Raw genomic sequence first — 144,179 nt, 5'->3', positions numbered from 1 at the left:
TGAGCAAAGAAAAAGAAGTGCCTCCATGCTACTTGTGTGTCTCTCATAGGCCCACATAGCGAGGAAGGTAGAGATGGAAGTGGACCAATGGTGGACCCATAGAAAACAAATTTACATCAATCCCTATTACAGCCCTGCTCCCAACTTGGGGTGGCCATGTTTGCCTCCCTAACCTCTCCAGACATCACTTGCACATAAGGTCTGATGGATTAGGCAAAACTTTTTGCCAACCTCTCTTACCCATATATTTTTAGTGATTTGGGCCAGAACTTAAAATCCTTAGGATCTTAACAATATTTTTGTTTTGTCTGAAATTTTTGGATTTCATCTTTTTTTTTTTGTAATGAATTGCATACACATGGATTTATATGGGTTTTCTTGGAAAAATTCTAATAATAAATTATATAAAAGATAATTGAACATAAAGCTAGAAGAAATATGAAACAGTGGAAATGTATGGAAACTCACTGAGTTATTGATGAAATAGACCATATGTCCTCTGACACCTTAGCTTGATGGAATGCTTCCTTAACTGCTTCCTTAATGCATCCCGTTGTGCCTAGGTGTGGGATGACATAAGGTCTGCCTCACTCCTTTAATATGCTTTCATCTCTCTCATTTACAAGCTGTGTGTCCTTGTTTGTTTGCAAGGATATTGGATGAGGGCAATAATGGGTAACTGTTCAAAAACTATTTTAGATGTACATACAACTCCTGTGAATAGTCTTTATTTTATGGCAACTAGTGCCAGGAGAAGGAGAAGAAAAGCATCTCGTTATAAAATTTTTGCCAGAGACTGCCTTTAATTAAAGGAATCCAACTCGTCCCCTTTTCTCTTAATTGGAAGGGGGTTAAAGGATTTGCAAGTACTATTTCTACACTAAAATATGGATTTTTTTTCCAGAAAGTTTCTTATAAACTCCCCATCTTGATATAGGTTCTATTAAGACAAAAGTTACATGCTTCCTGGATTCTCTGTATTTTGAATGATCTTACTTTATCGTGACAAAATACTTTCCACTGGTATTTCTAATTATTATTGTCAGGACCCTGGCTATGGGCCACCAGTCAAGGATGGTGCATGGGTTGGAGGGCACATGGTCTGAGTTCAGTCTACAGGGTCAAGGCCAAAAGCAGCAGTCCTCACTAGCATCACACCATAGGATCTGGTCAGAGTCAAGTTTGATAAGCCACACTGCGTTGGATCCAAATGAGTCAGCCAGAGCAGGGTTAGTGGTGCAGAGGCAGAATGAGACATCAGGAGCGGAGCAGGAAACCAGGAAGCAAAAGTGAGGCTAGGTATTAGGATCTGGGCTGGGGTCAGGAACCAGGAGGAGGGCAACATATCAGGAGTACACAACAAGATGGGAGACATTCCAGAAGACTGGAAAAGGGGAAATATAGTGCCCATGTATAAAAAGGGAAATAAGGACAACCCGAGGAATTACAGACCAGTCAGCTTAACTTCTGTACCCAGAAAGATAATGGAGCAAATAATTAAGAAATCAATTTGCAAACACCTAGAAGATAATGAGGTGATAAGTAACAGTCTCTTGAGGTCCCTTCCAGTTCTATGATTCTATGAACAATGTCTGTCTGAGCAGCAAGCTGGGGATGCACCTAGTTGCACAAACAGCCTCCAGGGTGTTTTATCTAGGCCTTAAATAGTGTGCCTGGGCCAATCAGGGAACGTGGTAGGTTCTGCCAGTCAGGACCTCTGTGGGCGGGACATCCTGTGGTACTTGAACTCATAGAGCTCATAGACTGCTGTTCCCCACTTGACCAGAGTATCCGGTTGTGATGTGGACAAGGCAGCCACCCAGAAGTCTCCAGACTCATGGATTCTTTCTATGAATTAATTAATTTAATTAATTAATATTTTATTCCCAATCAGGATCTGAACCCCATTATGCTAGCTTCTAAACAAGCAAATAATATATAAGAAGATACTGGCCTGCCTTAAAGAGTTTATGATCAGATGAGATACAACAAGTGAGCGTGACAAATGCTCAACACAGATTCAAAATGTAAACATACTATAGATAGGAAAATGGCCATAAATTCCTTTCCCAAAGATAATACCTATCAATGTCTCTCTCGCAGTCATGAAACATGTCAAACAGTATGTGCATATTCAGTGGAATGCATGTTTTTTTGTTGTTGCTGTAGAAATTCCAGATCCTGTTTTGTTGCTGTTTAGAAGAATATGTATGGACCAGGAAAAAGAGATAAGAAAAATGTTTCTGATTCAAAGAAATGAGGGATCTGACTCCTGTGTGTTTTCTTTCTGTGATGAATCTAGCACACCTGGGGATGCTACTAATGAATAAATAGTAAAATAACACTGCCTTGGCTCGAACGCCATCTTTTTCTGTATAAAGAATATAAAAATTAAATTAAAAAGCAAACATTTTTTCTCTCCTTTTACAAGAAAATACCAGAGTGTCTCCTCTTGAGCTGATGATCACTGTCAGAGTGAAAACTGGAGGTTTCGTAGTTAGGACATGAGATTGAGACTCAGGTGACCTGGATTCAAGTCCTAGCTCTGTGGGACTTTGGCCCTCAGTTTAGTATTTGTTGAATGGGGATAACATTTCCCTTCTGCGAGTCTTTGTCTTGCCTAGTCCTATTGTAAGCTCTTTGGGGAAGGACTGCATCTTTCTGTGTGTCCATACAGCACCAATCACAATGAGGTCTCTTTCTCAGATAGAGCCTCTGGGCACTATGTAATGCAAATAATAAATAACAATGTGTCATGAGTCTAAATGTCAGCCATTTGCTGAGATAGGACTCAACGGCCACGTCCTCAGCTGGTATAAACAGGCAAAGCTCCATGGACTTCAGTGTAGCTACACTGGCTTACAGCAGCTGAGAATATGGGCCAAGGGTCAGGACTTTAAGTTTCTGTGTGATTCACCCTTTCAGGTATTGGAAAAGGTGGCATGGAGTAAGTAAAATAGGCATAAATGTATCCCCTAAAGATAACACCTCTCCCAATTTCTCTTTCAGTCTTTGTAAAATGAGACATGTTGAATGCCGGAGAGGATTGCTTAGTTGTCTAAACATCATGGCTGAAATATCTGGAGTGCTTGGAACCACAGCTTGAATACTGACAGGCTTACCTCAGGCCTTCATTCTTCTGAATTAGATACACTGAGTTCCACGTGGTTTACAGAGTGGACTTAACTCAGTTGAGACTCTAAAAGAGCTTCTCCTGTCAACATAGTGCTGTCTACACCAGGGAGTAAGTCAGTATCACTACATTGCTCAGGAGTGTGGATTTTTCACATCCCTGAGCGACGTGGTTCTACTGATATAAGTTTGTAGTGTAGACCTGGCCTCACTCTAAAGGGAATCTGTCCATGAATAAGGATACATGTATGTGTTTCTGAAGAATCAGATCCACAGAGTCTGTCCTTTTAGAAACTTAATGAAGCCACTTGCACATTAAATTACATACATGCTTAAATCTTTGCAGGATCGGGGCCATAGTTTGTAAAACATTTTGGGACACTTCAGAATGAAAAGTGGTGTAAATATAGGTAAGTTATTTATCATAATCAGGAGCAACAAGAAAATCACCATTATTATTAAGTATGTAACTAGATGTTCATAATGAGTCATGCAATTATTTAGTCTGCTTGTAAAACTCGTTATTACTGGCAGATTGTAAAAGAAGGAAGAAAAAGGAAAGGGAATGCTACAGTATATGGAAATCTGCATTTAGTTTGTGCAAACAAATTAAAATCAGATATGGAAAGAAATAATTCCCCTAAGACTGAATTACTGAGTATACACACTCGCCAAAATTCTCTCCTTAGATGAAGTCAGTGGGAAATGTGTGTGTGTTTTTGGCCCATTACATCTTTCCTTACAACTTATTATTAATATAAATCCAAAACCAGAGAGCATATCTATTCAAAAATCTCCAAAGACCTCTCCTGAGCAATATGAAATCTTATGGAAAATGATTTCTAATATCACAGAAAACATTCTAACACATTAAATACAATTGGGAATGTACTATTGAAAATATTACTTATTGCACACAAATGAAGGAAATAATCCAGTTCATTCTAATGGGAAAATATTTCTTCCACTGCTATGATTTTGCCAGCTATAAAGATGATTAATGCCCCAATTCAGTAAGGTCCTTAAGCACATGCTTCTGTCTATCCCTATTCAGCAAAATGCTTAAGCTCAGGATTTAAGCACATGCTTAAACGCCAGATCTTTAAAGGCATTTAGGCCTAAAGAGGTAGGTAGGTGGCAAGTGGGATTTTCAAAAATGCCTAGGCACCTAACTCCCATTTGATTCATTGAGTTTAATGGGAGTTAGGCACCTTGGCACTCTTTAAAATCCAACTAGGCTCCTATCTGCATCTTTAAGCAGTTAAAACCTTTATAAATCTGACCCGAAGTGCTTTGCTGAGCAGGGATGCCCTGTCAGATCAGATGCTTAGTGTTTTAACAAAGAAGATTCCAGTCCTTTTGTTAGGGTGATATTTTCGTGTGGAATTGTAACTCTTATTTTAAAGAAAAACAATAGCAAAGACAGATATTTCATGCCAAGTGACATGACATTTATTGCGCTTCTATCCCTTCTAATCCCCTCCCTGCTTGAATACAGCCTTAAATCCTAAATCACAGAAGTCCATGTCCTTTCTATGCTAATTGTCGTGTTGGAAATGTCAGAGTTAGAGGCCAGAAGGGGCCACCAACTCATGTAGTCTGACCTTGTGTATATGACAGGCCACCACCACCACCCATCAGGTACAGACCAGGCAGGCAGGATGTGTGTGGTTAAAGGGAATGGGCCTGGGAAGTGGGAAGCACGTGATACAAGCACAGGCACAAGGAAACACATTTCTCTCTCTCGACAGCGGATACATACGAACAAATGCCTGTGGCTGAAATAACATTGTTGGGTGAGGCAACATCCCCTATGGAAAGATGCTATTTGAGGAAAGAATGCTTAGCCGCAAGAGCGATGCAGGGAAGAGAAGCATCCACCAGCGGAGATGAAGGGAGAATGGAGGTGAAGAGGTAGAGTTGGAGTGAGGACAAGTCAGACATAGGCCCTCTCAGAGGTCCAGAGAGGCCCGGCCACTTCCAGCTTTTGAGGCCCTTAGCCATAATAAAAATAAAAAATGACGACACCCGGTCTAATCTTGTGCCATCAGAACCGATATATTTTATTTATATTTATGAACATTTTAACGCTTTAATATGACAAAATCTATATCAGTTAAGAAAAAAAATATGTCTTTTACCAAATCACATCTCTTATTTGCTTAAATTTGCAGCTCTAAGCTGAGAGAGTGTGTCACATTTTGGTCCGACGGGGATGCACATAAAAACAAGTTGCAAAACTTATCAACTTTGAGCTTGAGGCCCAGGCCAAATGGCCCTCCTGGCCCCACCCCTCTGATTGGCCCTGGTCAGACATGTCCTCATTAGCCATCCAAAATCTTGGAAGCAGCCAGGAAGGGCTAGAGCTGTGGCAAATCCAGCATTTCCCAAGCTGATTTATGGTGGACACATTTTAACACTGGACTATGCAGACAATATCATTCCCATGTCTAGATGAATTCAAGGAAATAACCTGTTTCTTTCATATTAGTTGTCAGTTTCTTAAATGAGGATATAATCACCTTTGGGTCAGAAGAATTTACAGTGAATGGGGAGGGATTTACACTTTGTATATGAAAGTGGATTGATCCAGAAAAAAAGGGTAATACACTGTTTATATAAACAACTTATTTTAGATAACTAGACTTTCAAAAGCAAGAAAGAGAAAGAGAGATATACATGTTGGTACCAGCTGCTCTCAAAAAGTTTATCGCTGAAAGTTTGGAAGGAGATTGAGGTTTTGCCAGGTTGTTTAGATGTTTGTTGCAATTACAGCTGGGCAAATCATTTGTAACAAAATCACTTTAAGGCGTTTCACCGCTTTTTCACAAATTGTTCACAAACATTATTTTCTGCAATTAGTGTCCAGTGTTCTCTTAAATAGTTCACACACATACCGGGCTGGCAACAAGCTCATTCACTAGAGAAGTGTTTCCCAAACTTGAGACACCGCTTGTGTAGGGAAAGCCCCTGGCGGGACGAGCTGGTTTGTTTACCTGCCCCGTCAGGTTTGGCCGATCACAGCTCCCACTGGCCGCGGTTCACTGCTCCAGGCCAATGGGAGCTGCTGGAAGCGGCGCGGGCCCAGGGATGTACTGGCTACCACTGTTAGTCTATAAGGTCTGTTAGTCTATAAGGTGCCATAGGACTCTTTGCTGCGTTTATAGATCCAGACTAACACGGCTACCCCTCTGATACTGCACTAGAGTATTTATGGAAAGAGATCACAACAGGGGAGTGAATTCAGTCATAAGGAATTTGTCTAAAGTTTCAAATGAATAATCTGATTTTTTGTTTACAGGAGTCACTCAGCTGTAGTCACAATAGATCCCGCCCATTCTGCTGTCAATAAGGATTATACGCATCATAAAAGAAGCCTAAACCCCACTTCCTCTTTGAAATGATTGGCTGAGCTTCTAATGGCCAGTCAATCCCTAAAGAAAATGCTTTTTGTTTTGGCTAAAGTCCAACCCGAGGTTTGCAGTAAAAACAAATAATAGCACCTGTAGCTAACAACTAGCAACCCAAACAAAAATGGTGTGAAACCTGGGGGCACTTAACTCAGCTGTGTAGGCATAAAAAGCTGAACCACACATCCAGGCCAAGCTATGAATGCACATACAAATATTTGTCCTTGACATACTTGGTAGAGCACATGAAGGATACATAATCTTTCAATACCTGAAAAAAAACAGTGTTAGTTCCTTTAAAGTTTTCAGGCAGTGCCTAGAGACTAACCAAAATCAATACCATGTTGTGCTAGGACACTGTACAAACAGAGTAGTAGATAGACCTTGTCCTAAAAAGCTTACAATCCAAATATACAGGACAGACAATGGGTTGGGGAAGGGAAATGAGACATACAAGCAGAGTAAACAGTGTGATGGCTGCAAAAGTTCCATGATTATTTTGGTGGGTGTTGGCGTAGTTAGGGTGGATTAGCTAAACAGAAAGATAAGGGAAGGGAGAAGCCTGAGGGAGACAGAACAGGTGAGAAGTGGGAGGAGAGGAAGGTATAAAGGGCAAGTATGGAGGTATTGATAGGAACCCTTTATTATGGGGCATATATACAAAATAAGTCTGGGTGGGAAATGTACTGTCCTGCAAGAATTTTTGAGATTTAATTTTTTTTCCATCTCAAATCAGGACAAAAAGTCAAAAATCTCAAATTTGTGTGACCCAACAAACAAACAAAAAAGACATTTTTGGAAGTCATTTTGAACCAAAAAAAATAAAACTTATTATTTTGAAAATATCAAAACAGGATGTACTGACAATTTTGAAAATTAATTTATTTTTATTTTTATTTTATTTTTAGTCAGGAAATTTGTCAAACCCAATCCCTTTTCATGAGCAGTTTTGGCTTTGATTTTTTGGTGAAAAGAACAGTCATTTAAAAAAAGCCCAACCTCGTTCATTTCAATTTGGTTTAATAATCATCAAATCAGTGTTATCAGCTAGGACACCCTTAAGATTTGAACTGACCCTACAGGTTTTGACACAGCTGTAGACTGTGTGTTACTGGGATGTATTTTCAATCCAGTTTTTCTTGTGGTCAACAAAAAGTCAATTTAAAAACAATTAAAAGAAGAAGAAGAAGAAGAAAACAGATCCAGTTGCATTTTTGTCACAGTGGCGCCAGAATTCTAGCATATAGCTTGAAAGTTTGTATATTTCTCTGCATATATTCAAGTACTAGTAATTAGGAAAAATAGTTCCTATATTAAATAATACAGATAAAGTCAAAGGAACATCAAGTATACCCAAAAGATTCCGTTGACTGAATTTGTCTGTCTGAAGTCACATAAACAAGGACATTGCTAAAGACATTTTGTGTGTCTATGCATGGAGGAGAGCTGTAACATGGAATGTACTTGTAACCACTTACTATTAGTTAAGTGGTATTACTTAAAGTAGTATTCCAAGATCCCAGTGCAGCAAGCCTAACTGCCTTCAAATAGGAAGTCACATACAGTTCAGGACAGGGCCAGCTCCAGACCCCAGCGCGCCAAGAGCGCGCTTGGGGCGGCGTGCCACGGGAGGGCGGCAGACAGCTCCGGTGGACCTCCCGCAGGCATGCCTGTGGAGGGTCCGCTGGTCCCGCAGCTTCGGTGGAGCATCCGCAGGCGTGGCTGCGGGAGGTCCACTGGAGCCGCAGGACCAGCGGACCCGCCGCAGGCACATCTGCAGGAGGTCCACCGGAGCCGCGGGACCGGCGACTGCCAGAGCGCCCCGCACGGCGTGCCACCCTGCTTGGGGCGGCGCAATTCCTAGAGCCACCCCTGGTTCAGGAAAACACAAAAGCACCTGCTTAAGTCTATCCTTATTTAGGGCTACCCTTAAGCATATGCCTGAGTCCTGTTTGACTTAAGCAACATTTCTTCTTCCCATACGTTGGTCACCTCTACAGACTCATCACCATCCTTTTCCCACCCAATCTACAGAATGTTTCCCTCTTAGTTTCAAATACTACTACTATGTACTAAAGGTGCTAGTTCTCACTGGACTTTATATGCTGGGGCGGATAGACTTCTGGATCATCAATATTTCATAACTCTTGAATGTAGTTAAAGCTAGTGGAATAATTCATCGTCAATAACATTGGCTGTAACTTTTGGCATTTTTAATCAAGTAATTGAATACGGATATTTTTGCATTGTCAACCCCCTCTAAACATGATACCTGGGGAAATACCAGAGGTTTGTTTTACCTCATGTACCAGCTACCTGAGACACCAGTAAAACAGTTAAAATAAATAGCTTTTTGCCTGTATGTATTTTTCCTGTCTGCCCACCTTGCTTTCACACCTCTCAAACTTAGTACTTTTCAATGCTTTTTCATCTTCAAAGCACTTACTAATATTAATTAATTAATCTTCAAAAAATACCCCTGTAAAGCATTATTATCTTTAAAAAAAACAAACAAAAAAACAGATGGAGAAACTAAATCAGAGACATTCAGTTCTTCACCTAATGTCACGGAGTTACAGGGCCAGATTGTCTAGCCAGGTTGAGGCACTACTGAGTTGGCACAAAGAAGCCATAATAACACCACAAATGGCCAGTGGAGAATTCTCTTGGCATAGAGGAATGCCCTGATGGTATAGCAGCAACGCAGATTGGTCTTGTGCTTGTGACCCCCACTTCACCATCTAAGGGCGAAGGAGGAGTGGACATGGCAATATTCTGCTATGCCAATCCTCCACGGTGTAGGTTCCATTGAGGACCCTAAGCCAGTGGCAGAAATTAAGCTACATCATGGCCAGGACTAACCCTGAGAATTAGGAAGCCAATTCCAGCTCCCTAAGTGGGGATTGAACTCCCTTATTTGTGGCTTACTTCTGTTTGTTGTAAAATCACTGATAGTCTACGGAATATCAAGGGAAAATTCATCTCATACCCAGTCCCAGATCTGAAAAGTCACATCTCTTGGCTAACTGAAAGCAAGTTTAGCCCATTTACCAATTCTAGCTGACCACACTTTATTAGAACTAATGAGGCCTCACACCATCCAAAACAATATTATTTTGGGGTGGGAAAAATCTTTCAGAAACATAGACTTTAAAAAGGTGACAAAGCTAAAACTTTGTAAAGAAGGAGGGGAAATCAGCAAGGGGAAATTGCCCTATCTAGGTTAAATACATATTTTGGTATACATACCATTTTCGCAATAAACCCTAATGGCTTCTTCAAAAGCCATTAAGGAGTATTAAGTAAATACATAATTTGGTACGTGAGCTAATTTTGAAAGCACATTATTCTGTTTACAATGCATTCTTTCAGGTCTGAAATCTATTCCTCTGAAGTGCCTAAGTAGTGACTCAGAAATGGATCCTTAATCCACAGCAAGGCAATCACCTCTTAACACCAGACTGGCTGTATATGAGTTTACATAGATGGTTGGAAAGAAAAAAAAAGAAAAGAAAAGAATCCAAATGAAATATTAACCAGCTGAGTGTTCTCCAGTGTACTGAGTCCAAGAAACAAAACATACCTTCAGTGATACTCTATCCACCTAATATGGAACATGCCATTTGCAATGCCAACAAATGTGAGTTCTGCACGTGGGGGCTTGCTCCCACAAATAGCAGAAAAGGGGTGAAAGGAATGCTTTTCTGCTATGGACTCTTCTAAATGGAATGAAAAGTAATGTTTCAGGATTTTTTGTATTAGAAAGTGTGTCAATTCCTGTAAAAAAAAAACAATTATTACTTACAGATGAACATGAACCAAAATCAGTGACCCAAACACTCAAACTCTGGAAAAGTTTAGAGCTAGGTCTCAGCTTTGCTGCTTATCACTTACCTAACCCACTGTCTGCTGATCTCAAATTCTCTACAAACTTCAACCTTAATATTCATTACCTTTAATATTATAATAGATTAGTAGCATGTCCCTATTTAGATCGTAAGATTTTTGGAAGAGAGCCCATGTTTTCATTATATGTGAGTATATCACCTAGCACACTGGGTCTCCAATCCAAGGTTGTGTCCTCTGGGAACTGCTGCAAATATCATTAATAAAATAATAAATTTACAAACTGAGAGAGCTAAATGACTTGCCCAAGGTCACAAAATATTCAGTGGCAGAGCCAAGAACAGACTCCACAAGTTTTGACTCCTACTCACCTGTTCCAACCACTACACTACACTCCTTCTTTCCTCCACAATCCAGTGGTTATATGATGACAATGTATGCAAATTGTGCACATGTATTTGAGGAAGAATATGAACCTCTTTTTCTGTAGGGAAACAACTAAGCGGTATGGTTTAGTTAGAGGTGTATCAATGAGACATGATTATTGCAGAACAATCAGTCTGATGATACTTATTGCATTGTTGTGTGTGTGTATGTGTGTGTGTGTGTATTTGAAATGGTTGATTAAAACTAAAGAGAAGGGCATGATCTAATGGTCTGAGCACAGGTTTGGGAGCCAGGAAATTCTGTCTTCCAAACCCAGCAGTGACATCTGTTTCCTCAGGAAATTCACTTTACTGCTTTAAGTCTCCATTACCTTGTCTCTGACATGGCAACAATAACACCTCCCTCACAAGGGTGCCATAAAGATTGCTTAATGTTTCTAAAGTGCTTTGAAGACTGTGTTGCATATGTGTTACGCTTTTTTAACACAAAACAGTTATTAAACATATAGGATTATTGGACTGAGAATACATTTTATTTATACTCCACATTGTTCCAGAAGTATTCTTCGGTACTTTCCTATCTACGTATGTATATGGTCCCCATCTAGCCACCTTAGGTCTTTACTTAGCTCCCATTACTATCATATCTGAGCATGGCATAATCTTTATTGCATCTATGCTCAAAATGCCCCTGTGAGGTAGGGAAGTGCTAATATCTCCATTTTACAGGTGGGGAATAGAGTCACAGAGAGATTAAATTATTTGCCTAAGATTACATAGGAAGTCTGTGGCAGAGTGGCAATCAGATCTCCCTAGTTCCAATCCACTGCCGTAACCACAAGGTGATCCTTGAAAAGGCTCGATGGTAACAAAAGTGCATATTAAAACACCAACAACACGCAAGATTAAAATCAATATAAAATGCTATATTAATAAAAACAGATATTTTTTTTGTTTTAAATTCCTCGTGTTTTTCAAGCCAGGAATGGGCTGGGAGAGCAAGATCAAGGCAATCATACCAAATGTTAAGCAAATGAAGTTGTAAAATCTTTGTCAAGCATTGCTCAACTCTTCAAACCATATGGAGCATGACTGCTGGGCTTCAGATAATGCCCCGCATGTTTTTCATTTTCTATTTCACTGTTCACAGCAAAAGCACAGTACTGTAATCCCATCCTTCCGTTAACTACCAATTGTTTCTTTTGCCAACCTTTTCGTTGAAAATATCATTTTTATGAAGGATTACGTTATATAGTGGAAAACTGTAAAACAAAACAAAAAATATGGTTATCCATTACACATTTACAGGGGTTTCTCCATTGTCTCTCTGCGTGTTTTATAGTTCATTCTAGACAAAAGGTATTATATTAACAGTCCTATCATTTAGAACTTTAGTTTTTATCTTTTGGTGGAAAGAATGACATTTTTTCCTCCCTGGTAATGGGTGATCCTAAAAAAGGGGTTAGGCTTGAATAAGCGCTCTATAGTTTGGATGCTTCACTGACTCATAACTTCAGATGTGAAGGTCCCAACCTCTCACACACCAGAGCTACTCGACACAACTCAACTCCCACATCATCTGGGCCCACATGACTCTTTCATTCCCCAGCCAACCTTTTAGAAATTCTTCCAACTGCCCTGCTTCTCCAACTTCCACGAGTCATCTCCAGCTCCTCTGACAACTCATCTCAGAGATGGAACAAGAAGAAATGGGGCTCAAGTCATGTCAGGGAACCACAAACTTATCTTAAATAATCCTATATACTGTCTCTTGACTTTCCTTCCACCAGAGCAGCTCAGTCCAGTCTACCACAGAGTGACAGTTCCTTTCTCTGCATTCAAGCCCTCCTGAATGCCAAGCTGAATCCAAGGATCTACCATGAATCCGAGCTTGTGCTACGTAATCACACTTTGACCCGCACCTGACTTTTGAATTTATATTGTGGAGTGCAGCTGACTTTGCAGCCTCTGTCTCCAAGTTTTGAATGCTCTGCAGCACAATCCTGCCTGGGCCTCCTCAATTCAGACAAGATTTCAGACTGGTGATATTACAGCCCAGTACAGAGTAGCTGGATTTATGGACAGAAGTGAGCCAGGGGACAGAACAGTAAATGGAGACCAGGGGAATTGATCAGGGGAGACCAGGGGATCAGGAAGTCAGAAAAGCAGCCTGGTGAGCATGAGCAACTGTGAACCACCTGTATCCGGGGCCTCCTTAACTAACTGATCTGAGTCTTTTTAATGGTTATGGGTGAGGGACTGTCTGTTTTTACTGTATGAGAAGTGGCTCACCTCTCCCTACCTTTTCTGATAGCTAATCACACGCACAAATAATTAAATACTGGACCCCGTCTGTTTTCTTCCCTCTGACTGGTGACTATAAACTGATATTTTAATAAGGCAAGAAGTATTTGCAGCAAGACACAACAACCAACTTCTTTGGATGCATGGGGGGCGGGCAGGGGAAGCAGGCAGTGTTGGCCACCCCCCAGATTTGCCGCTTGGCTTGTATTGAGCATGCTCACATAGACTGAGCATGCTCAGTAACACTGCTGAAGCCACGGCGCTCACTCCACCCTCCCCCGCCCCACACACACTATTGGCAGGCCCGGATCGCTTCTGGTCTTTTGTATGTTCTAGCTATATGAGACAAGGGAGGCTTTTGAGCTCTCAAATCAACTTTCCCTCTCCAGCAAAAAAGAAGTTGCTCCATCCAAAGGACTTATGGGTAACATCATGCTTGGTTTCTCTGTGGTCTCAAGGGAAGTTAAGAATTCAGTGAGTATAAAAACTATCTTTCACACAATACCTTTCGCACTACCTTTCGCACAGTAAACAGCAGATGCAAGAGAAGACCAACGTAGTGGCAGCCACGTCATCACAGGTTGGCCTCAACATCCACAAGGACAAGACCAAGATCCTTAGGATCAATTCCATCAGCAACGACCCAGTCACACTGAATGGAAGCCCCCTGGAAGAAGTGCAGTCCTTCACCTACCTAGGTAGCATCATCGACCAGCAGGGTGGCACAGACGCAGACATCAAAGTAAGGATTGGTAAGGCAAGAGCAGCCTTCTTACAGCTCAAGAACATCTGGAGCTCCAGAGAGCTGTCTTTGGCAATAAAGATTCAACTGTTCAACTCCAACGTGAAATCAGTCTTACTGTATGGAGCTGAAACCTGGAGGACAACCAAAACAACCACCAGGAAGATCCAGACCTTCATTAATAGCTGCCTCAGAAGGATTCTCCAGATCCGCTGGCCAGACACCATCAGTAACACCCACCTCTTGGAGAGGACCCATCAACTCCCAGCAGAGGAAGAAATTAGAAGGAGAAGGTGGGGCTGGATAGGACATACACTACGCAAGCAGCCAACCAACATCACCAGACAGGCACTGCAGTGGAACCCCCAAGGCAAGCGGAAAAGAGGCCGCCCAAGGAATACCTGGCGACGCGACCTTCAGGTTGATAGCAAAAAAATGGGCTATACCTGGAACCAGCTAGAGCGAATGGCCCAGGATAGAAGACTATGGAGATCTGTTGTTGGCGGCCCATACCCCGGTTGGGGTGACGGGCATGAATGAATGAATGAAAAACTATCTAAACCCTGGCATCATCCCCTCCAAAACATGGTGGAAGCACGTTGACATGTTGGCATTATAGCTGACTGTAAAGTATCTGTTCCATGGATAAAAATCTTGAACTGTTCATAATATGGTAAATGAAACTAAAGCCTTAAATAGCTGTGCATAGCCACTTAAAGCTTTTTTCCCTTGGAGGAAGTGCTCCTTGTCGACCTAACATATGAAATTTACACACAGTCTATGTACATAAGATACAGGGATTGGAACTAGTGGCGGGTGAGCCAAGTGAAATCTGAAATTGGGTTCTGTTGTTGATCACAAAGACAGACAAATCTGCAGAACATAAACACAGCATCCATCTTCCGCTTCCACACTAGGGATGTGACCCTGCAAGTCAGAAGAATTCTGAGCCAGAAGTACGTGATATGGCTAGCTTTTTAGATGACTAGAGACTTGTTTCAAAATATGGTGGCTCTGTTCCACACTTCCCGAGCTTTGCTTTGAGTTTAAGGTTCAAGCAAACCCCAACACTTAAAACGCAGCTGAAACAACTAAATTCTCCCTGGTTTGGTAATATTGGGAATGATTATTTTATGAATAGTGGCAGCTGATCTAAATCATGAAGCAAAAGTAGACGCAACCATCCTGGTTACATGGCTAAATGTGGACAAGGAGAAGAAAAGGGGAAACATGAGGCACACCTTCCTCTGTCCCTCATGCTCAGTTCCGTGGAGATGGCTTCACAATGGCTTGAAGTATAAGAGGGCAGGGCGATTTTTACAGTGTTGGGTTCATATTGAGCATGTAGAATCCAGGCATCATTGGTGCAGCTCCATAGCTGGTATTAACAGTGGGATTGCTTGTGTAGACCAGCTGCCATATTGAATACCATGTTATCAGACTCTGCTCAGAACAAGTGAAGGACCTGGAAGGAAGCTAAGGCACTAGATGACAACTCAGAAAAAACTGTGTTCAATTCCCAGCTCTGGTACATACTTCCTGTGTGACTTCTATTCCCCATTCGTAAATAATGGGAATAATAATACTCCCTTTGTTTGTTTTGTCTATGTAGATTGTAAGCTCTGCAGCGCAGGAGCTGTCTCTTACTCTGGGTGTGTACAACCTAACACTGGATCTTGGTTGGAGCCTTTATGTGCTACTTTAATACTAATAATGATAATGAACATCAGGCAGCTTCAGCGTCGGCTAGGCCTGACCAGTCATATGGGGGTTGAGCACAGAGCTGTTGGAATGCTGTTTGAGATGAGATTCCCTGTGGATTTGGGGATAGTGGGAATGCCATGAAATTGGGACTGGAGGGAAGAGTCTCGGGGTGGCTCATAACATTGGAGAACAGGAAGGAAAGTGTCTAGAAATGAGGTCCCAAAAGAAACTGGGGCTCATGGGGAGTCAAAACAGGGAGAAAACTGGAAATTAACCTGAACCCAAACACTGATTAATAGATGTTAGGTCCAACCAAAGTGGACCATTATGATCGTCTAGTCTGACCTCCTAATAAAGGCCAGAGAATTTCAGCCAGTGATTCCTACATCTAGCCCAATAACTTGTGGTTAAATAAAGATTTCTGTGCATATATGCACATATCCTACAATTACCATAAATTGTGTGTGATGTTGGGGAAGGATTCTGCACGGGAAGAGAAGCTGCTGTCTTAGTACCTTAATTCCATTTTAAAATTAGGATTTCTTTCTCTCTCTTTCCCCCTTTCAAAATGAATCAAGAAACTATGCTGGGCATTTTTTTCTGCTAGAAAACATTCTGAGAATATTCATTCAAAATTCTCTGAGGGACTGTATTCACACGTGTTACAAATTCACTTTCCATGTTTTCATCAAATGAATTTGCTGCCAGGAACACACACCAGAAACAGTGATTTTAAAGCAAATGTGGCACACTGTTTGCAGAAGGAAAATCCTAAATTCAGGATGGCAAGTATTTGCGCCAGAAAAGAGATTACACCAATCCAGTCCAGAAACACAAACATGTAATCAAAATAGTATGAGTTCTCAATTGTGAGTCTTTGCAACAAACTGCCCTTCAAATAATCTTTTGACCAGACCTAAAATTGAAATAACAAATAGATTTGAAAAAAATGACACTCTATTTGCAGACTATTCACCAACAGTAAAAGAGGCAAATTTTCCCAGGTAAATGATTCCTTATGAATGATTTGCCTAGCACATGTTACGAACATGTGACAGCAGAGAGCCAGTCGCATCCATTCCCTGCTTCATGCTCATACAGAACATGCTCACTGCAGGCCATTGTTCAGCGGGAATGCAGCGGCATTTCAAAAGGGCTTCCTCACTTACCACCCTTTTCCTTTTTTTTAAATCTTTTTTCAAAAAATTATTCTATCTGACCTACAAGTGAGGAGGACGACCCTTATGGAATACCAGTGCATATGTTCAATGTAGCTTTGCAGCATGAGCCAACAGAAAATTGGCCACCGAGATGACTTATAAAGGGATTTTGTAAGACATGAACAGAACAGCATGCACTCCGTCTAGGCAAGGAATTCAGCATTGTAATAGAAAACATTTATTTGGCTACAGCTAAACATCCTAACACATGTTAGCATTTGCTGCCAATATGCTTCCTAATTAAGAACAACATAAAATCATAGGAAATCCTGTATGCCTGTCTTCATGTACTTTCCTTATATCTTCAGTGCCCTGGCTCTGTTTCTCAAGTACAGCCTGCACAAGAGAAAGGTTAATTCACAAGTAATGTTTTGCCAGCCATTAACTGTGTTGTCATTAACAAGATTAATGTACATTCCACTATGCATCACCAAGTGCATTCTCCCCACCACCACCACCACCACCCTCACCCTACCCCCATCAAACAACCACTCCTATTAAAATCAAATGAGCACAGTACAAATTAAAAGAATAGCACTATTTCTGCTGGATGAGGTGTCATGTGTAAACCATAAAAAGATGCAGGATTATTATGGATCTAAATGAAGGGCTGCTGAAAAAAATCTGTTCCTTCTTGGATGGTGAGGACTTGGCTGTGTTTGTATATTTTATCACAATGAACAGATTTCAAGACAAAGGACAGACTAGTATCTGTTTTTCTTCCTAACGCTCTCTTCCTTCGATCTCCACTCTTCCTCCATCTGAAACTGTTTAGATAAACGCTCCCACACACACTAGATTCAAATCAGCATCCACTGATTACTGCATAGGTAAACATTTAATTGGATCCTTCTAAACAATCATAGGATAGAAGTTTTATAAGGTGCTCTAAGAGAACCCTGATTCATCAGTTTGAAAGGAGCCTAGACCCTGCTATTTATCGAAACTTATCACTTTCTTTCAAGTGAGGGGGTAGAGAAACCACTGTCAGATAACAAGCAATATTCCTCCTCCAATTTTATACTGAAACAAGGCACACCATTGATATCCAGCAATCAGCTCTGCGTCCAAAGGGTTATCATGTTAAAATTTCCATTGAGCTCCTAATGGTTTTCAGAATCATCAGTTTTTGTTTTAATAAAATGCATACTCTGTCCTGTTCTTTCCCCACTTTCTTGCTTTACATTTATTCTTCCTCTTCTTCTTCTTCTTCTTTAATCTATTTATTGCTTGTTTTTCTTGGCTCTTTCTCACTTTCCATTTTTCATTATTAGTTCTTTATGATCTTCTGTTTCCTTTTTTTCTCTCTGTCATGGCTGCTATCCCAGTTGTTCTCCTCTGGGGCTTGAGTTTCCCTTAGCTAATGAAACAAGAGCTGCCTACCTCCCTTGCTTTTGCAATCCAGCTGTTTCCTTTTTAAAATATAAACTCATCTTTATTTAGTGAAGTTCCTGTGCAAGGTCTGATCTTTTAAGAGGAGACTGCATTTTGTGACAGAAAAGGGGGTGGAAAATAAACTTTGCAGGGGCAAAAACTTTTGGATAGAAATCCAACAGGTTTCTCTTAAAACACACAGTCTTCCCTAGTAAAATAGGATCATTATTTTACTTAGCACCTCTTGGCACCCTGACATTGCAAAATTCTCCTTGTCAGTCTCCCCTCCTCTTTCCCAATCCCTTAAACCTCCCACCTTGAAAGATTAACGTTTCCTGGCCTCTGTGAAAGTGCAGTCTAACTAGCACCACAAACCTGGGCTTTATATGATTAGTTAGTGAAAACTTGCCAACTTTAGGTGCAGCCTGCCAAGTCAAGTCAATTTACTTTGATGCTTTGACTGTGCAAGTAGACCTTAATCCCCCTTTAATCTCCAGTGTGCCCTTGACATCATGGAAATTACTTACAAAGCTAATGTCATCAGATGAGCCATGTTAACTATTTCAGTGAATGTTCTCCTGCACAATAGAGCCAGTTTACCTTGTAAAGGGGCAGGCCCCTAAAATATTTTCACTTAATGAGCCCAGCAGATATCATCTTACAAATGGGGAATGAAAAATCCTTTTTCTGCATTATAACTCACTAGGCCTCATGCGAGTTGGAATTTATATGCTATCCAAGCATCAGTTCAGTGTATTTTATTTCAGGTCTGATTGATTGGATAAAGAGATTTACATAGTAGCCACAACAGCTATGAGTTCCTAGAAGGGCAGTTTCTCTTCTAAAACCTGGAAGGTCTCTCCTATGCCAAAAACTTTTTGCTGACATACAATTTTCTGAGTGAATCCATTTTGATAGTCTGTTCAGACATCAAGAGCATAAAGGAAATAGAAAAATAATTCCGTGTTGTGTAAGTGGCAACAAAGATGAAAATTAGCATTTCTAGCAGTGAGACTCTAACACTAGCATTATTTATTGATTCAATACGAACGTCCATTTATATAGTGCCTGCATGTCAAAAATGACCTGAAGTTCTTTACCAACAACACGCTGGTATGCAAACTATTAAAGGGATCACTGCATCCAGAACTGGAATGTAGCCAGCACTGGAGAGAGAAGGGAAATGTGGTATCTGTTTAACAGCATGCAGTAAGACTACCCAATAGTTTAAGACAGGAAGTGAAGGAAAAAATTGTATCCAATGGAAACTGTATGGGAAACGTAGATAGAAAGAATGTAATGATCTGATTCGGAACTTAGCCAGGTCACTGGGGTCAACTGTAAATTGTAAAGAAAATTGCTGTGGGATTTTTTTTTAAAAATGACCATAGTGTTCAATGCCTCTGTTATATCAGAAAGACAGCAGCTCCTCAGGCCTCACTCCTAGCAGAGTTGGGGTGGTTTGGTATTGTCATAGAAGGAAGAATGGTGTCTAGCAAAGCACATTCTTTGCATTACTTCGGAGTTTCTTATGAATCTATTATCCCAGTACTGATCTATCGCATCTCATAGAATAGTAGAATCATAGAAGATTAGAGTTGGAAGAGACCTCAGGAGGTCATCTAGTTCAAGCTCCTGCTCAAAGCAGGACCAACCCCAACTAAATCATCCTAGCCAGGGCTTTGTCAAGCCGGGCCTTAAAAACCTTCAAGGATGGAAATCCCACCACCTCCCTAGGTAACCCATTCCAGTGCTTCACCACCCTCCTAGTGAAATAGTTTTTCCTAATATCCAACCTAGACCTCCCCTACTGCAACTTGAGACCATTACTCCTTGTTCTGTCATCTGCCACCACTGAGAACAGCCGAGCTCCACCCACGTTGGAACCCCCCTTCAGGTAGTTGAAGGCTGCTATCAAATCCCCCCCTCACTTTACTCTTCTGCAGACTAAATAACCCCAGTTCCCTCAGCCTCTCCTCATAAGTCATGTGCCCCAGCCCCCTAATCATTTTCAATGCCCTCTGCTGGACTCTCTCCAATTTGTCCACATTCTTTCTGTAGCGGGGGAGGGGGCAAAATTAGACTCAATACTCCAGATGTGGCCTCACCAGTGCCGAATAGAGGGAAATAATCACTTCTCTCGATCTGCTGGCAGTGCTCCTACTAATGCAGCCCAATATGTCGTTAGCCTTCTTGGCAACAAGGGCACACTGCTGACTCATATCCAGCTTCTCATCCACTGTAATCCCCAGGTCCTTTTCTGCAGAACTGCCGCTTAGCCAGTTGGTCCCCAGCCTGTAGCAGTGCATGGGATTCTTCCATCCTAAGTGCAGGACTCTGCATTTGTCCTTCTTGAACCTCATCAGGTTTCTTTTGGCCCAATCCTCCAATTTGTCTAGGTCACTCTGGACCCTATCCCTACCCTCCAGCGTATCTACCTCTCCCTCCAGCTTAGTGTCAGATGCGAACTTGCTGAGGGTGCAATCCATCCCATCATCCAGAGCAGTGTTTCCCAAACTTGGGACGCCGCTTGTGTAGGGAAAGCCCCTGGCAGGCCAGGCCAGTTTGTTTACCTGCCGCGTCTGCAGGTTCGACCGATCATGGCTCCCACTGGCCGCGGTTTGCTGCTCCAGGCCAATGGAAGCTGCTGGAAGTGGCAGCCAGCGATCGGCCGAACCTGCAAACATGGCAGGTAAACAAACCAGCCCGGCCCACCGGGGGCTTTCCCTACAAAACAGAGCCCCAAGTTTGGGAAATACTGATCCAGAGCATTAATGAAGATGTTGAACAAAACCATCCCCAGGACTAAACCCTGGGGGCACTCCACTTGATACTGGCTGCCAACAAGACATCAAGCCATTGATCACTACCCGTTAAACCCGACAATCTAGCCATCTCATGCTTAAGGTATGATCTTGAACTATGGAGACCAATGGGACTTTTGCCATTTATTTTGGTGGGAGCCCAAGCAGAGCCTTGGCTTGTGATATCTGATGCGAGAACACTGGAAAGTAGTTCAGTAGCAGAACTTTCACAAGTGCTCTTCAAACTATGCAGCACACAGTATCAAAAGAAAAGTGAAAGTCCATATGAAAAATATTGTTTACACTATGCATCCATTTATAAATCCACTTGTGCACTTGCAAGTTCAATAGTATTCTTTGTATGTACAGCTACCCAATTGGTACACAAAAAATAGAATTTGCACATGGCATTATTTTGTGCAGGCAGAAAGCCTCAACTGTTTAAATACTTGGACCTGTGTGAATAGGGATCACTTAACTTTCCACAGAAATGCAGCCTCTGGGTTTAATGGTAGCCATTTTCCCCAGTGACACCAGGCAGTTGTTCCCCAAGTCTGGGAAATGGGATTAGCAATAGATATGGCTCCAGATCCAAATGTCATCATATTTTAGAGGTCTGTGGATCAGGAGTTCTCATTCAGGCCAGTTTTGGGTTCGGAGAGAAAGAGAAAACTAACGTGCCCAACGATAAACAATAGGGAATGTAATTAAGAAGGTAAAATGCAATTACCCAGTTTGGGTTTTGGCTAAGACACTGAACTAACAGCCTCCCAGATTCTTACAGAAAGTGACAGGGAATTTTTAATAAATGTATGCGGTCAGGTTTACAGTTGTACTTCACAGTCATAACTCCTGACACTCAATCTGTGTTTCAGAACAGCTAGAGAATGAGGCCAGCCTGTGATTTCTGTGGTGCATGCCATTGGATTGCAGCACTATTCCACAGCCAGCACCTGTGCCTGTCATCTGATTTTAGAATCTGAGCACATCCTCCCTCTGCCCCCTCCCCATCTCTGCCCCCTGTTCTTTCCACCAAGGAACGGCCTGTGCCAAGGAAGTGAAGAAGCTTCAGACAGATTATGAAGTTCAGCTATCCTGGCCCTCGCAGGTCAGAAGAAACTGAACCTAACAGGAATTTCACACACTGTTCTTGTGGATCTAACGCAAGCTATAGTGGTTGGTCTGTAAGATACTTTTGACCCTGTGCTGGTCTGTGATCAAGAAACATGCGGGTCGTAAGTGCTATGATTAGGTCAAGGATAGTGGCAGGGACATCTGCTGTGCTGAAACACTGGGTCGGTGAAATGACCGAACTCTTGGAGCAGGTGGCAGAGGTGTAAATTTGATCACTTACCATCTTTATTGAATGATTTCAGTTTAGGGGACACATACAGATAAGTTACTGGGAGGAAGAGTTTCCTGAGTTTCTATGACAAAATATATGAGGAGGTGGAAGAAGGAAAATGAAAAGACATTGTCCTAAGTACTATTACGCTGCAGTATACTAAGGCTTCCTGACTGAGGGCCACTATCTCTGAGAATCCTAAGGCAAAAGAGGGATCATGAGCCAAAATCTGAGTGTCCCTCTACTGTCTTCCTGCACGGGCACTGATAGGAGTCTGCCAATCTGTTCAAACATCCATCAGCTCTGCTGCTCTTGTTATAGATCTCACACCAGGCTAGGAAAGAAAGTGAATGGGGAGCTCATCAGTGTCACAAGGAGCAATGGACAAATGATGGGTCACAGGAAGTTGGATGGTTGGAAGCAAAGGACAAATAAAAGATTTTGCTTCCCCTCACGCCCACAAGGGAAAATGTTTGGAGTTCACTGTTCTCTAGCTACTCCTCCCCAAAACAGTGTCCTTTTAGGCTTGTTCCCCAGAGAGATTTCTAATGTTTGTATCCCCACAATACTTGAACTGCAAACATTTTAAGGGGAACATCCAGTCAGCCTTGGAGTTCAGAACGCTCACTTCCACAGAGGCGCTATAAACGCTGGCATTTAATCCTGGCCTGAGTTACGACCCCAGTAGAGAAATTTGAGTCCTCTGCACAAGTTCTTCATTTATGTCTGATCCAGGATAATTCCGAGGATTACTACTCAGAATATTGGGAGAACAGACGCTGGAACAGTTACCAGGCAGACAGCATTTTAAAATAGCCAGCTAAAAGTAAATGCACGCTGGGCTTTGGTGCTAAGTTAAAGGACAGACATTGGGGTTCAATCCTATTAGCAAGGGCATTACGTTCATTCAGTGAACCACTGAGTGCAATTTTGAATCAAGGAAGGAGAAGGGGGAAGTAGTCACCCTACACCAATAAGAACTACAATATATCAATTGGCGTTCCTGACATATACCACAGTGAGAGGGCCTTTCCCCTGTTAAACTAAGTCTTTATTCGCTCTCTTCCTGCCTTGTTGCCATAGCCCTAGTGGATCACCAACAGAAGGTGCTGGTGTCTCTGCTGACCAACACCAGGCTACATTTAACCCGTGAATGGGAATCTGTGATCAGAAATTTCCTTCTCCTAAGTAGTCTGTGCTCCCAGGACAAAGGGCCCCATCTGCCTTGAGCTATCGGGTGCTTTTAAAGACATCAGATTTCCACCTTCTACACTTCCATCCCAGCTCTTTTGGGGAGATTCAGCCCTTTTGGAAGAGGTGAAAACAATACACAGAGATGAATTAAGAGAACCTGGAGACGATAGCACGGCAGGAGAGGGTGGTGGGAAAGAGACCTGGGAACGTTGAGGAAGGAACGAATGGATTGCATCAAAGAAGACAGTAAGCAAGTGAACCTTAGTGCCACCTCAGACAGATGAAGATGGCAGATGTTTGCATGATAACCCAACCTAGCTGATGGGCTAAGGGGAATAAGAAGTAAGAGGAGGAAGAGGGGGGAGAGGGAGAGCTAGAGTGACATGCTCCCTAACGCCAGGGAAGTCCATGCCCATGAAATGGCTCTCAGGGGTAAAGTGCAGGTCCTGTGAAGCTGACCAGCAGCTCCAAAAACTGGCCATGTAAGAAATGATACTGATTTTTTTCACAAGAAGACTGCAAGCTTGGTCTTGTTTGCAGCCCTGTTATTTTATGTTCCTGTACGTGACCTTTAATGTTAAGGGTGCTGATAGACTTTATGGTAATGCAAACATAGAGTTTCCACATGCATCCGTCAAAGCATTTAAAGATTCTATTAATCTGATGTCTTAATTGTTATTGAGATTAGGAAACAGGAGCGCCTTTGTTCCCGCAGTCTGGGCACGCTTTTAAAAAAGTGGCACAGATTGTTTGATTTTTGCACATTAGGTTGTTGATAGGACACGGAAAGCAGCATGACTCGGTGCAGGTGATTCCGGTGGGTCATAAGCTGGAGGGGAGTTAATTCCCTCCTAAATCCCCTGACATACTACAGACCATGGGTAAAAAAGCACTAGCTAGTCATGCTCCCTCCTCAGCAGCTGTTTACCCAAAGTATAGGCAGGGTCTCCTCCTTCCCAGATGCCTATTAGATGTTCTCAGACAAGAGCAGAAGTCATGTTTGCTCCCAGCTGAGTGCAATTGAAATAGGAGCAAATGACGATATGTCCTAGGTCCATGCTGAGTGAAGGAGAGCTTCTAGACTGATCCTGGCCCTGGCCTAAGGGGCTGCTCGGGGAAGGAAAAGAAGGGAGTGAGAGAAATGGAGGGATCAGAAATAGGGTGTATGAAGGGGAAGGGCAGAAAGGAAAAAAAAGAGATTTAACAAGAGAAAAGAAATAGAAACCAAAGTGAAAGAATAAAAGATAAAGCATGAGATTCTCTCCTCAATTTGACCCCTTCAGGTGGCACAAAAAGATGAGAACCTGATGGCATAGCCCCTTAGCGTGAGATTCCCCCACCGCAGCAGAATCTCCAGTGTGTAAAGGACCAGTGTACCCAGCTCCTACACTAACTCTCTTCCCAGCCCCAGTTTAGTGAGCATGCTAGGAGTCAGAAAGGACAAAGCAACAGTGCTGCTGAACTCAAGCAATTCCCAGCTGGCAGCACAGCTCTTTGAGGGAAATCACCAGCTGGGGTAGACACTAATACAAGTAATAAATGACAATAATAATTAGAGCAGCCTCTCTCCTGCCATCGTCTATTCTGGGGCCGGTGTCCATATAGAATTAGCTAGAAATTCCAGCAGCTGCAGTTGGCTCTCTGATATCCTCCACCCCACCCCCTATGTCTTGCAGAAACTGGGACTATCGGAGAGATGGAGAGGTGGGGGAGAATATTAAAGGCAAAACACGAGGAAAATTAAGCAAAAAGAAGCAGAATCAGAAGGGGAAGAAGGCTATTCTTAGAAAGAGAAGAACAGAATCCTTTTAAATGTATTGAATGTGGGGGTGTCCTTCGGCATAGCTGTAATGAAGTCAACAAGGAACTGGCCCAGAGAACTCAGTCTGAGGACATGTGCGCATTGGACAAGACTGAAGAAATGAGACAGCCAGACCTACAATGAAATGATCAAGTAATAACAGTAATAAACACCTAAGCCCCGATCCTGCAAAGCGCTTGGCCCAGATTTTTAAAAGGTATTTAGCTAAATGTCAAGATCCCATTGACAGCCAATGAGATTTAGGCTCCAAAGTGCCTAAATCCTTCTGATAATGAGATTTAGGCTCCTAAGTCAGTTAGGTGTTGCAATGCTGAGCACAGCAATGCCTAAGTAGCTTTAAACATCTGGGTCCTAATCACATGCATAATTAATCTGAGCAAGTGGTCCCACTGACATCGGTAGGACGGCACGCGTGCTTAAGTGCTTCAATAGATCAGGAACTTACAGTCCTGTGCATTTGCTGAACAAACGCTAAATAAAATAGATTGAAATGGGGAAAGAAGGGGAATGGCAAAAAGCAAAGGAAAGAGTTGGGTTTTCCAAACATGCCTTTGAGAAATGTTGGCTGGTTAAATTGTTATGGAACAAATAAGGTATGTCTGATGTGCCTAGAGCACACCTTATGTAAATGTGTCTTCCTGAGGCTCTCTCTGTGTTAGGGACAGCTCCAAAGTGATAACTCCATTTGCCATGCTTATGTGAAATCAAGTGCAAAAAAAATCTCAGCATTTCACATGCAACATGGTACAATCCATCAGAATTTGAGGGCTTCACTTTCCATCCTGGCACGCATCAGATCCCACTTGGTTTCTTGTTAGCATCAGCCAAGACGTATCATCTGGTCAGAGGAATTATCTCTGTGTTATTATTTGAGTGAGTGGGCAAACTGTGTAGGGAATGTAACAGCTCCCTCACCCTCTTTTAAACCCTGTTAACTTTCCAATACCCAATAGATTTTTTTTTCTACTGGTGACGCCTATGAGGTTATTTACTGAGTCAATTAACAAAAGATAACCTCCCATTGTGCAATCATCAATAAATCAATTGTGTTAATACTATCTTGGAATGTCCTCCACTATTTACTTTAATATTGTTGACTCTAGGCACTTAAGAAAGCCAGCACCCTTAAGTTTCACTTGATTACGGGTAAATGGATTTTGTAGTAGCCATTAATAAATATAAATTGTTTTGGAAAATATTTAAGTTTGGCTGAGCTTAAACACTTTCTGAGCATTAAAAACTGCTCCTCATTGACTATGTTTGATTACTGACACTCATTCACACACAGTAATATCATTGTACATCACCTATAAATTTTGTCCTTTGACTATTATTATTATAGTTCCTTCAAATTGTGCTTGTTTTACAGACGTCTATAATTAGACTTATTTAACTTTCTGATTGTGCTTATTGTTTTCTTATAATGAGACAGAAAGTTTACAATCCATACGTTAGATGCTGCCACCCTTTCTCACGCTGAGTAGCACCTTGCTCCACAAGTACTAGTCGTTTCGTAGATTTCAAGCTCGTGATCATATCTAATGACATCTATTAATGTCCATCTCCACAAAGATGTCTGTTAGTCAAAGTGAGTAGTACCTTATTCCACAAGCAGTGTGACTGATATTAGTGGAGTAAGATATTGCTAAACATGAGCAAGGATTGTGGAATCTTCCCTAAATGGACAACATAGAAAAGAAAAGAAAAGAAAAGAAAAGAAAACTTCAGGCAATATAGAGCTCTAGTCACACCCCACAAAACTCCCTCCCGTAGCCCTGTCCCTGCACCATGGCCACACTGTTCCTTGGAATGGCAGAAAATTAAGGTGAATGCAGCACTTTGCACTTCTCAGAGCTGTTGTTTCAGGCTGTCTGCAGACTCAAGGAGACATTTTAGCTTTAGGACACATTTTCAAGTTTTTCTTCACATACATGAGAGAGAAAAACTTTTTTTTTTAATGTAAGTTGAGATTCTGATGTAGTCACGTGACTTCAGGACTGGAGGCCTTGAAAACTTTTGATGTTACTAAGCCCAAATTAGCAAAAGGGAAGTCACTTTAAAAAAACCCTGAACACAGTCAGTGTAATTCTGATGCCACTTTACCTTCAAGGTAGGGAATTAATTATTTCACATATTATCCTTTTGTTTCCGAAGTCAGTAGCCTTGGCAGTGAATTGAACATTATGCTTCTGCACAGAGCATCTTCCTTGTCAGGCGTCTAACTCCATTCTTATCTTGATGATGACTGGTGACTTTAAGACGCACATGACTACTCGATAATAAATGAAAACTGTCATTGTTCAAGGATTGTTGTTTTCTTCTTCCTTTCGCTTTGACCTCATTGTGATGTATGGTCTACTTCAGGGTGTTTTGAAAATAGTGAGGGAAACAGACTAGAACTTTTAAAGGAAAAACAGACCTCTAATTATCTCTAACAGACCCTTCAATGACCCCGTGCAGATGGACATTAATGGATGGATTCATCTTACATGATCATAGAGCTCTCATGGACAAATTCATGCCATGTGCTGGGCTCTCCACTGAGGCAGGGATGGACATGGGGAGATGGGGGAAGCATGTGCTTCCTTTATCCAGGTGCTGGTTAGGACTGCCCTAACTTGACTATCTGTCATGGCCTCTATGGGCCATGCTAGTAAATAGTTGAGGTGCAGGTCCAGGACATACCCCTGCCTGCCGAAAACACTTCCTGCACTGGGGTTTCTTTCAAGAAAGGTGTGGCAAAGCCAGCTGTCTTGTTCTGGGCCCTCTGTGTTTTAAATCTCCCCAGTTTATTTTCCCTTTAGGATCTTTAAGTCAGTTCAGCTCAAGAGAATGCAAACAGGTACAAATGCTTTATAAAAGGATCCAGCATAGGCAGTGACAAGCAGAATTCTGCTCTGCCTTATTCAGTTGCATGGAGTGTTACTCAGATTCCCACACAATTTAAATTAAAAGGGACTCTCTCTCTTATCTGAAGTGGTGATGGATGAACCTCAGTTGGTTCAACGGTCCTGTTCAGAGAAGCACCCACAAGTTCAGCTATTTATCCAGATAGAACCAGTTTGAGCTGACCTTGTGGAAATTTCAGACCCAGGTCCAAACTTTGCAATTAAAATGTGTTTCTCTATATACAAACCCCTTGAGACAAAAATTGGGTTAGAACAAGTTTTTTGGGAGAAGAGATCAGAGTAGGATAATTGGGGAATTTAGTGTTTGTCATGGCCCATCCTTGTGTTGGAATTGAACAGAACTGCACATCAGGAGCTGGTGGTGGTACACTGATTGGTAGGTTAAATATGTGCCTGAGGTGTGCTGCCTCTGAAAGGGTGGGACTCTGGGAGGAACCACAGAGTGGGTTATCAGAAGGATTATCAGAAGAACAAGCAACCTCCTTAGATTTAAAGCAGCAGTTTCCCCACCATCAGACACTACAATACTTTACCCATAACACAGTCAGATTCTTGATCAAACATTTTGAATTCAAATGATAAATGAACCCCAATAACTGGGGAATGCACTTGGTGAGCGGTAGTTTCCTCCACCTTAACTTCTATGATTAGTGAGCCTGTTGTGGTCACTCTAAATGACCAGAGAACCTAGCTACAGAGGAGAGTCTGTGCTGGAGAGATGACAAGGAGATAAAGTAGGAAGGAAGGACATCTGAAGGACCTCATTTCTTATTCACGGCAACAATACAGTGGGTCAAACATACATTGTGTTCAGCACTACAGTGTTTAAATTTCCTTCTCTGAATCTCTGTACATATTATAAACAGAAGATACAAAGAGAACTAAGGAGAAAGATGATTCATGTTTCCCATGATGCCAAATATGGGATTTCCAAGACAGTAAACTCCTGGGAGCAGAGATAATCGGCGAAGTACACAAATGATGTGAAAGGAGGTATAAAATACATGTCATAAATGGAAGTACTTTAGTGTCAGGGGACTCTATCCTTTCACATAAATGGCAGATACTGGTTTGCTGTGGATGGGTGTTACTCATGTCCTGAAGGAGAAAATCAGGCCCAGGGAGTTTTAAGGAGTCTAAATTGATACAGCTTACATGCTGAGGGGCTCCCTCACATCATATGAACATCTCCTCTGTGTTCCACGTGGCATCAAGCACACTGTCGGCACTCAACAAATTAACAAAAGGATAGTGTACATCCCAGAGGTATGAATTCATGCTCCTGTCTTCTGCAATTATACTATTGTTTCCCCAGGAACTATACACATGAACAGAGAGAGAGAGAGTTACTCCTGGTCTTTTGTATATGTAACAAAAACATGCCCTAACCACTCACCCCATCAGCATATAGATATTAAAGACATCTCCTACCTGCACAGCACAGAATACAGTGCTGAATAATCCACTCTCCCACTGAAGGAGACAGAAGAGCTGAAGGACACAAGACAAATAAAAAAATAATCATGGAAGCTATAAGTCTGCCCAAAGACCTTACCTCAGGCTACTATACGTAAATCTATAAAAGAGTCTTAGAAGTTGGTGGGATATATGGGCTAACTCCTGCTCACTTTACTTGCACAAATAGTCCCACTGGCTGCAAAATGAGTAAGGCAAGCAAAACCTGGCCTTATATGTATTTAAATACATTGGCATAAAGGGATGAGTGGTGGCTATGAAGGAGTTTTTCTGGTCCATTGGGTAAATATTATATTCTTTATAGTGGAAAATAAATGTCTGGCTATCTATGAAGCAAATAGAGCTGTTCCAGTCTATCAAATCATAATCTGTGTTTTTTAAAAACAATTTTTAAAGGAGACACTCTGATCTATAGAGCCTGGATATATAGTTAGAGGGTAGACAAACAGCTTCATGTAGATAGGATGCATTTTAAAAATTGATTAAATATATCATTGAATCATATGTGAAAGTAGATGAAGATAGAACACCGCTTCCCAGAGGAATATTACATTTGAGCCATGGCCCTTGTTTCACAAACTAAAGTATGTCAAGCTAGGTCAGTCTTAGATAGGAGACCTACAAGGAAGACCTAGTTGCTGCAGAAAATGGTGCTGGATATTCTAGTTTATGCATTGTCCTCTGAGTCAGCACTGAATTCCCTAGCATGCTAGTAAAGGATGCTGAGATAAGGTCTTTCAAATGAGATATTTTTTTAAAGTCCTTGCCATTTTGGTTTATTAAAGTTCCCATAGTATGTTTTGTAAGAAACATGGAGTTAACCCAATGTCCTGGAGAAGCGCCAATAGAAAGAATTACATTCTACCTAAATTCTCCCTGAAGTTTCAGTTGGATATGGTATGCTTCTTCAGTTGCAGTCCTGTTGTGTAGCGTTCCTGTGCATTATTAAACCACTGTTGTGTTTGAAACATTTCAGTGGCGTGTGAAGCAATATCAATATATCACTTATCTAACCTCATAGGAATTTTGGAGGCTTAATTAAAGAGCTCGTTGAAAGTGTAAGGTATTAGTATTATTACCTTTTATGCATACATATTTAGCAAATGAACTGTGGAATTGTTTAAAAAAGAAGCGGTTATGGTATAGTGGGAACACAGCATGAATTAATGCCTCAATAGCCAGTTGTTTGAGTGTCTTGGTTAATATGGATTTACCCAAGTCTAGCCTCTCAATCTCTATTCTAGAAGCTCAGGATAATAATACACATTTTAGAGGACATATTTTTTTTCCCCACAGCACGGTGATTTCAGGTCACAATGTCAGCATAGCTTTGATTTTCCTCTTTTTTCTTGGGTTTTGTCATACCATTATTTAAAAATAAGTTTTTATATTTAATTTGACAATCTTTATATAGTTGCTGGCATAGTAATTGAGTCTACTTGTCTTTTTCAGGACACCAAAAGATTTAACTAAGTCAGAATGTCTCACTTCTAGTCCAGATTTCTATTTATTACCTACCTCACTGAGAAAGACAAGGTGAGTTATCATTCAGTACTGAAAACCTGAGAGGCATTTATATGCTTGAAGTACTGTATAACCACCCTGTACAGAAGCATAGTGTTTGAAGGAAATGTGTTACTGCCCAGCCAAATTCCTTCACAAAAACAATATTGAATCTATGCCGCTCAGAGCAGAGATCTAGAAAGTTTACCTCCCACCCAGTCCCAATCCAAATCCTCAAAGACTGCAGATACAATGACTTCTGACAGATTGCTCCACAGTTTACTTTCTATATGATAAATTCAACATGAAATGACAGTCTCAGTAAGCATTCAGGGCTGTAGCTCATAAACCCCCCCAAATGTTATTGAAGTTAGAACTCAATGGACGAGAAAATGTGAACATACACGCACGACATATCTCAAAACTGTAATCTCTGAAATACCACCACTCTTACTTATGGACAGGAAGATGTTAATATTTGAAAATATTTCAGTAAAAAGCCTGTTTCAAATCTACAAATTGGAAATGTTATTGCAAAGATAATATTTCACTGGGGCTTTTCCTAGTCAAGGATCTTCGTTGACCAAGGAAGAAAAAAGCTGCCTGCTTCTATAATCTCACTAACAGCTAGGGAGAGACCATCATACACAACATTTCTAGGGGGAAATGCTTTCCTTTTTGTTTTTAACTGGGCTTCTGATTGTCTGTTTAAATTAGGCTAACGTAATTAACAAAACCCAAAGATATACAGTTTGCAGTGATGGGTAAAATTAAGGTCACCCTTTGCTGCCTTAATCCAGCTGTATTGCCTAATCTAAATTTTAGCCATTAGCAGGAGAGTGTGTGGATTAGAAATGTCTTGCCAGTGTCAGGGTTAATGTATACTGACTGCCTAACTAGAGATAAATCCTGTAGACTTATTTGAATGTGGAAGTGCTTAATGAAATTTTGAGAAAAATGTGTTCCATTCCCCAGGACTAGGTCCTGGTCATGTAGTGGTGGTTGGGTGGGTTTTGGTTTTTAATACAAAAGGGAGAGAACTTTATAGTGAGATTATTTCTTCTGGATTTTCTCACTTGGACCTTTTGGCTTAAACTCCCTTCACTTAAAATTCTATGCCTTGTAACCCTTGCAAAATAACAGTATTTACATTTTGTTTTTCCATTAAATAAAAAAATCTTTAAGGGGCTGGTTAGATAGTCATAAGATATGAAGAGCATTTCGATTATTTAAAAAAATGTTGACATTTACAGGCCAAGAGACTGGTACGCAGTTGCAAAGGTCATCAATGAGTAAACAGACATTAATGGTTAGCTGGATAACTAGTACATAAACAGGTCATATTAATAATTAACACGGTAAAACTGGCAGTTTACAGCAAGCTTATGAAAATAGTGGATAGAAGTAACTTTGGGAAGGGCAAGGACCAATATGTAAAGGCATCTGGAGTTAAATCTAGAGGAAACCTAATTTCTCACTCTTTCTTTCTCTCCCTTGCCTTCCCAACAAATTATTTTTTTAATTGAGGCAGCCACAGTAAAGTTATTCAAACGGTTGATAAAAAGTGTTGCACAGCTATTTATTCTGCAATTGATTCTTACCCTGAGCTCACAATGCTCTCTGTTGACAACATCGCAGAATATGAAATGAAGAATTGATTTCATCCCCAAACTTATCTGTGTCTTTAAATATAGCCCCTCCTTTAGATCATTACTGAAAAAAAATATATTAAAACATATAAATGTTGGAGTTTAGTATCCTATTGATGATCATGGGAGCTGTGTATTGATTCTCAGCAAAATGTATTTAAATTGCTAATGGTAAAAATTTTCCCAAGATTTTTTTTTAAAAAACATCTGCATTCTCAGCATTTCTCTCTCAGATATGCCTTGAGGAGTGAGATTTTTGTTTGTTTATGGTTAGCTCTTCAGCTCAACTGTAGCTTTTCTGTCCAGCCCTATTGGGTTTTCTTCCTGGTAATAAAAATGATGCAAAACTTGAGGAATGAATACTCACAAGGGACTGAATGGTAAGCATTATAATAGTTATATATTAGATTCTATATGTATGTGTGGCCGAATATTTGTAAAGATAAACGATGTTACTTTCAAGTGTGATACAGTCACAATTAAAAAAAAGTGTATTTGAATCTTAAGTGCATTGTACCCAGTATGACATACTTACCTTGAAAATTACATAATTTAAGTGGGGTTATGTTATAACAACATCTAGCATCAGCTAAAAGGTGAATTCAAAATTGAAGAATGGAGCAGAGGGAAAGAGAGAGAACAATAAACGGAGTCAAAGCATCGAGTTAAAGTAGATGGCATGTTATATTGCCAAACAGAAAAGATTTCTGATGGTTGGGTTGGTGAACCAGGAGTGCTGTTATATGCCAGTAATGATTAGGGAAAAAGTAATGGCTGACAAATATGGTTGTGTTGAAATAGGAAAGTGTTGGATAAAGTGTCTTTCCCCATATTATAATACCATGAGATCTTATCAGAGCCCGTTTGCATAGTATGTAAAAAATCACAGTGTGTTATAAATGGGTGTGGTCAGAAATTTATTTCAATTTAAAATATATTTTAAAAGGATGCCAATTCCAGGCCCAAGATGCCAGGAAAAAAATATTAGAATCATAGACTATCAGGGTTGGAAGGGACCTCGGGAGGTCATCTAGTCCAACCCCCTGCTCAAAGCAGGACCAACACCAACTAAATCATCCCAGCCAGGATGTTAATGATGCAATCTGTATAGTTTACTTAGGGACAGTTCTTAGCTTTTAAACCAGACCATGCTGCCTATGGGCAAATCTGTGGAGACAGCACACTAACAAGGTGAGCCTGTTTTCCCCTTAGAGCCAGTTTCTGACCACCAGCCAGCATACAGAGGGTCAGCATCCTTGACACACTCTTACTGTGCCCTTTTAGGGGATTGGCCAACAATATTGCTCCCCAGAACCTGGCAGTCAAGGGACCTAAGCCAAAGGCTGCATAGGTCAGTGGGAATCTTTCCACTGCTTTCAACTGGCTTTGGTTCAAGTCCAAGGAGGACAGGCACAGGGAAACCGATTGCCCTCTATTCAGCTGTACAGGTGTATCTGTGTCCTCCAGCTCCCTTATGCACACATTCTGGGGCAGCCAACATCTGACCTCTAGTATGTTTCTGTATTTAATTGACTTTCATAGCGCTAATTTCAAAGATTTGTAAGAGGCAATTTTGCCTAGTAGTTGGAGCAAGGGACTGAGAATCAGTGCACCTGAGTTCTCACTCCAGCTCTGCCATTGATTCCACGTGTGACCGTCAGGAAGTCATTTAATTTTTCAGCATCTCAGTTTTCCCATTTGTAAATGTAGATAATAGTTGCCTGCATTGAAGTGGTGTTGCGAAGCTTAATTAATTAACGTTTGTGATGTGCTTTTAGATCTCAGGGTATGATGTGTAATGTATTCCATTATTACCTATTATTATTAAGTCGCTTCTAAACAAAGATGAGCCAGGATCAAATTCATGCACCTATGTCATTTGGAATTTGTGAAGACCTGGATCTAAATCTGAACTTTGCAGGTAAGACCAATCCAGGAACGTCTGTAGCCATTTTGCAGGCTACGGCAGGAAATGTTTTCAACATGCCCCTCTTGCTCCCTGCCCCAAATAGTTGAGAAAGAAAAAGCTGAGCAGCACAACAGGGCAGCACCCCCCCGGTTGCTACTTCTGTTCACCCATCCCTACCTAGAACCAGCTCTGGGCCCATCTGTACCTCTAACTAGTATTGTCCCATACATTAAAAAAAAAAAAATTCCTCGCAATTGGCTGATAGCAGCAAGGTAAAGAGTCCGTAACTTTCTGAAGTCCACCTTCAGGAGACAATAACTGTGAAGTATGGAACAGTATCACGCAATTAGATCATCTGTAGAAATTAATGCATTACATATATGCTTCTGAGTTTGGTGATGACAAATATTATTTATTTTTGATGAGCCAATATGATCACATATATAAATAATGGCCTCCTAATTGGCAGCAGTTATTTGTCCCCTTGCAGGAAGTGAACAGATGTTTCTTTGTTTTTCCTGTACCACTAAAGTACATCTCCACATATTATAAGACGCTGGTTTCAAAGGGAAAATAGTCAGACTTTTGAAATCCATCAACAGGATGGAGAGATTTACAGTGAAAACATTTGCAATGACTGTTTCATAACAATACATATTGACTACTTGTTTCTGTAACTCTGAAGATTCATTGTCCCAAAGGGTCACTAAATCTTGATATCCACTTCAAGAGAAGTCAATATTTGCTGGGTGTTTTTTATAAATAAAGCACAATGCATTCTGTTTATTCAGAGTAATCATTGGTTTCTCAAAACATTTTTAATGGTTATACTTTAATACATGACCGACTCCTACATGCTTAAAGCTTTATTTCTTTCCCTCTTTCTTTCCTGACACAAGTGTTTCTTTCTATATTAATTTAGCTACAATTTTCCATATTCATTAAACTATCCATGTTATTCTTTAATACCACTCAACACCCTAATAGTATTTAAATATATAGAAATATTTTACTGTTTGACATAAATAGGGTTACTGAGTACAAAATATTTTAGCTGTATTGCTTGGAATATCTTAGAAGGCCATTCCACAGAGAATGGGAGACTATGCATGGTAAAATACTAACACAGATGTAAATAATAGCATTACGTGACATCATGATAAACAGTTCATGACCTAGCTCATGCAGGGGAGCCTTGCTCTTTGCATGGGGGAGGCTGAATGGAAATGGTGGAGTTCTGCTGCACAAGCCCGGAGGCAGCAGGAGTTGAGGCCGCAGTAGCGAGCCTACTTCTCTGATAACTCCTGGTGCAGCAAGGTGCAGAATGACTTGGGCCAAGGGAAAGGATAGGCCAGAGAGGAGTAGGGGCAGCGATAGGTGATTCACCCTGAAGTCCTTCCATCTACAGATGGGGAATGCTAGAACCCTGGGAACTAATTCCAGCCATTATGACAGAGTAACCAACACAGTGTGGCTCAGGTCTTCCTCCTAAGATCTCACTGCTCAGCTGAAATAATTGAACTGTGTACTGAGGACAGCATTTTCCTCTACACGCTTCTCCTGAAGTCAACAAAGGTTACTCTGATACTCTTGGTTGATTTAGTTGGGGATTGGTTGATTTAGTTGGAGATTGGTCCTGCTTTGAGCAGGGGGTTGGGCTAGATGACCTCCTGAGGTCCCTTCCAACCCTGATATTCTGTGATTCTCTGATAAGGATCAGGCCCAACCTGGAGGATCAGGCCCAAATTGTGTCATCAATTATCCTAATGTGGAATAAAACCACTGACTATCACCATCACAACTAGAAGCTCCACTACAGCATCAAAATGTTTGAATAAAAGCTGTGCTTGTGATAATCAGAAAGAAAATTTAAGCAGAGGTATAAAAATGCAAAGGCATTACAAAGTGGTATACACTTAAGAATAAAATGCAATGGTATAGTCACAATTGTCTTTAAAAGCTTTGCTCCACTTGAAATGGCTTTGTCATTAGTGATTCTTAATGCATGAGATAGTGGTTTAGAATAAATCTTTAAGTAATTCAAAACAAGGACTCTTCAGTAAATAGTTGAAATTAAAGGGGGAGTTAGAGTCATCTGGTTTCCATTAGGATGATAAAATAGTTCACTTGAAACCTTTTACAAGATGCTTTGTTACTGGGAGGTGTCTGTGCATCTCACTCCATCACTAGCCATTTGACACAACATAAAAGGCTTCAAAAGCCATGCTAGGCCTCTTAATCAAAAACTAATTGTAATAGATATTGGGGAGTGTTAACACTGTGACCGCTAGGTTGTGTCTGCGGTATATAAGCAGGAGTGAACATTAAACACAACCCTGAGTTGATAGGGCTTATCTGAATTTCAGAGTTAAGTGCTAAGTACTGTAGGCCAGTATCTCCAAGCTATTGCTTTGTACCACTTTTGGAGTTAATTGCACTGTAGGACTTCATCGTCCTAATGAAATGTATAGCATTATCAGAGAACTTGGGAGCCCACTGAAGATACTGTTGCAGTTTACAAGAGTTCAGCAAAAACACAGAGATGCAAAGAAAATACCGCAGTCTGTATTTCAGAACCAAATGCATTTGCTTAGGGGGATCCTTTTCAAACCTTATTTGCTGCTGATCACAATGATTATACTACTGGCAAAATAAGGGGCTCCCCAGAAGATAGACAACTCTAAAATAGTCACTAAAGTCATGTAGCCTCCTCAAAAACAATCCTTCTTGTCTCATTACAAATGTTCACAGGAGTACTTACTGTGTGCATGTGAACAATGTTATTGATTTTACTGAATTCAGCATAGGATTGTCACTGCTGGTTGTAATTTAATTCATGTATGTTCCAGATAATGTAGGGCTTTAATTTTACACATTATTGCTCCATTACAAACATGGGTCAAATCTGCTGCCGGTGTATATGAATTGGAGTCAATGGGAATTCAGATACTGCTGTGATGAGTGTGGTGTAAGAAGCTATATAGAATCAAGCTATGGCAATTTACACTGCCTGAGGATCTGGCCCATAGTGCAAAATACCTTCAACACCAAATATATTAAACCTCTGCTGCTGTTATTTCTCATGAGTTCATTATGTATACTCTAACCTGTATACTACTAAAATCTCCAGACAGCTGTGTTCCTTTTTACTCCAATTTCAAACAATATAATTAAAAAAGGATTCGCTGAAATGGAGACACTTCTACCATTTACGCTGGAATGCTGGCACTATCCAAAATAAGCTAGTCTGTAAATACCAGATTAGGATCTGTGAAGCAAAAGCTTTTATTCTATAAAAGAACATTCAAAAGAAAATCTCAACCTTTCTTACTGAAGAATAAGCTTTATTTGCCAAGCCCATAATTATCTTAAATGTTCTGAGAAGCTGGTGAGAGCTGCAAATGTTAAAACAAAACATAAGGAAACATTTTGGGAAATATAAATGGAGGTAGATAAAGATGGTGTTCTTTTCCCCCCTATTAGTTTACTATATAAATGGGAAGACATTACAGAGTTTGAAATTTAATTAACGTAATTGACTGAATTGCATTTTGCAGTAGTTATTGTCATTAGCAGCCTTGACCCCTCTGTCAAAAGGATGTGCTAGTGATTACTTCCAAGGGGTATTTATTATGAATATTAAGCTCTTCAATAAGTGCCATCAACATATTAAAATTCATTTTAACCACTTTTGTAGAAGACTGCAAATGCAACTAGCTGCTGAAAAAAAAAAAAGGTGTCTAAATCATTTAATCTTGGTTCACATGTGGTCAAACCAGAAATAGAACAGGGGAGTGGCGGGGGGGGATATAATGAAAGGGATACTGGATATATTGTCATGAAAATATGTTTAAAGGGCATTTGATTTTTAATGAAATCCATGCTGCAGGACCTGGAACATTGATGACTCTGCTTTATAAAGCATGTTTTTATATAGTCTTGCCTCGTATCATTGGAGAAGTCTGATTCTTCAAGCTACATGATCATTTATGTTTGGTTTTTTTTACTGACTGTTTGCAGAAAGTGTATAATTAAGGTGGGCCAGAATTCATAAAGAGTATTTGGTTCACAGGTGTTCTTACCTGTGTTACTTGTACCCACAACAAACAATTCAGGCTGGTATTTGATATCCCAAATTGTATCAGTCAAGCACCTGCCTTGGATAGGGAGAGAGCACACCTATTAATTACACTTCCAGGGTACATGACAGGCTGTGTAGAGTTACATCATTCTCTATTATGTTGTAACAGCTTAGATGATGCAGCTTTTTCTATTCAAGACGACTCCTTCGTCTGATTGAGAAAAAGTGAAGTGTGGAGATGAGAGGGGATTGGAAACGGGAGAAAAGAGAATTTGACAAAGGAAGAAAAACCAAGAATTCCTCATCCACTCTTTACCATTCACCATGTGCTGGAGATAGAGTTTGAATATTGTCTACCTCCTGCATGCTCCCAACAAAGCAAACACTGAGATTCCCACAACTGTGAGCTACAGAATCTTAGTGTCAGGCCTTGTTGGCTCTAACCTCACCACTTCTTCCCTCCACTTCTTTTTGCTTTGAGCTTCTTTCTGCTGTTTGCAACAAGGCCATTGATCTGCAGTGCTAAACACAACTTGTGCTGAAAGTAAACACTTGACTAAATATATGCCAAGAATATATAAGGCTGGAACCTCAAGGTTTGCTAAGGCTCTCAAACTCGTTTTCTATTGTACTATTAAATTACAAGGATTTGACACCTCACTGTCCTAACTCCGTTTTGTAAGAGAAAAAAGAAAGAAAATTTCCATTATAAAAAATATTTTTCTTTGTAAATTTTTTGTTACTATGTTCTGATGCAAGAACTAATCTCAGCACATCAAACCACTGGAGAATCATCCATCAGACATAACTACTCATGGAAGAACAAGTACAGGGTTAAGAGTCTGATTATCCTGATTTCTATTCCAGTCTCTGCCATTTCCTCAAAGAATGAGTCACTTCAGCTCTCTGCCTCAGTTTCCACATCTGTAAAATAAGGATAATAATACTTTCCCTCTTACTTCACAGGGATTTTGCAAGATTAATTAGTTGATCCATACAACACATTGCACATATAGAAATACTATATGATTGCTAAGCATTATTGACACAACTGGGCCAGATTAGAACCGGTGACCTGGAAGTAAAAAAGCAGAGTCTAAATACACTCCTGAGTAAAGTGAAAAGACAAACCCTTTCTATTTCTGAATACTGAGAAAATCCTTAAGGAAGCCCACTGATTACACTACTGAGATTTGCATGAACCAACTAGGGTAAATAATTAGAACTACTTTTTTAATTAATATAGCAGTGTCTGCTAACACAATATAGTTAAATTCGTGCCACTACTGGAGCTGAATGAAAGAAACTTGTCCTATTACTGGCGAAACCATGAACATGATCTTCTTGATTTTGATTTAGGTATTACATATCCTGCTCTGTTGAAAGAACTTTTGTTTTGGTTTGGTTTAGTCAAGAAGTACGCTCCGTTTCATCAAGTGCCTTATATTCATATTTTCCAGCTTGAAAAACCTCACTTTAGTGACAAAAATGTCTCTGGTGAAATTTATTTATTTATTTTTATTTATTTTATTTTATTTATTTTATTATTTATTTTTATTTATTTGTCTTACTGTAGCAACTAGGAGCCTTAGTCATGGAGCAGGACCCTATTATGCTCTGCAAACAAAGAACAAAACAGGGCCACCCAGAGGGGGGAGCAAGTGGGGCAATTTGCCCCAGGCCCCGGGCCCCTCAGGGGCCCACGAGAATATAGTATTCTCTAGTATTGCAACTTTTTTTTATGGAAGGGGCCCCTGAAATTGCTTTGCCCCAAGCCCCCTGAATCCTGCTGCCCTGGAACAAAATGGCACAGATAAAAAATGACGACTAAAAAAACCAGCTCAGTTAATTGAAGTATATAATTTTGCCACTTTGACATTGATATTATGTGCAAACACCTCTGTTTCATAGGAAAACAGCCCTGTCTGTGTACATAGGAGGTCAACAATAGCTTGATGGACCATAAACTCTTCCTCCAAAACTGCTCCACCATCAATACTGCTGGCTTTGGGCAGATTCAGCTGCACCTCCCGCCCTGTGGAATGGTGCAACCAGTGAATACACGTATCCACAGATGCACCAGCCACACAGTGGTCCTTAGTAGAGCTGTGTGAATAATAGATTTTTTTAGTTCCCTGACAATTCTTGGGGAAAAAATTGGTTCAGGGCAAACCAAAAATGAAATTTTCCAAAAAGTCCAGCATATCAAAAAGCCAAGAGAGTTTAATTTGAGACAAAAATGTCAAAACAAAACATTTTGATTTTTTTTTCTCGTTTTTTCCCCCAACCAAAACAATTTTGGGAAAAAACATGAATTCACAAAATAGTCCAGTGTCACAAATCTGCATTTTTCAATGAAAAAAAAAGGGAGGAGGCCAAAAAATTAACCCAGCTCCACTTCTCAGTATCCTAAGAGGCATTCCAGACTTTCTCGAGCCACAAGATGAAGGGGCAGGATTTGCACCCAGCCATTCAGAACATTCAGTCAGAAGCCTAAGAAGTAGTTCCTAACAGCTCCTTCCTGCAGAAGCACAGAATAGTGGGGTAATTAATCCTTTGGGGATCTACACAAATGACCATCTTTTATAAACATAAGGACTGGTTCAGATTTCAAACACAAGGTTTTGTATTAAACACCGTCCATGGGAAAGGACACACCTGTGCCTGTCATACTGAATGGGTTGTGCTGCCCTAGCGTATGTGACATTCTGTAGTAGGGTGACCAGATAGCAAGTGTGAAAAATCAGAACGGGGGTAGGGAGTAATAGGAGCCCATATAAAAAAAAGCCCCAAATATCGGGATATCTGGTCACCCTATTCTGTAGCCTTCCATCCATCATAGAAGTGCAAGTCCAGTGTCCTTATTTTAAGGTGACATCTCCGTGGGCTCCGCTCCTCTGGGGATAAGCAGGCATGAAAGCAAAAAGAAATGTCGGGGGGTGTGCTTGCCAAAAGAAAGATGGAATGGCATGACCCTTGAAGGCCACCATATTGTGGTAATCTGAGAAGCCTAACATTGCGGGGAATGGAGTTTAGTGTGCAAACCATTAGACTGCATGGCAGGCTGCCAGAGCTATTCTGTTCTATTCTATTCCAGGCTGCAGTGCCATGACCATCACTGTGATATCTGAGTGCCTTATTGAATTCTAGAAGTTAGATTGAAAGGAACTCTGTTTCTCTCTCTCCTTCTCAAGGGAGAATCAGCAGCAATGCCGGCAGCTCCTGTGCAGTTCAGTAATAAACAAGGAACTCCAACCAAATAAGGTGCCGCAGCTGTTCCCAGGGACTAATGTCCCAGATTTGAAAAGAAAGTGTCATTGTGCTATCATCAGAAAACAAAAATGTCCTAGGCCTACATTTTCCAAAGAGACTGGTGAATTTGGGTGCCTCCATTTTTGGGTGACCATGACCAATTTGAGACAAAAGGGCTTCATTTTCAGGAAGTGGGTACTTAGCACTTTCTGAAAATAAGACTCCTTTACGGTGTCATAACTTGGGCACTCAAAGTCACTAGGCACTTGGAAGATGAGGGCCACACTGTTTGGTGAGTTGGACTCACAAACAGCAGAGCCACAGATTTATCAAAGGCCGTGATCATTTCTGCTGAGATGTTTTTGTTTGTTTGTTTTTTAAACTCTCCCAGTAGAAAGGAAGGTGTCACAGTGACCGGAATTATTGCTTATCCAAATTTCTCTCACATCAGATCTACCCGAGACCATGAGCAATCCCTCTCTTTCCTCTGTCTCACCTACAGAAAAAATGGGAAAGGGGACACAACACACAACAGAAGTCAGACTTAGCATTAATCTTCCCAGTGGCCTCTCATTACTTTGCCAATAAGATGATCTGCCTCATACCACACTTCGATATATTTGACATCTGTCATAAAGCTCAGGTCACACATATCTGTCTTCTGGTAAAATGAGTCATCTTACAGAGTCCCAGAGTCTACTGCTAGGGTCTTTCCAGAAATAATTATTGACATGTTGTCAACACATCCAGCCTACCGTATTAATAAGAGTCATAAATTACTAGCTTTTTTTCTCCTCTCTCGCTGGCAAAGAAATGAGGTGGCATAACTACAGCAGCAAACAGAGAATAGGTACCCAGCAATGAAGTTGTAGATCCAGATATACAAAGTGACAGCTTCCTGGAAGATAAAAATATTAATTTTCTCTTTTACAATCTCTTATTTGAGTGAGTAACTAGCTCCAGGAACCATTCACAACCAATACAGATTTCTCTCTTCCTTGCAGTACCCTCACTGTTACATAGGTTATTCTATATCCTCGAGGTAAAAAAAATAATGCAGTCTCCAAATACTGAAGCAGGATTTTAAGTATAGCTGGATAACTTTAATTTTTCTGACTAGTTATGGGTTGAAATGATCCATTAATGCCAGTTGAGGGATGAATTTGAGCTTTTATGGGTAGCCATACAGACCAGTATAAGGAAAATCTAACTTCATGCTTCATGACAAACTTGATGTTCTGCCGCGATCAGGAAGACTCCTTCCCGTAAAGCATTCTACCATTGTCTTAGGTACATTCTAGGGTGTTTATCTATTTAGGTTGTTGCTTCCTCTGAAACTTGAGGTATTACCCACTGTTGGAGGCTGAGTGGACCAGTGGTCTGATCCACAATGGAAAATGTTGTGTTTTTGTTGAATTCTTCACCCAACTGAGTCATAGAGTTCATGGCCAGAAAAAACCACCAGATCATCTAATCTGATATAGCACAGGTCACCCAGCAATCCAAATTAGACCAAAGTATTACAACCCTCAGAAGACACAAGTGTTGTGTACCACAGGCAGAGAATAGGAGGGAGGAAGGGAGTTCCGCCAACTCCTTTGTCCCCTGCAATCAGGGAACTGATTAAGTGAGATATACATTGATGATCAGATAGGTGGATAGAACCATATTGGTGGAGTATCCTCCTTCAAGTCCAAAATACACTATGGTATATCCAGAAATCCCAGCAGGGATATTATCTGGAGTGAACGCTGGTGCACATTTTTCCCTAGGTTGCTGACAAATATATTGCTTATGTGGGTATTAATTCCACCTACTTGCAACTGTCACTGGCACAGGATTCTCTTGCTCCATGTGCACTTGATTGCTAAGCAGAATGTAAAATAGTGTGCCAAGATCTGCAGCACTGTACTTAGGAGTGCTTCACATGTGTGCACTTTCACTGTCATGTGTAAAGTGCCTCGACATGATTCTTTCACTAGGATCTGGTGCCAGTGCAAATGGCAACTATCCCAGGAAGGATGTTCATTTTGCTCTGGCAGGCACCGTGTGACTGACATGCTGTAGAACATTAAGTACTTTTCGCAAGAAGGCTTTGGCATGTGCGTACACTGAAGAGGGGAAAAAATCTATTCCACTGAATGTCGTCCACAGACAGCAGATGTGCTTGGAAGAAAATTCCACCTTCTTGCCAAAATCTAACATGATGCCCCATGCCCATCATAGGTGAGAAGTGGTATCTCTTTAATTGTGTCACTGAATAAAGTCTCAACCTTGGGAAAAAAACCTTACTCATTGTGAATAACCCTTATTTACCCATTGACTTCAACTGAGGAAGGTCTGTGCACATGAGCAAGATTTTACAGGCCCTTTGGTGGCAGAAATTCGATCCAAAACCAATGATGTTGCATTTCCAATGCTAACGTTGGCATTTGCACATGCACGAGAGAGCTGAGCTTGCCCAAAGCTTATTAATAAGCTGGTGTCTGTCCACTTACATTGTCGTCTTCCCCTCTTTGAGTCACATAGGAGTGATTTGCAGAAAAGCAAAACTGAGCTTCATTTTTAAAACAAGAACTTTAAGTCAGACAGTTCAGGCTTGACGCACACTCTGTCCCCTTTGCTGCAATGAAAAGGGAACAACGAGGTGTCCTAACAGGGCAGCCTCTTTTCCTGGGGATTCCAAGGTGGCATAAACTTGGAATAATTGGCTGTATGCCACGCCACCCCATCTGCCCATCTTCTCTGGGCACTGCAGAATGCGATGGGCATCCTAGGGACAGAAGGAGGCATGGCCAGAGTGTTGAGCAATCCTGTGCCAACAGAATGACCTCTAGCAAATCTTTTCAATTGGTGCAAATTAAAGCAGCTCTGAACTTGCTCTAATTTATGCCAAGGATCCAACCGATATTGCGGGGCAGGGGCGGGGCAAAATGCGGAAATCTGTCAATACCCCGCCCCCTCCCCTCCCCGGCTTGGGTGAAAAGCTCTGAGGCTCTGGTCTTTCACCATTAATTATAACAGTGTTTAAATTAAGTAATTGCTAAGTGGCAAGGAGGAGCGTGAAGGGCCTATAGGAAGTCTGAGAATATTTCACCAGGTGATATATTTAAACTGCATGCTATTTGGTGCATTCCAAAGGCCAAAAGTTTGCTCGTCAGAAGGCAGGATAAACGCCATACCTGGCAAGTATAGTTTAACAGTATGTATAAAGAGAGCTGATCATCACTGAGGCAGGGAAATCTACTCCTCTCCCTTTCTCCATGCCTCTTTCATCTAACTTGCTTGAAACGTTTCTGCTCACTTCATCCTCAGACACTGAGGACCACACACTTACAGTGTTGTTTGCAGTTTTCTAAGCCTAAATCCAGCATGCATGCATATGTCTGTGGGTGGGAATGACTGGATAATGTTACCACGATGGTGGATGATAATATGTCTACCAATTGTTAAGCTTCTTAAGTCTCCACTTTGTGAATATTTCAGCCTATCATTTTCTGAAAAATGTAGTCAACGTGCCTAAGTAAAGGTAAGGTTTGATAATGTATCCACATTAGACTATCTAGGCATCTCCAGCTCACTCCATAGAGAAGTCTGTGCAAATGCACTTTTATGAGCAGTTCAGGGCTCAGTTCACTACTCTTTTGTGTCAGTACAGCTATAAAATAGTTATTGGGTTGGACAATTGAAGGTTTCTCTCCATGGAGATGCAACATATATTGCGAAACCATAGATGTGACATGTACAGAACTGTTTAAAAAGACTTGCTTGTGTGTAACTATTCATGGGCTGCTTTTACTTTTAATAGGAGGCATTTGGAAATTATGTGAGGAACAAATGAATGTTATTGTTCTTCCTAAAGCCTGAGATCCTTTTTTTGATGTGTTAGGAAAACAAGAGTGGTGAGGGGAAAGTGAGCATATTCTTTATACTTCAAGGGACTCAAAAGGCCTGATTCTCTTCCCTTGCCATGGTGTAAATCATTTGTAATTCCTTCACTTTCATATTTGCACTAGTGTAAAATCAGGTTAAGAGATCTTGAATGACTAGAAGCTGAAAGAGATGAAACAAGGAAGTTAGCAGAAAAGCCCTCCTGGACACCAGGAAAATGGCAGATAGCGTACTATTTGCATGGGACTAGCTATAATAGACTAGTGACAACTGGAGGATACTCCTATCCTTTGTTTTTCTATTTTATCTATCAAGACGTTCTAGATGATCATCTCATGTCCTGAGTACAGCAACCTCATCCCCCTCAACTCAATTCAAAATGCATCCGCTAAGATCATCCTGGTGGCCCATCACCCTCCTCTTTAAGTCTCGCCATTGGCTTCTCCCTTGCATCTGACACAAACTTCTTGTTGTTACTTTCAAAGCCAATTCACAATTTAGCCCTGTTCTGTCCATCCCATTATATCAGTGTGATGTCAACCCCCTCCATTGCTCTGCCAACCTTGATTATCCACTTCTCCCTTAAGCACCTTCATGCTCTCATGCTGCCTGAAAACACCTCCTCGAGCTCCATAAAGCAACCACAGTATCCTCCCTCCAGTCCCTCCTTAAAACTCCCCTCTGCCATGATGTGTATGGAAATCTGCCATCTGATAACAGCTAAGCAGGTGGCATATTGTGATTCCTGCTTATTACACCTCCAAATTGTGCACACTGACTATGTTGAAACATCTGATTATTAATGTTACCCATCCCTCTGTAGCCCTACTCCATTTTTCACCCTCTTATCTTTCAGGGCCTGATCCAAAGTGCATTAAGTCAGAGGAAACGACACCTTTGGATCAGGTCTTTAGACTGTAATCTCTTTGGAACATTTACTACTGTCCTGATTTTAAGACGCGCTAAGCACCCACACTTCCCATTTACTTCAAATGAAATTGTGAGCGCTCAGCATCTCTGCAAATCAAGATCTAGATGTTCGGATAGTGCCTGTCACCATACTATCCCAACATGATTGGAGCCTCTCTAGGTGCTCCTCCAGAATAAGCTATTAATAGTAATAATAGTTTTGTCCCCATCACATTTCCTGAAAGTCCCCCATGTTTTTCAAAATCAAAATAACAATAGCCCCACCTTTGACACTGTCCTGTAGAAGAACCAGCTTGTTTAGTTTATAGGGAAATTCTGTGTGTGTGTGTGTTTGTGAGGGAGAGAAATAACAAAGAACAGATTGAGGGAAAGCTAAGTAAAAGAAAGGACTTCTGTATTTGGTTCTGAAAGCAGAGAGGTACTTGTCTCTTGCGGGAATGAGTTCACTGGTGTAGATCCACCTCCTTTGAATGTACCTTTTCCTGCTGGCACCAATATATTTTTTTAAACAAACAAATCAGTGCTCATCTTAACAATTCTCTAGACTTATATATTTGAATTGACCATCCCCATATTGGCTGAGAGTTTCATTGTTCCAGTTGAACTGTGGGTGTCTTGGGAGATTCTAATAGATGGTTTCGCCTTGATCCTTTTGGAAGGTATATGTTCATACTGTGGTCAGAAACCTTTTTGATCAATGGTCAATTCAAATATATAAGTCTAGAGAATTGTTAAGATGAGCAATATATTTCAAGAAGCTTCAGCCTTTTGGAACCTAAAGCACTGGAATCTCATGAGTAACTTGGCAGTTTGTGGTGTGTTGCATTTTTATTTGTTTGTTTGTTTGTTTAAAAAAATATATTGGTAAAAAGAAGAACAACCAAGAAATTCTCATTACGGGGAGCACAGAGACTTGAAATAACTGGGTTTTGATATTTGCCATATTGCACTTTACTTTTTCCTCAGCACAGGATGCCAGCTTGTTTCTTCAAATTAAGAAAATATGCTTATAGTGATGAACCTTATTGGCCATCTATCTTCCTTTTGTAATCTGGCTCTCATCAAGCTGAAATGAAGCCATTTCTTCTGACTGTGGCTGATTAAACACAGAGTAAACCTAGATCTCTAAGGAGGCTCTAATGATTCTCCACAGACCTAATGTCAGCCCGGCACCTGCAGCATTCAGCTTCCCCATTTCCATCATAAAATGAAGCATCTGTTACAGAGAAGTGTTATCTTTTTATCATTGATGGTATCTTTCTGTTTGAATTCACCTACCCCATTTGGTATAAATTACAGCCATTTCATAAGTAATGAATGGTCACACAGGATGCACTCTGGATATTGGGGGTTAAAAGGGCACGAATGCCATTTACTAAACCTTTATTTAACTTGGTGAAAGTTAAAACTCTGTGGGGCTTATGTACAACCCTCTTTCTCACAGCAAACAAAGGTAAAATGTTATCACTGCTTAGTACTCAAGCATCTTGATATTGTTTATCTAAGTACTAGCCTTTGATGATTTTTTTTTGACAGGTTCTGGGGAAACTATTAGATGCAGAAAGTGATTCATTCAGGCCAAGGGTATTTCTGTCTAAATATCTTTTAGTAACTTGATTAAGTATAGTCCTAACAGTTCCAAGTGGACTAGAGTTGTTCAGTACAAGGATTAGATATAAATATAGGGCCTGATGCAAAGTCCAGCTGAAGTCAATGGAAGTCTTTCCATTGATACCAATACGATTTGGATCAGGGCATTCGAGTATCTGCAAAGATCAGGGAGGTGTTCCTAATATCTACCCCACCCACACTGATTGTTCTATAATTTAAGTGAGAGCCTTTGGAAAAGACATCTCTGCTTCATAAGCCATTTTCTTTTGATTTGTGATTTTTCTGGCAGGCATTTCCATTCTTTCCTGACAATGAGATGGACAGTGTCATATCTGGAGCACTGAATGAAAAGAAACATTTTAGATTCCCAAGCAAAGCTTTGTCTATTGTTTTTAAAGCATCCATATAGCCTTTAGGAGAGTCTGAATTTATATGTGGCAATACCAAATAATGCCCTCCCACTAACCTCTAGCTACAGGGATATCTGAGATGGGCTCAGTGACTGCACAGTATCTTTGATAGTTGCAGGGATTTTTCATCTGGTCCATTATTATTAATTATTTGCATTATAATCACACTTAGAGGACCAACTGAGATCAGAGCATTGTGTGTTGGATGCTTCACGTATGGACAGTAGGAAAAAGCCCATGCCACAGAGGGCTGACACTGGACATAGACAAGGCAGACAAAGAACAGGAGAAAAGAAGGCTCACTATCTCCATTTCACAAATCGGGAACTGAGGCACAGAGTGATTAAATAGCTTGCCCAAGGTCACACATGAAGTCTGTGATACAGCCAGGAATTGGACTCAGATATCCTGACCCTCCATCCATGGCCTTAGCTGCCAGCCCATCCTTCCTCACCCATAACTATATATTTCCTGTTGTTTTTACAAAAAGTCAGACTACGTGCTTAAAATAAAGAAAGGAAGAAATGTCAGTTGTTTCTCTGTTTGAATGCTCTAGTTGGGCAATGCCACAGCATCTAGCTCTGTAAAACTGTGGAAAAATACACTGGGTTATAGAGCTGTTTGTCTAATTAGCACTTCACTTGATAAGGCTGATATTTCATTACTCTAACACATCACCAACTGGATTAATAGAATCCATATATCTTTACTCCAAGGGAAAGAACAACTATGTTATGTATGGTTGATTTAAGTTCTATGCAGGCATGACTGGCATGCAACATGTAGCCTTAATGTAGAAGAAAGATTAAATAGATTGTTGTTTCTGATGTTCAGAAGTTTGAATGAGGCGCAACTGGATAGCCACCTTGTCTTGATTTCAATAAAAACAACAAGCATCTTCTGCATATAAAGTAAAAGAAAGAATGTTCTTGCGGCTCTCTCACACCAGCTGGAGTCAGTTCTACTGGGTTCTATTCCTGGGTGTGTCCGAATTCCTGTATTTTCATGAGTATGCAACTTAATCTTTTTTGTGCCTCAATTTTCCCATTTATGAAATGGGGGTGATTACATTCATCTATACCAGAGGGGTGTCATAAAATAGTATTCATTAATTCATTAACAAATGGAAGGTGCTAATGAGTGGTACTATCCTTAATCATTATTATACTGAATTACAATATTGAAAAATCAAATACAATCAGAAGATGTAAGCCCCTTCCTTCCAAAGAGATAAGTCCTCCTCCCTCCCCCTCCAAAAATTGTTGTCCACAGCCCTTGGTGTGGGTCATTTGCCTTGAGACTCTTCATGAGGTTGTTTATTAATGTTTGTCAAACTATTTTAATATTTGTAATATTTTACCATCTTTTCCATGTTGTCAGATTTTTCAAGTTATGACTTTTAAGAAAATGCTAGTTCTTTGGCGGTAATTTATTAATGAGCAAGTGAACTACTATTAAATTTTTCTTCCATTATCACCATCATAGTAGAGATGGATGAATAAGGTTTATGCCAGGATACATTTTCATGATCATTTTGCAAGCCTTCTGTCAGTGTCTACTTTATACTAGTCACTTCTATGCCAAACAAACTTATATTGTCCTGTAACAAGAGTACGCACTTGGTATTTGGAATAATTAAGGGAAGAGTCACTTTCTGTAGTAGTTAGCATTAGTGATACATGGGGCCAATGATTGATGAATCCAATGTACATTAGACTTGTGTAGACTCAAAATATGCAGCAGAAAACCACAATTAATGCAGAAGAGACACAGTGTAGCTGTGGATAGTGTCTTGTAAAAGAAGAATCCAAGCCAAGCAGAATTGAGATAGCCCTAGTGATGCAAACAGTTCGAGTTTCAGGATTTCTCATAATGATCAGTCTCAAGACAAGAGCTGGTTGAAAAATGGAAAAAACAATTTCATGAAAAAATCAAAATGTTGAAGTTATGACCATTTTGTATGGTTCAAAATGGAACATTATTTCAAATATTTTCACAACAAAATCTAAATTTTGAATTTCACTGCTCCCCCTTTCTGTCCATTTTTCTCTTGTTTTTCCTTTTTTGGTATTTGGTACAATAGATACGAAGGATATCCAGAGTTTGGTTTTGTTTTGGAAAAGTTAGAGTGGCAGAAGGAAAACTGAACCTAACTCAGCCACTCTGGAGAGTTACAGACTTTCATTTTTCCTTTTTTTCCATTACGTAACTTCTCCAAATTTAAAGATTTGTAAAAATCAGAGTGGAAACCAGAAAAATGATAATAATGAAAGTGGGGAGGGGAAACCTACATATATCATTCATTCTGTTGCAGTTGGTGGCATAATAGAAAAAAATTGTGAAAAAGGAGAAAAAAACAATAATTAGATATTTCAAAATGTTTGGTTTTAAGAAAAAAGTGGAAGTATTTGAAAACCTGAAAGCCTTCATCATGAAACATTTTGGTTTAGAAACAAGTTTTTTATTATTAATATAATAATAATAACAACAACAATAAATTAAGTTTTGTTCCAATTTAAGGTAAAAATGCTATAATTCGTGGTTTGGTTGTGGAGGCACCATTCATAGATTCAGGTCATTCAGCGCTTTTCATAGGTATCAAAATAATTTTGAAGTTGTGGCTAGAAATGAACAACTGGAGTCAAATATCAGGAGAGGGTACCGACCTACATCTTTGCGTCTTACTGAATGTCAATAGCTTAAATATGTGAAAAATGTGGCAATCAGCACAGGTGAGAGAACCTCAAGACAAAATTGATCTTTTATGGTAATATCAGTTCACTATATCAACAACAATGAATCTGGACAATACATCAACAAGGCCATTGATTATCATCATTTTAAAGGCCTTTACACTCATCGTGGCATAGTGAACAAAAGTTCTTCCGGACTCTCGCAATTGAGACGGTGGATTACATACATTATTGCTAAGAATGTATCAGACAAGTAGTAAGTTATTAAAAGTGTGAGCATACTAGTATAAAATCATTTACTTTGCTTGGTTATACAGTTTATCTTGTCAGATTGGATTGTGGCTGTGGTCTTTTCTGACTCAACTAAGACCACATAGGTCAAGATGAGATAAATAAACATAACTGAAAATCCAAGATTAACTGATGAAGGATCAGTTGTTGAAATAGAGAAGGCCTCTTGTGGTGAGCCATTTGATAATGATATTGCAGAAACATTCAAAAACATTATAGAAACAAAGATAAAACCAATCGGTGATGAGGTAAATACATGAATTATAGTCACTAAGCCAATGAAAAGATATGAGCTGTTGTTATATATATTTTTAAACTTACTGTGGGTACAGTTCACTTTGTGCAAATGGCCCATACAATGACTATGCATGACAAATTCCACTTGAGCCATCGTCTGAAAGTTTCTATAAAACTTAAGTGGTGTATAGGCCTCGTGTTAAGCCTCTGTACAGAATTCAATTTCTCTGTCTCTGAGGTTCAGTTGTGAACTTCATTCAGAACCCAAAGTACAGTGCTACTCGGAAAGAAAAAAAAAAGACTGTGTAAAATAGCACCTGTATTCTCAAAAGATCTGCTCCCGTGTTTTTTCAGAGTCATAGTCTTTTACAAACTGTAGTGGCAAAAGTAAGTTTTTATAGCATGGCAGAGCCAACATAGCCTTAGGAGTGAGAGACAGGCAGAAACTGATCAATAGAATCTTTATTACTAGTGATGATAATGCATGAGTCAGAAAAAGCACAGCTTGACTTTCAGGTCTTAAGTTGCATTTGTAGTGTGATCAGTTAGAAAAATAACAATTGTTACTTATAAACAGTGCACATATGATCTGCAAGTCACTGAGCAGCAAACATGGAATGCACAATGCCATTTCTGCAGAGCAGAACCACACTTTACAAAAGAATAAATAGAGCAAAAGATCACTGTCACCTTAGCCAAATTAATTCAGTCACTACACTGAAGGATATTTCCATCAAATAAAGATACATATTTATTGTATTATAGAATGAGGAGATGACAGAGGCAGAGTGCTCTCCTGTCGACTCCTGTTCTCCAGCTCCCCGAGAAGAGTAAGGTAAGTTGGTGGGAAAGCATCTCCCATCGACTCAGCGTGGTGGAGACACCACTGTATGTCAACCTACATTACGTTGACTTCAGTTACGTAACTTACTTACTGAAGTAGTGTAACTTAGGTCGACTTACAGCGGTAGTGTAGACCAGCCCCTGTCCATCCAGACAGCTAAATTTCTCACCAAGGTTCTTGTGTCTCAGTTACTGCAACATCCCTCTCGGTCTGGCCTAGACAAATTCAAACTTGCACTGCTCAAATCCATTCAGAATGCTGCTGCAAAATCATTTTCCTAACTTGTCGCTTTGATCATAACACCTCTCTCTTTGCGTCCCTCCACTAGCTTCCCCTTCTCTATTACATCAAACATCAGCTACTTGTTTTTACTTTCAGGGCCCTTCATGGCCTTTCATCTCTTACTTAGTATTGAGAGGTCAGCTAATCCTAATCAGCCTCCACTGCCCATTTACTGCATTTTCAAACAAGCACCTTCATGTGTTATCCCATGCTGCCCCTCACACTTGTGAGGAGTTGCCCATGAACATCTGCAAAACTAAGTCATTATGTGCCATTAACCCCCCTTAAAACTCTCCTTTTCCAATATGTCTACAAAAAGCACCACAATGTTAGGATGGTATGTTAGGATGCTGGGGTGCTCATACCATGGTCTATCATACTTACCAATGTTGTCTCATTGTTTAATTGCACTCTTCCATCTGTCTGACTGTATCCATTGGTAATCTCTTGTTTTGTACGTAGCTAGTAAGCTTTTGGGGGCAGGACCCATCTTTTTGTTTTGTGTTCGTACAACATCTAGTACAATGGGGTTCTGGTTGATGACTGGGGCTCCTGGGTGCTACCATAATACAAATAATAACGAAAAATAGTACAATATTTATACACATTGATTTGACATCAGAAACCCTTACATGAAATGTTATAGGGTATCTAAAAATCCAGATGTTTTTACTATAAATGTTTTTACATACATACATGTAATGTATGTCTTTTATTATACAAATAACAGGCAATTTGCAAATTGATGTTTGTTAAAATTAATATTTTTGTCAGTCAAAATTAGTCACACATGAAACATTGTGACCTTCTAGTAGATTATCTTAATTAAAGTTTTATCAGTCCCTCAATAGAGGAATGATTATCAATTTTTATCACCCTGTGTTTCTTTCAGATAACAGTAGTATTAGATCATTCTGCATCTCTCTGAACAATATGCTAAATTTCATTTTAATTTCAAATGCATGCTGATTTTCTTTGTAATGTGTTTACTGCATCCTGGGCTTTCTCAATGGATACAATAGTCATAGCAAATAACACAGAAAGGTGTGTAATTTGCCAGAAGCTGGGAATGGGTGACTGGTGATGGATCATTTGATGATTACCTATTCTGTTCATTCCCTCTGGGGTATCTGGCATTGGCCACTGTTGGAAGACAGGATACTGGGCTAGATGGACCTTTGGTCTGACCCGGTATGGCCATTCTTATGTTCTAAACAGACTGAACGAGCCAAATGGAAGAAAGCATAATCTGCTTTTGTTTGTTTGTTTCCATATATGCCAAATATTCTTATTTTTCTGTCCTTTTAGCATTTTGAAATATCCAATAACATTTTTAATCAAAAAAGCATTCAGTAATTCCTATGAAATGATTATTCAAATACACTAGCTAGCCCAGAATGGGATCTCAATTATACAAATTTGGAGTAACAGCATTAGTTTTAGTGAAATTAATCTGGATTTCTTCATGAGTAGCTGAGATCAGCACCTGGCCAACAGGTAACATTTTGTTCCAGATTTCAAAACATCTTGTGGGAATACAAATATTATTTTAGTAAAGAGTTTAAACAATTTGTTACTGAAGTCTTAGTAGATGGATGGTCATTTTATTTCTATCTTTCAAAGGAAGTTTGTCTTTTATTATCAATAAATGCATAAAACATTCTAGATTAAACTGATGCTAAAAGTTTCAAGCTTGATTCTGATCTCAGCTACACCAATGTGAATCAAGAGTATCTTTACCCTACCCTAACCACTGAAGTCAATGAAGCTGCACCAACATAGAATTGGTATGAGATCAGAATCAGAGCCATTAACTTGAATGGAGTTACTTCTGAATTACATGGCTTCCTTGACTTCAGTGGATTTGTTCCTGATTTACACCAGGATAACAGACATGAGAACCAGACCATTCATTTACTACAAATATATTTAGGCCGTGATTGTCGTCTCACATGTACACAAGTGTAACTCGACTGAACTCAGTGGGGTTGCTCCTGATTTACACCATGGTAGGTAAGAGGAGAATCCAGGTGTAAATATTTTAACTAGGGAATGTGTTCATAGAACAAAATATGAATCAAGTGCTTTGTCTAAACATTTATACATCCAAAAGGGCAGAATTATGTTACATCAATGTGATTCCAGTGACATCTATGAGATTGCACACATCAAGGACACAGTTTGGTCCATCCTTTAGTGCAGCTCTTTTTTGATAAACGATGTGTAGAAGCCAAATCTTTTTACTGTGCTATGTAGACTTAAGTAAACACAGAATTCCACGTTCTCTTTAAAGTACTCTGGTTACATGCAGCGGAGCTTTAATAAGATCAGACATTTCATGACATGGCACAGCACACTGACTAATAGTTTAGCTACACTTTATAATTTCAAAGGCTTCTCCTTTCTCCTCATTTTCCAAAAGAACCCATTTTTAGTTTGATTTTTAAGTGTTGGAAAACATGGTATTTATGCCTGTGTTGAGTCAAGAAACTGGAAGAAAGTAATTCTGGATAGCACTTTATCTGGAATTTAAGGACAGTATGAAGTTGGTGCAACTTTTCAGCTTTCACCATTAAACCCTTACAGTTAAAGTACAATTTGTTCATATATTTACCACTACATTTCACAAGTGACAAAGCTATTTTAGTTAAACTAGGGAAGTACTTTGTACCTCCTAAATATTTTAACTGAAGACAAAATGGGCAGGAGAGCTAAGGAATATAACACACTTTTCCCCTTCTGAATTAGCCTTCTGCCTTTAAGCCATGGAAAAATTATTTGACACAATAAAGCGCTGAGTAGTCTGGCCCTGATCCTAAAGCATGTGCTTAATTATAAGTATGTGCATGGTTCCATCAACTTCTGTGGGAACGCATACATGCTGGAAGTTAAACATATTCTCATGGCTTTGCCGGAGGAGAGCCAGTGTGCTCAGCGCCGTGTAGGATTGAACCCATTAGAACTGTCATGAAAATGGAGGGCATTGCCCTTTGGTAGAATTCCAATTCAGTTGATTCAAGCTGAAGAACTGTATGCAATTTAGAATTGGTCAATCAATCCATTGCTGCCAGCCTAACAACAAGTAGCATCTTTATGCATCTTTCACACCAAAGTTTCTCCAAGTCTGTGAGCACCTTAGTGCCCACAGTAAGATCCTGCTTTTGTGATATCCCCTGAAATACTCACAGCAAAATAAACTGATGGCAGATACCCTGTAGGATATTGGCTTTTGAAGGAAGAAGGGCCAAGTCATCTCTGCCAGGATTTAAAGTCCAGGGGAGTCTATATCTTCCACACTTTATGCTTGAGCTACAAAACAGGGGTCGGCAGCCTTTCAGAAGTGGTGTGCCGAGTCCCCATTTATTCACTCTAATTTAAGGTTTTGTGTGCCAGTCATACATTTTAATATTTTTAGGTCTCTTTCTATAAGTCTAAAATATATAACTAAACTATTGTTGTATGTAAAGTAAATAAGGTTCTTAAAATGTTTAAGAAGCTTCATTTAAAATTAAATTAAAATGCAGAGCCCCCCGGACCAGTGGCCAGGACCTGGGCAGTGTGAGTGCCACTGGAAGTCAGCTCGCGTGCCATAGTTTGCCTACCCCTGCTACAAAACCTTCCCCACCAGAACTCATTACATGGTCAAATTCGAGTCTAAGAGGACTCTAGCCTTTTTTGCCAGCAGATTTTTTCTTCCTTTCACCATTTTTCTGAAAATATAGTGCTTCTCTAGAGGACAGACTTCAGTTTATAAATAGGCAGGATATAATGGCATGACACTCTGAGCATAGCTGCTGCATGGCTGTGCTGGTCATAGACGAAAGACTGTCACTAAAGAGCACTGAAGTTAATTTGCTATCCTGGGAAAAGGTAGGAGAGTAAATACATATTCATTGCTATTGGATAGGAACTTCATTTTGTTGAGTTTATTCTCCCCGCTTTGCAGAGGGTCTGAAGTTAATGTATTCCTTTCTCCTTTCAGTGCCAGCGTTCCCTAATATTATTCATACAACTTACTCCTACTTTTGGCTCCTCCTTATCTTCCCTTCTGCTTTGCCTCATGCCCCTCAAAAGGAATTTCTCCGAACGGCACATCAGAAACTTAAAATCTAAGTTGCTATCCAAACCAAGAGTTGTCAGCATTAACCCAACACAATACGTTACAATATAATCCATTTATAGGGTGTGTTATCATGCAAATAACTCAAGGTGCCGCACAATAAACTAAAAGGGAGAAATGAATAAACCTCAGCCATTGGAATGCTTAGAAAGGAAACCTTGAAATTTACTTTTTTTAAAATACTAATGGGCCTTTTCTCCCAGTGAAGCATAGAGATGGGCTATGTTTGGGAGGTGGGGATTTGTGCAGGGAGTTCCTGGGCACATTTGATGGGACTTAAATGTGCAAATCCACCACAAATCACTGGGAGAATAGACTCCTAAAAGGAGAATCTTCCTTGAGATCTTGAAGAAAGGAGATTCATAATAACAGGAGTGTACTGTGAAAAGGCTTGATCACCAGAAGATCAACTTGTTGGCTTAAAGCTAAAGAAGCATGAGGTCTTAATGATCTGGCTGGAGTGTATAATGTGTAAAAAGCTCAAAAACACACAGAAGCAAAAATGCTAGGCAATAGCAAAGGTCGGATTGGCTTTGGCTGAGGCTTACTTCTGACTCGTTGCCAAAAATGATCTTGATTTAAATTAATGCTCCATTATCAATGTAGAATGAGTGAATAAAAGCAATTTCTCCCTTCCAACATCCATACTTTTGATAACAGTTTGTAAATGTGTGAAGAAAAATGTAAGTGGAAGGGTTGGGTTGATATTGCTACCTCAGAGCGAGATCACTGAGTTATCATAAGCCCTGAGTGCATGGCTGCGCTAAAGTCAGAAACAGACCAGGGATCACATTGTGACTCAGAATGTCAGAATTTGGATCCTTGTTCCCCCTTCTCCCATGGATGAAGTAAGCAGCACCAGCTTTTTTGGCATTGCTCAAATGGCACAGATTATTCCTTCTTCCCTACCAGTTCAGCTGTGCTGGCTGACACATTGAGAGGTTGGCCTATTCCCTACCCACATGTGGAAGTAACAGCCTAATGGATGCACTCCGCTTCCTGCACTTTACCAACACAAAAGAAGGGACTTTAAGAGCTGGACACAATCAGTAAATGCTGTCAACTACATGAGGAATTCATGCTCAAATGTTGTAAAATTGGATGCAGAAATGCTAGCACTTAGCTGTCTAAGCACTTGATTTATTTGTGCAACCAGGTAGCTGCACATTTAAATACACATTTATGCTCACAGTTATTTGTGCCTATCCAAGTAGAGACTGTTTTTAAAAAATCAGATCTTAGGAGTGCAGAAGAAGTATTTAGCCAACCAAATCTAGATTACTAATATGATACGAGAGCTCTATTTAATCAGAATATCTCAGGATGTAGGTTAAACTTTAAAATGTCCAGAGGTTTGTTTTATCATGCAAACCTTAGTCAAACTATACAAATCTTTTGGGGATTCAAAACGGGGCTGAAGTTCTTTGGCATTCTCGTGGTATTTTGACATTTTCACTTTAGTCCAGACCCCAAACCATTAAATACAAGAACACCCACAAATATGAAACAGATATTTAAAAAACAACAACAAAAGGATATGAGTGACTTCTTATATCTTATCCCAGGAATCCCCATTCCTAGGGAAAAGCAGTTCATCAAAATCAAACTTCTGTAATGAATGGAACAGTAAAACCCCCAAAGCCTCCTGAACTGGCAGAAGGTTCTCTTTGCTCATGTTCCATAAGGACCTGATCCAGTTAGTATTAAAGCCAACGGAAAGACTCCCACTGACTTCAGCAGCAATTGGCTTCTGTCTTAAGTGAGGCAAGACCCAAGCACTGCAGTGTTTTGAGACTGATCTAATGCACAGTGGAAAAACACCCACTGAGTTCAATTGGCGTTGGATCAAGCCCTTGCTCCACCTTGTAATTGGCCATTTAGATCTGTTTGACTAGGAGATAAAGATTTGGCAACTTAGTTTTACCTAAAAAAGAGCCCAAACTGCAGTGTTTGAATCGGGATCCAGATTTTTTTAAGTTAACCCTCATCCTACCATAGTGGTGAAGATTTCAAGATCTATAGTTTTGATTCAGAACAAGGAGTAGCTACAAAATGTAGATGGGGAGCCAGATTTGGATTCACAAAATGTGGTGGGTGTTCATACCCAGGGCTTTGGTTCAGCCATTCCTACATTCTAGGGTTGCTATTCCTTTCCTCTACTTTCTGTTCCTTCTCATATCCATTTCCTCTCTCTTCTCTTTCCACTATTTCCTTTTGCCGCATATTGTTAGAGGCCTGTTCATTTCAAACAAATCCTTGATGAGAAAAAAGAAACTGCTCTTTACTCCCATTTATATAGATCTTGGGTGCCCCATGCTCCACCGGTAATTATCTGCCAGCAGTGTACCAAGGCCCTGTGGATTGTTAGACTCTGCTAACATACCTCCCAGGCTTCTCTTTCTCTCTAAAAAATGTGTTTCCAGCACGTGAAATTTGCTACCTTATTTACAATAGTCATTCACAACAGACCATGTAACATCAGCTGTACTATGAATTCTTTACTATAAATCCATACCAGATTAGATTTATCACATTCTGATTCCACTGTAGAATGTAACGGTGTTGCGTGCCATAGTTCCAAATGCACAGTACATACCCTTATGGAAAGCAGTTACTATATACATGGGCACTAGCTTTGTATTCACTGTTGTCTTTTTCACTGCTACAAATAGGGCCAAGTCTACAATATCATGGGGACAGAAAGCTATTGTCTTAGTAGGACTCCAATATTACTAGTTAGCTTTCTTTCTTGCTCAGTCACAATAACTGCTATGTTACCTTATATCTTGGCCTTATTCTGATTTATTGCTCCTTATCTTCATGGAGCCCCGTTTTAATTTAACTTACATTGGTGTAAATCTGGAGTAATATCATTAAAACCATAAAAGGCATTTCAGATTTACAAATGAGATCAGAATGTGGCCCAACAAATTTCTTTTTTAAAAAAAAACATGATCTAAAACATTAGACTAGAACACAAATTCATTTGAAATTGGAAAAACTTAGACTCCTCTCATTTTAAAAAAAAAGCCAATTTCTTCACAATTTGAAAAGGAAAAAAGACTCTCTCACTAAAACATTGCTTCCAATTCTTCTCATATAGTTGGGCGTGTGTGATGTCCATGTTTTGTAAGAGCCCTTCCTCATAGACAACAGATAATTTTAGAAGAGACAGAGGGACGTGTATCAGCCGCTTTTCTGAGATCAGAATCAGGTCTGCCTAGGTAAGCTCAGCTTTAGCTTGAAGAGGATTTTTATGACTGAGTTATAAAAGCCCTGGATACAGGGGAGTTTATGACAGAACCGGTGACAGATCCTTAACTATAGCAGTATTCGTGGCTACCTCTACAAGACAGGCATTATATTGGAGGGCAGTAAAGCTAAACCTACCCATAAGGCATTAGGTGTTAGCAGCTAGTGAATAGAGTTAGATTTTTAGCACAGGTATACTGTCCAAATACACTTGGCTTTGAGAACCCTCCTCCTCTTCAAAAATTGTTTTCATCTCTGGCACTGGAAATGTTTCTCTAGTTGTGAACAACTACATTTGATTAAAATCTGTCAGATTTATCTTCTTAGCAGGAGGGAAGAAATATGTGTTTTCCACAGAAAGGAAATCAATGTGTCTTTATGATAGATGCAGACTGAAAAACTGGGATGGTGTCACTTTAAATGGGGAAGCAGGAAGAATGGGCAGCCCACCAGATATTACCATTAGCTGCTGACATAATTATTGAGGCAAAGCCCCAGTTTAAATCTTATAATCCATGTTTATAGGATTGTCTTACAGCCACTGACCTAATAGTTATTACTCCAGTCTTCTTAAGTGACAAAATCTTGCATGTGTACTCCCTATACCTTCATTTCCTTTACATTTCTTAATCAATGCCCCTTACTGAAACCTCAACGCCAATGATTTTGCCAATACCATTTAAAGGCCTTTTATTATATTACTAATATTAGCATCATATTGGCTCATAAAATCAGCAAAATAGTAGCCATCATTATTTTTCTCAAAATATTATAGAATTAGAAGAGAGTTTAGAACTGGTTGAGTTGTTGGCCAAAATAGATATTTCTGTTAACAGGTAGATACTGTACAAAAAACCCTTTTTAATTAAAACAATGAAATGAAACAATTTGATAATGATCTTGCATTGCTGATTTTAAATCACGTGCTATCTCAGAAGCAAGTTTATTATTATCTATTTGCATTGTCCCAGCTTCTATAGAGCCCTGACTCCTTGTGCTAGGAGTTATGCATACAAATATTGAAAGTGACCTTAAAAGCTTGGTTTCAACAACAACAACAAAAGACAAAAAGTGAGTGAAGTTGAGTATTATTAACCCCACGGGGACCTGAGCCACAGTGAGATTAACTAACTTGCCCAAAGTTGGACGGGAAGTTTGCAGCAGAGCCAGGTACTGAACCCCATCTATCATGAACCCCAGCCTGCTGTCTTAAGCATGACACCAGCCTCCCCCTTTGAATGAAATGGGACTAGGACTTAAATAGATACAATTGTAGTTATTACATTCTTGGAGGGTGTGCACTGCCCTTGGTCTACATGTGCCGTTCCTCTGGATTCAGGTTGGCATAACGGATTTTGCTGGGATAATCTGGTATTTGGCAACGGGAGGGTAATGGCTTTTGTCACATGGAGACCAGTCTGTACCAAAACCACCAGATAATGATTGTCACCCGATGAGCCTGTGAAAATAAGGGAATTTTATTGTACCATTTCAGCTTGATATTGGTCTTACTCATGTGCCTGGAGATAAGTTCAGAGAGAACAGTTGCTCTTATCAAAGGCATGATGACTTCACCATTTCTGTTTCCCTTAATTACCACACAGAAATTTAGTGCCAAAGTAATTCTAATCTGAGAGATGGACATGTCCATCCACAAGAGAGACAAGGTCCAGGAGGATAGGCTGGGGCAAGTCCACAGAGGGCTAGAAATACAAGAAGCAGTCATCAGCTGGTATAAACCAGAACAACTCCATGGATCACTGCTGCTTTACACCAGCTGAAGATCTGGCCCAAGGAGCGCCATTTTGAACTGGATCCTAAAATACAAAGGTGCTAATGGAATTATGCTGGAGCTCAGAAGAGTCATATTCTATAGATTAAACAAAATATAAAATGAATAAAGCAGAGCAGCTCACAACCCTTTGTATATAAGTAACAGAAAAGCTGAAGTCCTACTGGTCTGTTCTGCCTGGTCTGAGGAGGACAGCAACCCACTGGAAATATGTTAAGAAGCTTTAGCCAGGAAGAACTTGGGGAGAAAAAAAAAATCAACGAATGGCTCAACAACCTTCTGACAAAGTGAAAAAATCTTGCCAGTCTACATTTGCAAGAGAAGCCTGAATTACCTGCCTATCCCTTTAAGCATTTTCAGATACAAATCAAACACAGATGGCCCATTATGTTTATGACCTCACTGTCAATTGCTCTAGATGGTGCATGCATTAATTATTGAAATATTTTCATAGTATTCAACTTTTTAGTGCATACATTGTCACAGATAATTTTAACTTTCTGACTAGAAGGAGGTAGAAAATTTTATTTATGAGAATTAATCTCTTGAACGTCATAAAAGCCACAATTACAGTGAGTTTTTCATAATGACTCCAACCTAAAAAAATGTTTAAAAAAAAACCTGGCCTCAGTCCTGAAAGTCAACATTATGTTAACATTCCTTGCAATACATAAACGATGCCAAAATCTATTACAATTGTAGTAAATTTTGATTACTGGAGTTGTTTGTTATTTATGTGTAGAAGATAAAGATAAAACAGGAATAGCCCTCTTCTTTTCCACGTATAAATTACATCCATAAAATACCGTGTTTTGTAAACAGTAAAAAAAAAAATACTTGATGGAGGCTTTCAAATTATTGTCTGTTTTTTGGTTGGAGTAAATACCGCTTCTAGAAAGTGGAAAGTCTGTGGTTCCTGTTAAACATATTTCCTGTTTATTTCTGCTAGCAAGAAATGAACAAAATAGACCGAATCCACAAAAGCCAGTAAAATGGCAAAATCCAGGTTGCAGGAGTTGTTAGTATGGGTGGAGGAGCCATTTTGAGGGGGAGGAATTATCAAACACACCTGTGGTATTTAGGTGCCCCAATGCCATTGAAAGTCAATGAGAGCCTCATTCTCTTATCCCCTTTTAAAAATCTCACCCAGGAAGAATCAGAACTCACCACAGGTGAATTAAGAGTGCACCGGACCTGGATGCACCAGAGAACTTGAGTCTGAATAAATAAAAATTCACAACTCTTAACCCTGCTCCCTCACACAAAAATAAAGTCAGATGGCCAGTGGTGCACAGCAATAGGTGAGTAGAGCAACATAGCTCCCAGTTGTGGTTAGCCTTCCCTTCTCCCTCCACTCTACACTGTGACTTAATGGGTTGAAGGAGAAGCAGCATGACCCAGGGTGCATTTTCTGGTCTCCCAGAGCACCTAGCTAAAAGCAATTTGATTGGCAACAATCAGCTATGTGCTCTTGTTGACTTCTGTTTAATGATCCAGCTTTGTTTTTGTGCCCAAACCCTAAGGAATCTGCCTTAATTCTTTTGGTTCTGCTCCCTACTGGAACTGAAATGGACCTAAAGCATATTCCCATAAATTCACAGATTTTAAGGCAAGAGGGCCATGTAGTTTGGCCTTCTGAATAGCACAGGCCAGAGAATTTCACCAATAACTCCTCTGTCTAGGCCCACTAACCTGTGGTTGAATTAGGGAAGTGGTTCTCAACCTTTTCCATACTGAAACACCCTCTTCTACAAAGCCACCTGGGACTCTTTTCTCATACAGGCTGTACCTTCTCCCTTTTAGCAATATGTGAAGGACAGATGTGGATCTGGGCCTTAATTTCTCTGTGCTTCAGTTCCCCATCTGTAAAATGAGGATAATAGCACTTCCTCACCACATGAGAGCATTGCAAGGATAAATACATTAAAGATTGTGAGGTGTTCTGACAGTATCTTGGTGGGCAGGGGGAGGCATTCAAGTCCCTAAGAGAGAAAACACAGGATTCCTCCAGGCCATCTTATCCTGACCTGTAGAACCATCCCCTAGAGTCAAGAGGGAAGTTGCGTTTCTTGGTCATGCTCAATCCTTATCCCTTTTATGGACTCACTGGGTTCTAATTATCATTATGAGTGTTATGATGTGGACATTTGTCCAGTGGGAGCCACCAATTTTTTTTTAAAGAAAAGATTAAATATTCAGATCATACAGGCATCAAGCAGTGAAATGAACACACAAAAATAGCTCTAATATTACAAACTAAACTGTAGAATTAATATAGCAGAAGCCTCTTGAAAATGTCATGAGAACAGGCTTTCCCAACAGAATGTCTCCTCTAAAAGAGGTCAAGATAAGTTTATTAGTTCTGCCCTAAAGGAGAATCTCAGAGGGAGATGAGGCCTTATTAGAGGTTCACTGGAAGGACCAGGGATTACTGGAGTGTTACAAGGACACAGCTATAGCTAAGGACTGAAGCAGCAATTAGAGTTATGGGATGGTATAGGAGCTAAACTAGTCAACTAGCACCCTAGGTTACAGCTCAGATTACACCAAGTCTTCCCTCTACTCCTCATCCCACACAAAATTTCCTTTGTAGGGAACCTAGCCTCTCCACTTCCTTAACAAGAAGATCCGCTTCCAAGAGAGCCTAGCCCAACACTCTCTAGTCCATCATCCCATGAACAGACTTTCCTTATCATTCCAATGCCCTTTGTATATCATCATTTACAGAAAGTCTTTTCAGTGGTCCAGTGTTGCCCAAATTCTGGAAGAAAAATCCAAATACATTAGATGTATTTAAGGTACCACAGTAACATGATAGAATGTTTCCCTAATGAACTTGCATAGTCACAGTAGAGAAAGTACAGACTCACATTAAACAGATCAGCCCACTTGCAGTGGGTAGCCCTGACTTTTCTTTCACACCCCTGCAAACAAGCCCTCCCCATGCCCAAATTAAAAACAAAACAAAAAAACACTCTAAACAAGATATAAACTCTAACCCTACTAAAAGTTTGTCACAGTCTATAGGCTTAGTAACTAATAACTCTTTCCCTAACACACTACCACAAGCACCCTCTACAACTTCCTGCTTGCTTGGGATTTGGGCTTTTATAGGAGCCAACCCTTTCTTTGCCCCACCCCTAAGGAAGGAACCACACTGAGCACAGGGTACTTTTTTGTGTTTCTACATCCAGTCAGCCCAAATAAATTATTTTCAGCTGATCAGGGCACTTTTCTTGAAGGACCCTGCAAAATGATATAAATACTCTGAAAGCCCAACCAACAAACATATACAGAGATAAAATATAGAATCTCTTCCTTCTCAGCAACCCTGCTTTTTTCCACATGGAGACTTCCAAGTCCTCCAAGATCCCAGCTTTCCTTTGTGATTATCTAGCCCCGTTCTGTGGTAGGCAGCCTAGAGGAGGGTTGCCTGAGTGGAGTACTCAGCCACACCCACTGGCTGTGCTAGAAATTCAGACTGCTACTGAAGTGTGTGTTCTTCTTGCAGGTCATGTTTTCAAAACAGAAAAACAAACCACTTTGTAATAGAAATTGCTTCAAATCAAGGATGTTTAAACAGTGATGGGCTTTTGTCTGAGTTTCTCTTTTCTGCTCAAATCTAGGATCCCACCCAAAGCCAAACAGCTCCAAAATTGCTAACCCCAGTGATTCAAAAATCATGACATAGGCTTTCCAAAACCATGAGGTTGTTTTGTTTTCTTAATTGGATCATTTTTATTTTGCCTTCAGGTTTGGGGGGTGGGGAAGTTAGGGTTTATATTTTTAAGCTTTTATCTTCAGCTATAATAGCTAGAAACTTATTTTAAAAGGAAATGAAAGCTAAGATTCCTAACCTTGAATTTCAGGAGTTGGAGTTTTAAGAAAAACACCAAATACAATGAGACTTGTGGTGAAATTGCAAGAGATTGCCACATGGCACTTCTCCTTTCCTTTCTTGTCTACATTGCAAGAGGATAGCTGATGCCTGGTTGAGTTTTAGTCCCTTGATCTAGCTCTTTTTGTTACAAAGGACAAAGAAATCCTTAAAGGGAATCTAGAATTTAGATGAGTGCTTGGTTCTATAGCGGTTGACTGTCCTCCTATTCCCTGAAATGAAAGTATAGAATATGACACCTGTAATATGTTTGGGGCAGGTGGAGATCTTACTTTGGGAATTTACACTGATCACTTTTTCAAATGTTAGGAAAGCCTGAGAGCACATTATTTTTAAATGAGGTATATATTTAGTACTATGCCCACCATTCTATCAGTTCTAATTTTAGAGGGCAAGGAGCCATTCTGGCACAATCATAGCCTTGTCTAATTTTAATATAGTTGAGCAGCTGATGATTAGCAGAGAGAGATTGTCTTTTTTGCTCCCTCGGGAGTTTTTCACTTAAAAAAAAATCACCATATATTGTTCTGAACAGAGTGTCATGCAGGATATCATAGTACATGATCAAAAGGAAAACTTGCTGGTGGGGTTAATCATTTAGGACCTGCCTCTTGGTCAAGGTAGGGACTTCAGGTATAGCGATTGGGCATAAATGCATCAACTCAAGAGGACTCAGGTGGCATCCTTCTTCCCTATTTTCAATGGAGAGGGGAAGGGAGTTAGGCTGGAGCAGTGAACCGCAGCCAGTGGGAGCTGCGATCGGCCAAACCAGTGGACGCGACAGGTAAACAAACCGGCCCGGCCCGCCAGCGGCATCCCAAGTTTGGGAAACACTGGCCTAGACCATCACTCAATTACTATCCCTACCCCCATTGCCAATAGGTGGTAGAGTCAAAGCTCTTCCCTTTCCCTACCCACCTGCTCTATATAGGGATTAAGTAGGCAAGTCACCCCATTTACCTCCACGTGCCTGAATCCAAGGTCCACGTAGCCCATATAGATTGATAGGTTCTAAGGCAAGAAGAGGGACCGTTATGATCACTGAGTCTGTCCTCCTGCATAACACAGGCCTGAGAATCTCACTCAGGGATTCCTGCCTCAAGCAAGGGGAGTAAGGGAGGTACTTAGATTCCCGAGCAGGCTCACAGTCTAAGTCACAATCTATCCCTTAGTATATTTTTTAAAGGAAAAGCCATCCCTAGCTCCTATTACAGAGTGTGTCTCTCTGAGGGTGTCAAGTAGTTTTCCCGCCGTTCATATTCTACAGAGATACAAGGACTGGTGTGATACAGGGAATTTAAAAAAAAATGTTTGTAGGGGACTAGTGTGATGTGGGGGGAAATGTCTGTAAGTGATTAAAGCCACCACACACAAACACTTCGGTACTAGACACAAGCTTAATCTGCATAGCTCTACACCGTGTCCAGGAGTCATTCTAGGCAAAGGGTGTTTAATGAATAACTTTGCAGCAAGAGGCCTTGCAACGTCCTATAAATATTAGGCTTTCTGCCTTCCTTCTGAAATATATTAACAGCCTCAAGAGGGATTATTGATGCTGGCAACTAAGTTGAAACAGCCCTCAGAAGTTCCTGACATTTTGTGTACATAGTTAGAATTTGCATATATATATATTTTTCGCCTTTAAGTGTTTGGAGGTTGGGGTGACTGCAGGGCTGAGGGAAAGGAAGATTGATAAAGCAAAGCAATCGGAGTTATTTCCTATGCATGGAATTGATTAAATGCTTCACTAAATGGCTTATAAATTTGGCTCTCATATTTCTGTCACCCATTGCAAAGATTACAGAAATTCCGTCTATAACCATGTTGTATACAATACCAAATTACAAAAGGTTGTAAAAACTAATGTTTTGTTTAAAGTTCTGAGCAGGACCATATGCCTTCGCTGACCTTGAGTAAGCTATTTTAATTCAAAACATTTCAAAGAGAGAAGAGGGGAACAAATCCATCTGCATAACAAAACCAAACCCACACGGTTTAGAACATAGTACCATGCAGCATACCACACTTATTCACTGACATAGAAAAGCATATTGAATCCTTCTTGTACTTGGGTATTATGACTTTATAGCTGCCAACTGCATGTGGTGTGAGTCCTAGGAGCTCAGGTTTCCTCAAGCTGACTTGGGTCTATTATTTTTGTGGACTCTGTGCCATCAGATCTATCTGTCTAGGGACTTATATGGTTCCTCTCACCATAGTACCTCATAAATGCTAATGGATTTATCCTCACAATCACACTGGGAGGTGAGAACGTATTATTATCCCCAAATACAGAATGTGTGGAGGAGAAGATCTATGAGGGAACTGCAGGAGGCCTATGGAGAGCCCAGTAGAGTAAATGTAGTGAAATCCCAACAACTTCAGTGGGCAGGGCATGTGGCCAGGATGGCAGAAGACAGACCAGTAAGAATCTCTTGGAAGGACCGCCTTCTGGTGGCTTACCAAGGAGAAGATGGAGGGATAATATTGAGCAAGACCTGAAAACTCTTAATGTGAATTACCCTCAATGGGAAAAGAGGTGACAGAAAGACATGGAGGAAAATTGTGACAGTGGCAAAGGACCTGTATGGTTTATAAAAACGGAGAGTAAAGTAAAATAATACAGATGGGGAACTGAGGCACAGAGAGACTAAGTGGCTTGTTCAAGGTCCCATGGGAATTCTGGCACCACCCCAGGAGCAGACAAAGCAGCAAATCAAAAAGTCACAACTCCTGCATTACCCCCTCCACTGGCTCTAATTTGCGGGGGGGGGAGTAATTTATTTCACTATGTTCTGCAGAGCAGCTCACTCTGCACTCAAGACCTTAATCTGGCTTGCAAGTCACTTTTTGCCCTTCTCTGCTCCTCCCTTGCAAGAGAGAGTCTCACAAAAGTAGGCCTGCTTTTTCCCCTGCGGCCAGAGCCACAATCTTAGCAGAGCCAAGCAGAGGAGTGAGACAGGGAATTAGTCCCCTGTGTGGCTGTGTATGGACTGTGACAATCTAGCCTCAAATTATTTATGAATCTTGTATTGACTTGTTCATCTTGAAAATTTTGACATGGGTAGGTAGACAGACAGCTCTTTCCAGGGATTTCCTAGCAGCAAGTAGCAAGGTGGGGAGGGATAGCTCAGTGGTTTGAGCATTGGCCTGCTAAACTCAGGGCTGTGAGTTCAATCCTCAAGGGGGCCACTTAGGGATCTGGGGCAAAATCAGTAGTTGGTCCTGCTAGTGAAGGCAGGGGCTAGACTCAATGACCCTCTTCTAGGAGATAGGTATATCCCCATTATTCTTGATTTTTTTTAAAGGTTTTGTATATTGCAACTCTAGCACTTGTGCATCCAGTAGCATCTTCGTTCTGACAGTCACAAACATGTTCAACCTCACAGGACCCCTTTTGTGTACTGTCATTCCCATTTTACAGATAGGAAAAATGAAATGCAGCAAGTGAAAATGATTTGCCCAAGGTCATTTGTTAATCTCTAGCGCAGCCGGGAATTAGAGCCTAGCTCTCCCAGTGCTTTAAGCACGAGCTCATGCTTTTTTCCCTTTAGTTATAGAAATAAATAAGTGATGTGATTAAATATTAGCACTGAAGCAGAGCTCAAGCAGGGTAGGTAGGTCTGAAATGCAAATGTGAGCATGGGAAAATAATCCCCTTTTTTAACTATAAATGCCTGTTTTCTACAGGAAAAATGATATTTTCTTATAACATTTACAAGCCATCATGTCCCCAGCAAGGATTAACATTTGGCATCAAAGTACTGATCTGGCAAAGAGCTCCCAGTAATGTAAGCTTTTTTACAACCCACTACGTGTTTAAAGTCTTGACTGACTTGACCTCTGCCCATTGCTAATCCTTCACTTTCTTGCCAGTAGAAATGCACATCTTTACAGGGATGGCACCAAAATACACAGCAACTAATATGGCTAGACTTCAGAGGTGAAACCAGAGCTACCCAGGGACAAAATACCAGGTGGAGGGACATATAAGGGTTCCTTAACAACTAGCAATGCATTAAATTCTGGCTCCAATACGAACAGAAAAGACTTTTGCCCAGTCCTACACATGGAGTGCATCTGTTTCTTCATGGATGAGAGTGCATTCTTTTGTCCAGGTCGTTATTATTTATTAGCTTCTATTACAGCTGTGCATACGGGCCCCAATTGCGAGTAGGCCCCGTTGTGCCCGGCTGTACAAACACACACTAAGATACAGTCCCTGCCCCAAAGAGCCTAACTAGACAAGCCAGAAAAATGAAGGATTGTGATCCCCATTCTCTCAGGTGATGAACTGAGGCAAAAAGACACTTGCCCACAGTTACACAGAGAGTCTGGGACAGAGCTGGGAGCTGAAACCAGATTTTCCAAGTGCTAGTCTGGTGGCTTAACTAAAAGCCCAGAGCGATGGATTTACACTAGGTTCAGGAAGAGCAATAGTTACTCCAGTAAAATTCTAGCTAACTCTTTTTCTGTGATATATGCTAGCTGGTCAGAGATTGTTTCGCCAGAAGCTAGTAACCCTAACTACTGGCAACCAGATATTTTAATGCCTTGGCACTTGTAGTTTTCATGCTGCCCTTTATTTGTGGGCATCAGTCTAAAGTGTCATCCCTCCCTTTATAAATAGTAATTGCCCAGCAGCAATCAGCCAGAGCCCTGCCCTACTGCTATTGTGAAATGCAGTCCCAAGACAGAAGCTACAGCTTACGAACACTCATTGCAGGTGGGAGAGCAGGACAGTGACTCCAAACCACTTTGTTCTCCTCCAAGCATAAGCAAATAGTCCCAAGGGGCAGGGAAGGATCAGCCAGGTGTTAAAAATGCCCCCTTTTTCTGAGTCACACCCTCTACACCAGTGATTGGGAGGGAGGAATGGTATGAGAGCGACTATGGTGGCTTATATCTCCCAGAGATCCTGGGGGTAACCCTCCAGTGGCCAGCTAATCTTGGTTTAAGCCTGCTTTTGATCAGCAGAGAACAGCCCCAAAGCATCAGAGAACAGGGCCCAAAGCGTTTCAAGCCATTACTGCAGAACACTGTAGTACTACCTGTAATAGCGACTGGTAAAAAGAAAATTAACCAGTCCAAATAACAGCAGTGGCCATATATAGTTTGTAAACATTTAGGACCAGATTCCACAGCCAGCTTCACAATGTAGCTGTAGAAATGCACCACTGAACGTGCGAGACCATCTTTGCAAATTTTTGGGGGGCAGCCCAGAGGTGAACGCTGCCTGGGAGCGTAATCTTAGAATACGTGGACTTAAATGGATTTCATAATAATACATTACATATCAAGTGTTTAATTGACACAATATTTTTAAGGGGAGCCACTTACATGCAGGTTCTATACACATTATTTACAATTTCAGCAGTAACAGTTAATGCTCTGTGACAAAGTATATTGTTTCCAGCTTGTTATCCATTCATAACAAGGTCAGTCTATTACCATTATTTTTGTGAATGTAGCTGTTACCTTGAGGCAAAAAGTTAATTGTAAATTACAGAGGGAGGCTTATTGAGGATTTAAAATAAACATGACAAAACAGTACTTACTGTAATGTGAGGTAACGGTGCCATTTTATGAAGCGTTTCCATTTAGAAGTGGTGTTGCTCAGGCATATGCTAGTCAAATTCACCTTCAGACTTCTGAAGAGCTTTCTTCCCAGGTAGTGGAGAACGTTCAAATGTACCCACTAAAAGCTTTAAAAATATTTTAGCTAAAAGGAAATGGGTTTTCGTGATTTTTCTCACTGTGTTTGGACCAGATCCCTCTCCCACCGAAGCCAAAGACAGAACTCTAAAGACCAGATTACAACGTTACCACAAACCCTGAGTGGATTAGACCAGTGTGACTCAGAGCCTCAGCTCGTCATAGGTAGTAAGGTACCTAACTCCCAACTGATTACAATGGGAGTTAGGTGCCTAAATACCTTTGAGAATCTGGCCCATGTCACACTTTGGTCCCTGCTCTTATGGCAGTGCTCTATAACAGTGATACGTCTTAACGTGCAGCTCCTAATACCTGCTTCCCCCTTGATCCAGCGGAGAAGTAAACTGTGCCAGCCCTTGAAGCAGCTTACTTGCCCCTTCAGCACCAGCTCAGCTGCATGGGCTGGCACATGGAGGGACAAAGCCCAGGCTCCATCCATGTCTTTCCCTGCCACTCTCCACTCACTAGTGCAGGAGGCGAAGTAGTGGCCCTGGGGCAGCTGCTTTCCCTCCCTCATACAGGAGTCAAGGAGTTCCTTATGCCCTGTTAGTCCTCTATGAGGATCATAAGGTGGTTTATCAACGATTTTAAAGGTGCAGGCCCTGAGTTAATTATCAGGGGCTAGTTAGAGATCTTCCTTCATGAGGATGCACAGAAAATAGGGATGGCCACACACGCTCTTCCCCGCCACACCCATTCACATGGCCTGTCCAAGGGCCAAGCACAATAGCAGACCCTGCAAACATGAGCCTCTCTGTCTTCACTGCTTCTGGGGAAGCAAAACACCAGGAAAGAGGTGGGACCATAGCTCTGTCCATGCTGACCGCCCACAGGAAGGGCCAGTGCAGAGCTATCAGTTTCCTCCTAACGGATAACACATCAAGGGTGCACCAAACAGCTGCGGGATGGATTGGCCTTCTCCTTGTTCCCCAAGAGGGATTAACCCTCTGCAGCACCCCCACCACCACCACCATAACCACCACAGAGCTCTGTGCAACTTGCATAGTGAAGCCCCAGGCATATTTGTGCTTTAAATAACTATTGGATCTTTCCCAGACACTCATTCTTACTCTGATTCAGGCATGAATTGTAACACCGATTTTGCATCTTCGCAACCGCTTCCGTAGTAACGGAGGACAACCCATAAACACGGGATATTCTGAGTTCACAAAAGTGTCCCGCAGGATAATGATACGGACTGGATTGAGAGGAAGGGGAGATGTTTCTATAATAGCAAAGGAACATACACAAAACAAAATGTGTCTGTTTTCCTTTCCCTTTTCTAGCAAAGTCATAAGAAACACAATAGAAAATGATAACCTTCCAACAGTGGGGTGTTTTGTTCGATCGTTTCTTTTTTAGCATTCTAGATCAGATCAAGCTTTCCTTTATCACTTGGTCTCAGACACTTCAAGGCAACATAAGATTTAGCATATCAGGCCCATGAGGGGTTAAGTAACATTACTACCGTGGATTTCCACTGTTGGTCGTACAAAGCTTGAGACATGTGCATTCTTCGTCCAATAACTTGTCCAGTAATGGGTGTATTGATTGCTAATGTCATCATGTTTTAGTATATATAAACCCCCTCACTCTATCACACAGCCGCCAACAATCCAAGAAGTCATTGTTTATTCATTGTAACTCCCAAACTGGCCCGTGTCAGATTCTGCTTGAGGCCTTGCTGATAAAAATCAGCAGATGATTGGGCGCACACATTCTTAACATGGCTGACCCATGACATCTTAGGGGCAGCAGGGAGCCTGTCATTATGTGTACAATACTCTTCTTTCTTTCTCCTTATCTATCCCCAGATGACTTTGAGATTTTATTAACTCATGAATGACTGAAGATGTCATTTAAAAAGTGGGGGCAAGAGGGAGGGAATGGTTTGGTTTTGAAGTGGGAATAAACATGTGATTGGTTCCAAATAGGGAAAATGTGTGTGGCGGGGGGGAAGATTTAAAATACAACCAAACTGCATCAAGAGGAGAAGATAATTAGTTTATTAGAATTACCAATCTGATTGGCTGTCATTGAGTTTGGGGTGCTGGTGAACAACCACGAAAAATGCTAAGCTGTTCGTGAAGCATTTTTAAAGCAGAGATAGATCTGTATATAAAACGAAACATCAAAGATATAAATCAGAGATTTCCACTGAAAGTCTGGCAGATTTTACAAGTACAAAAAGGTTTTCTTTTTTGTGCAGGTGCTCAAATAGCTAAGTGTTACTTAACTGTGAATGCAAACTTGTTCTCAGTGAATAATTCTTTTGTAAGACTTAAAATTTCAAATTATTTTTATGCATAAAAAATTCTCTTCTTTTTAATTTTTTTCTCTTTTTAATAAATATAGACTGAGTATTGAACAGCATTATATATAGCCATACAATTATTTTCACTCTGATTTTTGCTTTTTTAACACTCAATTTGCCAATGTATGAAAATGAGTCACTAATTTTTTTTAAAATGTTCATTTATTTGATTTCAGGGTTTTGTGGCAGGTGTGAGTTAGATCTGCACATAATTTTATTAAGATATACTTTTGGGGTTGAATTTTTGAATGTGCTTAGCTTTGGCCTAATATTGTTCCCATTGAAATTAATAATAAAACTCCACTGATTTCCATGGGCATAGAGTTAGGCCAATACTGTGCATTTAAAAAAAAATCCCACCCTTATTTCCCAAGTCCTGTTTGAGACAAGCACATACTGACAGTTTGCTGGAAGCTAATATTCACAGAACAAAGAAAGTTTTATTCTCCAACTCCTCAAATTTGAGTATGCTTATTATAAATTTAGAGGATTGACTTGAAAATAGATAGATAGATAGATAGATAGATAGATAGATAGATAGATAGATAGATAGATAGATGTACACACACATATTTTTAGAATTGACACTTCAAATACATTAAAGAACATAATTATTTTATTTTATTTTAATGATTGCCGTGTCCAGATCAGAGATGTGCCGGTGAACAGTTTCCAGTTATAATTATACCCCTTTTCAAAAGAAGCATTAAAATTAGGAGATATTGCAGAATTTGCAATAAAATATTTGGGTACCCATAGATGTGAACTTGAAACTGAAAAAAATAGGTACCTAGCTTCTAAACTAAGATGGTCTTTTAAAATTGGCTTTATATGTCTTTCTAATTTCTTCTATGGTAGCCATCAGTAGGGTATCTAAATGCCTCCTACCCAAAATAGTGAAGTATATACACAAAAATACATCCCTCTCTTTCTGTCTCCTACTTCCCCCATCAAATGGGGCTGGACAGGTGTGTGGGTATGCATAGTATCAGTACGGGTAGGTAGACTGAAGAATTCATTTTGCATTTTGGACTGAAAACACTGAGGTTCATGGTCATCCTTATCTCTTCTGGGAGTTCCAGATCTGCAGACCAGTCACTCAAAAACCTCTTTTTCCTACAAGCACAAGTTTTACTCTTGAGGCTGACAGCTCCATGGTCCCAGTGGAACATAACTGTTGTGGGAGATCATGATCTTGTAAGGTAATGAGGCAACTTGGGCTGGTTCCATAGGGATCTTTGAAGATGAAGACCAAAGCCTTGAATCTGACCCAGTATTCCCCATGGAACCACTGTAGAGAGTGGAGCATTGGGGTGATGAGTTCTCTATGACTTGTGTTGCCAGTCAGAAAGGCTGCTATGTTCAGAACCACTAAGAAGAATGGTTTCATTTCTAGGTACAAAGATTTACAATAATGATGTCTGGAAGTCACAAATACATAGGTCCCTGGGGCTCTATCCAAAACTGAAAGGAGTCAGATTGGGCAGCCCTAAGTAGAAAGGGGCACTTTTCTCATTTGCAGCTATTTGGAGAATCTAGAAATAATGAGTCCGTGTGAGTCCTAATGATCTGAGGGTGAACATTCATTGGAAGGTAATGTTCCAGAGGTGGCAAGTTCTTCTAAACACTTCCCTCTGATGGCAAGCATCATTTCAGGCTTTTCTGGATCCATCTTCACCCACCTGCTCTTCCAGATAGTTGCTCATCTCAGCCCGGAGAGACAATGTTGTCTGTGTGTGATATGAAGGTGACATAAAGCCAGGTGTTATCTGCACAGGGCTGGCCTTTAAGTCCATGATGTTCCAAAATCTGTCTTCATATAGATGACGAGCAGAAGGAGAGAGAAAGGCTGAGTTCCTGAGGGACTCCACAAGTGAGGGCTACAGAGGTGAAACAGCAGGTGCCCATCACAACTCTCTGAATGGAGCCTGTGAGGAATGATTAAAACCATCTCAGCAGGGACTTCCTCTGCCACACCTCTGGAACAGGGCAGCATTTGATCATAGCAAATGCTATGGAGAGATCCAGCAATAGGCTCATAATATGGCTTTATTGGTCCTAAAAGCAGTAACAACCCTTTCCAGTGTTAATTTCCACTCCAGAGATACCCACCACCACCTTGGTGATGGATCATGATTATTAAATATAATTATGATCAGTTTTAAAAAAAGAAGAAAGGACCAAACAATAATTGTAGGAAAAAACATATTAGGATATATTGTATTCCTTCCCCACCTTTTATAATAATGTTCTCTCCTCTTAGCCCCCAAATTGATGATCCAGACCAAGCGGCGGCCAGCAAATCCCTTGTCCCGCACTGCTTCCCACAGCCCTCATTGGCCTGGAGCGGCTGAACCACGGCCAGTGGGAGCCGTGATCAGACGAACCTGAAGATGGGACAGGTAAACAAACTGGCCCAGCCCGCCAGGGGCTTTCCCTGAACAAGTGGCGGTCCCAGTTTGAGAACCACTGTCGTAGAGTTATGACAAAAGAACCCATGTCCCTTGCACTAGCCCAATATAAAATTTCAGGAGAGTTGTTTTCAGATACCATGGAAAACCACAGCTTGTTTGAAAAAATGAAGTTTCATCCCAGAAATAAGTGAAATAATTTGCTTTGTTATTGTAACCTTTGTAAAATAGCAAGAGTATAAAACCCAACAAAGGTAGATTTGATGCTGGAAGATATCCCAGAAACCTCGTGTGAAAGTTCAGAGACACTTTAGAGAAAAAAATGCATCCTAGCAATGAAAGCATTTGGGATAATAATAATCCTACAGTTCTCCACTTAAAAAAAGAGTGACTTTTAATGCCCATGAAAGTGCCAGATTCATACCTCTGGAGAATGATGACCTTTATGTACCGCCGAACATCTACAGCCCAGGCAGTGCCCGTGCAAGCTTCCGATTTACATGGATTTCTTTTTAGGCAGTAACGTATTAACTATAGGTTAACTGGGCCAAAGTGTGAGACAATAGTAAAATGTGATCAACAATCAAAAGAGAGAAGGGGGGGCAGTGGGAAGAGAGCACAGGTTGCTTTTAATTTTTAAACATTCCCTTTTTCCGTAGATTTCACTCATGTATCTTGCCCTGGGTCACTGGATGCTATTGTCATTACGTGGACACTGTGTCCAGCGCATACTTGCATACACCAGAAGTTTTATCTGTTTGCCAGATTTAGTGCCTAGTCATCCTACAGAGGAGGGCAGAGTTTCATACCGTGCACACACGTGGAGTGGGCTGAGGAGGAATATTTTTAGTTTATGCTCAGGGCAACCAAACAGATGAATGCGTCACACCCACCAGAATGAGAAGATATTTGTTTCCCTGCTCATTCAATACTGGACTGCTCTGCAGAGGCAACTGACAAGGTTGTCTAACCTGCGCTGATATTTGTGACAATGAGGACGCTTGTCCATTAGGAAGTGGGCAGAGACCATCTACGTATTTTGCATGGGTTCTTCAACTTTGGAAGCTACTAGTTAATCTTAAGCCACCACTGGCTTGTTCATGTTTGTAAGCACTTTCTCTTTAGGAGACGGGAATCAATACCAAATAAAATAATAACGAAAGAAAGGGATTCTAAAGTAATAATGGTGAAAGGTGTGCAAGCTGGTGGAAAGTACAGTAAAAAAAATAAATAAATAAAAACCCCGTGACAAGTCATGATAAATGGGTCGTTATAAAATTCATGTTTAGGCTGCACCAGTCTGGGGATAATGCCATTCGTCATGGCAACACTGGGGCACTAATGAGCCCTCATTGCATATTCATGGATGTGGCATCTCTCTCTCTCCCTCCCACCATGAACCAATGCCTGGTAAATATCTCCACCTCAAGCTGAAACTCAGCTTAGGCTGCTTTTTTTTTTATTTGTTATGTTGCAGCAATTACACTGTAAAAGTGCTGCACAAGATTGATTGCTCTGATCTGTAGTTCAATTGTAAATTAGAATACACATCCCCCTAGGGAAACACGGCCCCTATTTGTGATTAAGAAAAAAGCCCCATAATAGACTAATAGCTAAAGTTCTCTCTCTTTTACTTTCAGGCAATTAGCTTGATGAAATGGCCTCTATTTGTGTACCCTGGAAGTGTAAACCGATATCATAATGAAGTATATGATGTTTATTCTATTATTTTCACCTTGCCATATATGCAGGAATGCATAAATAATGGCTGCTTTGTGTAGTAAATTTACTGGTTCGGAAGTAAACTATTTCTTAAAGAGACAGTCTATGGTTCCTGATGACTTAAGTTAAGGTAAGTATTCATGTGTGTGACTCAGCCCCCTGCAAAAACTAATGTTCTGCTTAAAAAAGATTGGAGACCATTTTTGGTCACAAGATTAAATAACGCTTAGTTCTTACATGGTGTTTCCATTTGCAATGAACTTTACAGCCATTAATTAAATAACCCTCCTTAAATAATGTCCCTGTGCGGTAGGTAAGGCAGGTATTATCTCCATTTTACAGACGGGAAATCAAGGCTGAGCAATTCAGATGTCTACCCAAGGCCACACAGGATATCAAAAGCAGAATGGGGATTAGGACTCAGGAAATCCTGGCTCTTAAATCCTATGCTCAGACCATCCAAACGAGCCTTTTCCCTCACTTATAATGTCCCCCCATCCTCTCCTTCCCAATATAGCACTGGATGATGGTTCCATTGACTCTGGTCATAGTGTCACTCATAGATGTAACGCTGCTGTTTTCCTTTCTCTTAACATTCTGTGATGTCATTTTAGCACTGAGTGCATGTAGCATGCATGGCGATAGCTTTACTCATTTGCTTTTTTTCCTTATCTCCACAAATCTTTCCCCTGAACTGCAGTAGCAGGCTATTGACTTGGGTCCTGGTGTTGCTCCCCTAGTCAGTGTCACGTGGAGTACACTGTCCTTCCAAAGAGTCAGCTCAGGCTGTTAGTCTGAGACACTGAGTCACGTTATGGAACCACATCACCAGTGATGGCGGCACTAGTGCCTTTGTTCATCAGGTGAATGGCTGTGATGAAAACTGCCATAGAGGTGATAGCTACAAAGCAGCATACATTGTTTGTGACAATAAAGGCCGCTCCACTGGCAGTCCAGTACCATATTTGAAACTGACGAGTCACAGGTTCAGTTACTGGAGGAGTTAAATCTCTTCAACCAAGACAATTTGTGGCTCTATTTCCAGCTGATATAAAAATATGTACATTCCCAGGCTACCTGTATTTCCCATAAATCATGAACAAATTGTGAATGCTCAGAAACCAGGCAAAATTCAGTCACGTCATTTTTTTGCCAATTTTCAGAAAAGACACTGATACGATTGAAAAGCATCACTGGCCCACTCTCAATCCGTGTAAACCATTTGTGATAGACCCAGGCCCGTTGGGTCCAGCAGAGTAGCAGAAGGCAGATATACTGGCCACTGGATTAACAGTTTTCTGTTCCCTGTCTGACCAGAGCAGGGGCTGCTCCAGGCTAATGAAAACACCTGACTCCAATTAACCTGCAAAGAGTCAGGTGAGGCCATTAAGCTAATGTGACCACCTGACTCTAATTAAGGCCTCTCTGATACTATAAAAGGACTCACTCCAGTCAGGCAGAGAAGAGCTGGGGAGCCAGAGGAGAGGAAGTGCGGCTGAAGGGCTGGTTAATGAAGACACCTTCAAGCAGGGGCGGCTCTACAAAGTAGGCTGCCCCAAGCAGCGCGGAGCGCTGCGCCGCCCTTCCCCAGTCCCGCGGCGGGTCCCCTCTTCCCGCGGCTCCGGCATCCTGGGGAGGGCGGCATTTGGCTCCGGTGGAGCTCCCGCCGGCATGCCTCCGGCAGGTCCACCGGAGCCCGGGACGAGCGGACCTGCCGCAGTCATGCCTGTGGGAGCTCAACCGGAGCCGCGGGAAGACGGGACCCGCCGCAGGCATGACCGCGCAGGTCCGCTGCCCCGGCTCCGGTGGACCTGCCGCAGGCATGCCGGCGGGAGCTCCACCGGAGCCAAATGACGCCCTCCCCAGGATGCCGCCCCAAGCGGGCGCTTGGCCCGCTGGTGCCTAGAGCCGCCCCTGCCTTCAAGCCATCGGTAAGGGAGCCCTAAGGTAAGGGTGAAGAAGGGAGAAGCAGGACAGCTGTGGGGAAGTGGCCCAGGGAAATGTAGCAACTCTGGCAGTGAAAGGTTGGCTGCCAACAGCTGCTACCATTAGGGTCCGTGGGCTGGAACCCAGAGTAGAGGTGGGGCCCGGGTTCCCCCACAACCTGCCACTACAGAAACACCTCCTAGGAGGGGAAGTCAGGACAGGAGGCTAAATTGTTCTGAAACAAGCCCCTAGGGACAACAGAGACTGTGGGAGTTCTCTCCCCAACCTCCTTGCTGGCTTATGATGAAAAGGGCTCAGTAGACTGTAACCCTGGCCCTAGAGAGAGAAGGGCTACGTGGAGGGTCGCGGTGAGCCACTGAGGCTAGCATAAACTGCCTGGAAGCGTGGGACCCACGGGGACAAGGTCAGAGCTCTGCCACACACTGTAGCAATTTTAAGATATCACATCCTCTTTGAAAACTAGCAGAAAATTAAAGAATGTCCAGCAGGTGGTTCCATAGATGCCTGCTTAATTCTCTAATGCAAGTAATCTATGTCAGTGGGTCTCAACTTTTCCAGACTACTGTACCCCTTCCAGGAATCTGATTTGTCTTGTCTACCCCTCAGTTTCACCACACTTAAAAACTACTTACAAACTCAGACATGAAAAACAAAAGTGTCACCGCTCACTGTTAATGAAAAATTGCTTATGTTCTTATTTTGTCTGTATGAAATTTGAGTTTGTACTGACTTTGCTAGTGCTTTTTATGTACCCTGTTGTAAAACTAGGCAAATACAGATATGAGTTGATGTACCCCCTTCAAGACCTGTGTGTACCCCTGGGGTAACCCTTGTTGTGAACCACTGATCTATACAGTCATAAGTGAGGAACGAAACAGAAAATCTGGGAGTGATTTCAAGTAAACACAATAATGTCTTGGATTCAAATACTGACTTTGCATTGCAGGGGACTTAATACCAATAGAGGGAAACTCTCCATCCCTTTCTGTGAAATAGCAATGGAGGCGCTATCTAGGAAGGTGATGTAGACAAGGGACAGGAAGGATGGTCCAGCTAGTGATAGCTGAAGACCTGGGTTCAATTCCTAGCACTATCACAGACTTCTTGTGTGACCTTGGGCAAGTTGCTTAATCTCTTTCCGATGTCTTGGTTGCCCATCTGTTAAATGGGGATAATAGCACTTCCCAATATCATGGGAGTATTGTGAGGATAAATACATTACAGATTTGACAAACTCAAGTATTATGGTAATTGGGGCCTGTAGCGGGGTGGTCACCCTGCTCCGGCCCTGAAGGGGTTAAAGCAGCCCTGGAGAGGGCTGCAGTGGGGAAAAGGTAGGCTGATGGGGAAAGCAGCCACAGCTGTGGCCAGCTTAATCAGGGCCCAGCTGGCTCTTATAAGAGGGCAGTGGGCCAGAAGCTAAAACACACACTCTCTCTAGCTTCTTGAGAGAAAATGACCTGGCTGCCTGGGAGCTGAGCAGGGTACCTGAGGTGGAGCAGTGCAGGGGAAGGGCAGACGGAGCTGGGGAGCTCCAGCCAGGAAAAACCCCAGGCTGCAGGCCTTACTGAAAGGGCCAAATAGGTACTGGGGCTGCAGAGAGGCAGCCCAGAGATAGGCAAAGGCAGCAGTTCCTAACTCCCTTGCCAATGATGAGTGGTTTACAGACTGCAGTCGGCCCCAGGGAGCGGGGGCTAGATGATGACTGGCAGTAGCCACTGAGGCAAGGTGGGTTTAGAGGGTTGGGGGTTCCCCTGGGAGGGGAGATCCAGACCCAGGGGGTACTGTGGTGGGCAGAACTCCTGGACAAAGGGCACCGGGGTTTGGGAGGGACACAGGGCCAGCAGCAGGCAAGCTACTGGCCTGCAGAGGGCGCTCCGGGCTGGAAAGAGCTAATTCTCGAGACAACCAGCAGGAGGCACCATGCCGCTGAGTCTTCACACCACAACAGGGCCATATAAGATAGACAAACTGAAAAACCTGTGGCAGATACGTATGGGCATATGTGCAACATTATTGATTCACCTACAGTCCAAACTAGGTTATTAAGCTTAAGGTTGTATGAGACGAGGTTCCATTTGAGAGGACCACAACACAATTTTATCACACAATACTACCAAGTGCAAACCTTTAAAAAAAATAACACTGACTACATGGACACCACATTTTGTTTAAACTTGTTAATCATTGTCTTCTTGCATGACAGCCCCGGCATTTAAAATATGTTAGGAGTGACACAATCCTTTCACCTGGTGCAGACATATATCACTGGAAGGATGTTCTCATAAACAAAGTGCTGCAGGCTATGATCTTATCATTCTCCTCTTCCTTCTTCTCAGTTCAGTTCAATGACAAACATTTTTTTTCTGTTCTTTGCTCCAGTTTCTGTTCAGGAGAAGCCTTGTATTGGAACAGCAGGTGATGTTGCAAATAAGGATTGATGGACATCGGTCATGGTGTAATGGGGAAGGAGGGAAAACTTGCAATGAAGTTTGAAATGCTTTTATGCAGTGCTTTGACTCTACCCAGTGCAATAGCTACTCTTTGACAGTGATAAGCAAAATTTTATTCTCACACGCACAGTTCATTTTTAAAAAACTGTATGTTAAAAGCTAAGAGGGACTTGTCTACCCTATGGTGCCCCATGCTGACCTAGCATGGGACTGTAGGCACTCTCTGCCTCAGTTTCCCTTTTCCTCAGGGCCCCTTAAGAACTCCGTAAAACAAAATTCCCCTGTGGGGACTCTACTTAATTAAATCCTAAAATAAATTTGAAATAAAGTCTCTCCCCTTGGGCATAAGTGTGACACAGCCTTCCTTCTTGGAGTCTGTGGACTCTGGAGTTCCTCTCTTAGGAGAAATTGTCTCTCTCTCAGCCACTCCCTATAACTGAGCTTTGATGGCCTTTTATTAGGCCCAGATATTCCTTAGTCAGTGAGCTGCCTAGATAGACTCTCTCCCTTTAAATTAACTTGTCATGGGCAGACTGGCCCTGGACTCCCCTCAAAGGGGCCAGCAACCCCAAGATAGGGACATAAAACCAATAAGAATGTTTGAAGGAAATTACTGCATTACTAGAATTATTCAGTTGAGTAGATCAGTAGAGTGTCGACTTTTAGATGGTTTGTAGACACAAAGAGGGTGGCTCTTCTGGACGAAGCCGGAGGTAATAGGATGAAGAGAAATTCCACAGTTCAGTGACTTTTTAAATTTATTGGAGAGGAAAATATCATCCATTTAAACCCTGTAATGGCTAGAGTGTGTGTAATTCCCTGCTTGTGCTTTGTAACGTTTTTCTGGGACAATTTGTGAAGCAGGTCCAATTTTCACCAATATCACCAGCAAAAACTGGCACATTTTCCTCCTGCAAAACTACCATCTCAATCCCTCCAGTGATCTTTCTAACTATATGTGACACTTATAAGTAAGAAGTCTTGTCACTAGAAGCATACAACACATTCAGTTCAAGATGAAAAGCACTCAGAATGTCCCCTTTTTCAGGTTTGTGGTGTTTCCATGAAAATGCCATTTTTCCCCAGTATTTTTATTAGTAAAAATGCCATCATATTTTACATTAATTTCCCCTTCTTCTATCATACAGATCAATAATCCAAATGCAGTATTTCCCAGTGATGGAGATGGATTAGTTGAGACTTGTCACATGGTTGAAGTTATATTGTTCCTCATGATTCCATGATGGATTAAGCCTATTCCTTGTGACTCTTAGTGGGAAGTATGCTGTTTGAGCCAGTCAGACAAAAATTAAGTGTCTCCTTTCCAATGTTTAATTTGAAATACTTCTATATAAGTACCCAGCCTTGGAACTGATTTTTTCCAGTATCTGACACTAACTAAATTTCACATTGATTATCATTATATCTTCTTGCTGTGGCCTCCTGAGCTTCCGAACATCTCTTGTGTTGTGTTATGGTCTTTGCCCTGGTCTACACTGTGGGGGGAGGGGATCGATCTAAGTTACACAACTTCAGCTACGTGAATAACGTAGCTGAAGTCAATGTACTTAGATCAACTTACTGTGGTGTCTTCACTGTGGTGAGTTGACTGCTGTCGGTCCCCCGTCGACTCTACCTGCGCCTCTCGCGGCGCTGGAGTACAGGAGTCGATGGGAGAGCACTCGGGGGTCAATTTAACATGTCTAGACTAAAGTGATAAATCCATCCCCACCAGATCGATCTCTGCACGCTGATCCAGTGGGTAGTGTAGATATACCCTTAGTGTCTTATGTTCCTGGAGGTCTGCACTCGTGTGAGCGGAGTACTTATGAGGCCAGTACTCAAAGAGGGATGATCTAAAGCTCATTGAAGTCAACAACAGTCTTGGCATTGTCTCCAAGTGGCTTTTGCATCAGGCCTTGCATAGCATGAGAACTGTTTCTTTTCCAGAGTGTGAAATTCTTAATAAGCTTCACTTTTATTAGTACTATACCATGTTACAAGGAGAACACATCTCTGATCTTTCCCAGAGGACTTTCTTCTGTTTTGTCATAGCATCAAAGACATTCATCACAAAAGAAAGAAAGAAACCCAGGAGAGGTTAATCTATGTTCAGCAAAGAAAATAATATTATTTCTCTAGAAGAGGCACCAATTATCAAGGTCAATAATCAGACATGGCAGTGAAGAGTCAGGATGCACAGCCAAAGTATAATTTGTTCAGTACTGAGCATCTCACAGATAGACAGTTCTACCTTCATACTTCAGAGAACTGCTGCCCATACATGTAAGGGTAATTTATCATTTGAACAAGACAGTCATGTAGGTATTTGTCAGAAACAAAGTATAGGGCAGAATAACTACAGAGGAAGATGCTGAATTTGGAGAGAAGAATTCCTTTGATGCGTAACTTCATTTGGAAATCATAGAATCAGATAAATGTAGGGCTAGAAGAGTCCTCAAGAGACCAGCAAGTTCAGACCCTGCACTGAGGCAGGACCATGTGAATGTAGACCATCCCTGACAGGTGTTTGTCCAATTTGTTCTTAAAAACCTCCAATGACGGGTAGCCCACAACCTGCCTTGGAAATCTATTGCAGAACTTAACTGATCTAATAGTGGGAACGTTTTCCCTAATAACTCTTCTAAATCTCCCTTCCTGCAGATTAAGCCCATTACTTCTTGTCCTACCTCTAGTGCGGTTTGTTTATCTGCCACGTCTGCAGGTTTGGCTGATCGCAGCTCCCAGAGGCCACAGTTCACCGCTCCAGGCCAATGGGAGCTGCAGGAAGCGGCGCAGGCCAAGGGACGTACTGGCCGCCACTTCCCGCAGCTCCCATTGGCCTGGAGTGGTGAACAGCAGCCTCTGGGAGCTGCGATCGGCCGAACCTGCGGCTGCAACAGCCAGCAGGTAAACAAACTGACCCAGCCCACGCGGGGCTTTCCCTGAACAAGCGGTGGCCCTAGTTTGAGAACCACTGCTCTAGTGGACATGGAGAACAATTGACCACCATCCTCTATAACAGCCCTTAACATAGTTGAAGACTGTCATCAGGTCCTCCCTCAGCTGTCTTTTCTCTACAAGAAAACAGGCCCAGTCTTTTTAACCTTTCCCCATAGGCCAAGTTTTCTAAGCCTTTTGTCATTTTTGTTGTTCTCCTCTGGGCTTGCTCCACTTTATCCACATTTTTCCTGGATTATGGCACCCAGAACTAGATAGACACAGTATTCCAGCTAAGACTTAACCAGTGCTGAGTAGAGCTAGACAGTTACCTCCAGTGTCTTTCATATGATGCTCCTGTTAATGTACCTCAGAATGTTATTTGCCTTTTTCACAATTGCATCACATTGTTGACTCCTATTCAATTTCTGATCCACTATTACCCCCCACCCCCCGATCCTTTTCAATAGTACTACCACCTAACTAATTATTCCCCATTGTGTAGTTACACATTTGATTTTTACTTTACAGGTGAAGTTCTTTGCACTTGTCTTTCTTGAATTTCATCTTGTTGACTTGTTGACAATTCTCCAATTTGTCAAGGTTATTTTGAGTTAGATGAACCGGGGGTCCATGAGTGATGTTAAAGAAGAAGGACAGGAAGGTTCCAATGATGAGTGGGAACATATCACTGGCCAGAAGGCTGCAAGGGGAGATGAAACTCACTTTCTCTCATGAACTACCAAGACAAGAGCCTCCATAACCCACAAGACAGAGAAACAGTTACTGTAAAGGCACAAAGAACAAACTGTTTTTCCAGCCACTGTTGCTCCTTTTTTTCCTACTGTTCTGTCATCACTGCTGACATTGTGACATCAGTTGGCAGAGGAGGGGGAAGATGTAGTCACCTGCAACCATGTAACTTGTGTGCAAGCTGTGCACAGGTCAGACTGAGAAGTTCTTACATTCACTACAGTGGGATTGTGCCAGGTGATAAGTCTTGAGGTTCTAAGTACTGCTGCTATGTCTGGTTCTGTGTGCGCAGTGGGGCATATGCTTTACCCTCTATGCAGTTGAACATAAACATTCCCTTATACAAACTGCCTGCTGTTTTAATCATATTGCTATTGCAGTTCTCTTTGCCTTGATTCCATTATGCTCACCCTTACTTCCCTTTGCTTTTTAACCCAAACTGATACAAAATCATGGTACCTGATCTACAGTGTTCTTATTTGTTGACATGGGCAAAGGTAATGCACCATGCAAGTGCGAAAAAAATAAGTGGCCCATTTCACATACCACGGACGCTATGCAGTACATGTGGGTCAACACTAGGGAAGGAAACTTGGACCACATGGAAATACCACCCCAGTAAGAAATATCATAGATCAGTGGTTTTCAGTCTATGGTCCGTGGACCACAGGGGGTCTGCAGACTTCGTCTAAGATTTCCAAAGGGGTCTGCATCTTCATTTGAATTTGTTCAGGGATCTCCAAATGAAAAAAAGGTTGAAAACCACTATCATAGATAGCTTCATTCTCTTGTTTCCTTCATGCTGTCTTTCTGAATGTCAACACTAAGCCTAGGTTTTGCATAGAGTCCCTGATCAGAGAAATGAATAAGTCTTCCACATAGCAATATGTTTTACTTTTTGGTTTGCAGGTCAGATAAAAAATGTGATCTGTTTTGTTCTGGTTTTATCAGGAATGTTAAAAATAAACAGCCAAAACTCAACCGTTGCTGCCAACTTTCTTGTGGTTGAAATAAACCTTTCCTGAAAAATAATCCCAAAGGTGTGAATATCCTGAAGATCAAGAAGCTCTTTAAGATCTACCAGTGGCAGAATCATGCAATTAGAGTCATGCTCCATAAGCATTAAAGGCTTAAAACGTTAACAGATCACTTTAATGGGAGCAATTTTTTTTAAGTTTTATTTAATTTGCATTTAAATAACACTATGTTATGGACATCTGACTCCATGAAAGCTATGCAGCTACACAGATATACAGTTTACTAGTGTTTGCAATTCTCTGAGACCCGAGTGAGGATCTAAAATAGACCTTACTTAACATTTCTGACTATATTTTGGTTAGTTTGCTTTCTGATCTGATGTAGATAGAGATTCCTTGTTCATTTCTTAAGTATTTTACCTTAAAGAGTAGTGGAGGAGGAGGGAATTAAATGAACCATAAAATAAGTCCATAAATGTAACTCAATAAACAAAAAAAATCCTTAATACATGGAGTTGTGATAGGACATATCAGATATTATGGGCCTCATCCAAACTCCCAATGACCACAGTGGTTCTCTAGATGCTTTAGAAAGAGAGCTCTCCCAAATGTGGAAACAATTATAAAGAAATTAATGACTCATTAGCAAACATTCCATAATTCATTTCTCATTTCTGGGTCAATGTTACTAGTAAAACATAGGCTGCATATTTTAGCTCTTTAGCTGATTTTGTTTCTATTGGGCATTAACCCCCCATTGCTGTTCCTTTAAAAATGACTTAAAACTAAGTTTCGGCGGCTAGTCCTCTTGAGAAGGGTGGTTCATGAAGATCTTTATTCAGATACAAAGACGTAAATTGCTCCTCCAAGTGAATAAGAAACTCTGGCTAACACAACATAGTAGGTCACAAAAGATAGATGGCATGATCCAAAGCCTACTGGAATCAATGGAAAAACTGCTGTTGACTTCAATGGGCTTTGGATAAGAAACCACTGAAAATGGATTTTAACAAGCATGTAATGGATTGAATGAAAGGTACGCTGTTAGTCTACTGGGATATTTTTAATTTCATATTCTTTAAAATGCCTGTATACACATCAGAACTATTGACCTGACCCAACTGTTATTGAAACTGATGGAAAGCCTACCACTGATTTCAGTGGGCATTGGATTGTGCCTTAAATTTTCAGGTTAACTCAGAAGATTAGACATTGGTGTCTTTACATGGTCAGTAAATCAATATTATGCAGAAGAAACATGTGCCAGAAGTCAAAACAACCATATTATTTGTATTTAAAATAGCAATTTAATCAAGGATATCTATTAGAGACAGAGAAAATATTTTATATCCAATTAAGATAAAAAATCTTGCATTTATATGATCCTTTTTCTTGTTTTAATGATCAAGTGGTAGGTCCTCAAATAATGGAAATTAGCATCACAATGGTGCTGTGACAATTTACACCATTTCTCTAAATTATTTTTGCTAGTAATTAAAAGATACTTACCAGTGTGACTCAGAGGCCCATGGGTGGTTCTCTACTGTGTGTCAGCAACACTTGTCAGGCCTGTCATACTCATTACACCTAACACATGGTTGTCATGATGTATATCCAAAAGGAGTTATGTAATATATCATTGTAAAACTAATAACGCACTGATCATTAATTTTCTCGTGTAATATGTATGTATGGAGTGGCCACGAAGAGTTATGTACTAGAATTATGTTCTTAAAGTGTTTGGCAAGCAATGCATAAGCACAATCGGCCTTAGACAAAGGAATGTGTATTTGTTTGTCTGACCAGCCTAATCATCAGGAAGAGACAATGAAGGTACATCTAAACACATGGTAAACAAACCAACAAGCAGGGGAGAAGACAGCATGGCATCTCTCAGAAAGATAATCTTGGTCTGGGCTTACTTCTTAAAGAATACATTTCAAAGGTTTGCTAGGCTATAAAGACAGGGGGTCTGACTCTCAGAAGATAAGCAATTGAATCATCTGTTTGTATACAATATTACTGCATCTGAAAAAGTGGGGGGGTTACCCACAAAAGCTTATGCCCAAATAAATCTGTTAGTCTTTAAGGTGCCACTGGACTCTTTGTTGTTTTTGTGGATACAGATTAACATGGCTACCCCCTGATACTTTACAATATTACTGAATTATAAAAGTGAATCAAGTAAGGTGTTTTACACTTTTACACTGGTGATTAACGTCATTGTGAAATGTATGTATTAACACTAGGTGAGGACTTATGGATACTAACTGACATTATACTTTAAAGTCTGTGACCAAACACAGGGAGAAACAGGTTTTGTCCCAGACGGGAGAGAAAGCAGCTGTCTACCTGTCTTCAATGTAAATTGTGCATTATAGAAGCAAAACAATGGAAGCCCCATTTACATACAATTCAGCAAGGGATGGGAAAGTCACAGGAAGGGAAGAACAGCAGGAAGCCTTCCTGGCTCTTGAAACAGAGACAATGAATTTTGGGGTGATAAAGGGATGGGGGAAGACGTTTGAGTTGTCTGTCACTTGGGGGATTAAAGGGCACAGAGCTTTTGAAATCACAGAACATTGGACCCTTCAGCCAAGAGTTGAAGTTGCTGGAAACTGAGTCGAGGTGAGAAACCTGCTCAGGCACAGACTGTAACTTGCTGCAATTAAGTTTCAGTCTTAGAAGCATATTTTTACTTGTATTGGCTTGTAACCCTTTTTATCTTTATTCCTTATACTTGGTCCTTCCTACGTCCTTTTGTTAAATACACTTTGTTTTGCTTTTACTACAAATCAATTAAGTGCTGTGATTGAAATAAGAGTGTTTGTCAAACCCCAATTAAATTAATGAGATGCGGTGTATTGTCTCTTTAAAGGAGAAATAAACTTCAGAACTTCAGTGAGTGTTCCAGGAGAGGACTGCAGGACACGTCTTGGGGGAACTCGGGAGTTGGGGTTCACTATTTGTTACCTACAAGGTAAGGTGTGGACTGGCAGAGTCCTGGAGAGTTTACTGACAAGGCAGACAAGCTGATGCATCAGGATGTTACCACACAGCTTAGCAGTAGCAAAGTTCTCACTTGCCAAGGCTGAGAGAGGTCACACAGTAACTCCCAGTTTTGGGAACCTCAGCAGATTTTCACATTGGCAGACAATTTGGGGGAAATTTGGGATGGGGAAGGTGTTGGGGTCACCCTGAAAAAAAGTAGCCAGGTGGTGAAAGCCAAGGAATGACCTGCATGCTTGTATCCTGGCTGTGGGTGTCAGGGCCTTGAGCCCTGCAGCATAGCATATAAGGTACCCAGAGTGACAGACCCCCATGCTGATCTGGGTTGAACCCCAAAGTATCACAACCAGGAAAAAGAGAGACTGAGATGTGTGTTTCATTTTCTTCAGTGGATGATCAACCTTAAACTTGTATTTCATCATGAAAAACCACTCTTGGTATGGACAAAGGACAGTGACTTAAATGGATATGAAGAACATTTAGATACAAGTGAAAACAGTTTATTTGGGATACATTTCATTTTCAATGAGATTCAAATACTTCAAACAGATATTAAATAACAATTGCATAGAAAAATCTACTCTTTCTCAATGCTTTAGTAACCTGAGTACTATATAAGTGTGATGATTTTAACGCATGGCTTCAAAGAATGACCAGATCTGAGCAACTACTCATATTGTCTCACTGGAGATAGATGTGGCAGACATAATGCATGTATGTACACCCACAAACACACACCTTTCCTAAGCATTAGTTTGGCTCTCAGACTGGAAAATATTAGTATCTTATGGGTTAAAGCAAAAATTAGTAGAACAATCATGAACAATGTATCTTTTGGCAGAAGCTAAAATTCATGTGAGTTCTCTATATGTTTCTTTTAATTATACAACCCAGAACTGCAAACAGAAGTCTAACCAGAACATAGACTTCAAAAAGTTTGGCTTTCTTAAATATTCAGCTGATTTCCTAACCCAAATATTCTGGGTTCTCTCATCCCTAAAAAAAATCAGTATCACTTTTTCCCCACCACACCCCCTTTTCTTTCTATTAGTTTATTATGTCTGTATTTTAGAGCCTAAAGAAAACAAATGTAATTTCTATCACTCAGTAAGGTAATGGAATTAGTCTGATGAAACATCAGAATTTTTTACACTGAATTTGTAGTGTAAATTACAGGGGAAGGATGCCTCTTAATTCAATAGCCACTTACACTGATATCCTGTACAAACCACATTGATTGCTACAGAGATATATAACTCCCATAACATTCCAGCTTGATGTTTCTTTTGCAATCTTAAACTTTTCTTTCTCTTGAGAGTGGCTTCTTCTATTTCCCATTTTGGGAAATATGTTTCTTCCTACCCTTGTGAAAGTCATTCCTAAGAGTACTGGAAATCTGATCTCTCTATTATGCAATATCTTTATCAGATTCTCCAAGGAGATGCGTGTTTCAAGCAGAACAATCTCAGGGCTAAGAATCCCATGTGATAATGGAAAAATGCTCCGAAGTATGCATTCTGCCAGTGACTTTCCCCAGTGTACAATGCCTGAAGTTCTGACACACTGGATTTTTTTAACCATTTGTCTGGAATGAACTCACCACATAAGATGCTAGATCTGAATTACATTCAAACAAAACTGTGGCATCTCAAGCTGAAAACTTTAGGATATATCAGAATATTTATCTTCAAATAAATTGAATTAAAATCACTATTAGTGTTAACAGTAAACTTACTGGATGGACATTCCTCTTTGGTCTCAAGAAAAGCAACAGAAAGTCTCAATTAAAAAGGGTGGAAAGGAAGCTGCTTTGGGATATTTGAACAATACCAAAAAAATTGATGGCATTTTGGGACCTGATCAGAAGGAGTAAATCAGCATCGTTCCACTGACTTGGCCCAAACATTTTGATGGGAACGTGCACTTCAAATACTCTTTCGGTTTTGATCATTTTATCCCTGCAGCCCCAAAACAACATACACGATATAGGAAAGAGCTTTGTGGCTTTTTGGCTGGGGGGTTGATATTCTGTGTATAGAAATTAAGAAGCCTAAAATGATTTAGTCCTGAACAAAGAAGAGAGTTAATAGAGCAATGTAACATGATAGTGGTGAACGCTGATGGGATACATCGCTTCAAAATATCCTACAAGTTCAGAACAGCTGGAAACCTGAGAAATTATAAGGGCATATATTTAAAAGGGATAGACAAGAATAGTTTAAAAAGCCACATCAGATGCAAACAACCTATGGGATTCACTCCTGTGGGAGATTATTGAAGAGAATAGTAGTTTAGAGGTGTTCAAGGAAGGGTTACATATTTATATCAGTACTATATCACTGTATAGATTGAAAAATTACATGGATATCAAATCCCATCATTTGAAGCATACATGTTCCAGCATTGGGTTAGCACTAAATGTGTTCCTCGGTGCAGCAGAATTGCATAATTCGTCTTACTACATTATGTAGTGTGGAAGGTATATATGCCTTCTCAGGGAGAAAATACTGGGTATTAAGGGGTATTTAATCTAGTGGAGACAATCATAATAAGAACCAATGGCTAGAATTATATCCAGACAAATGCATATTAGAAATAAGGCACGAATTTTTACCAGTGAGGGAACAAACTACGAAGGGAAGTGGTGGATTCTCCATCTTATGAAGTCTTCAAATCAACAGTGGATGTTTTGCTGGAAGGATATGCTCCAGTCATGATGCAATTCTCTGGTCTGTGTTATACATGTCAGACTAGATGAGCTGATAGTCTCTTCAGACCTTAAACGGATGAAGTGGATATTCACCCACGAAAGCTCATGCTCCAATACATCTGTTAGTCTATAAGGTGCCACAGGACTCTTTGTTGCTTCTATTAATCTAGGTGTTACCAGTAAGGAGGCACAAGTATTGGCAACTTCCAGAGTCAGGTTAACAAATTAGAGCAATCAGTGGCCTTTTCAGGGTAGCTCTTCCTACTGTATGTTTTTTAAAATAAAAGGAATTTGAATGTGTAACTCCATTATTATGCTATAATATGAGACATCTTAACCCTTTTTAAAACTGTAGTGTACACACACCACCAAAATAAATATTGGCAAAACAGTCCATGTTATGGAATAATAAAGTACTGCATATAGGCAGGAAGAATTAAATTCCTTAGCTGTCATTATGGTCATAAAATTCTTCCCAAATATAAACTACTTTTTTAAAAAAAAGTAATATATGTATTATTTGTATTACACTAGCACCTAGAGGTCCCATCTCAGAATGGTCATTGTGCTAAGCATTGTACAAAGTCAAACACATCCTTGTACTAAGGAACTTGCCATCTAAATAGATGTAACACACAAAGAGTGGAGTAAAAGTGCTTGGATGAATTAGGAGCACAAGCCGCACTGACTCTTAACTCACTCAGGTACTTTTGAAAATCTCATCCTCAATAGATAAGACAGGCAAAGGGTAGGAGGAGAATCAGAGGCACAGAGAGATGAAGTGATTTACCCTGGGCATACAGCAGGGCAGTGGCAGAGCTGGGAATAGCATCCACGTATCCCAAGTCCCAGTCTTGTGACCTGGGTACTAATCATGCTGTCTCTGAAACGTATCATGATTTGTGAGAATCATCAGCACAATAGAATGACCTGAATATTGCCTGAACCATCAGTTTCTTCTGCAAGTGTCAGGATTCTGAGTGCTCTGGTCTGAGGCCCGGCATGGCATTGGTGTACGTCTGTGCATGAGCACAAATTCCACAATTTCATAGACATGTGGCTGGATGCCCAGTCATCTAGCCTCATGTATAAACACATTGGAGACTTGCACACACATATGCGGTTCTGTGTGGACAACATAGGTGAGCAGATGGACACACACACACACACATACAATGACATCAGGGCTGAAAATCAGGTCCTTTATATGCTTACTTCACTTCCATGCAGGCAGCAAGAAAACTGTGAAACAAATTTGCATTTCATACCTATACCTAACGCCAGGCCTGTGAAAATTTTATGGAACATTAAAAGGAAAAGTGATACCCTGGCACTTGGACCAGCTACATCTTGTGAGAGGTGCAAATCCACTTCACACCTCAACAATTTATTAGCCACAATTCTGCTTTAATCTGGAAGAAATAAGTACCCAAGGAATAGATTCTCCGCTTGATACAGTTCCCATTCCTATAAGTTACACGTGCACATTAAAAGAGGAACTTACCTCCTGGAGTCTCATTTCCTCTGACAAATGTGTTGCTCGGGGCAAAACTGGGCACCTATTCAAATTTAACCTATGTTGGTAAATATTTGATTCAATTTCATGGAGCTCCCCAGAACACTAGTCTAAGTTCCAGGGGCAGATCCTCAGCTGCTGGAAATTGTTCTTTCGCCCCTGCCCCCAGTCACTAGAGCTATGATGGCTTATATCAACTAAGAATTTTTCCCCCTTCTCTTTGGATCTAGGTTTGGCAGACTCTTGCTATTTACTCCATTATGTGGAGGGAAATGTGATTTCCTTGTAGCAGACTCAATAGTCTGTGACTTTCCCCCTCAAAGTCAGGGAGGCCTGCACTTACAAATATAAGGCTGCAAATGACATATGTTTGCAAGTCCAGAAATGACAACAGCCTTTCAGGTGCTATTTTCTGGTTTATAGCAAAAGCATTGTGCATCGCTAATTGGGCCATATGGACTTCCATTTTCCCCAACCATTTTTAACAGTATAAGATATTGTGTCCTATGCCTCTAGCAGCTGATCTGTGCTATCCACACCTCCAATGTGTCTCTTGTAATCTGTTTCACATAGAGGCTTGTATTTGTTTCTGTCCTCCTGGGTTCTGACCTCTGATGGGAGCTGTAAATGGTGGTTGGTGGTAAGAAGGCACCATCACTTCCTCTTTATCAGTTTATTTTATTCCTAGCAGTTCTTCACAGCTCTACATTTTACCAAGTTTTCTCTTTATCAGTATCTCTAACAGGTGGCCGCACTGATGCCTCTCAGCCTACAGTTTGATGCCTTGTAGCTTTCTTCCTGGCTGAGAAATGTCACAGATGGAAATGAGCAGTTTCATCTCTTCCTGCCAGCTGTACAGTGATCATGTGGTGGCAATCGCTTCAGCCTGCCTGGGACTATGGAGTAGAAGTTGCATAGGAGTATTCCCAGATGGAAGCTGGAACTGGTAGGGCTATTCTATCCTTTTTCTAAAAGGTAAAGTGATGTAGGTGACCCTAACATCTCCGCCAAGAGAACCAGCTAGGGTGCCAATTTTGATGATGGGGATAAGTTCTCCCTGGCCGTGGACATGGAATTTTACCTTCATCCCTTAAATTGGTTACTCCAGGACAATATAGAAGTGCATTGGTGGGGTGAAGCTGGAAGATTATATTGCTGATCTTATTCTGTAGGTATTCAGTTTTTATTTATTTTGGTTTTCAATTTATAATGTTCTTTTTAAAAAAGTACATTGTATTGATATTTTTATTCAAATTTCCAATTACACAAACACCAGTCTATATGCTCTCCCGCCAAAGAAAACTGAGAGATCCCCTTTACCAGTCATATTATTTATTTCTATTATGAGGGCACTCAAAGCCCCCAGTCAGGATCAGAGTCCCATTTCATGGACCAGGACTCCATTGTGCTAAGTGCTATACCAACACATTGTAAGAGATGGTCCTTGCCCTGAGGAGTCTGAAATATAGACAAATGGTGCAATGAGAGGCAAAAACAAATGATGAGCTGGGCATATGGTGAGCACACATACTTAGTTGTTGTTACATTCATCTTGAAGGTTCCACTATATATACATATGTAGTGGAACCTTCAAGATGAATATATATATATATATGTGTGTGTGTATATATATATATATATATATATATATATATATATATATATATATATATATGTGTGTGTGTGTGTGTGTATATGTATATATATATATATATATATATATGTCAAGAGACAGGTGCATAGATATATGTTGGGTCTGATTCTTCACTGCCTTTTGCAGTCTACTGCATATATGTATATACAAAGATGGAAATGGAGATGTGTGTTGCAAAAAATATTGTATATACTTGAGTGTGGAAGGGTATATGATGCTAAAAGGAATTGGAGGCATGGGAGTAGAAGAGGCCAGGACAATATAGATAAAGGGAAGAGGTGGGGAGGGAACAAAGCGGAGTGATAATGGGAGGATGACAGCAGGAGGCAGTCAGATAGGACAGATCTGAATAGTTTATCATAAGATAGAGGACTTCACTCCCATTGTCCCTAGGATCTTTCATAGCACTAAATTTACCTAATGTTAAAATGTTTTTTCTTCCCTCTTATACCCAAACTAGGCCTTGCAGGTCTGACAGATATTTCCATTCAACTCTCAGATTTCCCATCCAAGGGCATATACCCATATGTCCCACAGTGTTACCTCTCTCTTTCATCAGATAGATAATTACTTTTTGCGTCACTGTCTAGCTGCACTTGATTAGAGACCTAGAAATAAGAAGATCTGTATCCCATTATCTATCCCCTGGTCCACCTACTCATCTTCGAGCGATTTCAATTGCAATGGACTTTAGTAAAGGAAATGCTATCTTTTCTATGTATATGTTAGACTTAGGTAACTGATATATTGGTTTTTTTTCAATCTTCTCATTTGGGTTCCATGTGAGAGGGCTGGAACACAATTATAGTGAGCTCTAAAGATGAATGGCTTTTAAGTAGGAGTGGAGAAAGTTTCCTCACCCATTTGGGGTCCATCTGCCATGTGTGTCGGACAAGTTTGGAAGCCCTTTTTTCACGTTTGATCAGTATAATTTACCTCTGTTATGAACAGTTGCTAGAAAAGACTCAGTTAACTGACTTTGTTTCAAAGAATTGCATAAATACGTTGAAAGCTGTGCTGAGAATCACCAATGCTCTGTCTTGAGCAACCATTTAAAAGGATCTTTACCCACCACACCTACCTGTTCACATGCAGCTTAGGAGAAAAGATCAGATTTTCAGCATGGCTTGGGCCCACTGGTTGCCTAAAGTGGGGGGGAAATGTGATTCATTGTTGAGGATGCCCTGCCAATAGCTCCCTCCTATTTCTTCCAGAGGGGTATTAATTAAAAGAACTTCAGCTTATCACAACTGCCACTCCACCACACTTTAAAATAATAGGCCCATATTCATCTCTGATTTATCAATGGGATTACACCATGGGTGACTTTGAACCATGATAACTCAAGTAGTAATGGTGAATCAGACTGCAGAACTTTCACTGTTGTATGTTACTCTGGTTTATCTCCATTCTTTTCAGCTTTTTATTTGCTAAGGAAAGGGGCAGTGTTTAATAATATAATTTTGAAAGGTCTCCAGACAGATTTGGTATTGGAAAGGAATATATAGACAGATGGAAAAATGGACCCTGTTTTACTCTGGTCAGAGTATTGTAGTCTAATATGTTTTAATGAAGTATAAAATCACTCTCTGCTGTGCGTGCTTCTGAGATACTAGGTTATTTTCAGTTTGCAGTCTTCCTGGATTCTGGAGATAATTCCCTCAGCTTTCATTGGGCCAACAACAAAGTGATGGCAACAAATATATTGTGCTTTAATCCAGTGCCAGTCCTTCTCTCCTCTTTGCTAGGCGATTGTGTACATGCTAAGATAGCTACACACTGTTCTTAATTTTACAACTTCAGTGCACCCTGGATATTCAAGGCACAACCATAAAAGCAGCATCTGTCCTATAGGGATAGTTGGCCAAACTTCCTTGATGATTTCTATGGTATGGCAGGTGCCACACCTTTAGTTTCATTCAAGGGATCTAGTTATCCTGTGAAGAGTGGGAGATTCATGAAACTCCATGACATTAATGGGGAACCGTGTACTCTAAATCTCTCTGCCAGCAATGGAAGAACTCACCTCAATGTACTACTAATATACATGACTAGAGAAAACCTTGCCATTTAAATAGACTAATTAATTATGTTTAATAGCCCATAGTTTAGTATTTCTGAATTGTTAGGAATTTCAACAGGATTAGAAAGGTGAGGAAATGGGTTAGTATTACATTGCTTAAGATTATATGGCAAATAGGGTTTTCACACCAGATTTGAGACATTTGTACTAAATTTTCAGCGTGAGCTCACATTGTCATTCTATAAAGACCACTCTCCAGATGGGCTAATTTGTCTACCTGTGTTCCATTTTAGGGCTTGATTTTAACTTTTGGATAATTCCTGCGAATGCCAAAGACAGGGTAGGAAATCCATTAAATATCTACAAGAGTGATTGAAATGGAAAATTCCAAAAGAAACCCTATTAGAGGTTTTTTTCCATCAAATCACCATTAGAGACTTCTTATGCTTTTCTTAATTATACATTGATATTAACTGGACTGTTGCATGATTTAAAACTGGCTCTTAATCTCGGCTATTCTGTGCTGCTGTAGTTTTTATGACATCCAACTAACAACTGCTTTATACATTAATCTATCTAGAAAACCACCTTAATATTTTTTGGTCTTTTTTTAGAAGAAAAAAAGACCCCAAGAACGAAATGAAAGCTTTTGGGTTCAACCATTAGCAATTTTCTGCTTAGTATTTGAAAAATTGCTTATTTTAATTGCTTCACAGAAGAAAAAGATATCAAAGCTACTGTTCTCTATTTCCAAACTTTGTAATTATTTCACTCAGTCATCTGAAATGGCTTAAAAGTATTTTCATTGAAATGTAGATTTCTTCCATTTCAAATGTACTTTTATTCTCCAGTGTTTCTTTTCCTTTCTTTTAGTTACTTCTTCTCTGGTCTCCACGACAGCAAACCTGGACTCCAGTCTCTGGAAACAAAAGCATAGAGATCCATGTCTGTGTACACACACGCATGTATACCTCCATTGGTTAAATGCATCATCTCCGTCAGAAGCCCATCTTCTTCATGCTCTAAGGACTGCAATAATAATATCGACCTCTTTTATAGCACTTTTCATCAGTCAATATCAAAACCCTTTGCCAAAGAGGTAAGTATCATTCATCCCCACTTTACAGGTGTGGAAACTGAGGCATAGAGAGATTAAAGTGACTGGTCTAAGGTCAGCCAACGTACAAGTGGCAAAGCCAGGAACAGACCTCAGATCTGCTGAATCCCACTCCAGTGCTCTGTCCACGAGGCAACACTATCTCCCAAGTCACATTTCATTCCTGTACTTCACATCTACAAGTTTTAGTGAGACCATCATGCCAGATGACGAATAAAAACACAGGGCCAGAATCTCAACTGGTGTGAATTGGCATCTGAAGTTAACAAAGCTTTGCCAATTAGCTCCATTATTATTTACTATTTCTATTGCAGTAGTGCCTAAGGACCCCAATCAGGGATCAGGGCCTACCGGCGTAGGCACTGTACCAACAAATAAGACAGTCCCTGCCCCGGAAAACACGCAACCCAAAATTGTCAAAAACAGGAGCCTAAAGTTAGTGTCTCCTAAATCCACATTTAGGTTTCTAAGATTATAATTTCCCTAAACACCTGAATGACTTAAGAGCATTAAGTAACATTCACTTCAATGGGACAGGTGTGTGTGCACAGATTAGCCACAATAGTGGTCTCAGTAGTCACAAGTGCCCACCAGCCTAATCATCCCCAGTGAAGGATCTGCCCCTAAAGTCTTTCCCACTGCAATCTGCACCAGTTAACTGAGCCTACAGATAAACCAAATAGTGGCTCCAAAAGCACAAAAGGACAACAGTAAAAAGAATCCCCATGAAAGTCCCGGACACAAAGGAGAGACATTTTGCTGAGGGTACCATAAGATTTTCTCTGTCTCAATCTACTGTTGCCTTTCTCCTCAGTTGCATACTTACATCTGCCATATGCAAGGACAGATTTCTCACATTGACATTTAAATCTCTAAGACTAGCCCCCAAACACACTTACTTGAACCTGGAAAAATGTGAAACTTGATGTTCACAGGGATCTATGACTCAAGAGTAAATATCTATCTAAAAGAAATGAGCTAACAACTCCACCAGAAGTTATGTGCTTGATGCAGAAATTACTGGGTGTATTTCTGTGTTCCAAGATATGCAAGAGTTCAGACATTATGATCATAATGGGGTCTTCTGGCCTTCAAATTTCTGAAACACATTATCTTTGGTTTCAATGCATGAGGATCATACTCTTCCCCATTTTACTCCGAGTTTCATATTTAGAATGGACTCTATCTCAGAGCCTAACTCATTCTAAAATCTGCTGTGTATTTTACCTGATCTTAATGTCAAAAATATAAGAATCTACCATGGGTGATGGTTCGGCTTAGGTTCATTTGAAAGATTTATGAACATCAGTGAATATTTCAGTGAACCTACACTGAGTTTGGGGTTTGTGATGAAATCTGGAGACAGGTGAGTTCCGTGTGGTTTTAGGCAGTACAAACCCTTAGTGTGTGAAGGAATTTACTAACTAAACCCTGCATTTGTTTTTCACTGAACTTGAACATCAGTCACAAAGCCTTGGGGTCTTGTTGGACTCACCACTGATCCTGGATATCAAGGCAGCAACAGTGGCAAGAAATTATTTCCTTCTCCGATAGTTTGACAGGAAACTATGCTACTTACTCTTAGATGAGGATCTGGCCACAATGATCTGTGTGTCCATCATTTCTAGGCTGGGCCTTAGCAGCTCTCAGTATCCAGAGTTGAAGATGGAAGTTACTAAATTCACTTCTGCAAAATGCAGCAGCTTTCCTTCTGAGCAGGAAAAGACAAAGAAACAATATCATATGACATAAATGGGCTGAGGTCCAGCTACAGCAGAGAGTGTCCTCTAGCAACAGCTGTGTTTCTCTGGGATGATGCACCTGCAGGCGGTTAGACAAAACTCACAGGAGCCAGAGCTAAGGCGTTTTTGGTTTCTGTGTCATCAACTGTGGAACAAAAGTACTGGAAGGGATAGGACTGAATCCAAACAAACCATTCTCCATACTCAGGTTTTACAAAAGCTTTTTAGCAATAACCAAAGACAAGGAATGAGAACAGCAAAAATGAAAGAAAAAGAGAAAGAGACAGAGGCAAAGCTTCCTAAGGAAGAGGCAGAGTTCCTATAGAAATCTCTTTGCAAAATTACTGTGTTTTGTGCTCCAGTGCTACTAGATCCTAGGTCCTAGATATAACTAAATAAATTAACTTCTTGCCCACAACAAAAATTAATGCTCCCTTTCTTACCTTAAATGTCTTCAGAGATAGTTCCAGGACTTGTTGAGAATAGAGAGGAAGAAAGGGAAGCAGAATGTTTGGAAGCTTCTCAACAATGCAAATACCCTCAGGTCATGTTGGCCAGACTTCAGTGAATGCATCAAACCATCCAGAAGTTAGAAAGGCTTTGAGTCTTGATGCATAAATCTAGTTTTGTTGCTATCTCTACGTACATACAACCTTGTCATTATCTGGGAAGCCCTCGTGTATTACCTGCAGACACATAAAGTGAAATCTGAGGATCTCCATTGGAAGATTTAGCTGAGTATCTGAATGAATGCTAGCTAGGGCAAGAGTAACCCTTCATGATACCGAGGATAGGACAAATCATATAGTCAAAGAAAGAATGAATTATATTAGTAGTAGTATTGCCATTTCAAAGAATGCATTTAAATAAGTCAAAACTACTTAATAAAGTTTGTTCAAAGTAGCAATAGTAGTAACACTTACTAGAGGCCTAAATTGTGCAATCTTAACTCACATTGAGTAGAACTGTGCTCCCAAGCAGTTCCATTGATTTCTATAGTACACATTAGTTATGCCATTTCTTGCTTCTTGATTTTGATGGGCCAGCAAAGGTCTGAGACTGATGTGAGTGAGGGTCTCACAATCTAGACTGGAATGACAGCTGCCAAAGAAAAGACTGTAATGCATGTAAGTCATGTCCATATTACATGCCAAGAGCTATTTTTGCATCTTTGTATTATTGCCTTGCAACATCCTAAGATAGTCAAATAAAATGCAAGGAAATGTTTCAATGCACTGTAAAATACGAATAGCATAAAAAAAATTACTCAACCCATCAGAAGGTAGAGGTAGCATAACTAATGTCTATTATAGGATCCCTTACAAGTGAAATGCTAAATCTCAAGGGGCTGAACTGATAAAATAATTTGATGTATAAATGATGCAGCTGTTGCTATGGTAACACTATATGTTTTACTGAATAGAACAAGAAATGGTCAAGTAAAGCTTTGTGGCTGGGTTGGGGATTAAAGATAAACTTTTGCACTGGGGAAAATCCAACTGGAACATGAATCCACTTGCCCTGAAATTTTACCCTTGCTCTAATTGTGTCTAAATTTGGGACTTTCTCCTTGAGAACCCAACTTTTTTTTTGATCCCAGAGTGAAATAATAATAATACTAAATGGTGAATAAATTATGTACTTGTCTTTGCAGTGAATCAAGCCTCAGCCATTGCGATAATTCCAAGCCAGTGAGAACTCGCATCTGAAATCTTCTTTTGGTATAAAAATGAATCAATTCCTGCCACGTGAATATGCCTGTTTTACTTCAGTCCTTGCTTACCTTCTAGTCTTTAATTTTCTCCTTTCAATGGATTACTCATACCTGTCCCTTGGCTGAAGGTGGGGGTTGGGCAACAAGAACTTGCACCTTAGTGCCTGCAAATGGAAAGCAAGAGTATTTGTGATTCAAAAGCTGTTTCTATCACAGCGTTATAAAAGTATCATGCAAAGACCAAATGCAAACGTCAAAGAGAGTCTCATGTCTCTCAGTCAGAAACAGCAAAGAGAAAAAGTGATGGGGAGTCTTTCTGACTGAGTCTGAGAATATAGGTTTGGTCAAGCCAGACCAATTCCAATTCATTTGGATCGGTGCTGGCTTGTGAGACTGTAGGAAAATTATCGGCTGTCTCCTGGTTAGGCCCATCCTTTTCCAGTTCTCAGTACATTCAAGCAACAGAGGTGGATTCTCTTCAATATAACAATACAAACCTTGCCTGGGTTTCTCATTGCCTCTCTGATATATCACAAAGCATTTATGTTGCTGTTGTCTTATCCCCCACCTTCTTCCTCAGTGAAGTAAAGGAACTTTGAATGCCGTTTATTGTCAACCCAGCATCTTCCGTTTGTAGGGATATCTTATCTGGATTTTTGTTGTGTTATCCCTTGAGCCCTTGTGACAATGCCTGATTGTGAACATCTAGACAAGGCTGATATCAGCATTTCAAGGTGTATTTTTGACTGCAAGTCTTTTGTTGTTAAGTGACTCAGGCATAGGCATGGGTGTATACAACATGGACGCACACATCAAAAACGTACACATTTCCATTGTATCTCTACTTTTCTCCCTTTCAATGGAAGGTAGGATGCAAGATTGCTCCTCCTCCCCAACAGCTGGTAATTTCCAGACTGTATTGCATTAAACACATAACATACAAATAAGAGAACTGCACACTAGCAATTTGTGGTGTTTTTCTTTTCCTAAAGGTTCAGCAACAAGAACAAAACAGTGTCTTAAAGAAATTGTCAGTCTCCCTCATCCCCCAAAAGTGCCTTGTGCTGCTCAGGGAATGGACAGCTGGGGATTCTCTTTGCACAGGGGGAATCCTTGAGCATCATATAGCTGGCAGAGCCCTGTGTTCACAATGTATGTCATAGAATCATCGAAATATAGGGCTGGAAGTGACCTGGAGAGGTTATCCCTTCTTGCTGCAGCAGGACCAAGTATACCTAGATCATCCGTGACAGGTGTTTGTCTAGCCTGTTCTTAAATACCTCCAATGATGGGTATTACATAATCTCCCTTGCTAACCCTTTCCAGTACTCAACTATCTTTATAAACATTTTTCCTAATATCTAACCTAAATCTCCCATGCTGCAGATGAAGCCAATTACTCCTTGTCCTACAGGTGCCATGTATGTTGGTGTCATGTACATGGTAGGGACTGAGGGAGCATATCCAGAGCTCATTCTGCTTCAGTAATCCTGCCCAGCACAGTGACCCCTATTCACAGATTCACAGATTCTAGGACTGGAATGGACCTCGAGAGGTCATTGAGTCCAGTCCCCTGCCCTAGAAAGATGTTGTTTCTGGTGTACTTTAGAGCAGTGTTTCCAAAACTTGGGACGCCACTTGTGTAGGGAAAGCCCCTGGCAGGCTGGGCCGGTTTCTTTACCTGCTGGGTCCACAGGCCTGGCTGATCGTGGCTCCCACTGGCCGCGGTTTGCCACTCCAGGCCAATGGGAGCTGCGGAAAGCGGTGGCCAGTACGTCCCTTGGCCCACACTGCTTCCAGCAGTTCCTATTGTCCTGGAGCAGTGAACCGCGGCCAGTGGGAGCCGCGATTGTCCAAACCTGCAGACGCGGCAGGTAAACAAACTGGCCCGACCCGACAGGGGCTTTCCCTACACAAGCGGAGTCCCAAGTTTGGGAAACACTGTTTTAGAGTATCTCTGAGGCTGCTCTACATTACTGCACAGTCTAAACTGACCTTGAGATGCTCTGAGCGAAGGTAAAAATGACTTAGATCCATCTTCTCCTTGCACCCATCACTCAAATTATGCCCCAAGCACAGCTTCATCAGACATAAGCAGAAGAATAATAGATAAAATTTTGAGACCATCTTACATAGTCTTGCCTCTCCTCCCTATAAAATGTTGAGCTTGTTTGGGAACTGGAGCACTGTTTGCAATTATTTTTCAGGCATGAGGCCGTGTGTTGTAATGCAACAGCACATTGCTCATCTCATCCTGGAAAATGGGGATGGCACACAGTGCAAGGTCCCTTTGACGCTGTTAGAACACCTAGATACTTATAATTCACTAGCTAGCTGCACTCTTAACGTTTGCATGCTTTACAGATATGCCTCCTCGAGGAGATGTGCGAGAACAGAATGGTGCCGAGAAAGGAACGCCAAAGGTAATGTAATGGATGTTGCTGGTGTTTTTTAATTCTCGGAAAATCATGCTGGCTTTTAAGCATTCTAAAGCAGCCACTGCAACATTGCTGCAGCCAGCTTCAGTGTTGCTTTAAGGCAGCTGCTACAAATAAGCATTCACAATTGCAGATGTTTCCTCTTTTTTTTAACTCCTTGCGTACCACTGGCTGGAAGTGTTTGTTTATTTATCTTAATGAAGTGTCTGTTCAGGGGACTGGATGGCCAAGGGCTTTGTAACACAATATATTGCTGTTTCATCTCTAGCTCAGGAGTTCAAATCCAGCACAGCTGGTAAGGGTCCAAAAGCCATTACTATCCAGAGGCTGTTTGGTGACCAGTGTGAAATGAGTTAGGCCATCTCTGTCTGTTTACTGATAGACAAGTGCCAACTTCACCATAAAAAGTACACAGTTGGTACTAATGATCACCCATTTTTGACTTTCTTAGGAGAGAGGTTAAGGACATGGGTGAGCCATGAAGACATCCACAGTGATGAGTCTCATTAGGTCAAGATTTGAGGCACATGGACAAAGAATCTTGCACACCTGCAAACCATGCTGCTCCTTTTTCCTTAATAGGGAATTTAAAATCAGAAGTTTTCCAACCTGGCTGGCTGATATTAGGCTCCTAAATCTATATTTAGACACCTAGATGTAAATGGCTTGGTTTTCATATGTGCAGAGCACCCATAAATGTCAGTGAAGTCAGTGGGAGCTGAAGAGATGCAGCGTCTGTGAACTTTTATTTGGGTGCTTTAAAAGGCAACTTTAGCTCTTACGGTATCAAGTATTTCCAGCCATGCTGGAAATTAAATATACGTACTGATACAGTATATCATTCAGCGCCCATAGAGTTAACATGTTGGGAATTAGCTGAAAGGCATCTCTTCAGGTGCTGATCAGGAAAACACTGCACGGGCTATTAAAATAGCTGCTTTTGGTAGGGTTGCAGGTCAGGGGTAGCTTACTCCCATATCCTCCCTTGTAGCCTGACCTGTGCACCACTCTTTTTAAGGTCAGGCCCTTAACATCAGGAACCTGTTAGAAAGAAAGATGGATAGTTTTTAAAGCTGTTGCCATTCTTAGGGTTAAGTTTGGAGGGGTGGGATAAGGCCCAATAAACCTTTATCGATTGAAAAAATAATCCAGACCTAAATCTGAATCACAAACTCATTCAAACCTGTGAATGGCCAAAAAGTCAACAAGCCTGATCTTGCCCACAATGCAATAGTCACCATGATTAGTTTCGAACCATGCTTTGCAGCCCTAATGGTAACATTCTCATCTGTTAGTTACTGTTACATCTGTAATATCATGATAAATGGGGTTAAATTGGTATACCTGTGTTAATTAAACAAAAGATGGCAGAGACAGCTTTCATTTCCGAAATTCTTTTGTGTGGATTATTTCCCAGGGCTTCACAGCTGGGGAAAAAATAACAAATCCAGACACATGAGGCATAATTTTTCAGCCCAGTTGATAAAGCTATTTTACTCATACAATGATCCATGATCTTTTTGGTATCATGGAATATTTAATTATTTTGCTGCTACATGGCAGTCTCCTTTACTCTTCTTTTCTCTGCATGTGCATGCGTGTGTGCACGTTTGTAACAATGTTTTCCTGTTAATCATAAGGAAACATGCACATGCATAAGTGCCAGGACTGGGGGGAAAAAATGATACAAGTTCATGCATTGTAATTTTCAAACTTTGTCTGCAGATTAGTATGTGTAAACATAATTCTTCCCCTCTTCATCTTGGATAATTGGTCACAAATGCGACTTGACACTTTTCAAAGCAGACACTTTACATACTTCTGAAACATTGCTGAACTTTTTGGCAGGAATTCATTTGCTTTCTAACTCAGCCACTCATTCATGGCCCAATCCTGCCGTTCTTATTCCACCAATTGCAGTGCAGTGTTCTGACAGAGTAAAAGAAGCAAAAGCAGGACCAGATCCTTAACTGGCACAAACAAACACAGCTCCATTGGAGCTACATCAATTTACACCAGCCAAGGTTCTGGCCCTTGCCAACACTCGTTGAATGAGGTGACATCACATTGTCAGAAAACACAACAAATGTTAATGCATCTATAGCTATCACACAGCAATACCAGCATCCTGGAGGGAGCTAGTCACAGGTAGCCCTGTGTTTCAATTCTCATTCTCCCAGCCTGTCTTTCAAACCGTGCCCATGTACAACTCAGCCTGTGGCAGAGGAGAAGCCCGTTAATCTATATAAAGTGGAATATATAAAGTTTAAATTATTCCACATAATTTTATGCTGTTAATTAGTCCATTGTTTGTGCTGACATTCTGTGACTGCTGTGTGTTTACTTAACATGCACAGTTACTGTAAGAACTGAGCAGACTGCACAACCCACTAAGAAGTGCTTGCCAGATCCCAGGGAGGGTTTCTGTGTGTAATTCCAGTGTTATTTTTAGGTAGGAGCATGTTCCCCTAAGATTGTCACTGAGAACATTTTATTTTATCCGAGGACTTATTTCAGTTTTATTCCAGCAGTCTCTGACCACAGTAGTCTTCCATGCACATGCACATCCATTAACATTCAGTGTAAAATATGGGCCACTCACTTTCCATTTACTGGTATTTGTTTATTTTTCACTGTATTGAGCACACGCCCATTGCACTTTTCAGTTTTGAAGCTGGATTCATTATGGTGCAACACCACTACATTGCTTTCTTCATCCAGAAAATGGATAGAAAAGGAACAGATTGAGTTTAGTTTGAGAAACAGGTGGAGGTTCGGGTGGAGCCTTATTTTATCTGAAATGTCTTGCTCATCTCTAATATTAAACCTATTTGTTAGATGTAGCCTGCACAGCGCACTAATTTTTGCAGGAACTATTTGGTTCATACTGTACCTTACAAGACCCAACTTATATGCAGTCAATAGACCAACTTCTGCCTCAGTCTCACTGGGTTCACACTAAAGGCAGATGAGGGGAGGAGAAAAAGGTAGTTTGAGGCACATTTCTGCCACCCCTAGTCTTTTGTGTCAGCTGGGAGGTAAATCATCACCTGGCACAAGTTATAGCAGTAGCTGGAATGACAGTTCCTTTGGCCTTGTATGTCCTGGCCCCACACCCGCCAGTCCCTGTCACAGTCCCTTCTCATCACCAGCCCAAACCTGAACACTCCCATTCTACAGTAGGGGAACAGGTGGTGTAATGACTGCTAAACCAGCTTCATAATGCAGAGGGATTCTCCTACATCAAGGGAACCCCTAACTGCCTATTGGCGCAGCTTGTCTCTGGGCTTGTGCTGGAGCAGCGTAAAGGAGAACTTAGGGTAGGCCAGGGATCTGTCCCCTTGACTTCATGGGCAGAATTCAGCCCACATTTTTATTACATGGGAGCTCACTAGTACGCTGTTAATTAAGGATTTAGTTCTAGGTCTTATAGAGTCCTACATGAAGTAACACATGAAGCCCCATGTACAACTAGGTTTATGGTGCTACAACTGTTGCCTGGGCCAGGGATTTCCCTACACACACACAAACACCCGAACTCCCCCATCAGTCAACAGTTGCAGTGTTGCCAATTTAGTCATTTTCCAACTCTCCCCCATTCCCCAAATTCAAACTGCCCCTGTAATTTCAATTCCCTGGGCTGCGTGTGAGGCCTCTGTATAAGCAGGGCTCTAATTGGCAAGAGAGGCATTGTATATCAAGTTAGCCTTCAAACCCGGATCTTTGACTTAGAAGCATTCGAATTAGTTTGCCTTGTTTCAAGATAGAAAAGAGCCAGAGGAGCCAGAAGTACTGGTAGGGTGACCAGACAGCAACTGTGAAAAATCAGGACAGGGGGTGGAAGGTAATAAGAGCCTATATAAGAAAAAGACCCAAAAATCAGGACTGTCCCTATAAAATCGGGACATCTGGTCACCCTAAGTACTGGCTGTGGTCTTCTAGCACTGTCACTGACAGAAATGTTGGTAATTACTCCCAAGGAGTAATCGTTGGTGTTAAAAGAAAAAGAAAAGAAAATTAAGTGTGGTAAAGGACTGCTTCACACAACGGCTACTCTTAATCAACATATTTTCTGTGTCAGTGTGCATGCTTGCTAGATATGAGTGGCTCAGTAATGTCACAAGTGACGAAGGAGAACCCACAGCACGTCGCTGATTCTAGTGCCAAGTACAAGCAGGCCCTGAGTCAAAGCCCAAAAAGGCCTGACATAGCACTACATCACCCTAAAGGGAGATTTCCAAACTCATGGTCATTAGGCACCAAACTCTCACTGACTTTCATCGGGATTTGGATGCCTAACTGCTCTTTGTACTTTTAAAAATGTCCCCCTTAAGCTTTGTTTTAGGGACTTGTAGCAAGAGTACAAATAACTCTGATCCTGATACAGTATAAAGATTTTTTTTTCTAGTCATATGCATTAACAAAATTTTCCCCTAAATTCTTGCCTAGGCTAAAGATCTGACTTAAACCCACAAAAGAGCATTCAGAGTTAAGGATGATCCTCCTCCTTGAACTCACAACATTGTGCCTAGAATAGGGCAGCCAGCAGGCATGCATAAGGTTACCCACTGATGTAAGCCATCTGTTGCAATGCCTCATGAATGCTGTTATTGAAAGTGAGTAAATTGTTGCTTTAATGGGCAAAAATTTGCTTGGTGTACTCATAGTGTTATGGCCAAATTCCAGTGTTGGTAATTACATTCTGCCTAACTGCAGAATATGTGTGTGGTGGGGAGGCGGGAGGTTCCTTCCTTTTTTACTGTTCTAAATTATAGTCTAATGTTGCTATCCACTGTAAAACAGTTGTTGAGTTTTCCTGTATTTGTGAATCAAATGATCTGTGTATATGCAAAACTGTTTTTTTGAATCCAGCTGGGTAATCCTATTGTATTATTTAAAAGTAATCTGATTATTACAAGATGTCTATATTAAAAAGAACAAGTGAAATTTATCTGTAGTGCACTTCCATTGTCATCTGTGGCATTACACCAGAGATAACATGGGCCATCCATTGTAATAACCATCATGAGTTAGTTTTCTAAAATCACTGGCTAACTTGTATCTTGAATGATTGGAATCAAAAACTAGTAGGTCGCTCCTATTTGAAAATAGTTTTGTGTCACAAGTAGGCCTTTTTGTTTAACTGTTATGCAAGAAATAAGACAATACTTAATTATGACAAATCAAACATCTGAATCTCTGAATGTAGCATATATTAATTTACAGTACTAAGCTGGATTGAAAAATGGGTTTATCTGGAAATTCACTTATTCCTAAAAGCATGTATCCAGATCATTTTTATGCTGGATCTCTTGTCCCCTATGGGCTACATTACATAACTGGATGCCAATGAAATGTCCGCAAATGATAAAAACTAAACAAAACACCATTTTCTTTTTGGTTCCTGGAGAGTTGGGAGAGGGGACAGCAAGAGAGAAGGTACCTGCAGAGGGCAGGGATTCTGTCTGCTAAAATTCATCATCAAATCTGTCCAGCCTCTGGGACTCCATTTGTGTGCCTCGGTCCACTCAAGCTGACCTCATTGCACAAGCAGAAGTCTCTTGATCTTAACAGAGAAACCAAAAAGGAAAGTAAATGCCAAGTGTCCAGCTCAGAGGATGTGACGTGAACTTTGGAAAGATGAAAGATATGAGGAACTTTTAATATTCCAAAATGATAGGTTGTTGCAGTCAGTGGATTAGGGATGAGACAACTGGGGAATCCAGATTGGTGCACCTTTGGGTCAATTCACTTCTCATGTCTTCAACATTTTGTTTTATTTAGGAGGAAACAGTTCTGAGCTGAGATCTACAAAAAAAAACTGACACTAAATCACTACACAGGCTAACATAACAATTTAATCTAGACTGTGTTTCCCCTAGCTTTATACCTACGGTCTGATTTCTTCTTCTTCTTCTGTTTCTGACATCTATTTTTATTTTACTGGGCTAACCTTAACTTGGAAGCTCAAGGAGCTGAGTGATTTTATTCTGGGCACAGCTGGACAATATACGAGCTCATTTATGACCAACAATAATGGGCCCAGTCTTGAAGTCACTAGGACGTCAGTGGGAACATTAGCAGGACAAATATTTGTATTATATGTGCTAAAGGATCGGTAATTAAATCTCTTGTTTTGGGGCATTAGGTGGCCATAGCGGATGTCACAAAGTGTTTTCCCCCCATGTCCAGCACTGGCCTTGTGCATTATAAAGATATTCTCCTTCCTGTGGTGTATCAGGCCCAGGACACTGTTGGAGCCAGAACACTGAAATTAATGGACTTATAGTTCAATTTGATGTATCAGATCAGTATTTAGCTATTTCCAGTTCTGCATTTAGGGATTTATTCTTTCCTTACTGCTACTGGGAGTGGCAGGAATTATAAAATTTAGACCAGGCCTTATTAAAATCATGGGCACCAAGCTCTTATCCCTAAAAAACAGTTTTACACAACCAGTCTCAGAGCCCTGAGTCTCCTAATAAAATATTTGGCTAGGTAAGAGAGAAAATTTAATATTCAGAACCTTGGCCTGTCTTGATCCATCCCCCATTGGCGGTGTGGGGTATTTCTGTGATTAAACAAAGTCAGCAGCAATAGTTTAAAATACTATTGGAGTGTCTGGAAAGGGACACAGGGCCAGATGTTTAAAGGTATTTAGGCACCTAAATATGAGGTTAAGCACCTAATGGGGTTTTCAAAAACACTTGGGTGCCTATCTCCATCTTTAGGCACCTAACTACCTTTAAAATCTAGCCCGTAGACTATTGGAGGGTGCAACATGATGTAGGTCACACAGTCAAAGTATCCCAAGCTGCTGCCCAGGATGCTTCAAAGGAATGCTGTTTCGGGTCTGCTCTGATTTCTAATTAGATAATGAATGATCTAAAGCCAACCTGGAATTTGTGTTAGCACTTTGCGTGTATGAATGGCAAAGGAACACTGATTTCATATTGCTTTAAATGATCCAGCAAAAGAATGCTTAAACATCATGTGCTTGATGCCCAGCTATGCCAGAGCACCTGGAAATATCAAATTAATTCCAGATGTTCTGCCACTGACAAACTTCTTTCTTTTACAGCCACACAACACGTACACACATACCATGTGACTTCCAGTTCCACAAATAAGACTGAGCCGTTTCTGCTCCTGGTGGGTTGATAACTCTGAATTGCAAGTGCTGGAAAGAATTTTAATCTACATAGTTTTAAAAGAGAGGGGGCTTTTAAATATGCTGCAAACAATTTGTGATGGTCATCTCTAAAATGCCGTTCCATTATCCTTTTCCATTTGGAATGAATGAGGCTAATTAATTTCAGGCCATACTTGATGAGGTCAGCACCATGCGAAGGGTGCGTGCTAGACATTGCTAATCTCTTTCAGCTGAGAGTGATGAATTAAAGATGAAGCATGCCTTTGCAGGCCTAATTTAGAATGTATATCAAAAACCTACAGCAAATAATACTATACCCTACAACAAAGGAAAACTTGTTCTCTCAGGCTCCCATGTAGTGTTGATTTTAAAGCCATTTTCATTTCACTTTGGAATTCCAGCTGTGGATGGGTGAAACAGTTCAGAGAAATCAAGCTTTCTCAGCCTGCATGGACAAAGTGATGGTGGGGGGAAGAACTAGTCAGTGTTTGATCCTGTATGTATTGTGATTCTAACTGTATGCACTACATTTAGTAAAGCCGTCAGAGTCCTGCATTCCCCAAATGAATAGTACCTGTGACATATTACCCCTGTGCACCAAAGGAGTTTTCCTAATATATTTTAAAGTCTAAAGGGAAAGCAATACATTTGTTAATGATGGTTCTTATCCATTTTTACTGGGTTTTCTATGTTTCCCCTGTTCTATAGGCATGGCGTTTAATGTCTGTTGGGACAAAAATAATAATGCACAAGCTTCCAGGCCAACAAAGAACTAGCTCTCTCCACTCTTACTCCCATTGAGTAGCACCTTCCTCCTTGAATAGTCTCATTTGCTTACATAAGTAAGGGTAGCAGAATTTGGCCCAAAAGGTTGCTATGAAAGTCACTGTTAAACTAACCAGGCCTGATCCTCAGACACTGTAAATGGGTGCAGATCCATTTAATGCAGCGTAGTTATGCCGATTTACGACTGACTCAGTTCTCATCGACGGCCAAGTCTTTCCATGCTTCGGCAAAACTCAGACTCAAATCAACAGGAGTTTTGCCTGAGTAAGAGACTGCAGGATTTGGCCCCATATGCCGCAAGAAATTAGACATAATCGTCATTGCTGTAAAACAGATAATATGAAATGTAAATCTGTTCTCTGGAGAGAGAGAGGTTGAAAACAATAGACCTCCAGCTACCCCAGCACTGTGTTACTTAGTACCTAGCGATTAGCTGAAATTCTTGACAGGTTATTGTAATGAATCAAAGTTCCCAACTGGTGGCCATAACCGGCTGCTGTCTTTGTATCCCAGTAGTCCTCATTAGAACAAAGCTGCTTCGAATTAAATCCAATCTACATGCCGAATCAATCTTTCAACCCTTTGATTGCTTCTGAAAATATTTATATTTCTTAATAATGCACATTTTGTCCCACCGCCTTTGATTAAACCCAGACAAGGTCTAGAAAAGCCTAGAGTGTATATGGAAGGGGTTATTTGGGACAGGAAAGGAAAGATAAAGAACACAGGTTTTTCCCATTGTGGAACCATTAGAGTGTATAAATCTAGCAAATTTAGTTGTATAAGCATCAGAGTGGGTTGGTAATAAATACAGATTGGCGTATTATAGTAACCAAATGGAGTTTATGGATTATGCTCAGTAGTTCATAATTCTCCAATGCTGCACTCTAGCTAGCTTCTCACTGCTCTGAACTTTAATAATATTCTCTTTGCATGTTTCCTGCTGAAAAGTTAAAGATTGCAATGATACTCTACATAATACCAACATATTTAAAGGATCTTCCCCTCCAACTAATTTCAAGGAATCATTTTAAAGGGTTTAATTAGAAGAAACAGATGCTGTAAATCAGCTACTAACTCCATTAAAAGTCACCAATTTACACCACTTGCGGATCTGGCCTTAAGTTCATGAAAATCAGAATCTGAACATAAACAAGTAAACCACTATTACTACTTATCCAATTAATTTTGTAGGTGGTCAGCGAGGGGCTCTGGGGTGAGAAACACAAAGGCTTTCCAGCTGCAGCCCATGGTAAACAGCATGTAATATGTTTAGTAAAAGGTGATGTAAACTACAAGTAAGATAAAATGGCAGGGGAAAGAGGGATATATGCCTTGGCTGAGAAGTTATTGGATGATTATTAAAATTTGCATAGCCAGGTCCTGATTCTGCATAATGGGAATTATGCCCTTGCTTGGAAACATAGATCAAATGAGGGGAAATTCCTTGGCATTCCACCCTAAACATAAGTGACTCTTCTTATCTATAATAATAATGAAAAGGTGCCAGGGGGAGTTGACTTTTTAGAAACATGTTAGAATAAATCAGCTGGGCAAAATTATTACTATCCCTGGGTAAAGGGAAGACATTTTTCAGAACTCAATCAAAAATATCTCATATAATTATAATAACCAAGATGGTAAAAGCAGATCTAGTAGATTTGGTCCCTTTGCTGGTAAATTTTCATTATAGTTAAGCAAGTCTTCAGTAAAGGATGGAAGGAAAAATTCTTACTCAAAATGCTTTTCAGTCATTCAAGACACATTTCATTGTATTACGCTGCCATTTCCTAAATACGTTATTTATTATCATTAATTATCTTATTAATTCTTCTTATTATTATTTATTATATTCTGAGTCTTGACCACTATTCTGCATTAAAATGTGGTTAGGATATATGGTCTTCCAAAGTAGGGGAACTTATGTATTATCACCAGGAAAAAAAAATCCTTGCGTCAGAGATATAGGACCTGATCCAAAGAACTACTGAACTTAATAGAAAGACTCCCATTAACTTTAGTAGATTTTGGATCAGGCCCTTAGTAAAGATGTTATATGGTGAAGATATTTTATGAATACCTTCTTCTGTTATTTGACTAGCCCAATTTTACACTGCACTTGGAGTTCATTATTGAAAAGAAGCCTTTTGTGTGAGAACTTTAAAATATATCCTTTAGTGACGAGACACACAAAACACAGAGAGTATTGTCTTACGGGGTGCTTTTATTAAAGAGTTCCAGCCTAAAGGTGTATGCCTATTTTTAAAAGAAATTTTCTGATTGTAGATAACTGCTCAATTTGATTTAGTGTCGAATGATAGTGATGGGGTTGATAACTGAGCATTCATCGGTAATTCATCTTGTGCTAGTAGAAATTTACAGCAAAGCAGTGCTTTCCCAACACTGACAAGTCCTATTAATCTTCTTCAGACACATTTCAATAGGTGTCTCCATCTGTGCCCAACATCTAAACACTCTGGCATCACTAGGGACTTTGAGACACCTTCATTTCAGGTTACACTAGTGAAAATGTGATACTAGATTGCACTCTATTTTTTAACCTAATTCTCTCTTTTCATTCAATTAGCCTTTCTTGCCTGCATTTTTCAACTTATGTGTAATATCCTTTTTCCCAGAAAGAGTTTAAATGGAGATTTTATTTCTTATAGAAACAAAATATACTATGTTGAGGGCAACCAAAAACTTTAACTTTTAAAACAGCATAATACAGTTCACAGTTACTGTGGAACTAGAGATACTGGCTGCAAATGTGGCTTCTGAATAGCATGCCCACAAGGCAAAATATATCTGTCATAATGCAACTCTTACAGGCATTATTAGGCCTGGAGAGAGGAAGGAGTGAAATTGAGTTTATTCTTTTTCCAGGTTACCAATTTTTTAAACAGTTCATTGCACAGCACTTTGGTTTTGAAATCCAATACAATCCCAAAAGCATCCACATGTGCTCAGCTATGTACAGATCACAACCATCTAACACACCTCTCTCATGAACAAACATTGCACAGTCAAATTAGAGCAATAACATTTATGGGTGGATTATGCTTGTTACTAAAAGAAAAGTAATTTGCAAACCACATGGACAAAGTATATGCAAAATGTATGTGAATTTCCCCTCAGAACCGAATGTCGTTAGCTTCACTTTCAAACCTGCAATGAGTTTGTTAGCAAAGGTAACATAGCTTTTAAGATTATTCATTTCAAAAAACCCAGTCACTTACTCCACATGGACATTTCAGTTATGTTTTAAAAGAAAAGCTGGAGATACATCAAAATTAGGAAAGTATCATATTGATCTCTGAGTAGCTGCTTCAGTTTCCACAAAAATCGTGTAGTGAACTTTCTCCTTAAAAGATCCAAACAATAAGTAAAATGAATAAATGTGTAGCAGCATTCTAGAACTAGGACAGAGTCTCAGACTTTGTTTCTCGCTTCTATGAAGTTCTCTAACACCATCCTGTGAGTCGTGTTATAGATCTAAATGACCTTATTGTAGGTGGCAAGTTTAAATGTGCCATATTAATAACTTGTTATCCAAGACAAATTAAGTCCTTATGTGTCAAAAGCACTCTGCTCTGGATTACCTACAAGACAAGTATTTATTGAATAAACGTTGGATCCAATTTCATTTTAATGTGAGTGACTGTATGCTTCAGCCTTTTAGAATGAGATAAAAACACTCAAACCTATAACTCTGTTGCAACATTACACCTAACTTGTCTATTTCTATTATTGTCTCTTTAAAGTGGGATATGGATAGGGTTTTTTGTTTTGTTTTGTTTTAAAGGTTTTATTATTATTATCATTCTGAAGAGCAAGGGGAGAGATAGAAAAAAGGCTGGCATTCAGCCTAAAGAGAAATCATTGAAACAAATTAATCCTATGCCGTTTAAATTGACATGGTAATCCATCATCAGCAAAGGCAAACTCTGAAAGCAATCTAGAATCTGCAGTGTTCTTTCACTGGCCCTGAGGCACAAAGACAGATAGTAAAAGAGGAGGAAAAAAATCATAAAAGTTAGCAATGCCTTGGAAAAGAGAAGGGGGACCGGGGAAGAAACAGCTTTCACTTTTCCTGCTTCTAAATATCCAGTTCAGAAAAGAATCCTGATTAACCTTCAACAGTTGTTTACTAAGCTGAGCGTCAAGTCATCATCAGCCGCAAAGCACTGAGAGTTTTTCATATAGTGCCAAGCGTTTATAAACTCTAACATGCAAAACTATACCAAACATCAACTTTGGCAGCTCTCTCCATTTGTGCCTTATATCAACCCAAACTTAGTTATTTCAAATGGACAAAACTGTACCCTTTCTTCATAACATTGTACTGGCATTGAAATGTAATAGTCATGATTTGTAAACAGTTGATGGAAAAGGTTTGTTTGACAATCTAGTCCCCACCCCTGTCAGTTCAGGATTGTCTACTAAACTATATTTCCTCGGGCTTTGTCTAATCTAGTTTTAAATATCTCTAGTGATGGGACCTTTTGCATTTTTAACCTTTAGAACACATGCTGCAAGGGGACAATTTAAAGGTCTCAGGCCTTGGAAGCTAGTTGTACTGAAGCCGCTATCATCATAATATAAAGTTATCTATCACCAATCCAGAACTGAGCTATCTAAGAACAGCTTCTACTGCTCCTACTTTTCTTTTAAGCTAACAGATCCATTACTTTTATCCTCACTAACTGAGTCTAGCAATCCAAAAAGTAGAATGTTTGTTATTGAATTAATACTTTGAATTTTAGACAGTAAAATAACGTAAAATAAAAGTAGAAAGCTAGGGAAGGAATAATACCTTAGAGTTAGAAACAGACGTAGTATGAAGACAAAGTCAGACACCTTTGTGCCAAAGGCAAAGAGGTGAAAGGCTGGATAATCTGAACCATACCCAACATCTGCCCTATTTTAATTTAGCTGGGATAAAGTTTCTTGTTTATTATTAAGAAAACGTTATGTGGTAGAGACGCCCACGAGCAACGTTATCAAAACTGTTTTATTGGTGTATGACATGCCATACTATTATGGGTGGTTTAAAAAAAAAAAAGAATCCCCTCTCATTCTAAAGCAACCCAGTTCTCAGGTTCTACTATTTGGGATGACAATTTCATCTCTCTATGAAGCACTGCAACTGGATCTGAAACACATAGGGGAGGTTAACTGCTCAGTATCGGTCAAAATGATTAATTTTTAGGTGAAGAACTTCAAAAGGTTTAAACGTGCCAAAATGACATTTGCAAGTCACTATCAGAGGTGTTTGGTGAATAAATAACTGTATTCTGCATAACAAAAAGTTGCTAGTGTTGAAAATGATCTCACGCAATTTATGAATTTATTTTCCCTCTCTGTAGCAAGACTTCTCAGATTTAGTAACAAAATATACTATAATATAAAGGGGTAAATATAGGGACTGAGATAACTCCACTGACTTCAGCTACCTGGTCTGTGTCCAAAGAAGGTTGAATACTTAAGTATATCTAAGATTAGGATATGATTGAAACCATAACATTTTTATAAGCAACAATATATTTAAAATCCAAAATAGGGTTATTTCATTATCAGATAATACTTAGATCAAATTAAATACTGTAGCTGAAAATAAAGTTGTATGTAATTGTTCCCTATTAAAACCTAAAACTGGTCCTAGTTTTTAAAAAATTGTTCTTCCTGGCACTTGATATAAGGCAAGCTTGTCACAAAAGGCCACACCTGCCATTTTTCACTGTTTGCTGGTATCCCCTTGCTTTAATATTTTCAGTTTCGTTTAATTCTTTAACATGATAAAATCTTATCCAATTTATCTCAAACACATAGGATTTTTTATAAGACTGATTCATTTCTTATAAATAGAAAACTAGTACCATTTTAAATACTGTCTGCAAAAATAAGGGAGTAAATGTGATGAACTGTATACCTAGATTGATAGGCAGTTGATTCTTAAACACTCAGTACAGAGAAGGATTTCACTATTGTGTAAAATAGCTCATCTTAATTCAGTTCAGAGCACGGAGTCTAAAATATGCATTTAAAATATTTCCAAGAAAGCTTCTTGGAGTTTTAATTAAGAGGCTATAAATATGCAATTGATCAAAAAAATCTCTTAAATTCATGTTATGTTGTTCAGCTGTGGTTATGTGTGTACATCTGTCTGTCCCTGTCTAGGCTTATTGGATATTTCTGATAGCTGTATTTCTATTTATGTAATGCCTAATGCAGGCCCTAGAATGTAGTAACTGCTTCCCTAAATAATCCATTTCCGCTTTTAAAAAAAACCAAAAAACCTAAAAAACCCTTAGAATTTTTATAAATAAAAATTAATGTAGCTCAGTTTTCATTTTTATATTTGATAAGAATGTTATTTTTAAAGCTGAATATTTAAAATATATATGATTTCATACTTTCAACTGCCTAAGATTCTGCTAATTATTTTTGGACTTGTCTCTTAAAAATCACAAGCCACTAGAAAGTCTTCATTATTACATCTGTTGAAAGGAAGACAAGTAAAAAATAAAAGGTAATGATTACTATTATTGGGGGAGGTTACATTTTTTTATTTTTGTTTAGCAGCATGATGGATTAAAATATAGTTATATTCTAAAACCAGAGCTTGTTAAATAGACCGGAGCATATTACAGTTATCATTCATATTATTTGCTATTCCAGTTTTCTTGTTAATTTGAAAATAAAATAAATGTACGCAGGGATCATATTTAAACATGCTCACCAGAAATGTTGCCACCTGCCTCAGTAGTTAACATATTTCTATCTTCATACTGGGGAAAAAGGAAACAAGCAAGCAAACAAACAAACAATTCAAATGTGTAGGTGAAGATTTGTACGTGACAAATATTGTGTGAAATACATAGAAATCTGCAAACAATTGAATTGCTTAAAAAGTAGTTTGACAGCATTCAAAGATACAATTCAATATCATGTTAAAAGATTTAAAAATAGAGAATGTGAAGCAAAAATGCAAATTTCTACAGTATTGTTCTGTGTGTGTGTGTATATATATATATAGGCATGTAGATACAATTTGAGAGTTATTAACTTTCAACATCAGTGATTCATCTTGAATCAATACACTGCAACTACCTATTAAAATATCAGCCAGGTGTGCTAGCAGGCAAATATACTTTGAGAATTATTTCTAAATGTCTCCTTTAAAAGTTATAATTTGACTATGGAGAGGAATCTAAAGTGATGGTTTGGGGGCTGGTAAGTATACTTTTTGCAATATCTGACATTTTTTAGAATATTTTCATTTACTCCACGTTTTAAAAGTGGTGAAAAAGAAAATCTGCAATGAAGTCAATCAAAAATATTGTTTTACAAAAGTGGGCATATATTTATAAGTGTTATGCATGTGAATGTAGAGCATATGTATATATGTATACATAAGCGGGCAAGACAGTTCTCTTTCCATTTCTATTTCCCTTCGTATTAGAGAAAAAGGGAATAGGAAGGAGCAGAGTTCTTAAACCTTGCAGCCACACTGCATCTAATGCAATCTCCTTTCTTCCCTAGCATCTCTCTCTCTCTCACACACACACACACACACACACACACACACCCTTTAGATTAGCGTAGTTAACCTTGGTTCTGTGCTGGAGCGGGAAGGGTTAATGAAACCAAGCTCTTTACGACCTCGAGGGTCAGACTCTTCCTATCTGCAATCTAAGGAATTAGGTAAAGAGGTTATAAGATTATAGTGGGAGGCGTTATAGGCCCTCCTGGCCTCACACCTGAACATATTGGTGTAATCCACTGGGATTCTTAAAAAATCGCTTCAGCTATGGAAAACTGTTAATTAGGCTGTGTCTGTCCTGGGGTTTCCTGTTGCATTAGTGATCCAGCAGGGCTGTATGAACCCCGTAGCCTTACATGAAATTCATCTAATATACCTCTTCCCCCCCCCCCCCTTTTCTCCCATCCCACCCTCCAAGACCTGTAACAGCAGCAGCCATTTATTTAGGGCGAAAATAGCGTTTGGATTAAGGGCATACAAAGGAATGAGAAGCCATTTTCTCGGCCCCTTCTTAGATATTAGAAACCAGTTGCCTATTGGTCGCTGTTTCCAACTTCAGTGCTTGCAAAATTAGCCCTTGGAGAAGTGAAAAGCCATTTTCCCATCAGTTCTGCTCTTAGATCCCTAGTTTAAGATCCCTTCCTCCTTTTCACAAAATAGCATCATTCGAGCTGCTTCTAAAACTTTCCCTCGGTCGTATGGACTTAATTCTATTCAGTGACACCCTCTTTGGGTTCTTCCCCCCAAAGAAAAGATATACGCTGCAGCTAGTCCTTTTAATATCGCGAAAATACCATTTATTCTATGCAAAAATGCACTGGGCTCTTTAAATAGTCTACCTTCAGGTTGATTGGCAGAGTCATTGTCGATTTCTAGCTTGGTATACTTTGCTATTTACCATGACTATCTGAAGCAGAGTTGTATATAACCTACCACCACGCATAAATTGATATTATTATACCTGAGAGAGAATTGAATAGTCCTTTAAAAACTGCTAAAGATCCTGCCTTAAAATCCCCATCCGAATTAAAATACTACGTGTAGAGCGGAGTTTAATCATGTTGTCATTTTCAGAAGTACTGCTTTTGATGCCATTTGTGGTTACCTTAGAAAAGCAGTAATCTGTAGATTACATACTAGAAGAGCTGTTATTACAGCATAACACGATGTGGTTAAACACTAAAATCTATTTTATTCACCACGTTTATTTTAGGGGGTGGGAACAAACTTGATTTAAAATCTCACATCAGAGATGAATTTCCTGTAGCTGCTGTTATTAAAGACATTCCTGCCTGATGGAGATAGATAACTGAAGTCCCTTCAACTTGATCTCAAAATCTGACCATCATTTACTCCAGCCCTCTCCTTTTTATTCTCGCTGTATGTCTTTTGTCACCATTTTCTCAGTGTTTTAGTCATTGCTTTACATGTGGGTGGGGAAAACTTTTATGTCCTTCTCCTAATTGTATTTTCCTTATAGAATTTCTATTCTCCTCCTATTTGTCTATTTCATGAGTGTTCCTGATTCCACTGCCTAGCTGATAGGGTCTTTTTAGAAATGTGGGTCTTTATTCTTCTTCCTACCTTCTTCGGGCTGATTAGGTATTATTTTTTCATTGGTTCTGCTACAATGGGTTCCTCCCTTTAATCTCCCGATATTTTTTTTCTCTTTTCCCCATCCCGGTATAACCAAATCCATGAAATTCACAGCCTCTCTCTTTGACACTACTGGGTCGCCTAATCACTTGATATCGATTTCCCTAACTCTTTTCATCCAGCTGAAGACACATCTTAAAACACTCCAAGCCAGAGTGTGCTCTTTGCTTTATACACACTAATAAAATGATTTACCCTTCTCTCTCTACTCTCCTCACAGGAGAAAATCGTTCAAGTCCCGGCTATTTGTGTGTGATCAGTAAATATTTAGTGTGGTGACATCTTCAGCTCCTCTCCTGATCAATACCCAGCCCAACAGGAGGTGGACTTTTGTCCGGGAGAAGACTTGCTGAGAGCTCCTTTAGATGAGTTCTTTGCCTCTCCTGCAGTATGTTATGATTTGTCCTCGAATGTACCCAGTAAAGAGAGAAATAGAGGGTTTAAAATTGTCTGTTCTCAACTGGTTTACTTTGACATTAAACTACCTACGCATCAGCATATCTCCTAGCTCCCTGTGATGTTCTTTCAAAGTGCAGCTGTAAAATGAATCTCGAGCAAGCCACCAGACACGCTGCATTTGCCATTCTGTACCCCCTCTTTTTTTCGCTCTCCTCGCTTTACAATGTAATGTCGAGCGAGGGGGGACGTAGGTGAGGGGGTCTGTTTTCTCAGTCCCACTTGTGCAGGAATCAGGATCTCTTGCTGTAAGGGCTTCACTCTCTAGCACAGTCATGCTCAGCGTGTTTGTTCGGAAGTGCCTGGGAATACAAGGTGCTTCAAGAACTTCACATCCATCCGCTTCTTCTCCTAGCAATCTGAGGCTATGTACCCCCAACCCCCTTTAATAGGTTAAAATGAGTCAGGGCTGGAATATGGAAACGGCCTTTAAAACAATTAACAACGGACTAGATCTTAAACCATTTTCTATAAGTATCCACGTTAGAGAGCTTTCTCTAAGGTACTAAAATGGCCAGAAAGAGGAGTTCAGGAGTGCTTCTTCTGATCTGTTATTTCTTCCCAGGGAAAGCCCGTGCCTGGAATGCGAAGTATTTTCTATTGTAAATGATTAAATCAGTATATAATATGTGTCAGTGTTTATACTGGTGTATAGATAGGTGTGTGTGTATACACGTGTGTATAAAATCTAATACATAACTATGTATTATATTTAGCATGTGTGTTTATCTGATCCATACTTTATACACAGCTATACATTTTATTATATGCGTGTATTTAGTCATCTGTCTCTATATTAGCTGAATATTACCTGCATGTATATATCTAATTGTAGTACACATACTGCACATATATAATATAGAGCTATATTTTCATGTTATATATATTATAATATATATATAACATGAACATATAGCTTTATATTATGGATGTGTACTACAATTAAATATTCTACTATACAAACGAGTACATCCACCTGTTAACTTTGTTTATAAACCACTTTACCTAATGGCTTTTAACTAATTTATCCAGTGCCTTATTCAGGTAAAGGAGACGACTGCGGGTCGGAGGGGGGGATCTATATCAAAAGGTGTTACACCCTCTCTGCCGGAGGAACTTTGCACATCTTGTATAGAGCGATTATCTCCAGAATATATCTTTATACTAATGCATACTTAATTGGTCTGTCTTGACTGTCCATATAAAACAATTTAATTAGGGTGCTTTCTGCTTTGGAAAGAAGGGGGAAAAAATCTGCCCAGCATTTATTGTATTTAGCACCAATACAGGCAGAAAATGTTGCACAAGTTTTTGGTTGAAAGAGCACCTATGTGGTCATTGAAGGGCGTTGATCCGAAAAGACAGAGAGGACAAGTAAAATCGATTTGAAGCGACCCTCTCTGTCCCTTTCACACCATTCAAACACTCCATTCCTTCTAAGACAAAGACCCTAGCGCCTTGGGAATGCTTGCAAAAAAAGAAGGCTTCAGTCCCACAAGCAAATGGAACACTTCGAGAAATTCCTTGATAGTGCTGTTATTTAAACAGATACATAAATGACCAAGCCCAAGATATTCTGACCCAGCGTCTAACATTTCTTCTGCAGGGATGCCCCTGGAATGGGTGGAGGTAATTATGGCTATTAGTATTGCAAGCCTAGTTTCAACCTTGGTCATTCGCAGGCTTTTAGGGTTAAAATAGCCCTCACCTCTGACCCCTGCAGAGCAGAGTCGCGGCTATCACTACAACTTGGGCCAAAGTTTTCAGACGCTGAGCTGCACACCAGAGGGAAAACGTCTCCCTGGGGTTATTTTTTATTTTAGATTTAAAACATCTTTAGCAGATTTAATTAAATCCCCTCCATACAGCACCTTGGGGTGGGGGGGAGGGGGAGAATCCTTAAAGCTATAGTCCACAATCTCCCTCTCTTCCTTGTTTCCTTTAGGTTTCATTGGGCAGTTAGTTTTCAAGCATGAAAATTGTTATCATAAAACTGAATTATTAGGTCATCCTTTCCTCCTTGGATTGCAAGGATAAACCGGGGGGAGGGTTAATTCTCCTTTCCTCTGCCCCTCTCCCTCCCAGCCGTTGGGACTGCTAGAAAAGGAACATTTGGGAAAGGTGGTGTGTGGGGAGGGGGAGGCGTGGGCTAAGAGAGGAAATTACTTTACTATGTATCATATGCTTGTCAGCACACCTTAAGAATTCTCACCCGTAAGGGGTTTATTTTGCAGAGGGGGGAGGACTGCATGGGGGGCGGGAATCTGAATGTCCCTCTGGCAATAATAAAAATTCATTCAACGGGGCTGTGTCTCCATCTCCCATGTACTGATCAGACTTAACAGGAGTGGAAACTTGTGTAGACCATATTTAGGGTATTAATGAACAGTTAAAAGATTTACCCTTCTGGTCAATATTGTGCGTTTATTCCTTCCCGCTCCCCCCCCCCAAGGCTGTGATGATGGTTGCCTTCATCGTTTTTTTTTCATCATTGTTTGAGGTGCTAAAACCCATTTGTAATTTTCATTAGCTCAGTAAACATGCAATTAACATTCAGAACTGTGGTTAACTTAATTCCTGGTTTAAGGCAAAGACAAGTAAGATCGGGGGAACGTTTGTTCCATTTGTCAAGTTTGACACACTTCTTACCATAACAGCTTCCTAAAATAAAAGATCCGTGTGTGCCCCTCCCCCTCCACTCCCCCCTGGTCATTCTTTTCTTAAAACAAAAAGGAAGAAGCAGGAATCCATTAAGTTTAAAACTGTACCAGACTGCCAAACGCAGCATAATGTATTCCAAATTGTCCCAAACTCTCCCCGCGCTAGCGTCTCGTTCATTAGGAAAGGAGGAAGGACTGTTTGAGTGGGTCGGGAATGGGCGTAATAGCCGATTTGCAACAGGGTCCTCGAATTTTAAAAAATTAACAAATTAAAACCCCAACGCCGTGCTTTGCATTTCGAAAGTTGCCACGGTTGTGACGGGCTGGGGGAAATGTCTTTCTAAGGGTTTTAATTGGCAACAGCGATGATCATTCCAGCGGGTTTTATGGATGGATTTATTTATTTTAAAATGAAAAAAAAATGTGGAGTAACTCCTTCTAGCTGGGCGCTCAGGGGCAGAGAGAGACAGATTCCCGGTTAGCGCCGATTCTTTTCCAGCTTGCTGTAGCATGTGCTTGCGTTCCCTACCGACCCTAAACAGGACACTATCTCTTCGTCCTCCCCCACCCCCCCGCCCCAGTCCCCTTTCTGTGCATGTGTTGATCGCTCGTCTGCAGTTGTTTGCGGTTTTTCTCTAGGCGGGTTTGAAATCGGGTGCTCACATCCGACCACAACACTCACTAAGTTAGGAGATTTCACTCTTATTTATCGATATTGTTTCCGGCTGGACGAGGGGGCCTGTGGGGTTGGTTTTTTTCCCCTTTGTTTTGGTTTGGTTTTTAAGTCTCGGGTCTTTTCAGCTCCAAACAAGATGTAGCAAGACGCTCTTCCTTCTAAGGAATGAGATGAGAGACAAGGATCACTCAAAGACATCTCTCCTACCTTGGGTTTGGGTGGGTTTTGTGGGTTTTTTTTTCTTAAAGGCAAGGCGCACATTCCTAAGCAGCTATGTACAAAGCTCTCCCTCAAACCCTGTCTGTGCAAAGTTAGAGTGAGTGTTCAGTTGTTGTTTTTTCCCCCAAAGGCTGAACGCTAATAACACACGGAAAGCACTTCCCTTTAGGCTGGGGGAGATCTATTCCCTTCACCTCGCTTCTTTCCCTCCCCCCCCCCGAAAGCTGTAGCCTCTTTTTCTTTTATTTATTTATTTACTTTTTTTTTATCAGTTTGCACAATCGCTTAGATAAACACCAAGAAGGAGATTCTCTTTAATTACCCAACGCACATCTTTTCAGGGGGCAAACAGCGGTTTTTGGGTTTTTTTGGTTTGTTTGTTTCACCTGCCAAACTAAAGGAGAGGTAGAAAAAGAAGATGCAAGCGATTTGGGACCTTGAACAAGGCAAATATGGTTTTGGTATGTTTACTTATAGTTTCTTCTTCTTTTTCACTCTTTTTTTAAATGTGTTGTGATCTTGTGTTTCTCTTAAGAAAACAATTGTTAGATAACTTACGTATTAAACTATCGTTTCTAAGGTTACGTGGGCTGCTCGAAGGGGGTGGGGGGGCAGAGGGAAGAGACCCAGTGTCTGCAATTACAGCACCATCAGTTATCACGTCCTTTAGTAAAAATAAACAAAACCCAAATCAGATTCAAAAGCTAATATACAAACGTGCATCAAAGTCATTTCAAACAAGAGTGGAGAACGAATAGCCCTTCTGAAAGGGTACTTTGTTATAGTAACTGACTAATTCTACTTTGTTATAGTAACTGACTGTGAAGGATGCAGGGGAACCAGGTCTCTAACTTTAGTGCTAGGGATTCTGCACGGAATTTTGCAATCGTGGGAAGTTGGCAGCATTTTGTATTAATTATTATTATTACTATTACTATTATTTTGAGAAAGGTCGGTGTTGATTGTGTAGCGCTGAGAACCCATCTTTCTCCCACCAGGAACAATTTCTGTTTAAGCAAGTACAATGGTAAGAAGCAGGAATATATACTCACCATCGGAAGGTGCGGTTGGCAGCTGGTCTGCAGCTTTAAGGCAAATATTTATCCTTCTTTATTGCAAAAGGTGCAGATCTGACTTTAAGCAGCAAAACTGCTCTGTTCTGACAAAAGCATGAGAGGCATGGCTTCTCATTTAAAAAAAAATCACAAACCAGTCCCCCCCCCCCCTCCGCTTAAAAATACCTATTCAACACACGGCTTGGAGAAACCCTGATGCAGAAATCTAACTGTCCGTCTAGGAGTGTCCAAGCCAATTAATTTTAAATCCTTAGGAATTAATCAGATTAAAATGCACAGAAGTTTCATTCTCGTATGCATACGTGAGCCAAAAGTCGTTTCCCTTTAAGAGATCCTTTTCTTTTAAAGTTGAATTTTAGGCAGATAAGAGACTTACACTAGGGGGCAGACAGATACTGTACTTGCTCCAATCTTAAGCAATTTTTTCCCTCTCTCACAGCATATGCTCTGATTTAGCACTGTAAATTTTTCAGAGGACCCAACTCTGACAGCCCCTGGTGATTTTCAAAGTACCACAAGCCAGTGGTTAAAAATTGCATTGACTTGGAAGTTCAGAGGCACACAATAGGAGCCACTTTCCCTATTCATGGAACTTCAGTGTGGTGGAAGAGAAAAACACACACATACTACATTCAGGGAGAAGAGGAATTCATTGCATTCTGTTAGACGTAACTGCTTTCCGCTGAGTTCAGAGTGAAACTCGGTATTTGTTCGATGCTGTACTCCTATTGCGATTTAATCTATAAAGAATTAGAGGACGATTAGGCAAGTTTCTGCCAGAAAAACAGATCTCCCCCTCTTTTCTAAAGATTTACACGGACGCCATCCCAAACTTTATTTTAATAAAACTAACGCTTTCCGCCTCCCGCTCATTAAAATAAATTTACATCTGCAGTAAAATGGCAGGAGGGATTTATTCTTTTTGTAAATAATAATAAATAATATAATAATAATAATTAATAATACAATCCTACTTTCAAAATATGACTGTTTTATTGTGACTCAGCTCCGATAAGGACATTTTAGAATCTTCATCTATCAGCGGTACCCTCATTTTTCAAATAGTATTCAGCAACATTAGCTGCAGTTCATCATTATATTCATCTATTCTACATCAGCCTACATCGCAGGGGTGTTTTCAAATAAATAGGAAACCACCTAATAGACAGTCGCATTGTTGTATCCCTCGAAGAGCAAATAGTTAATCTGGGGCATTCTTCATTATGGTTTGAGTAATCCGAATATACTGAAGCTTTTAAGCATATGTAGGTAGATCACATATTCAAACTATTCATAATGTGGACCTTGTTTAAAAAAATAAACGCTCTTTCTGCGTTTGTTAAGATGTTCATGTTTTTAGATGATGAATTATCCCTGTATACGTTATAAGATTTGAGAGAGGAAACCTTTTCCAAGACATGCCACATAAACTACAGTCAACAACTAGGTTTTATATTTTCAACCAAAATGCGTGACCCCTAATGTCTGAGTTATTTGGAAATCAGAAGGCAGCTCTCTTCATTTTAACCGTAAAAGGTCCCTTCCCCCAACCCCTTTATTTCTATCTCCCCCTCGATCACTATTTAAGTTAAGGGTTGATATTGCTACATCATGATCAATTGGAATTCTACAGCCTGCCTTTGAAATTGACCAGGCGCGCATCTTTGTTGGTGGAATCTTATTATATTCCAGGTTTATAAACAGGACAGTGTCAAGTCTAGGTGCTTTTTACAACTTTCCAATCATCTCAGCACCTGCGGCTTTAGAGACATATATTATTTCTGCGGCAGAAGGGGTGTGCATGTGGCAACATGAAAAAGTGTGTGTGGAGGGGGGAAGCTGCAGCAATGAATCCTGTATATAGTTTTGTATGCATCTGGGTCCCCATGTTTCTACTTAGTTTGACTATATGTGTGTAAGTCCCTATCTCAGACTTGTGTATATATGTATGTGTATATATGTATGTGTATATTTGTATAGAAGTAACTGTCTGCCTGTCCATTTATCTATGTATTTTAAAATGTATTTCTACCTATCCATGCGTTTGTCTGTTCTGGTGCTTGCTGCAGCTATTCAATAAGAAATAAACTATCTCCGTTATGGTGCTTAGTACCCAGGTTCAATAGGATATAAACAATTACCCCTGTGTACTTAGATCGGTTACCTATTTAGAGTTGCTCCATATATAGTACAGAGATTGTGCTACCGAGTCACAATGCTACCGCATCCCCGTGTATGTTATCCGTAAATTTCTGCTTAGCCTAAAACAAAAAGAATAAAGTTGAATAGCTAGAAATGCATTGCGTTATGACCAAACCGCCTAGGTTTCTGATCAAAGAAAATAAATTCATATTCTGGATACAGCATTGAATTTTTCCAACATACTCAATGAATGTAAGATATGCTGTACTTGATTAAATCATTGCTATTGCTGTAAACACTATGCAACTCAGAATAAATGTGTGTGGGTATGTGTTCACATATATAGATATTCAGACATGTGTGGTGTGTATTTGTATGCTAATTATTTCCAATTTACGTTTGGGTGTTTGATGAAAAGAATGGTTCTTGAAATGCCAGCGCAGTCAAGAAACAATGAAGTCTATACTCAACTATTCTGTAATCAAGTACCATATTCACTGATGTCTCTGTCTATATACATTGATAGATGTATATCTAATATATATGTAGCATACACACAGACATTTCACTAATGTGTATTGTATGAATACAGGTATCTCTACCTTTGCAAATAACCATTCACAATAATTAGCTAGGGTTGCATATACTGAAATTATACTTTACAGCTAACTCCATTTTAGAGGGGTTTTTTTAAATGATGCTGAATAAGGTTCATGATAATGTCTTTTAACTGCAGCATCTGAGTGACACAGTTATCTTTTTGTCAGCATCCTCTTCGCGGATTGAGCAATTAAAAAGTTAAATCTACATAGCTACGAAACTTTAACCCTAAAAAGGAGAAAGTAGTCACTGAGGAATATCAATTCTGAAAGCACTCCTTCCCCAATTTTTGATTTATAAGAATTACATCCGATCACCTTATTTAGCACAGAAGCTGTTATTTTTACCCTCCTCACCCCACCCCCCTTGGAAAAAAAATCCATCAGGAATTTATTTTATGACATTATCGCCGCAATGGGGAACAGGCAAATGTAATGTAACTCTCTTGCTTACAGGTGATGATATGATCAGATTTTTTTTCCTCGTTCCTGATCAAAGAGTTAATAAAGTCTGAGATCTACAAAGACTATTTCAGTCTCACTTTGCCCTTGATATTTATCTGGGTCTCCAGCCTTATTTCCCTCCATTCTTTTGAAAGATCCTGCAACTAAGGCAAAGGGAAAGTGCAAAGAGATAATAATAACGATCATATTTAAAAAAAAAATCATCCCCCACCTCCGTTCTCAGCTGTCCCAGAACCGTTCTCCCTTTAGGACCGGGCGGCCTGCCTTGGCAGCCATGCCAGCCAGCACAAGGCTGAGCGGTCCAATGAGAGGCGAGGGGAGGTCCGGGAGATTTTGACCAGTCAAACACAGTCTGTTGCCTTATAAGGCGAGCGGTCGCCATGGTAACGTGTGCTAAGTTGCAGCAGTCGTGTCAAAGTTCACTATATAGAGAGCGCAGTGAGCTGATCGCAGAGAAAGCACTCACCACTCTGCCAGCCCCGCTCCTATAAATCGCATTCACTTCCTAACCCCCCTTCTTAGCATATTTGATCACTTTGGTTCTCAGTTCTTTTTCTTTCGCCTTTTTTTTTTTTTGCTTTTTTTTTTGTGGTCGTGGTGGGGGGGGGGGTTGATTGTCCCTCCCGTGTCTCTTCTCGTCTTGCTTTTTTTTTTTTTTTGCATGAAGAATGATGCTGTGTTCTAGGTTGTGATCCGTCTTTCCCTCCTCCTCTTCCTCCTCCTGCTCTCCTCTTTTATCATTATCACTGGCTGAGCTCTAAGCTGGAGAGTTGACTCTTTCCCTTCACCTCCCCCTCCCCCCTCCCTCCCCCCCCCCCTCCACCCCATGTGTTGTGTGAACCAACTGCGCTAAGAGCCCCACTTGCAAAGAAGGAGACGCGGCACAAGGCAGCGAGCAGCAGCAGCAGCAGCAACAGCGGCGGCAGCAGGAGGAGAAGCAGCAGCAAAATAAAGAAAAGAAAAAAGAGAGAGAAAGAAGCAGCGGAAAGAAAGAAAGAAAGAGAGAGAGAAAAAAAGCGAAGCTGATCTCGGTTGATGTTTCCACAACCTGGACTTCAAAAAACTACAGCGAACCCCTCCGCTTTCTGCGCCGAGAAAAGTCTTTTTAGTTGTGCAATTTTTTTTTCTTTGCAAGCCTTGTGTGTAATCTTTAACCTTTTCTCCATTCTTATTTTGATGGCTTTCCTGAATGGCTGACTGTGAGCTTCCCTGGACCTGGCCCCCCGACACTCGGCTCTCCTCCTTCAACTCCTCTGCAGCAGATCAGCTTTAAGAGAGAGAGAGAGGGAGATCTTTGAAGAGAGTTTTTTTCCTCTCTCTCTCTCCCCCCTACCCCTACCATCCCCTTACTTCTGTCTTTAAGCCAGACAATCGACTCGCAATCTGCCCCCCCCCCCCAACACCCCTCGTCCTCCGCCTTCGCTGGCATTTTTTTCTGTCCCCCATCCCCCCTTTTCTCCTTTTTTTAAGGGAAAAAAAAGAGAGAGAGAAACTGCTGCAAAGCTGATCTGAAAGCAAAGCAAACAAACTTTAAAAATAAAGGGGGAACAGGAAGTTTGGAAACGGTGTCCAATAGATATGGCAATGGTAGTTAGTGTGTGGCGAGACCCCCAGGACGATGTACCCGGAGCTCAGGGAACTCAGCCTGCTCAAGCCCCTCCAGTGCAAGGACCACCAGCTGGGGCCCCTCACACACCACAAACCCCGGGACAAGGAGGGCCCCCCAGCACTCCAGCCCAGACCAACCAGCCAAGCCAGCAGAGCCAAGGAGGAGAAAAGCAGCAGCAGCAGCAGCACATTGAATGTGTGGTTTGTGGGGACAAGTCTAGTGGCAAACATTATGGCCAATTTACTTGCGAGGGTTGCAAGAGTTTCTTCAAGCGGAGTGTCAGGAGGAATCTGAGCTATACTTGTCGTGCCAACAGGAACTGTCCCATTGACCAGCACCACCGCAATCAGTGTCAGTACTGCCGGCTCAAAAAATGCCTCAAAGTTGGCATGAGACGGGAAGGTATTGGGATTTCATTTGTTTTCCAATTTTCAGTCACTGCATTTTGCTTTTCTGTTTTTCTTTTCTCCCCTTCAGACAAATCAGGTTTTAAAAAAAACAAGCCTAATCAACAATAAACAGCGAGTGAGAGAAACTTTCCCTTAATTCAGACTGAGGTGTTGAGGGGAGGGGGGCTTGCCTGCTTTCTCCTGCCCTCCTCATTGATGTGTGTGATTTGGCTGATGGAGGATCATTGGAAGTGGATATTTTAGGTTCAGCTGTTTAAGGAGGGAGATGATTATTCTGAGGCGTGGTTACTTTTTTAATGTTTCCTCCTGCATGTTCAGCATTACCCCCCCCCTTTCCCCCAAATCGTGTGTGTGTGAATTTATAGATGGATAGATGAATACCTACCCCCATCACCCACCCTTACAGAGGAGGTTCGAATTACTGTAGCAATGTAACTCGCATCACTGCAGGGTTCTTCTGCATTCCACTATGGATTCTCAGTCTGATTTTTTTAAATAAACCCGTCTTTTTAGTATTGTAATTATCTCCCCCACCCCCCAGGAGAGACAGCGAGAATGTGGTAAAAGGGACGGGAGATGGAGGAAAGAAATAAGTAGCTGAGGGGTTTTGATCCGTGCAAATCGAGTCTTTGTGATATAAAATTAGACGAGAAATCCGAGCCTCCAGTTTTGCAATGGCGTGTTCTGTGTCTGGACGCTGCTATGTAGGTTAAGGGTTAGGGGGGCTTTGGACTGCCAGGCTTGTCTTTGTGTGTCTGCAAGAGTAACTAACCTTGTCATATGCTAAATAACAAATCTAAGCCACGCACATTTCAGCCACTCTCCCTTCTTTCTGCATCTCTGACTATTATTCCCTTTCCCTCTCCTTTTCTCTTGCTGTCACCATGTAAATTTATTAACAAAATGAAAGGCCCACTTTCCATGAGCAGCTGATAAAGGTGCTTTTAAATAAAAACCCTCGCCCGTCGCGTGGCTGTATCTACCCGTCTCTGTTGCAGGGGAATTTTACCTTTTTAAAGGATTGTTGAATAGTCAATAAATGCTGTCTGGGACGAGCACTCTGTGTTTTGAAAGGTGCCTGCACCCTCCCCGCCCTGCAGCCCTAAATCAATAAGCAATATCAGCTGTAATGAAGAGGAATCCCCTCCCCCCCCCACACACACACAGACGTTCGGTACATATGAGGGGGCGGGGGGGGTGAATTCTTGTGTGTTTAGGAACTGAGGATCCGTAGTGTCCTTAAAGCAGTTCAGAGCAGCAGCCTTGAGGCATGTACAGAGCCTTGCTTAGCTTTTATTGCTGCTTTTACTTTAACCAGGAACTGCCGAGCTCTAAACCAGAACCAGGCTGAACTCTGTCTGGAAAATGCATGTCCCCCCGAAGCTGCCTCTACCCAGGGTCACACACAAAGCAGGACTTGATTGGAAAAGGATCGTAGCAATTCAGATATTAATTGCTGTAGTTTCTTCTTTATTTACTGCAGCCGTCCAGAGGGGCAGAATGCCACCCACACAGCCAACTCATGGTCAGTTCGCCTTGACAAATGGGGACCCTCTCAACTGCCATTCCTACCTATCCGGATATATCTCCCTTCTCCTGCGAGCAGAACCTTACCCCACCTCCCGCTTTGGCAGCCAGTGCATGCAACCCAACAACATCATGGGCATCGAGAACATTTGTGAACTGGCAGCCAGGATGCTCTTCAGTGCGGTGGAGTGGGCCAGGAATATCCCCTTCTTCCCAGACCTCCAGATCACAGACCAGGTGGCCCTCCTCAGGCTGACCTGGAGCGAGTTATTTGTGCTCAACGCTGCCCAGTGCTCCATGCCCCTCCACGTAGCCCCTCTCCTGGCCGCTGCTGGCCTCCACGCTTCGCCGATGTCTGCTGACCGAGTGGTCGCCTTTATGGACCACATACGAATCTTCCAAGAGCAAGTAGAAAAACTGAAAGCGTTGCATGTCGACTCTGCAGAATATAGCTGTTTAAAGGCCATAGTCCTCTTCACCTCAGGTAGGCAGCATTTATTTGCACCCTCTGACCCCCTTCCCCTCCCCTCCCCAGCCATCCCTTTGAAATCGGTTCACTCTGGCAAAGTGGAAGAAGCTGGAAACCCCACCAGAATCGTTGCTACATGTGTCCTTTTAGAAAAATGGGATGTGTTTCTCCAAGGAAGGCCTGGCCTATACGCACCCTTAGAGGGAGCCTTCAAATAGTTTTAACAATGATCGGAGGGTGGGGGGACTTTTGAGCACCAATAAGGCATGTGAGTCTCTGCCTTCCCCGGTGAAAATAATATTTGATTTAACCGTATAGCTCTGGCATTTAAGGACACCAATCCGAACAGCAGCAAAAGCTGTCTGATGTTAAATGCAAGTCTTCCCATCCCTGAAACCACTTAAAAAAAAAGAAGGATCATTTTATGGGCAACCACAAAACAACAACAACAACCAAAGCAGCCCTGCGAGATTAAAAAGTGAATTAAAAAAAAGTTAAGCGTGCCAAGCTGAATTTAAAATCCATTCGTTTCCATCCCATAAAATAAAATAAATCAAATTTCCCAAAGAGCTGTCTCTGAGTTAAATAGAAGGTGGCAATGAGCAGTTCTGTATCATTTGATCTAAGGGAGAAAGTTTTCAGTTATCCCCAGCAGGAGTTGTATGGTCCAAAGTAAGTAGCGGTTTGTAAAAGATAATTCTCCAATACATACATAGTAATAATATGAAAACTAACAGAAGAGGATTCTTAGCTGGGGCGTAAAAATGTAATTCGATGGTTACACAGCTATGCCTCTCTCTGGAAGGAAATAATCAAAGCAGTAAGGTGTTTCTTAGATAATTAAAAGTGGGAAATAAGTGCCAACTTTTTCTGCACATAAATAGTATATGAGTTATAAAACAATAATTGAACGCATTGTGAAATCTAATTAACTTGCACCGTAGTTTAACCTGTGTGAGTAATAGACTTGATTTTAACTCTGGAGGCTACATATATATATATATAAATTTAAATACATGCTTTCTAATTTGTGCACGACGTTAGTCGAGGCTGCTAACTTTAAGGCGGCATCCGGTGACACACTGTATTGGACCTCTAGAAGTTTTGGATTAAGGTAGTTTTGTTTTCTTAAATGATTTCTTTTGTAACTAATCTGGAAGCTTGGGAAAGTGGCCACGTGATAAACATATGAATGGAAGCAGGACTTGTAAAATAATTACTCATCGGAGTTTTTTAAAGCCTGATATCAGGAAACAGAAAAAAAATGTAGTTTATGTGGAGTGGGGGGAGGAGGACTCACAATCCGTTCCTTGTTGTGTTAAAGGGGGTCTGGGGAACCAAGTCATTTTCTGGACTTTGTCCAGGTTCTGGGTCGTGACCTAAACTTCCTTTTATATATTATTGCTTTACATGTAAAACTTTTTTTTTCAAATTACTTGTGCTAAAATCCTAAAGTGATCAATTAGCAGGGAGCATCTAGCCGTAGGAAAAGCAGAATGTACCGTTTGTTTGTGGGATGCTTATTTTATTTCCCTGTCATTTTTCAAGGATGCATTTTATCCCTCGCTCAAATTTTCAGCTAGGATTTTCCCCCACCCCCAGCACGCACATTCCCCAACACAACCCTTATGAGTTTATTTCAAATCCGGGATTTCTAAAGAGCACTTTTTTTAGCCTTTCAAGAAAACAATCGTCCGACACTGTCGTAACTGTTAAATTTATTACTATTTGCAAAATGTGAGGCCTGGCATGCAAATTGCCTCCCAACTAGATAAAGGTTTCTGTTATCTGATTTTGTGAAAACACACACATGCAAATATAAGGTTATGCATGCAGCTTCTCAGACGCCCCAATAACCCTCAATGATGTAAAACACACACACATAGATGCATATGATGGTTGCTTTTTTATTTTTCCCCCTTTTTCTTATTTGTTTAAAATCTGGGTCCTAATGACTCGCAGAATATGCATGTGTTAGCCCTATGCCTAAGAAGCCACAGAGAGGTCAGGTCACAACCTGTGCTCTTTCAGTACAGACGTCTCTGATTTAAAGGGAACTGATTGTATTTTAGCGCATCAGAAAAATGTCCAGACCATATCAGGGAGTTTTTCGTCTTGTAGAGGATTTGGGTTTAAAAGAAACAAAAAGAAAAAGTGAGAAAAAGAAAAAGAAAAGAGGGGGACACAGCTCAAATGAACAGAGAGATCACAGTTTGCATGACTGCCTCTGAATGGGCTAAACTGACAAGATCAGTTTTAAAGGGCCACTTAAATCAGTTTCAAAGACTGAAGAAAAACGCGTTGTCTTCTTTGGGGGAGAATCTATTGCTGGAACCGGGGCGCCATTATTCTTTGCTGGGCCAGTTTTTAGTATTAATTATTATTAATTATTATTATTATTATTATTATTTATTTATTACTAGTCCTTCTAGCCATATGATGAGACTCTTCACTGTTATTTTCCGAGTGGGAAAGAAATAGTGGCTTCTCCCCCGCACGCTTTTCAACCTTTGCAAATAATAATAATAATAATTAATAATAAAATGACACTTTCCCAGCATCTCAATATTAACGCCTAGCTCAGTAGTGCAATTTAAACCCTCAGATCTTGAAGCTGTGTTTGATTCTAGAGCAGACCGTTCAAAAGGGTGGCATATATATATATTCACCTTTTGCTAAAAACATGCTTAGCTCTGAGAGCGACATGATCAACCACTAGCTACGCCTAATTTTACCAGTTTTTTTTAAAAAACAATCTTCTTTAAACTGATTGTTTTCTCTTTCCTTTTTTTCTTTTTTTTTTAACTTTCTTCTAGATGCCTGTGGTCTCTCTGATGTAGCCCATGTTGAAAGTTTACAGGAGAAGTCACAGTGTGCTTTGGAAGAATATGTTAGGAGCCAGTATCCCAACCAACCAACGCGATTCGGGAAGTTATTACTACGTCTTCCCTCACTGCGCACTGTCTCATCTTCTGTCATAGAGCAATTGTTTTTCGTCCGTTTGGTAGGTAAAACCCCAATAGAAACCCTAATCAGGGATATGTTACTGTCTGGCAGCAGTTTTAACTGGCCTTATATGTCCATTCAATAAAATATTGGAGAAAAAAATTAAAATATATATATTGAGAAGGGAGATGAAAGAGAGGGAAAGGAAAGCAAATGACATTTGGGTTCTGGTGGTTGCTTATATTTCCTTCTGCTAAGGATGTAAAAGGATGTTACCAGTTTGCTAGAAGAAGACAGGAAAAAAAATAATGGACTGTGAATTAAAAAAAAAGACTCTCAAATGAACTTTTACAGAATGCATTAAAAACTCCCGTGTCATTAAGAGAAAAAAACTTGCTACTTATCATTTCTTTTGTTTAAAAAATAAAGGGAAAAGAAAAGTAAAAGAAAAAAAGAAAGAAGGAAGGAAATACATTAGGGTGGGTTTTTCTTTTTTCTTTTCTTTTTTTTTCTTTTATGGGGTAAACTTTTTAAAGAAAAATATCTCGCTGAAAGTGCTTTTAAAGGAAATTTGGAGAAAATTAGCAATGGAAAAAAGTAAGTCTTTTTTTTCCAAATTATTAATTGTCCTATGTGTCTATGTACCTATAGTTGTTCTTTTTTGTATTTTTCTGGTTTCAAACCAGTTTATTCTGTGGTTCTATAATAATTTTTGATATAATCTTGGCTTCTTTAAAAAAAATGTGTATCCTTAAAATATATGTTCTGAAAGAATTAAAACTGAGTCCACGAAAGTATCATAGGAAGAAAGGAAAAGAAAAGGAAAAAACCCCTCAACAACACAATGATGGAAGCGCACTTAGAGGTGGTGACCCAAAATTTAGCTTGAAGCTGAGAGAGAGAGCTATAATTATATAGACCCAAATGAACCACATGTCACTTAACTACCCCAAAAACTAGGTTTTTGATATTTTCAGACAGAAAATGAACTGTGGGGATTTATTGTAGGTAGAATGAATTGTGTCCAAGACACACTATGGTTTTGATTAAAAAAACAAAAACTAAAAACTAAAAACAAAAAAAAAACAAAAAAAGTGAACTTTTGTAATTGGATTGGGTTCCACATAGTTCTTCATGAATTGTTATTAAACTCCTCTATCTGTTTGTATATTTGCAAGCCCTTTGTATTATAATAATTGTTGATATTTTCCCTTTTTAAAAAAAATATCATTGAAATCAGCATGACAAAATAACACTGTTGGCACTTATAGATAACGTGATTGATTCAGTATCTTAGAGTTTACAGTTTTGTGTTTAAAAAAACTGAAGGTTTTTTTTTAAGTGCAACATTTCTGTATACTGTAAAAGTTATAATAACTGAACTGTTTGGTCGAGTCTTTGTGTGTTATATTCCAAGGAAAATTGAAAGTATTCAGAAATTAAAATATTATTTGATATCTGAAACTTGTTTGGCTGTCAAATGTCTTTCAGAAACCACATTACTTCTCTGTAGTTTGCAGTTCTATAAATCCATAGGCAATTGATTTGTTTACTTGTCACAATAAGTTTGTAGCAGACTTATAGCAGTGTATTTACCTGTTTAATTCGGGAGTGGGGTTGGGGGACTTAAATTCATGGTTTATCTTTGGTTTAGGAAGTACTATATTGAAATGGTAAACCATTACCCCCCATTCATCTAATCCTCCTGTTAATTAAAAATGGATTTTCTAGAGAAGGCCCTTATTTTTGTCACACTTAAGTGCCTGCATAGGAAAGGTATTGTTGTGAAAAAGTATTAGAAATCTGAAGATCAGTATCTATTTTATGATCAGAATGGGAGGAAAAATCTTTTGTAAATTTCTGACATACACGCACAAGATCACTGGAGCAAGGTAATAGCAGTATTGTAAATACAGGTCAGTTGTTTGCAATGAGTTTTCTTTAAGCATGTGTGATTTTTTTATAATACTCTGTAACTGCCATCTATCGTTGTCATTGAGAGGTCTTCAGATGGAGTGACTTAGCTTGTAGGACTGAGGAGACTGGTTTTAATGTGTATATAATAACAAGTGGATTAAAAAAAAATTGGCAGTGAAAGCATGACCAGAGGTCGTCAACATATTTTACATTTGGGATACGTGAATGTGTGTGTACCTCTGCGTACACACATACATGGGCAGGGCCCTATCTTGGAATCCTCGCGCCGGCAAAGGTCCCATTCATATCAGTGGGAGTTTTGTCTGCGTAAGTGCTGCAGGATCGGATACACAATTTGTGTATTTAATACTTACTATCCCTCGTCATCGCAAATAAAATTTGAAGGAAGGAAAGACACAAAGCAGGGTGATCTGATTTTGAAAGCGGTTGCTTTCTTTTGTGTGTGTGTGTGTGTGTGTGTGTGTGTGTGTGTGTCCCGTCCCCCACCTATGGTCTATAGCAGATGCTTTGTATATGAAAGCTTGCAATTTTGTCCTTGTGTGAGGCTTCCCACCCTCTCTACCACAAGTTACTACACCATGTTGTGGTTTCAAAAAAAAAAAAAGGGGGGGGGGGAGAGAGAGACAATTCTGTAAAGTCGATTAAACCCTGATCTTCCTTCCAGTTAGACCCATCTGTGGAGGGGGGGGGGAGAGCGGGGGAAAATGATATATATAATTGTGAATTTGAGCAGTTTTACACCTGAACCACGGCTGATTATATATAAATATATAAACTGTGTGTGTGTGCATGTGTTACTGAAGGGGATTGCTGACCTCTAGATTTAGCTTTTTCTATTGCAAGTGCTCTACATGTGAGTGAGTGTGTGTGAAGTTTTTATTCCAGCTAAGACCACCGGATCTTTACTTGTTTGTTTTGTGTTAGTTTATTGTAAGCAACCGTTTGCTGTACATTGTTATTGGCATTAAATTATAATTTATGATTTTCAAATCAAAATACATTCCCTGGTTTTTTTGGGGTTTTTTTGTTGTTGTTGTTTTTTTAATGTTTGAAAGCCTGCAAGCTCTATATAGAGATCTATGTTTCTGCAGCTAGCTTTGGTGCACAAAGAATAAGAGTAAACAGAAAATGCATCAGGGTTAAACAAAAAAAACCCCATGTATATATGTTTGGAATGCTCAGAGGAGGATTTGTTTAGGGACTTGCATTAGGTTTAAGTTTATAGCATTTAAAGAAAGTTTTTCTTTTCATGCTGAGTTAGAACAAAAGACCTATCCAGCGACTGAGTTGGACAAAAGAGGAGGGCTGGGAATGAGAGGCTTGTTCTATGTGAAATTGACGAGATCTTTAAAAAAAAAAAAAGCTGCTAAACATGGCGACTCTTTCCTCTTAAGTGTCTATTCCTCTCCCCCCCACCCCCTTGCGGGGTTTTTATCTGATCTGAGTTCGCTATTTCTCCCACCTCCACCAGTGCTTGGGATGGAAGGGAAACAAACAGCCCAACGCGAACCACAACAATAGTAAAAGCAAAGAGGCGATCGCTGCTTTTAAGACACTTTTTAAAACACGTCTCGAGAATGATTCCCCCCCGCCCACCTCCAAACCTTTCCCGGTTAGCTTCACTCCCCATGTCCGGACCGGGGGGGGGGGGTTATCTCTGAAGTTAACACAAAGCGGTTTAAAGGACAGACATTGAGGATCGTACCAGAGCGAGCGGGGGGCTTGCACTTAACCCTCCCCCCATAGCGCGGGGGTCCCGGTTCCTCTCCGGCTGCGGGCCCGGGGTGTGCGCGCTAAGTGGCATTCGGGGGAGTGCCGGGGAGGGGAGATGAATGAAGCGTGTGGAAGTATGCCTTTAAGCTTGCTTTTGACTTGGTGTCCTATTAGCTCAGCCAACATGGCGTCTCCCAGTAGTGCAATGCCAGCGCCGGGGCTGAGCGGCTCAGCGAAGGCAGCGCTTTAGTAATAGGAAACACATTGGGTGCAAAAAATAAAAGAGGCAGCGAGAAAACAAAAGGCAAAGCGAAGGGCCGTTCCAGCTGTAACCAGAAAACCGCCCTGAAAAACTCCCCAGCGAAGCAAGTAAATGCAGGTCCGGACTGATTCTGTAATTAAACAAGCAGGGATCTAATCAGAGAAAACATTAACAACGTCCCTCTCCAGCCATCCCCCCTCCCCAGACAGTGGATTTGAATGCACGCTTTTTTCACTCCCTCCCCTTCTACCAAACAGGTTTGAAAGCCGGTATCAGAAACCGATCTCTCTGTCTGGCTCGTGTATTGAAAATGTGTGTGTGTGTGTGTGTTCGGGGAGGTGCAGAATAATTTATAAAATAAAATAAAAAACCCCCAACCACCAAAGACAGTCCCATATCAATTCTCATTCATCCAGGAACTGTGTTTGGTATTTTCATGTGCTGTAGGTAGTAGCACATTTGCATAGCCTGGCGTTTAGTGAAGGAGTTAAAAGAGATCCTTTAGTATAGGTGGGGTCAGAACATTAGAAGACTTCTAGCCAGACACGTGTAGGTAAATGTATACAGCTGCAGAGAGATCTTCCACCCAGAGATGGTATACAGTCTGAATATAAATTACTTGTGGAAGAATCTCTCCCAAACAAGCTTTTGCCTCTTCTTCAGCTCAATGGCCATCGAAATAAAATAAGATCTATTCAGGGTGTTATATCAGGGCTTGTTCTTCATAGAGAAAGGGGTTCTCGAGAAGGTTCATTTGGAAAAAAAATGTCAAGACCCTTCATAACCCGTGTCATATGCCACCGCCAGCAAGCAGGATTTAAAAATATACATGGAATTTTTTTAAGTGAAACTTCATTGGGTCCTGCGAATCATCCTTTGCTTCATTTCGCTTTTGTACAGGGGAAAGAGATACTCCGAGAAATTCAGGCCTGGTCAGGATTTATTGAAGTTGGGGTTAAAAAACGTGCTTCAGATGATTTTTCCCATTTTCTCAGATTTCAAAGGCTCCCCGCAGTGCGGCTGCCTAATTAATGATGAAATTCAGCTAAATCTAATTATGCAGTAATTTTAAAGCAGTTAGTCCTGGGCGTTGGTTTGTAATAGGACCCTAGGTTTTTTTTTTTCTTTTTTTTTCTTCTTTTTTTTTAAAGTTTGCTTAATGTGTTGGTTTAGGGAGGGTGGGGGAACAGCCTTTGTGTAGCGCAGATATGCAAAACCCCCAAAAATACCTAGCGAGGAGTAGAAACGTGCTTTAAATCGTAGGCGACAGGGGGGTTGAATAAGAAGCACCAGGAAAAGTGTCGATGACACACTAGTTAATAGGTGACCATAAAGGTATTTTTGGCCTATGGATTTCCAAGTCCCAGCTATTTTGGATGCTACCGTCAATGTAAATACAGGGCCAACAAAACCTCTTTCTATTTCTCCCATTGAACATCTATTGTCATTAAAGCAAGAGGTTTGTGCTCCCGAAGTTATAAATCTTACCGTCCCTTTGATAACGCGCTTGTAATCAGTTAGCATCGCATTCAAACCCAATTGTAAAACTGCCCGATTTAATATGTCATACGTGTCATTAAAATTTTGTGGGTTTTTTTTCCTCGCTCCCTCCTGTCCCCCCATAACTAAAACGTCCACAGCTCTGGCGTGGTAGCTCGGAGGACCGCTTGCTCAGGGGCCTGGCTTGGTTTTGAGAGAGATTCCAATATTTTTTTATTATTTATTGATTGTTATTAAAATTATTGTTGACTTTTCCCACCGAGGTATTCGGAAGCGTTTATATGAGATTAGGAGGGGGGAGGACAAAAATGGAACCTTCTCTTTCCTCCCCAGCTGCAAGCTCCAAACCGGGTTCTTTTTGAAAGAAACTTGTTTTATGATTAGCTAAGCAAACACATCTGCTTTCCTAGTTTGGGCTGAGTTAATTATCAAAACAAAGGGCCCGCTTTTTCTTTTACCTTGCTGGAAAGAATATGTTATTTCAGGAGTTCTCTTCTTCACTTCCCCCACCCCCTTCCCAAGCCCTTCCATTGCGGCAGCAAGTTCAAATGATTGGGATTACGGCTGGGGAAATGAGTTTGCGCAGTCCTCCTAATGTATAGCTTGGTCATTACCCTCCTTGGAACAATATTTTTCCACCGAATATCCTTTCTACTACGAGGAGGTAGGGGAAGGAGGGGGTGAGAATTGCAGGCCAAGTTAGCAGCAATTTGAATCAAGCTTGCACGGGGTTGATTTTAGTTGACAGAGAGTGTGAAGCTGAACTCCATAATTTGCACTTCTGTTCTTTTATCAGGGTTGGACAACGAACTAATGAGCTTTCCCCCAGCACAGTGTCACTTGTATTTATTTTCTTATGGCAACTTTTAGGTAGCGGAAATGTTCTTTAAAGGGGGAGGGGTA

At 40.5% G+C, this 144,179-nt stretch overlaps 1 protein-coding gene and 2 long non-coding RNA genes across 18 annotated transcripts; 1 reads left to right on the top strand and 2 right to left on the bottom strand.

The window, feature by feature from the left end:
- The first annotated feature begins 36,193 nt into the window (after positions 1-36,193).
- Positions 36,194-139,327, top strand: NR2F2 (nuclear receptor subfamily 2 group F member 2). Of its 5 annotated transcripts, XM_039490471.1 has the most exons (9): positions 36,231-36,304; positions 52,891-52,960; positions 90,424-90,525; positions 95,514-95,726; positions 99,331-99,556; positions 102,971-103,037; positions 105,395-105,453; positions 134,405-134,932; positions 137,734-139,327. In XM_039490471.1, exons 8-9 carry the CDS (start codon positions 134,422-134,424, stop codon positions 138,006-138,008), a joined length of 786 nt encoding a protein of 261 aa, XP_039346405.1. In that variant the 5' UTR covers positions 36,231-36,304; positions 52,891-52,960; positions 90,424-90,525; positions 95,514-95,726; positions 99,331-99,556; positions 102,971-103,037; positions 105,395-105,453; positions 134,405-134,421; the 3' UTR covers positions 138,009-139,327. The 5 variants fall into 5 exon arrangements, with proteins under 5 accessions (XP_039346404.1, XP_039346405.1, XP_039346403.1 ...); XM_039490470.1 differs by lacking the exon at positions 52,891-52,960 and having other exon boundaries at positions 36,194-36,304; XM_039490469.1 differs by lacking the exons at positions 36,231-36,304; positions 52,891-52,960; positions 90,424-90,525; ... (2 more) ...; positions 102,971-103,037; positions 105,395-105,453 and adding an exon at positions 126,608-127,081.
- LOC120372921 lies at positions 61,419-65,465 on the bottom strand. The gene is made up of 3 exons (XR_005585270.1): positions 65,286-65,465; positions 64,108-64,278; positions 61,419-62,082 (listed from the first exon to the last, which is right to left on the bottom strand). It is a non-coding gene; the product is annotated as an uncharacterized LOC120372921 (long non-coding RNA).
- On the bottom strand, positions 96,525-131,290 carry LOC120372920. Of its 12 annotated transcripts, none has more exons than XR_005585260.1 (8): positions 131,114-131,290; positions 129,861-129,957; positions 128,324-128,436; positions 106,813-106,895; positions 102,959-103,194; positions 101,760-102,417; positions 101,154-101,285; positions 96,525-99,376 (listed from the first exon to the last, which is right to left on the bottom strand). It is a non-coding gene; the product is annotated as an uncharacterized LOC120372920 (long non-coding RNA). The 12 variants fall into 12 exon arrangements; XR_005585261.1 differs by having other exon boundaries at positions 101,154-102,002; positions 102,271-102,417; XR_005585266.1 differs by having other exon boundaries at positions 102,271-102,417.
- Positions 139,328-144,179: the final 4,852 nt, after the last annotated feature.

The sequence above is a fragment of the Mauremys reevesii genome, linkage group 10 (genome assembly GCF_016161935.1).
Source record: "Mauremys reevesii isolate NIE-2019 linkage group 10, ASM1616193v1, whole genome shotgun sequence".
NCBI lineage: Eukaryota > Metazoa > Chordata > Testudines > Geoemydidae > Mauremys > Mauremys reevesii.
The sequence above is the reverse complement of the archived record's forward strand: the minus strand, read 5'-3'. Positions and strand labels throughout refer to the sequence as shown.

Excerpts from the sequence above, each read along its gene's own strand:
- NR2F2 (XM_039490467.1), top strand. The coding sequence starts at position 132,481 with ATGGCAATGGTAGTTAGTGTGTGGCGAGACCCCCAGGACGATGTACCC. Across the intron at positions 132,914-134,383 it reads AGTTGGCATGAGACGGGAAG|TTTCTTCTTTATTTACTGCA; the intron begins GTATTGGGATTT and ends TAATTGCTGTAG. Across the intron at positions 134,933-137,733 it reads CATAGTCCTCTTCACCTCAG|ATGCCTGTGGTCTCTCTGAT; the intron begins GTAGGCAGCATT and ends ACTTTCTTCTAG.